The following is a 144,179-nucleotide window of genomic DNA, read 5'->3' as shown; positions in this document are numbered from 1 at the left end:
ACATGATTCTGTCAATTGCCGGCAAGTGACAAGTACAAGCTTGGACAGTGACTCAGAACAATATCGTTTGCCCGCCCTTGCCCAAAATATATACTCACCGACATTGCAGACGTGTTTTTCTCACTGGCATATGGCTGTTATTTCGTTGGATAGAATTGAAAAAAATGTTACCGAGTTGACTCAAAAAACGCTTAAACTGGGTCCCTACTCCACCTGCCCTACGCGTATGACATGCTCTTTATAATAAGGATTTATTATGGATTTTTCTTGTCGCCATAACTTAGTCAAAAGCAGGCCACATGTATCCAGATCCTTTGCTTCCCTGGTTTTCACAAAATACTGATTGTTCTCTTAGCTTTCTAGTTAGATTAAGTGTGGACAATAAAGAAGAATAATGGTTCTTGTGGAAGTTTGAGTTTTACTGAATCGAAAGGAACCAGCCGAAACCAGAGGTGCCCCACAAAACAATCCGCCGGCCCATGATTTAAGGAAAAAGAAAGTTTGCCTAACATGGACTTTTGTTGGATCACTAGACGTCATGATTTGAACAGATCTATGAATTCTTTGGACATGCATGTGGGTAGTACTAAAAGTTTGTTGCTTAGAGAACAAATGACAAGGCATCAGTATCTTTTTTAAGTGGATAATCATATTGGATTGTGAAGCATGTTCATGTACTTATGTATGTATTGATATTTGATGAGGTAGATTGGCTTTGGGTTTTTATATTGAATCTACAATGAGAAAATCGGGAAAATTAAATTACGTTATGTATTTGATCGATTAAGTTTTAAGTAGTTTAAGGGTTTGTATTATATAAGTTTTGAGATTAATTTTTTTAAATTAGATTGACCTTTTTGAATTGGTATTATAATTGGTTAAAATTTTTGGGTTTGTGTGATAGCGATTCTTTTTTTAGATTGATTTAGTGGTGGGACAGTTCAAATTCGATCTTTCTTTGTGACAAAGTTATAAGTGATGCTTGTCATCTCAAAGACTAATGCTTTAAATTGTTAGGCTAGTGACCTCATAGCATAATTGGTTAAAGGTTTTGGGTATGTCTCATATTTGTGTGAGATTGATTTTGGACTAGATTGACTTGGTGGTGGGTCAGTTCAAACTCAATCCTCCACCCCAAGACATTATAAGTGATGCTCATCTTCTCAAAGAGGTATATTTTGAATTGTTGGGCCAACTAGTCAAATCCTCCATCTTGGTTAATGAGAAAAAAACTATTACATTTATTTTAAGTATGATGTATCTTATAAATGTGTTTCATGTATTCAAAGGCATTGCTTATGAGATTTCCAAAAAGTTCAAAGGTTTTTAAAGATATTGAAAGACTCCAAACTATGACTCATTGTGATAAATTCAATTCCTCAATAAATAGACAAAATAATGTGAAAGTAGTAAATGTTGAAAAACGTAAATTATTAAACTTGTGGGAACTTTTTAAAAGTTTTTAAAGTGGTATAGAATGTAGGAAAGTGGTTTCATAAAATTAGTTGTGCTCAAATATTAATTATGCCTATTCTAATCTCTTTAGAATAGGATGGCTATTTACTACTTTATCTAAGAGGGATTAGTAAGTTGTACTCCCAAGAAATAAAAAGTTCCATAGTTATGACATGAAATGAAATTTTATCTTTCTTTTTTTAAAAAAAAATCTCAAATGAAACTAGAAAATGTCTACATAAACTCATAAAATTCTAAGCACCAAAACAAGTTCTTGTTAGATATTTATTGTTTAAATGTATATTACTATAGATAAAAATAATGTCTTTCATATTATAGAGTAAAGATTCCTAGCCTAAACTAATCAACATACATAAAAGAAAGGACCAACAATGTAATAAAGAAACTAGATTGGTAAATTGAACTTGGCAAGGGTCAAAGTTCAAGAGCCCATGCACTTGAGAGAAGAAGTTTTAGAAAAGTAAACCATAAACAAAGAATTGAGTTGTCTAAACTTTAGAAAAAATAAAATAAAGATAAATTGTGCAAGAAATAGTAAGCAATAATTTTAAGAGAAGTTTGACGATGTACAAGAAATCATCAACAAAGCAGTTGTCTAGGTATGTGACTTGGGAGTGGCTTGCATAGGGGTCCGGGACCCAAAGTGGTCAGTACCAGGGTAACCTAATGCAAGTTATGTAATAAGTGATAATCTAGTAACTAAAATTTATGGGGGGAAAAACACACTAAAAAGATAAGTTAGAGATATTTGATCTACCCATGCCTTTAGTGCTTGTATAGACTAAGGATGGGAATGAGATGAGTGCCTCGTCTTCTTGAGAGGGCTTTCTAGTTTCCATATGTGTGATGTTGAGGGTTCGGGGTTCATAGTAACCAGTCCAGGGTAACTCAATGCTTGAGGGTCTGGGGTCTCTTAAGAGATCAGTCCAGGGTAACTCAAGCAGCCATGTGATGACACTCCCTAGTATGTAGCCTGAGTCTCCTCTGTAGATTTGTGTATCTCTGGTGGTGTATCTATTATTGGATGTGTTTATTGTGGTTATTACTTTCATTGAGGATGATTGGTGATTCATGGATGATGTACTCTTGATATGTGGTTTTTGACTTGAGGTGATTATCTTTCGTTGACTTTATCTTATGATCTTGGTATTTGGTTTATACTTGGTTTGTGTATGATGTTTGGTTATGTGGTGTCAGTATTGGATTGAGCGTTCTTACTTTTGGATTATTTTATCTTCTTGAGTAGCATGTGTTACCTTTTAGGTAGTTTTGGCTATTAGGGGTACCTTGCCTAGGAATGTTTTATGTTTGATAGCCGTTTGTGGATCGTTCATTATCTTCCCTACACGGTGGGAGTGGAAGCTTGACTAGGTAACCACGCGGTCGGGAGGTAGTGCCTTCTTACCATTTGGGTTTCCCTTCACATTGCTAGCTGTTGGATGTTTGTTGCAGAAGATGTACCTTTATCATTCTTATTTCTTATTTTGGAGACTTCTTTTCAGATGATGTATATATGTTATCACGTATTCTGATGTATTGTATCTTTTCTCACATACCCTGCGACATGTGCAGTGGATGTTATTGATTGGATGTACTTTCATTGTATTGTTTATACTTATGCATTTGCTTATGCGATTATGTATCTGTTATTTCTTTATGATCTTGAGACATTGTACTTAAAACTTAAACTAATTAATTTAAAATTATTAAATGTGACTCAACGTAAAGGAACTCTTGAGGAATTGAAACTGTACCTATATTTGCATATGTGTATGTGTTGTGTATGTTCATATTGCTTCCGCATTAATGTTATCTTTATGTTGTTTAAACTTTAAAAAAAAAAATAGTTCAGTAAACATTATAACACGTTAGGTTTATTTCTCTTGGGTTCCCGAGCGGGGCGTTATAGCAGTGCACTCGATATTAGGGTCATTATCCATTAGGGCTATTATGAGAATGTTTGGGGATGATTATGTTCTTAATGAGGAGTTAACTAGGATTTACTCTAATATAGCCTCCATATTTCTCATACTAGCTATATTTTTTGAAAAGGACAGAGAAGTCATCAAAAAATCAATAAGAGAATTTTTATTAGTCTCATCTTAGTTGACCTCAATAAGGTTCTAGTCAATATTCACGATGACCTTAACATTCCCAAACCCAATAAGTATGATAGAATCATGTGGTGTGATAACCTTTCTCTAAGATACCCTATTTTGGAAATTCAGAAATGGGACTGATTTGAAAGAAGGAAACTTGAAATTACCCTAAATCTCAATTTTCTTTTGTGGCTTATTCATGTCAAAAGACCTAATAACCTCCACTAGTTCTTTCAATATCAAATTGAGGGGGGGATTCACTAGTATGATGAGGTAATGGATATAACAATGTTTCTTTTTTGAATGAGGATGTAGAAACCAAGAAGACTTAGGGAGAGTCTAGTTGTCATGCTAGAAAGAAAGAAAAAGGGATTGGAAGAGCTTGGCAAAGAATTCAACCACCAAGCCTTGCTCCATTGATGAGGATGACACAAACAAGAAAGGTAAAAATATTAAGGCATTGTCCAAACTATTTTACTTTATTTTAAGCCTTAAGGGTTAGCCTCATTTTGGTTTTTTGGGGATAATGTTGTCAATTACCAATATTTATTGTAGATAGATTTATCTTGGTCTTTGGTTTTGATGAACCTATAATGAACTGGTTTTTTCTATGTTTATATCATATGAAGAATCTTGGTAGACAATTGCTATTATGTTTGGACTCTTTGACATCTAATATATTTTATATTTATGTCTTAATTATATCATCTCTTTATTATTAGATCAAGTTAATATAGATGATGCCTCTAGCGGTTAAGATTTTTTATTATATATTTGTATATATGTTTCTATTCCATACCATATACACTAATATTCTCTCTCTCTCTCTCTCTCTCTCTCTCTCTCTCTCTCTCTCTCTCTCTCTCTCTCTCACACACACACACACACACACACACACACACACACACACACACACACGTATAGATATCATTATATATAGATAAATTAGTGTACAATGCATTTAAAATTGTATACACATCTTTTATTTATAGTCTTTATCTTGCCATTTTGTAGCTAATATTTCTAGGTTTTTCTTCTAATTAGTGGTAAGCTTTCTTTATTATTATGCATCACTAGTTTCTTGTATACTATCCATGTCCTTGCTCATGTTGGTTCTATAGGATTGGTTGGGATTTAGGTCTCCTTGGATTGTTAGCTTCTCTTCATTTTAACTTTGGATCTTTTTGCTTCTTCTAATAGTTTTTTTAATGATTGTATGTTATCTATTAGACTGCCACTTCACCCTTAAACATAGCTCTACAACTTATAAGCTTATGCATAGATTTTTGGGGTTTGGTATGGTTTCCTGTTGTTATTTTATATTTAGTGATTGGTTGGAATTAGATTTCCCAATCTTCTAATGGGGAATTATTAGTTTGGTCTCTCTTAGTTTCGCATGCTTGCTTTCTTATTTAGATATTAGTTTACATAGTGTTTCAGTAAATTGGCTCGATCTTTCTTTTAGTATCAACTTTAACTAAGGATCTACCAAATTATTTTAATGCATTACTTAATCCTTATTGATTATGCATTTGTGGAATACTAGTAGAGCCAATCAATATTTCAATTCTATCTCCACTATGATATATGAATTTCACAATATTTTCTTATATGGATCTTTAAAAATTGGGTGTTAAAGGGAAGATATATTGTGAGATTCTCTTTGGGTAAGATTTAATATTATTAATTAATTGACTCTTTGGGACTGATATTGTCTTAAAAAATTTTGATCAACATTATTTTCAAAAGTAATGTGCCTTCACATTGCTTATTTCCTTTTAAGAACGATATAAAGGATGTGATGTCACAATAATGATGTTGATGTTTTATTTTCATTCCTTCGATAGATTCATATGATCTCACTTCCTACTTGTTATTCATATCTTGTAGTAAGTCATTGTAGGATATTTATTTATTTATCCCCATCTTGGTAGGGTAGGACATTCTTGGTGTATTTCAATTTTTATAACGAACTAATGATCAATTTTATTAGATATAGTATTACTAATGTGGGAAAACAAGTGTTATGTGCTCTTCATTGTTTAAAAGTCTTCACATGATCAAGAAGAATGGGTGAAAATGACCCAAATCCTAAGAGATGAAACAATGACTTCTTTCTACAATCAAAATCAACATATAAGGGCACATGCTTCTATATGTTGAATATAATTTATAAATTTCCTATACACAACTCTTTCCAAGTATGGATCAATAATTTGTATTTTAAGGCCACTAAATGGTAGACATGGTTATGGTTGTATTTGCAAGTCCCAAGGTGATAATTTTCATTGAAGCACATTATATGAAAAAGGTAATTTTCACCGAAGCACATTATATGAATGGGCATTGTACCTTTTTCAATAATCTGAACTTTTGTAAATTTTGGGCTATACTAGAGGTTTTCTTTACTCTATTCACAAATTATTGTTAGATATTTGAGAGGATGAGGGGGAGGTGAATTAGTTATAACTAGTTACCCTACAGGCTTTAAACTCTTTACACCAATTCAAATATTGTTAAATAATTGGTTGGTGGGGGGGGGGGGGGGGGGGGGGGGGGGTGGTGTGGGGGTGGAGGTGGGTTGTAGGCATTAAAACTCTTTTTACCAACTCAAATACTTTAATCTTTCAAATTATTAACTCAATAATTAAATCCAACATCATAACTTAAATTGATATAAACTTTGCAATAAACTATCAACTTAATAAATATTGAGTATCAAAGTTATCTTCCAACTTATACTGAATCGAATCAATAAACAATAAACATAAAATAAACTTACAACATCATAAGCATCCACATAATTTGACACAAGCATTTAACCCAGAAGCCTTATAAAGGGAAAAACTACCTGGGAACTGATAACCCAAAAATTTTACTCTTTTGAAGTGAGCTCTATTAGGAGCTAATGTTGTTAAAGGTTACATACATATTGTTAATGTGACCTTGTTAGAGGGTTTTCACCAAATATCATTTGGACCTTGTTCATTCTTTGACACTTATAAAGAATGGCCTACTCTAAAGGACTTACCAATACTTAATAGAATGTCTCTACTTTGATATTACAGGCCACATCATCATACGAAGTCCCTTCTTTTTTATCTGCCAACGCAAGTGGACAAAATCCCATTGTTCCCATTACTTCGACGAGTGTGCATGTGCAATCTTCCCAACTACCTAATCAAATTACATGTCTCGTGACTGACATGGAATCTTTCTAGAGAATTATCATTACTATGGCTAATGATATGAGTCAATTGAAGATAGACAAGACTGCATCAACAAACCAATAGTCTGCTCCCTTGTAGTAGGGGAATATCTTTTTGGGACAAAGAGGTTCCTACAACTCTAGTTCCTGCGATAATAACAACAACAATTATAATCAACAATTGAGTAACCATCAATGAAATAACACACCAAATAATGGGGGAGTTCCCTCAAATCAATTAGATAGGGAACACAAGACTTAGTCATACCATCCTCATGGTAGAATTGTATCCCTTGACCAACTAGTGTTGGTTACATGATACCAGAATGCATTTAGAGGCCACTTGCACAATCTTAGGAAAGGTAATACAAATTTCCTACTTAGACTTGCAGTCACAATCGAACCAAACACCTCTAAGTACTCAATGAAACTATCCAACTCTTCCTTCCTTTGTGAAATTTTCTTTTATGGGAAGGATGAAAGAGAATATGAGGAGCCTATTCTCCAGAGATTCTTCAATGATCCCAACCCTACCTATGAGGATAATGCTTTTACTAATTTGAGGCCTCCTTATAACATGAGGAGCCAATTCAACAAGGGGCCCTTTACAACATTAGTTCCACCAAAGAATACTTCCATACCCCCTAACCCTCGTGCTAATGTGAATCCACCTCCTCTAGTAGGACCAACCAAATAGCCTCATGACTCCATGATGAAAGGCTCGGGCTCCTTTAGGGTGAAGTTTGATATCAAATGGGTGATGGAAAGCACCAAGACAACCATGTCCTTAATGGACATTTTATTAAGTTGACCTAAGCAACGGTTGACCCTCCTACAACAACTTGATCTACCTGAAGCGTAGTTGATCACTACAAAAAATGTGACCTTCAATGACACTAAATCAACCATTTTTTGAGAAAATATTGAGGACCCTTCCTTCCTACTTAGTTTGAGGATATATGGTAAGAATATATAGAACTTCTTGGTGGACTACGGAGCTTTGGGTAACGTCATGCCCCTTTCCATATGCAAGAAGCTCAAATTGGTCCTCATGCCTTCCAAAGATGTTGTGGTGTAACTTTACAAGGTCATTGTAAAGATGGTGGGTGAGCTAAAAAACATTTAGATCTAGCTCATCCAAGAACCTTGGGTGTCCAACATCATTGAAATCAAAGTAGTGGAAAGCCCCAAAACCTATGGGATATTGCTAAGCCGTAATTGGTCAAAGACCCTAAATGGGTATATTTCTTATACACAATCATTTCCAAGAATGGGTCAATAACTTATATTTTAAAGTCATTAAATGGTAGACATGGTTATAGTTGTAAATGTAAGTCCTAAGGTGATAATTTTTACTAATGCATAGTTTATGAATGGGCATTGTACCTTTTTCAATAATCCAAACTTTTATAAATTTTGGGCTTTACCAGAGGTTTTCTTTCCTATATTTGCTCCACTCAATGCCCACATTAAATGGAATTATAATTTTTTTTAATGATTAATAAGATTATTGTTAGATAACTGAGAGGGGAGGGGGCAGGTGAATCAATTATAACTACTTACCCTACAGGCTTTAAAACTCTTTACACCAATTCGGGGGTGTAACTAGTTATCCTACGGGCCTTTAAACTCTTTTCACCAATTCAAATACTTTAATATTTCATATTATCAACTCAGTAATTAAATATAACATCATAACTTAAATTGATATAAACTTTGCAATAAACTATCAACTTAATATATATTGAGTATCAGAGTTATCTTCCAACTTATACTGAATCGAAGAAATAAACAATAAACATAAAGTAAACTTGCAACATCATAAGAATCTAGATAATTTGACATAAGTATTAAATATGGAAGCCCTATAAAGGGAAAAACTACTTGGGAACTAGCAACCCAAAATTTTCACTCTTTTGAAGTAAGCTCTATGTAGTGCCTGCCCCTAGTTCGCATTTTTGTTATAATTGTTGAAGTCTTTTAGGGCAATTTTACACTTATAATTAGCATCATTACTTTGAGTTTATCAGCTATTGTCTTAGATTCAATTGATTTTTACTCTATATTTCATATATGCATGTATGATGATTATTCAGTGTTTTTAGTTATCGATGATGATTAGTTAGATGGTTTATTATCACATGTGCTTTCTTATGGATACTTACCCCATACTTGCATGCGTATGGTGTGTGTGTTTATTTTCTTTATGTATGGCGTTTCTGATGTGGTTAAGGAAGGGAGTCATAGTCACCTGCTAGTTGGGATCTACACGATGCACCACTTCCTGCCATTGCCTGTTTAGCTTAGAATATTGTGTTTGTACATGCGTGAATTTTATGCAAGTTGCAGGTACTAGGTATCGACTTCCCTGAATTGCCAGGATGAGCGTACCCTATCGCATTATCTCATGGTAAGAGAGGGGAGATAAATTCTTAAGTCCAAATCCCAACCCTCTAAGCCTTTTGTCCTAATTGATAATTAGGACAAGTATCTAAGACGAGTACCCTCCGAATGCGTCGAATGACGTCAATTTGTGATTATAACTCTTTAGTTTGGTTTAGTATGCATTTTTCTTTGATGAGTTTTTGTATGTTGCTTTATGAGTCTTTCGTGTATTTTCTATTAATTAAGTCTAATTAAATGGTTAATTAAAGATTTAATTTATTGGAAAATTATTATGACATTTTAATATTTAATTATATTTAATTAATTGAGAAATTAATTAAATAAAAAGAATTAAATTTGGAGATAAAAGTTAAAAGTTTAAATTTAGAACGTGATAATATTTATTTAATTTAATAATAAAATATTTAGAGTTCATTTTTAAATAAATGCTAAATATTATTATTAATTGAATTAATAAATATTCTATCAATTAAGTTTCTAAAATGAATTAAGAAGTGGAAAAGATATTAAATTACTAAAAGATTTTAGTTCGCATGATATATGCATGAGATTAAAATAAAACAAATTAATTAAAAAGATTAAACATGTGAATTTAATAATGTTATTTTAACTGCTTAAAGTGCGCATGAGATTAAAGTAATTAATTAATTAAAAATAGAAGTCAAGTGAAAATTAAATAAAGTTATTTAAAAAGTCATTCAACATGCTTAAAAATATACAGCAAAGATTAATAAAAACTGAATATGGAGTTAAGGGTTGTGAACAAGGAGTTCTCCCAGGTGAACGCACAATCAGTGCCTCGATTTAAGGAGAGAACTCTTTATCACAATTAGACGGTTCATTTTTGAGGGACAGATTTTGGAGACAAAATTTTGAGAACGAATTTTGGAGAGACGAATTGGACTCAAATTTTGGAACCGAATCTTCTCACAATTCTCAGTTGGTTTCATGTTAGCATCATGTTCAGCTAGGCTCTTGAGTTTTATGCACCCAGTGAAAATTATGTTATTTAAATAATTATGTCTTCTTCATGACTATGAATCTGAGTGTTTGTCTATTGTTGCAACAAATCCTTCAATCCTGTAATTTTTAGAAAATCCTAATATGCATGTGCAAAGAGATCAAAGAAAAGTAAATCAACTGGAAATCCTTGTTTTATAGCTGGAAGAAATTAGAATCCATTCGAAAAGGGTTTGAGATTTAAGAAAATAAAAATTTAATTTAGAAATTCAGATGGTTAAAGAATCTTTCCTATTAGATTATCGTTGAAATTTTTAAATTAAAAAAAAATAAAAAATAAAATAAAAATAAAAGTTAAAATACATTAAATCCTTGTTAGGAGAGAAATTGTTTTAAAACATATATTAGAATTCTTAAATGAATTGTTTTAAGGCATATTTGATAAACTCTTAAATAAATTATTTTAAAATATATTTCATAAACTTTAAATAAAAATAAATAATATATTTTTATTATAACAAAAAAAAATTATAATATAAAAATTGGGGTGGGCGGGGCCACCAATCCCCACCCCCCACTTACCTTTTTGTATTGGCAGATCGCTACCTGCGAATTCGCAGTGCGTAGTGCCAGCAATGAATAAACTGGCCGCACGGCTATATTAATAAGCTAGCGGCTTGTGATCTTTTTGAATCGTATACACTTTGTAAGGGATGTTCAAGTTTATTTTAATATTAATTACTAATGGATTTAATAAAAGTTTTAATTGAATATTAATTTAGTTATTATAAATTTAATTAATAGTTATTGACTGTATTTATATTAAGATTGTAAGATTATTGATAATTAGTAGTTTATTAATAATATTTATTTTATATTTTTATTATGTAATAACAGTTATAAGTTTTAGTATTTTATAGAACTTTTAAATATAGTTAATTTTTAGTTAATAAAATTATGGATAATTTTATTAATTATTAATTACTGATATTCGTTGAGATATTAATATAAGTATTTAGTTGGATAATCATTAAATAATTTAATTAAAAATTAGTTAATTAAATTTAATTAATGATGAATATAGTTAAATGAAAATTGTAAGTTATCTTAATATTATTTTAATAATATTGTTAGATTGGAACTACTTATTTACTTTTATAAGTAACTTGCCTTTAGATGAATTTAGAAATTGATCTTTATAAAAAGGGTAACTTTATATAATTGAGTCGAATAAATGGATAAGTTATTGGGTGGATTTAACTAAGAACCTTCTAAACTTGAAAACATACGTTCAACTGAAAATGGAAACATCACATTAACTCATTAGTATATCATCAATCAAATTGAACTATGAGACTATTTACTTGAACACAAATATTGGAAACTAAAACCTTATTGTTTAACATGTTTCCAAATCAACCCAAACTATGAAATTGTATTATTCTGATTGTACTATCTATGTTTCTTTTGGGGTTTTCAGGGTTGTCTTAGTGTTGACTAGTCCTAGGTTGTTACCGGAGGCTCAGGGGTTGTGCGAGTGTGATGTTATGGTGATTTGTTCTCGATCTTTATACCCGACCTTGGTAATGTGATGCTATGCTCTATGACATGTATGTATCTACTGTTTTTAATTGCTTATTCAATCTTCTTGTGTGAAGTTGAGGTGTATGTTTATGAGATACCTGACTTAACCATTTTTCGAGTCTCGATCAGTTATATTTGATAACCATTTTTGAGTCATCAATCAGTTATACTTGGATTACTTTCCAGTCGCTTTGAGAGGACTGAAGTGTTTGTTATGTTCTTGATGATATCATGTGGTGACATGTTTTGACTTGACCATTTTGGAGTCTTCGATCAGTATTGTGATTTATTGTGGGATACTTTTCAGTTGCTCGTTGGAGAACCGATGGATATTGTAATTTATCATTGATGCCTTCAGTTGCTGATATAGAACTATTGTGATCATATGATTATTATTTGATGCTTATCAGTTGCTCATGAAGAACTGATGTAATTATTGTGGCTTATCTTTTATGATGTTTTTCAGTCGCTTGTATAGGACTGAGGTGATTTTATTATGATTCTTTGATTTGTGATTTCATGAGCCTAGGATAGGTTATCTATGTGTAGAGTTGGGAAGTGGCTTGTAATGGGGGTTGGGGCCCTAAGAGGCTGCCTGGAGAAACCCATTGTAAGTTGTTTTAATAAGTGATAACATTTACACTAAATGGGGATTAAAATGAGCTTAAAAAGATAATTGTATGTTCTCTCCCATGCCTTGAGTGCTAGTACAAGCTAGGATGGGGTAGAGAGAATGCTTGGTTATGACCTTGCATTTCGTGGTATGCCTCGTCAATATGAGAGGATACTAGTGGTTGCAGGGATCACTAGGGACCCGAGATTCCTAAGGGATTGCTCGGGTAACTTCTACGTGACTTTTACGATGACACTTTCCCGCTTACATAGTAGGTTTCCTACGTGTCCTTGTGGTGCCTCTGGGTCTAGATGTCGATCTATGTGTTGGAACCTTTGAGTTAGTATACTTTTAGGATTTCCTGGACTTAGAGAGTATTTGTGTTATATGTGTTTTAATATCCTGTTTTGGAATTGAAACTATCTCCTCAGCGTGGTGGGAGTGGACCATTTAGTTTCCACACGGTCGGGTGGTAGTGCTTTTTCACTCTTACCATTGGGATCCGTCCGTAGTCACTGTAGCTAGAGCTTCTTGGTATGGTTGTTTATCATATTTAGATGATGTTGTTTACTTATGCTTTATTCTAGTATGTTGGTTTTCTTTATGCATATGTTGTAGCATGTTTAAGTGTGACATCCCTATTATGATAGTACTGATGATCTCTTTGGTGGCTTGGGATGTTACGCGTGGGGGATGGCTAGGACCCACGATGGTCTAATGATGCTATTGATGGTTGGGAGGAGCCACACACTTAGATTAGTTGTATTTTATGATGTTATGTCTTTATGATAGATAGATGTATCATGTATGCTATTAGTTGTATTTACTTTATTGTACTTTGTATCATAGATCCGAGGATGATGGTGTATCTTTATATGTATATTCTTTTAGCCTTTCATACCCTGTGACATATAAAGTGGATGATTGAGCATTCCGAATTAATTTGCCAAGAGGCATTCGGAACAAATGTATAATATGGACTTTGGATTTTCTCATTAATCTTTCAGGTGGATGTGGTAGGTGTTAGACTTAGAATTAATTAAATTTAAATGTGACTCATCGTCTTGGGATCCTTAAGGAATGTAACCTGTTATGTATGTTTACAATTGATTGTATGTTATTGCTTCCGCTACTATGTGATTGATGTGAATGATTTATCTTTCTTGTTTTAAAAAAAAAAATGTTTAGCAAACTTAGTAAAACTTTAGGTTAATTCTTTTGGGTCCCTTGGCGGGGCGTTACATCTCGTATTAGAGCACGAGTTTCTACATTGGGAGCTCTGGGTATATTGGAATGCCACTAGTGTCAACTAGTTGAGCAAGAACAAAAAAAAAAAACTTTAAACTATTATGTGTATCCCTTTCAAACTAAAACTTGAAATAGTTGAACTGAAACGTAAACTTAAAACTTTTAGTTGTATATTTTTCATACTTCAACACTTGAACTTCAAAACTGAAAAAAATTTATACGTAAACATAAATATAGGCAAAACTGAAATCAAAACTTATTCTATTTGTAAAACATGTATCTTTCATCTATGTTTAAAAGGTAGTTCGTCACTAATTGTCTTTGCAAGCATTATGATGTTCTTGTTTAAGATGTTTTAGGGGATCTATTTCAATACTTGGTAAGAAGGATAAATGTTGGATCAATATGGTTTTCGGTTTACCCTTAAACCATAATCATATTGCTCTAAGTGTGTTGTAGTATTCTCAGTGGAGTTATATCCTCCTATAGGGGTAAAGGGTTCAATGGGACCCACATAGTGAGTCCTTAACTTTACACTTCTTGTAGGCTTCTAGGAGTAAGCCTAAGTCAAGGGGGGGTGGATGTAGTGTCTGCCCCTAGTTCGCATTTTTGTTATCATTGTTGAAGTCTTTTAGGGCAATTTTACGCTTATAATTAGCATCATTACTTTGAGTTTATCAGATATTGTCTTAGATTTAGTTGATTTTTACTCTATATTTCATATATGCATGTATGATGATTATTCAGTGTTTTCAGTTATCGATGATGATTAGTTAGATGGTTTATTATCACATGTGCTTTCTTATGGATACTTACCCCATACTTGCATGTGTATGGTGTGCGTGTTTATTTTCTTTATGTATGGTGTTTCTGATGTGGTTAAGGAAGGGGGTCGTAGTCACCTGGTAGTCGGGATCTACACGATGCACGACTTCCTGCCATTGAGTGTTTAGCTTAGAATATTGTGCTTGTACATGCGTGAATTTTATGTAGGTTGCAGGTATCGAGTATCGACTTCCCTGAATTGCCAGGATGAGCGTACCCTATCACATTATCTCATGGTAAGAGAGGGGAGATAAATTCTTAAGTCCAAATCCCAACCCTCTAAGCCTTTTGTCCTAATTGATAATTAGGACAAGTATCTGAGTCGAGTACCCTTCGAATGTGTCGAATGATGTCAATTCGTGATTATAACCCTTTAGTTTGGTTTAGTATGTGTTTTTCTTTGATGGGTTTTTGTATGTTGCTTTATGAGTCTTTCGTGTATTTTCTATTAATTAAAGATTTAATTTATTGGAAAATTATTATGACATTTTAATATTTAATTATATTTAATTAATTGAGAAATTAATTAAATAAAAAGAATTAAATTTGGAGATAAAAGTTAAAAGTTTAAATTTAGAACGTGATACTATTTATTTAATTTAATAATAAAATATTTAGAGTTCATTTTTAAATAAATGCTAAATATTATTATTAATTGAATTAATAAATATTCTATCAATTAAGTTTCTAAAATGAATTAAGAAGTGGAAAAGATATTAAATTATTAAAAGATTTTAGTTCGCATGATATATGCATGAGATTAAAATAAAACAAATTAATTAAAAAGATTAAACATGTCAATTTAATAATGTTATTTTAACTGCTTAAAGTGCGCATGAGATTAAAGTAATTAATTAATTAAAAATAGAAGTCAAGTGAAAATTAAATAAAGTTATTTAAAAAGTCATTCAACATGCTTAAAAAGATAAAGCAAAGATTAATAAAAAGTGAATATGGAGTTAAGGGTTGTGAACAAGGAGTTCTCCTAGGTGAACGCACAATCAGTGCCCCGATTTAAGGAGAGAACTCTTTATCACAATTAGAGGGTTCATTTTTTAGGGACAAATTTTGGAGACAAAATTTTGAGAACGAATTTTGGAGAGACGAATTGGACTCAAATTTTGGAACCGAATCTTCTCACAATTCTCAGTTGGTTTCGTGTTAGCATCATGTTCAGGTAGGCTCTTGAGTTTTATGCACCCAGTGAAAATTATGTTATTTAAATAATTATTTCTTCTTCATGACTGTGAATCTGAGTGTTTGTCTATTGTTGCAACAAATCCTTCAATCCTGTAATTTTTAGAAAATCCTAATATGCATGTGCAAAGAGATCAAAGAAAAGTAAATCAACTGGAAATACTTGTTTTGTAGCTAGAAGAAATTAGAATCCACTCGAAAAGGGTTTGAGATTTAAGAAAATAAAATTTTAATTTAGAAATTCATATGGTTAAAGAATCTTTCCTATTAGATTATCGTTGAAATTTTTAAATTTAAAAAAAAAATTTAAAAAATAAAATAAAAGTTAAAATACATTAAATCCTTGTTAGGAGAGAAATTGTTTTAAAACATATATTAGAATTCTTAAATGAATTGTTTTAAGGCATATTTGATAACTCTTAAATAAATTATTTTAAAATACATTTCATAAACTTTAAATAAAAAATAAATAATACATTTTTATTATAAAAAAATAAATTTATAATATAAAAGTTGGGGTGGGCGGGGCCACCAACCCCCACCCCCCACTTACCTTTTTGTATTGGCAGATCGCTACCTGCGAATTCGCAGTGCGTAGTGCCAGCAATTAATGAACTGGCCGCACGACTATATTAATAAGCTGGCGGCTTGTGATCTTTTTGAATCGTATACACTTGGTAAGGGATGTTCAAGTTTATTTTAATATTAATTACTAATGGATTTAATAAAAGTTTTAGTTAATAATTAATAAAAGTTTTAATTGAATATTAATTTAGTTATTATAAATTTAATTAATAGTTATTGACTGTATTTATATTAAGATTGTAATATTATTGATAATTAGTATTTTATTAATAATATTTATTTTACTTTTTTATTATGTAATAATAGTTATAAGTTTTAGTATTTTATAGAACTTTTAAATATAGTTAATTTTTAGTTAATAAAATTATGGATAATTTTATTAATTATTAATTACTGATATTCGTTGAGATATTAATATAAGTATTTAGTTGGATAATCATTAAATAATTTAATTAAAAATTAGTTAATTAAATTTAATTAATGATGAATATAGTTAAATGACAATTGTAAGTTATCTTAATATTATTTTAATAATATTGTTAGATTGGAACTACTTATTTACTTTTATAAGTAACTTGCCTTTAGATTATTTTAGAAATTGATCTGTATAAAAAGGGTAACTTTATATAATTGAGTCGAATAAATGGATAAGTTATTGGGTGGATTTAACTAAGAACCTTCTAAACTTGAAAACATACGTTCAACTGAAAATGGAAACATCACATTAACTCAATAGTATATCATCAATCAAATTGAACTATGAGACTATTTACTTGAACACAAACATTGGAAACTAAAACCTTATTGTTTAACATGTTTCCAAATCAACCCAAACTATGAAATTGTATTATTCTGATTGTACTATCTATGTTTCTTTTGGGGTTTTTAGGGTTGTCTTAGTGTTGACTAGTCCTAGGTTGTTACCGGAGGCTTAGGGGTTGTGCGAGTGTGATGTTATGGTGATTTGTTCTCGATCTTTATACCTGACCTTGGTAATGTGATGCTATGCTCTATGACATGTATGTATCTACTATTTTAAATTGCTTATTCAATATTCTTGTGTGAAGCTGAGGTGTATGTTTATGAGATACCTGACTTAACCATTTTTCGAGTCTCGATCAGTTATATTTGATAACCATTTTTGAGTCATCGATCAGTTATACTTGGATTACTTTCTAGTCACTTTGTGAGGACTGAAGTTTTTGTTATGTTCTTGATGATATCATGTGGTGACATGTTTTGACTTGACCATTTTGGAGTCTTCGATTAGTATTGTGATTTATTGTGGGATGCTTTTCGGTTGCTCGTTGGAGAACCGATGGATATTGTAATTTATCATTGATGCCTTCAGTTGTTGATATAGAACTGTTGTGATCATATGATTATTATTTGATGCTTATCAGTTGCTCATGAAGAACTGATGTAATTATTGTGGCTTATCTTTTATGATGTTTTTCAGTTGCTTGTATAGGATTGAGGTGATATTATTATGATTCTTTGATTTGTGATTTCATGAGCCTAGGGTAAGTTATCTATGTCTAGAGTCGGGAAGTGGCTTGTAATGGGGGTCGGGGCCCTAAGAGGCTGCCTGGAGAAACCCATTGTAAGTTGTTTTAATAAGTGATAACATTTACACTAAATGGGGATTAAAATGAACTTAACAAGATAATTGTATGTTCTCTCCCATGCCTTGAGTGCTAGTACAAGCTAGGATGGGGTAGAGAGAACGCTTTGTTATGACCTTGCATTCCGTGGTATGCCTCGTCAATATGAGAGGATACTAGTGGTCGCAGGGATCACTAGGGACCCGAGATTCCTAAGGGATTGCTCGGGTAACTTCTACGTGACTTTTGCGATGACACTTTCTCGCTTACATAGTAGGTTTCCTACGTGTCCTTGTGGTGCCTCTGGGTCTAGATGTCAATCTATGTGTTGGAACCTTTGAGTTAGTATACTTTTAGGATTTCCTGGACTTAGAGAGTATTTGTGTTATATGTGTCTTGATATCTTGTTTGGGACTTGAAACTATCTCCTTAGTGTGGTGGGAGTGGACCATTTAGGTTCCACGCGGTCGGGTGGTAGTGCTTTTTCACTCTTACCATTGGGATCCGTCCGTAGTCACTGTGGCTGGAGCTTCTTGGTATGCTTGTTTATCATATTTAGATGATGTTGTTTACTTATGCTTTATTCTAGTATGTTGGTTTTCTTTATGCATATGTTGTAGTATGTTTAGGTGTGACATCCCTATTATGATAGTACCGATGATCTCTTCGGTGGCTTGAGATGTTACGCATGGGGGATGGCTAGGACCCACGATGATTTAATGATGCTATTGATTGTTGGGAGGAGCCACGCACTTAGATTAGTTGTATTTTATGATGTTATGTCTTTATGATAGATAGATGTATCATGTATGCTATTAGTTTCATTTACTTTATTGTACTTTGTATCATAGATTTGAGGATGATGGTGTATCTTTATATGTATATTCTTTTAGCCTTTCATACCCTGTGACGTGTAAAGTGGATGATTGAGCATTCAGAATTAATTTGCCAAGAGGCATTCGGAACAAATGTATAATATGGACTTTGGATTTTCTCATTAATCTTTTAGGTGGATGTGGTAGTTGTTAGACTTAGAATTAATTAAATTTAAATGTGACTCAACGTCTTGGGATCCTTAAGGAATGTAACCTGTTACGTATGTTTACAATTGATTGTATGTTATTGCTTCTGCTACTATGTGATTGATGTGAATGATTTATCTTTCTTGTTTTAAAAAAAAAAATGTTTAGCAAACTTAGTAAAACTTTAGGTTAATTCTTTTGGGTCCCTTGGCGGGGCGTTATATCTAGTATCAGAGCACGAGTTTCTACATTGGGAGCTCTGGGTATATTGGAACGCCACTAGTGTTAACTAGTTGAGCAAGGACAAAAAAAAAAAAACTTTAAACTATTATGTGTATCCCTTTCAAATTGAAACTTGAAATAGTTGAACTGAAACGTAAACTTAAAACTTTTAGTTGTATATTTTTCATACTTCAACACTTGAACTTCAAAACTGAAAAAAATTTATACGTAAACCTAAATATAGGAAAAACTAAAATCAAAACTTATTCTATTTGTAAAGCATGTATCTTTCATCTATGCTTAAAAGGTAGTTCGTCGCTAATTGTCTTTGCAAGCATTATGATGTTCTTGTTTAGGATGTTTTAGGGGATCTATTTCAATACTTGGTAAGAAGGATAAATGTTGGATCAATATGGTTTTCGGTTTACTCTTAAACCATAATCATATTGCTCTAAGTGTGTTGTGGTATTCTCAGTGGAGTTATATCCTCCTATAGGGGTAAAGGGTTCAATGGGACCCACATAGTGAGTCCTTAACTTTACACTTCTTGTAGGCTTCTAGGAGTAAGCCTAAGTCAAGGGGGGGGGGGGGGGTGGATGTAGTGCCTGCCCCTAGTTCGTATTTTTGTTATCATTTTTGAAGTCTTTTAGGGCAATTTTACGCTTATAATTAGCATCATTACTTTGAGTTTATCAAATATTGTCTTAGATTTAGTTGATTTTTACTCTATATTTCATATATGCATGTATGATGATTATTCAGTGTTTTCAGTTATCAATGATGATTAGTTAGATGGTTTATTATCACATGTGCTTTCTTATGGATACTTACCCCATACTTGCATGTGTGTGGTGTGCGCATTTATTTTCTTTATGTATGGCGTTTCTGATGTGGTTAAGGAAGGGAGTTGTAGTCACCTGCTAGTCGGGATCTACACGATGCACCACTTCCTGTCATTGCCTGTTTAGGTTAGAATATTGTGTTTGTACATGCGTGAATTTTATGCAGGTTGCAGGTACCGGGTATCGACTTCCCTAAATTGCCAGGATGAGCGTACCCTATCGCATTATCTCATTGTAAGAGAGGGGAGATAAATTCTTAAGTCCAAATCCCAACCCTCTAAGCCTTTTGTCCTAATTGATAATTAGGACAAGTATCTGAGTCGAGTACCCTCCGAATGCGTCGAATGATGTCAATTCGTGATTATAACCCTTTAGTTTGGTTTAGTATGTGTTTTTCTTTGATGGGTTTTCGTATGTTTCTTTATGAGTCTTTCGTGTATTTTCTATTAATTAAGTCTAATTAAATGATTAATTAAATATTTAATTTATTGGAAAATTATTATAACATTTTAATATTTAATTATATTTAATTAATTGAGAAATTAATTAAATAAAAAGAATTAAATTTGGAGATAAAAGTTAAAAGTTTAAATTTAGAACGTGATAATATTTATTTAATTTAATAATAAAATATTTAGAGTTCATTTTTAAATAAATGCTAAATATTATTATTAATTGAATTAATAAATATTCTATCAATTAAGTTTCTAAAATGAATTAAGAAGTGGAAAAGATATTAAATTATTAAAAGATTTTAGTTCGCATGATATATGCATGAGATTAAAATAAAACAAATTAATTAAAAAGATTAAACATGTGAATTTAATAATGTTATTTTAACTGCTTAAAGTGCGCATGAGATTAGAGTAATTAATTAATTAAAAATAGAAGTCAAGTGAAAATTAAATAAAGTTATTTAAAAAGTCATTCAACATGCTTAAAAAGATAAAGCAAAGATTAATAAAAAGTGAATATGGAGTTAAGGGTTGTAAACAAGGTGTTCTCCCAGGTGAACGCACAATCAGTGCCTCGATTTAAGGAGAGAACTCTTTATCACAATTAGAGGGTTCATTTTTGAGGGACAGGAATTTGGGGACAGATTTTGGAGACAAAATTTTGAGAACGAATTTTGGAGAGACGAATTGGACTCAAATTTTGGAAGCGAATCCTCTCACAATTCTCGGTTGGTTTCATGTTAGCATCAGGTTCAGGTAAGCTCTTGAGTTTTATGCACCCAGTGAAAATTATGTTATTTAAATAATTATGTCTTCTTCGTGACTGTGAATCTGAGTGTTTGTATATTGTTGCAACAAATCCTTCAATCCTGTAATTTTTAGAAAATCCTAATATGCATGTGAAAAGAGATCAAAGAAAAGTAAATCGACTGGAAATCCTTGTTTTGTAGCTAGAAGAAATTAGAATCCATTCGAAAAGGGTTTGAGATTTAAGAAAATAAAATTTTAATTTAGAAATTCAGATGGTTAAAGAATCTTTCCTATTAGATTATTGTTGAAATTTTAAAAAAAATGAAAAAAAAAATAAAAATAAGCAAAAATAAATAAAAGTTAAAATACATTAAATCCTTGTTAGGAGAGAAATTGTTTTAAAACATATATTAGAATTCTTAAATGAATTGTTTTAAGGCATATTTGATAAACTCTTAAATAAATTATTTTAAAATATATTTCATAAACTTTAAATAAAAATAAATAATATATTTTTATTATAACAGAAAATAATTATAATATAAAAATTGGGGTGGGCGGGGCCACCAATCCCCACCCCCCACTTACCTTTTTGTATTGGCAGATCGCTACCTGCGAATTCGCAGTGCGTAGTGCCAGCAATGAATAAACTGGCCGCACGACTATATTAATAAGCTAGCGGCTTGTGATCTTTTTGAATCGTATACACTTTGTAAGGGATGTTCAAGTTTATTTTAATATTAATTACTAATGGATTTAATAAAAGTTTTAGTTAATAATTAATAAAAGTTTTAATTGAATATTAATTTAGTTATTATAAATTTAATTAATAGTTATTGACTATATTTATATTAAGATTGTAATATTATTGATAATTAGTATTTTATTAATAATATTTATTTTATATTTTTATTATGTAATAATAGTTATAAGTTTTAGTATTTTATAGAACTTTTAAATATAGTTAATTTTTAGTTAATAAAATTATGGACAATTTTATTAATTATTAATTACTGATATTCGTTGAGATATTAATATAAGTATTTAGTTGGATAATCATTAAATAATTTAATTAAAAATTAGTTAATTAAATTTAATTAATGATGAATATAGTTAAATGAAAATTGTAAGTTATCTTAATATTATTTTAATAATATTGTTAGATTGGAACTACTTATTTACTTTTATAAGTAACTTGACTTTAGATTATTTTAGAAATTGATCTTTATAAAAAGGGTAACTTTATATAATTGAGTCGAATAAATGGATAAGTTATTGGGTGGATTTAACTAAGAACCTTATAAACTTGAAAGCATACGTTCAACTGAAAATGGAAACATCACATTAATTCAATAGTATATCATCAATCAAATTGAACTATGAGACTATTTACTTGAACACAAACATTGGAAACTAAAACCTTATTGTTTAACATGTTTCCAAATCAACCCAAACTATGAAATTGTATTATTCTGATTGTACTATCTATGTTTCTTTTGGGGTTTTCAGGGTTGTCTTAGTGTTGACCAGTCCTAGGTTGTTACCGGAGGCTCAAGGGTTGTGCGAGTGTGATGTTATGGTGATTTGTTCTCGATCTTTATACCCGACCTTGGTAATGTGATGCTATGCTCTATGACATGTATGTATCTACTGTTTTTAATTGCTTATTCAATCTTCTTGTGTGAAGCTGAGGTGTATGTTTATGAGATACCTGACTTAACCATTTTTTGAGTCTCGATCAGTTATATTTGATAACCATTTTTGAGTCATCGATCAGTTATACTTGGATTACTTTCCAGTCGCTTTGAGAGGACTGAAGTTTTTGTTATGTTCTTGATGATATCATGTGGTGACATGTTTTGACTTGACCATTTTGGAGTCTTCGATCAGTATTATGATTTATTGTGGAATACTTTTTGGTTGCTCATTGGAGAACCGATGGATATTGTAATTTATCATTGATGCCTTCAATTGCTGATATAGAACTGTTGTGATCATATGATTATTATTTGATGCTTATCAGTTGCTCATGAAGAACTGATGTAATTATTGTGGCTTATCTTTTATGATGTTTTTCAGTCACTTGTATAGGACTGAGGTGATTTTATTATGATTCTTTGATTTGTGATTTCATAAGCCTAGGGTAGGTTATCTATGCGTAGAGTCAGGAAGTGGCTTGTAATGGGGGTCGGGTCCCTAAGAGGCTGCCTGGAGAAACCCATTGTAAGTTGTTTTAGTAAGTGATAACATTTAGACTAAATCGGGATTAAAATGAACCTAACAAGATAATTGTATCTTCTCTCCCATGCCTTGAGTGCTAGTACAGGCTAGGATGGGGTAGAGAGAATGCTTGGTTATGACCTTGCATTCTGTGGTATGCCTCGTCAATATGAGAGGATACTAGTGGCTATAGGGATCACTAAGGACTCAGGATTCCTAAGGGATTGCTCAGGTAACTTCTAGGTGACTTTTGCGATGACACTTTCCCACTTACATAGTAGGTTTCCTACGTGTCCTTGTGGTGCCTCTGGGTCTAGATGTCGATCTATGTGTTGGAACCTTTAAGTTAGTATACTTTTAGGATTTCTTGGACTTAGAGAGTATTTGTGTTATATGTGTTTTGATATCCTATTTGGGACTTGAAACTATCTCGTCAGCGTGGTGGGAGTGGACCATTTAGGTTCCATGCGATCGAGTGGTAGTGCTTTTTCACTCTTACCATTGGGATCCGTCCGTAGTCACTGTGGCTGGAGCTTCTTGGTATGCTTGTTTATCATATTTAGATGATGTTTTTTGCTTATGCTTTATTCTAGTATGTTGGTTTTCTTTATGCATATGTTGTAGCATGTTTAGGTGTGACATCCCTATTATGATAGTACCGATGATCTCTTCGGTGGCTTGGGATGTTACGCATGGGGGATGGCTAGGACCCACAATGGTCTAATGATGCTATTGATGGTTGGGAGGAGCCACACACTTGGATTAGTTGTATTTTATGATGTTATGTCTTTATGATAGATAGATTTATCATGTATGCTATTAGTTTCATTTACTTTATTGTACTTTGTATCATAGATTCGAGGATGATGGTGTATCTTTATATGTATATTCTTTTAGCCTTTCATACCCTGTGACGTGTAAAGTGGATGATTGAGCATTTCGAATTAATTTTCCAAGAGGCATTCGAAACAAATGTATAATATGGACTTTGGATTTTCTCATTAATCTTTCAAGTGGATGTGGTAGTTGTTAGACTTAGAATTAATTAAATTTAAATGTGACTCAACGTCTTGGGATCCTTAAGGAATGTAACCTGTTATGTATGTTTACAATTGATTGTATGTTATTGCTTCCGCTACTATGTGATTGATGTGAATGATTTATCTTTCTTGTTTTAAAAAAAAAATGTTTAGCAAACTTAGTAAAACTTTAGGTTAATTCTTTTGGGTCCCTTGGTGGGGCATTACACTCTGTTAGAGGCCAATATTGTTAAAGGTTACATACACATTGTTAATGTGACCTTGTTAGAGGGTTTTTACCTAATATCATCAAGACCTTGTTCATTATTTGACACTTCTAAAGAATGGCCTACTCTAAAGGACTTACAAACACTTAATAGAATGTCCTTACTTTGATATTATATGCCACATCATCATATGAAGTCCCTTCTTTTTTATCCACTTCCCCAAGAGGAAAAAATCATGTTATTCTCATTACTTTGATGAGCATACAGGGACAATCTTCTCAACCACCTGATCAAATTACACGTCTCATGGCTGACATGGAATTTTTTTGAAGAATTATCACTTGTATGGCTAATGACATGAGCCAGTTGAAGATAGACAAGACTACGACGACAAATTAACAGTTTGCTCCCCTAAAACAGGGGAATATCTTTTCAGGACAAAGAGGCTCCTACAACTCTAGTCCCCACGGTTAATAACAATAACAATTATAATCAATGGTCGGTTAGCCAATAATGAAATAAGACCCCAAATAATGGGGGAGTTCCCCCAAAGCAGCTCGATAACCAAGGGAGTGCAAGACCTTTTCATACTGCCCTCATGGTATTCTTTTATCCCTTGACCAACTAGTGTTGGTTATATGATACTAAAATGCATTCAGAGGCCACTTATGCCACCCTAGAAGTGGTAATACAAATTTTTGACTTGAACTTGTAGTCGTGGTCTAACCAGACACCTCTAGGTACTTGGCGGAACCATTCAACTCATCCTTCCTTTGCAACATTTTCTTTTATAGGCAAGATGAGTGATAAGATGAGGAGCCTATTCGCCAGGGATTCTTTAATGATCCCATCCCTTCCTATGAGGCAAATGCTTTCACTAATTTGAGGCCTCGTTATAACAAGAGGAGCCAATTCAACAAGTTCCCCTTCATAATATCAGTTCCACCCAAGACTACTTCCATACCCCTTGACCCTCATGCTAATGTGAATCCACCTCCTCCGATAGGAATGACCTAACAACCTCACAACTCTGAGATGAAAGGCTTGGACTTCTCTAGGGTGAAGTTCAATATCACATGGGTGATGGAAAGTACTAACACAACCATGTCCTTAATGGACATTTTATTAAGTTTCCCTAAGTAGCAAAAGGCCCTCATGCAACAAGTTGATCTATCTGAAGCATGAGTGGTCACTACCAAAATGTGAGCTTCAATGATGCCAATTCGACCATTTTTTAGGGAAATACCAAGGACCCTCCCTTCCTACTCAATTTGGGGATCTACGGTAAGAATTTGCACAAATTCCTAGTGGACTCTAGAGCTTCGGCTAATGTCATGCTCCTTTCCATAAGTAAGAAGCTTAGATTGGTCCCCACACCTTCCAAAGGTGTTATGGTGCAACTTGACAAGGTCATTGTAAAGATCATGAGCAAGTTAAAAATGTTCAAATCTAGCTTGTCTAAGAACCTTGGGTGTTGTTAACACAAAAGTTTGCACCCTTTCTTGAGGTATGACCCTCGAGTGACCTTGTATAACATGGAAATGATCTCCAAGTGGGACTTGCTCTCTAAGGCTGAATCTCTAGAGAAGGTTGACTTTCTTACTATCAGGGTGCCCCTAAACTACTTCTTGAGAGGAAAAGGAAGAAGGAGAACACCAATTAAAAATGTAGAAAGGGAAAGGGGGTGATGCACCAAGATAGAACAACGGTTACAAATATACCCACAACTACACAAAACATCAATGAAACACTCTAATACACAGATCTAAACTCTAATCTACCTTTAAAGAACTCACATGTAGGTAAAAAAATAATTAGGTGTTGAGAGGAAGGAGAAATTTCACAACACAACACTTCACTAGCAAATTGAACACAATATGAAAACCTCAAAAACTAGAAAAGAAACATTCACTACAAGGAAAATAACATGCACAAGATAGTAGAATGGAATAAAGATGTAAAATTAAGAAGTTTCATTAATGGAAAAGAAAAAGTTGTAGAGCATAATGTTGCTACAAAATACAAGTAGAGAAGAACCCTTAGGAAATATTTACAACTTCCTTTTAAAGAGTTCATGCATAACTCTGATTTTAACTATGGAGTTCAAACCCCAACCAAGGTGGAGTTGAGTTACAGAGGAAGCAATAACTGAGTATCTGAATGAGATATGATCATGAAGTGCAATATGATGTTGGAAATGATAGGAAGAGAAAAGAACGATGCCCCCAACCGTAAGAGGTCAAATCTATTAGAGTAATTAGATATTTCCTAATTAACTCTAGTTTGCTTAAGCTAAACTTTAGGAATCTAATAATTAATTATTTTATTAATTATTATGATGCAACCTAGGTTAGCCCTTTTTCAGGTTTTGATCTCCTTTATAAGGACAGTCTCTCTTTGTAATTATGAACCAATTCTTTTTTTAATACATCAATTTTTCTTTTCGCTCATCAAGAATGTCTCATCTATGGATCTAACAATTCTAACCTCCATAGCTTTTACTTCTTTTTTTCTGTGATAGGTGTTTGCATGCAGATGATTCTTAGGAGTTGTGGGGTTAATCTTTCATCAACTTCAACATGGTATCAGTGCTCCAGATCTTCATGCCTCTATTCATTTGTGAAAGATTTGGCATCAATTTTTAGATCTAAGCTTTCAATGGTTTTTTTATTAGATCTGGGGGATCAATGATTTTTTAGGCTCTTTGAGAAAAAAATGAACATCACAGTTGAGCTCAGAGCACTTGACAACCTCCATTTTCATATAAAATTTTTCCAATTTGGACATAGTTGGAATTTGAGGCTAAAAAATATTGCTCCCAGATTTAGCATGTTTCTTAAGGCAGTAATTTTTTAAAAAAAATTGGAAGTGTTCAAGAAGGAGCAATTATTTTCAAAGGAAATACAATTATTTTTGGGGGATCTTTTGGGGTCATGCCCTTCTTCACCCTCCTCTGGCTTGTCTTTTGTCATATGCAGAAGGAGGTCTTTGCTTCGGCTCCTACTTCCATAAAGATCAAAGTCATTGCTCCTCCCGAGAGGGAGTATTTTGTTTGGATTAGAGGATCTATTCTTGCTTCTCTTGTACTTTCTAGTAAATGTGGATCAACAAGGAAAAGTATGATTAGTCGGGCTTTGCCATGTTTCATCGCAAGTGCTTCTAGCGAGGATTGGTCTCTATGCTTTTGTGATTACTTGTGATTACTTGGAGTCATCAATGCATAATACACATGTAATATGGGAGAATTTTTTTAAATTGGGAAAGCACAAGTTTTAATTGGGATGATAGGCTTTGACCTCCATTTAACTCCAACTAGCATGCCTCAAACCTAGGTCCACTCTATGCTACGTTTGCAAATTTGGGATCCTTCTACCATTGGCCGATTATTGGTAGCAGTTTATGGTTTTGTAAGTGGCTTCAAGGACTTGTTTTTTCCTCTACTCAAGCACCATTTTTAGTCCCTTTTTTGGGCTCGTCCTCCATTGTAGCCTCTCCACATTATTGTCCTATAGAAGCCTTGCCTCCTCTGCGTGCACCTCAACTCCTTTGCGGCCTGCTCTACCCTCTACTTAGTTAGCCTTCCTCACAGCTCTATCGCTTGTTGTGCCTACCGCCTATGTGACCTCCATCTTTGGCCTCTGTCTTCAAAGCTCCACCCAACTCAAAAAACCCTACTAGTGGCAAAATGGCTACTAGAATTTTTCCCAACATAGGAATATAATTGTTGCTGCCAACTATTTCTTTCTTTTTTGTTGTTTTTCGGTGATGGTACATTTTTGGTGATCAAAATTTTTTTCAAGGGGAATATTTTTCGGTGACGACCATATTATTGTAAGATTTTTTTTCATGAAATGGCAATGTCAACATGATGTCAGCACTACATCAGCCACTTGTAAGCCTTCATGTCCTTTTTTTGACATACTGTTAGTTTTTTTGCCATAACTTGAGCATACAGACTCTAGTTTTGGCAAACAAAATAGTGTCAAAAAGTTGGTTCCGAGAGCTAACCATTAGAGTAGGATTTTTGGGATTTTGATTGTTTGTTTTGGTAGTCAAGGCCTGAGATTCTATTTTTCACTTCAATAGGCATTACATGAGCATTTGAACTCCATTTTTTGAAAACATTACATTGCTGGAAAGCTTGTTTTCTGTACTTTCCAATAATGTTGGTTTTCCTTTGCAATTCTTTTCCAAGTTCATCTCTCTCTTTTTTTTGGATTTTTTCAAACTAGGAGATAGATTGTGTGTAATAGGTGTGAGGATCATTTTTGTCAATTGTGATGACTCATTATGGGCTATACTTCCTATTGTATATGTCTTATGCTTTTTTATCTGGTCTATTTAGACATCATTTGTATGCATTCTTGCAAACACACTGAGATAAAGTGTCATACTTCATCTGTATTTTTGTTTGAGTAGTTTTGCCTTGTTTTTCCTTCTAATTCGAGCAATGTCATCTAAGGACACTCATGTAGATTATTGTATTCCTGGGATTCATTCATTAGTACATTTTGATTCATTTTTTGATGAAAATTGGTCAAATTTTTGACACATGTTGCTCTAATTTTTGACCAAATACTTTGTCGCTATTTTTTTGTTGGAAATATAAGAGAAGAAATTGAGAGGGGAGGAGTGAATTAATTACTAAAAAATAAATCCCGGATCCCTTAGATGTCTGTACAAAATAAACTCTGAAAATTGAACTTTGTTGATGCTCGACAAACACACTAAAAATGCTATAACTCGGTAAATATTGAAAATGCTCGGCAAATACTTAACATGAAAATCTTTAAATGTTATCTATGATTACTTATTACTTTAACTTAGTTGTAAACACATAAAATAAATAGCATGAACACATTTGACACCAAGATTTAACATGGAAACCCAATTTGGGAAAAACCACCAATTGCAACACGTTACTAATTTTCACTTTTTTGAAGTGAGCCTTGTTAGGAGCCAACCCTATTAAAGGTTTCAAAACACATTGTTAGGTGTGACCCTATTATAGGATTTAATCACCCTATTAGGAGTGGCTTTGTTAAAGGTCTTTAGATAATTCAATAGAACTATCACCTTGTTAGGGGATTTACAAATAGCTGTTAAGCCAACTCTGTTAAGAGATTTAGATCGCTACTATAATGGTTAGAGAGTAGCAATGACATGACCTAGTTTGGATGCAACTGAATTATTGATTATAGATCTCAATTTTGGCTTATACTTGATCCTTCCTAATCAAATATACCTTTTCAACATCTCAAGGACATTTTGCTTATCCTTCTTGATTCACTTCCTCTTAGCCTCATCAAATCTTCAATTATCTTCCATGCATTCATATTTAATACTTTCTACCCCTCAACTTGACCTTTTATTTATATCTTTCATATTGTCAAGTTGGCTCAAATACAACTTAGAATAATTAATATTCATCTTCTCAGTCGGCTGGAACCAACAAATAAATCAATTGAACTCAATATGCCAAAACAAGATAATCCTTTGTTAGCCAACCCTACTCTATAGACACTAACTCATAAATTATTTTCTTATGTTAACCAAGTGAGCTTGATTAACACTACATAATTCCTTTGGTAACCAAGTGAGCTTGCTTAACACTGGTTTCATCCAACATTTCCTTCATTAACTGAGTGAGCTCGGTTAACACTCATCTTCCACAAACTTTTATTTGGCACCCAAGTGAACTTGGTAGATACTGTCTTCTAAACTAGACAAACTTTGAAATGCTTGGTAGCCATAGAAAACTGTCTTCAATGCCCAAGTGAGGTTGGCACACACTAACTAAAAATGATATGAAATTTTGTGTAACATCAAAGACAATACACAATTAATTAATTGTTTCAACAATCTCGCTCTTTGGTATTGATGTCAACACAACATGTCATAACACAATGAATCTTTAGAGAAATAATAAAGGAACATATCCTTAGTTTTGTTCTAATTCTTATCCATGAGAACTCCCTCTATCAATGTGAACTCTTTCTGTCTTTAGTTTTTCCCTTTTTCAGAAAACTTCTATTTGCTAGAACTTTTGCCAAGTTCATTCTCCCTGTTTGGCAACTCATTCTATGAGATATGACAACAAATTTCTCCACAAAAATTTCTATGAGATATGATAGAAAACTTCTCCCTCTTTGACATCTCATGCCAAAGACAATAATCGGTTAATATTAATGTACCTTAAGTACTGATTCGTTTGCAATATGCTTTAGTCAATATTGCACCAACTAATTGATCTTCAATAATGACCTAGTTGATGCATCACTAAACTTCATTTAGTGAGCTTTTGATAGGGGAATGACCCTTTGCTTACCTCTTAGATACATAAATGCACCCTTAGGTAATGGCTTAGTGAATATGTCAGCAATTTGTTCTTTTGTATTTACATATTCCAATCAAACTTCTGTATCTTGTACCAATTCTCTCAAGAAATGATATTTTATAACAATGTGCTTTGTTTTGCTATGCATCACTAGATTCTTTGATATATTGATTGCACAGGTGTTATCATAGTATATAACTACTGGATCCTTGATCTCTATTTTCATACCTACCATTAGTTGTTTGAATCAAACAATATTAGAACAATTGAGTGTTGCTGCCACATATTCTACCTCTGTTGTGGACTGAGAGATACAATTATATTTCTTGCTTGTCCAAGACACTAGTATTTTACCAAGAAAGAATGCTCCACCACTAGTGCTTTTTTTGTCATCAATACTTCTTGTCTAGTTAGCATTTATGAATACTTTTAAATCTAAATTGTGTCTTATTTTGTACCATAAACCATATTCTTTAGTACCTTTTAGATATACCATGATTCTTTTGATTGCCATCATGTGATTTTCTTTGGGATTTGTTGAGAATCTTGCCACCATACTGACTACTAATGCAATATTAGGCCTTGTGTGCACTACATACTACAATTTTCCAGTCATTGATTTGTATGTGGTCTGATCTACCTCTTTGGAGTCATCATTTTTTGAAAGCTTGTCTAGTAGACATAGGGGTTTCAACTCATCTTGAATCTTCCATTCCAAATTTCTTTAGTATCTCCTTGATATATTTAGATTGAGTAATGTAGATACCATGTTTTTTCTATTGAATCTATAATCCAAAAAAGAATTTCATCTCTCCAAACATAGACATCTCAAATTATTTGCTCATTTCTTCTAAAAATGCCTTACACAAGAAATCATTTTCTGTGAATAAAGTACCATCAACAAATATTTTTTCCAAGACAATCCTTTTGTTTGGTCCTTCTTTGATATACAGACTATTGCTATCATTACTTATTTGAAAACCAATTTGTATCAAGTAGTTATGAAGTCTTTCATACCAAGCTTTAGGAGCTTGCTTGAGACCATATAATGCCTTGCATAATTTGCAGACCATGTCCTTTTTGCTAGGATCTACAAAACCTTTAGGCTATTCAATGTAGACTTCATCAAGAATTCCATTCAAGAATGTAGATTTTACATCCATTTGACAAACTTTAAATCCTCTGTGAGCTGCATATGCTAGTAAAGTTCTAACACCTTCTAATCTTGCAACAAGAGCAAAAGTTTCACCATAATCAATACCTTCTTCTTGAGAATAACCTTTACATACCAACCTTGCTTTGTTTCTAAAAAATTTTCCATCTTCATTTAGCTTATTTTTGAATACCCATTTTGTGCCAATTGCATTTTTATCCTTGGGTCTACGAACAAGAGTCCAAGTTTTGTTCTTCTTTATTTTTTCTATTTCTTCATTCATTGCTTCAATCCAACTTTCATTCACAAAGCATCTTTAAAATTTCTAGGTTCAAATTCAACAAGTAAACATGTACCTAACAAGTAAACATGTACCTTTCAATTTGCTTCTTGTCATTGTTCCATCTAATTTATCTCTAGTAATTCGATCAGGTGCATGATGCCGCATGATGTCTTCTAACATATCTTGCTAACACAGGTTCTTTGTATTTGGAATGAGTTTCACAGATTTCATTATGAACTTCAATATCAAGCTCGAGTCCCATTGTCTGTGAGTCAAGTCCATCAGACTCAGTTTACTCTAGCTCAGTAGCCTTTGACTGTGACTCGAGTCCTTTAGATTATGACTCAAGGTGCAATATTTGTAACTTAGTATGCTAGTACATTTGAGCCTATTTTTTGACCATAATTGGTCAAAATTTTGACCCAGGTTGGTCGAAATTTTTCTCATTGAAATTTTGACCAATCTATTGGTCAAAATTCACCCAGGAACTAAGAACTCAAACACAAGCACACAGTAGACCAAGGAGAGAGAGAGTATGATCAGAATGACAATGTATTCAATATGCCATAATTAATGCAATGTAAAAGTACACTAGGAGTGCCTATATATAAAGGCCTCTGAGATACATCTAGAATGCCTCTTAATCAGCTACATGATATGTCATACAACCAAGCACATGTCCACCAGATATGGGTTATCCTCCATTAAGCATGGAAGTAAGTGCAGTGATGAGAGGATAAGCCTACAAGGGTGTGACACACAAATCAGTGTTGTAGACACCATGTGCTAAAATAGAGTTGCGTACTCCTATGTTGTCAACATGACAACTCAAAAAGGTGTGCAAACTCCTAAGTGTCTCACAAATAAAAATAATAAAATAATGCAAAATAATGAACTAATGCATTAACCTAAGTAAACTTAAGTAAGTGTAATAAGTAAATACATATTTACACCAACACCTCCCCTTAAGTGCAATTTAGGGGAATGCCCTTAAGCTTACGAAACTAGGATGAAGATGCATAAGGGGTCCCAACTACTAGGCCATATTAGGTACCCATGTACATAATGAAAATGAAAATGAAAATCTCTCATAAAGCGAGGAAAGAGGGAAAACCTCATGGGAAAAACCCTCCCCCAAAAAGAGAGATAAATAAGGATGCATCGATGGATGGAGTAATCAAGAAAACCCCAATTACGACATACATCCAGTATATACAAAAGAAAATAAGAGAGGGAAATGAGACAAAATAGGCTCCCCCCCCAAAAGAAGAATGCCAACAAGTGAAAGCTGCTCCGATGAAGACGTTGGTCCATGAATCCAGAATGGTGTTCCTCCCCTTAGGAAGAAACAATGTCAAAGGTACACTCCTAAAGATGTGTGTTGGCCCTGAAACCTGCTCAAGTATCCCTGTACTGATGTTGAAGTTCACCCCTTCCAACTGTGCTGAAAAGAATGAATGCAGATCGGTCAAGGATGTATGTTGAACTTGTTCCACTGGACCATCTGTCTCCTCAATTGGCAAAGAGCCCTCCACTAATTGATGTTCATAAGGAACCATAATCATGACAACTTGTGAAGATTGATCATGTAGAGAATGGACATGAGGGTCAGAGTGAGCCCTCGCAACAACTGTAGAAGGATCACCTTCATCAATGAGAAGATGTATGTCCTCAAGTCTATCTCCCAAGTCAACTGAAGCTGAAGCTAAAAGACAAGATGTACCATGATGTGTTGGACCTTTCACTGTGGCAATATAAGCATGTGGACTAGACTAATGTGACCTCTCACTACAACTATTGATAGAACCCCACGTGTTTGAACCTGTTGAAGCACTATCACTGGTGTCACTATCAGTTTCCACTGTGTATGATGTGTGGAGAGGAGTAGAGGACAAGCTTGGTGAACTTTCCTTAAAATGAACATCCTTCTCCACAAAAATCTCATGTGTCTTTGGATCCATTAGTCTGTAAGCCTTCATATTGTCTTCATATCCGATGAAGGTACAAGGCCTAGGTGTTGGCACCTTGCAACTCCTGGAAGAAAGGTTTGCTCATGCTGGACAACCTAAGACTCTAAGGTGACTCACAACCAGTTTTATACCTCACCATGCCTCAAAAGGAGTCTTGCCATCTAAGGCTGGATGAGGAGACATATTAAGTGTGTGAGTAGCACTGCTAATGGCTTCAACTTCAAGTGTAGGATTGAGAGACTTGGCCTTAATCATGCAACTTGCCATGGTCTTGAGAGCCCTATCCTCATAGCTGCAACATATGTCTTGTGTAAACTGAATGCTGGTGAGTTTTGAAGATGAATCCCCTCAATTATGCAAAAGTTCTTAAGTCTTCTGTCTACATATCTATTCTCATTGTCCACCCTTAGTACTTTGATGGCTTTCCTTGACTTGTGTTCAACATGAGTCTTGAAATCTTGAAGCTTATGAACCACTTCATTCTTATGATGAAGGAAGAAGACCCAAGTGAATCTCGAAAAGTCATCAACAAATGTGAGTATGTAGTGGCCTTGGCTGACTAAAGTCATTGCAAAGGGTCCTGCTAACACCATGTGAACTAGCGAAAGAACAACTGGAGCTTGAGAAGACTTCCCTTTATCATACTTCTCCTTGAGATTCATATCCACTGAACAAGATGAACACTCTCCCTTAGAAAAGATGATATTAGGTAGACCTTTGACTATATTTTTAAAGAAAAGTTGCTGAAGAGAGCAAAAGTCAAGATGACCAAACTGCTCATGCCATAAGTTGATGTGTGAAGTAGAGTGAGTTAACAAGGCTTGGGAAGGACCCTTAGGCACAAAGTGGGAGAAGGAATAAAGCCTCTTGTCATCATTGACTTTCCCCATTGCTACCAATGAATCATCTTTGAGACTTCACACCATCACTAAATCTGGAAGGAACTCAACCTTATGACTATCTCCAAGGTGAGTGATTTGGTAAACTGATAGGAGATTGGAGTGTAGATTTGGAATGTAGGGAACATCTTTGAATTCCCCATTTTCCATTTCCATGTGTCCTTTCCCTTCAACTTCCATCTTAGTATCATCTCTCATGAAGATGTGTGGTACCTTTGACTACTTCAATGAAGAAAAGTCTTCCTTTGAAGAACCCATGTGGTAAGAGGCACCTGAGTCAAGTATCCATTCCGAAGAAGAATTTGTGTTTTTCATAAGTGCTTGACCTTTACCTTTTGATGAGGTTGGAGTTGAATCCTTGGAAGTACCTGGCACTTGAATCTTGTTCTTCTTGAGTAGATTTTCTAACTCATCGATTCTTTTTGTCTTGCAATTATGCTCGTCATGATTTGGCTTTTTGCAGTATGCACAAAAAAGTTTTTCCTTCTTTTCATTACTTCCTTTTTTTTTTAAGGAAGAACCGCCTTGTTGAGAGGAGGATTGTTGTGTCTCAAATTGTGTTTTCTACTTCCACTGCTTCTTGTTGTTGTTGCTTTTTCCCCCCTTGACTAGATTTCTGATCATCACTAGCCACTAAGGCTTTTGTCTTTGATGACTTGAGAAGTCCAAAATCCACCAAGTGAGATTGTTCAACAATCAACATGTTTGCAAATCCCTCAAAGGAAGGCTTCTGGTAAGTAGATCCCATGGTTAACCTGTGAGTATTAAAACTTGAAACAAAGTTGGCGTACTTAGAAGGTAGCCTCTTCAGGATATGATGAATCAACCTGTCATCCTTCATGGGATTTCCACAATCTTTAAGAAGTGCCCTATACTCATTGATTTTAATGATGTAATCCTGAATTGTGTCATAATTCTTAGGATCCAAGAGAAGTAGATCATCTTCAATCTGAAATCCCTTTTCTTCATCCACTTTACCATACAATTGTTCAAGTTTATCCCAAGCTTCTTTAGATTCTGAACAATTTTTAATGTGGAAGAGAAGATCCCCATGTACACAACTCCTAATTACTCCTAAAGCATGTTGGTCTTATTTTTGCCAATCAATGAGTTCTTTAGCATCACTAGGTTTGGTGATTGTACCATCAACATACAAACTATATCCTTTTTCCATTAATCTACTCCATGCAATATCTTTCCATGTAGAATAGTTGCATGAAGTTAGAGGAGGACATTTAAAACCCATGATGCAGAAATGAAAGGAGCACAATAGAGAGAAACAAGAAAATATAATACACACCCCCCTTTCCACTCAATCAAAAGACCCCCCCAAAAAAGATGTTGTTGGCACTTTATAAGTAGTGTGTTTACAATGGGCCACTTGTGGACTTTCTAATTTTGCATTTAAAACTACCTTATGAGGCTGAAATCTATCACTTAAGCACTATAGCTTAGTTTTACAACAATTTTGAAAAATAATCAAAGCTTTACAATGCCAACGAAGGCCTAATTCTAAAAGTGAGAAATTGGTCGACACAACCCTAGAATTTGACTTCAAATCTAAAAAGTAGATGAAAAAATACGCACTTTCAAAAAAAAAAGAACTTGAAAAAGTGAACAGATGTGCCCATACGGAGCTTTTGAAGTTGAAAAATGTAGGATTATGCAGTACAATCACCAAAAAATGCAATTTTTGCAAAATCTATGCACCAAAACTAGAAAACAATACCACCACTAGAAAATTCAAGAAATTTTACCCTATTTCAAAAAAAATTGCACCTAAATTAGAGTTTGGATGTCCAAGTTATGGGCTCGCAAAGTCAGGCTGCCAAACTGAAAAGCAATCTAGAGAGGGGTCTAGAGGAGAAACTGTGATTCTAGATTTGATGGTCAAACAACCATCAATGCAGTTGTAAAATGCTTGGAAATGATGATCAAATGACTGTCAATTTTAACACCATGTTCTAATGACATCAGCAAAAAAGATAATCCTTCTGGTGACGTGTCAACTGATTGGATGATGACGCATTGTGTGTCATACTGTAAGGAATATGCTGATGTGGCAATCTGGGTCACTTTGGTGATGTGGCAAGAATAGGTTCCACATGGTGACATGGCAATCCCGATGCTAATGTGGCAAATGTGTGTCAAGGACACGTGGTAGGCAATTAGGTGATGACTGTGGATGTGAAGGTCCACATGGCAGATTTTTAATAGTTTGTGTGGAGGGGTTTCGAAGTTACGTGTGGGCAGGAAGTCTGTCCGAAAAATCTGCCATCGATGTCAGAAAGAAATGGACGTTAGCCAGAGGTCGCCAATGTCACCAGAATTTGCAAAGATCACTACTGCTGCTAGGAAATTGGAAGCCAAGCCAGAGATTAGATCGTGTTTTGTTCGAGCCAAATTTGTTTATGCAATCATCGCTGCGCAGGAGGCCAGAAAAGAAATTGCGATGCCAGGGTTTCTGGGTTTAATCCCACATGCAGCACGGATTGGGATTTAAAATTATTTAAAAGCAAGGTAGCGCAGGGCTTAAACAAAAAAGCCACAGATGAAGTTTAAGACTGCCGTGTTTGTTCGGTAGTGGAGGTATATGCCGGGGGAATATTTTATGCTTAATTTGTTGTTAAATATCCGCTGTAGAATGTCGTACGATCGCTATGCCTGATAAAGGAAATATGTTTCTCTGTGACAAAATAATAAAATACTTCCAAAATGGGCAGATCTAGGGTGTCACAACGTGGGTCTGCTAAATTTTTTTTTCTATCAAAAATTAAATCCGAAAAATGTTGATGAAAATTATAGAGAAATAAATGCAGATCTAAAATAAATCAATTGAATCTATGAAAAATGACAATACCGAATTGCAAATTGGGGCCTCAGGGTTCTGATTTGCAAAAAAAATTTGCCTCACGGTCAACTTTGGGCCAAGGTAGCCGAGTTTATAGTCAATTTTCATTGGTTCAGCATTTCAAACACAATGGCGAGGTCAAATTTGGCTGTAGATGCTCTCAATTTCTACAACACTCTAGATTCAGGCTGAGTTGATGGAGCAAGCATAGTCTCGAATGACTATGTGATGAGAAAGTCTCCAAATTTCTTTGATACCATGTAAGAATTTGCCTAAGGGAAAAATTCACCTTGAAACTAAGAACTCAAACACAAGCACACAGTAGACCAAGGAGAGAGAGAGTATGATCAGAATGACAATGTATTCAATATGCCATAATTAATGCAATGTAAAAGTACACTAGGAGTGCCTATATATAAAGTCCTCTAAGATACATCTAGAATGCCTCGTAATGAACTACATGATATGTCATACAACCAAGCACATGTCCACCAGATATGGGTTATCCTCCATTAAGCATGGAAGTAAGTGCAGTGATGACAGGATAAGCCTACAAGGGTGTGACATGCGAATCAGTGTTGTAGACACCATGTGCTAAAATAGAGTTGCATACTCTTGTGTCATCAACATGACAACTCAAAAAGGTGCGCAAACTCTTAAGTGTCTCACAAATAAAAATAATAAAATAATGCATTAACCTAACTAAACTTAAGTAAGTGTAATAAGTAAATACTTATGTACATCAACAAAAATCCTTCTAGAGCCATGATGCAAATTCTACCAGGCAGTGTTTGAAATTTTGACCAATGCTTGGTTGAAAACTACTTGGCATTGGTCAAAATTTTGACCAATACTAGTAGAAAACTACCATGCATCGATCAAATTTTTGACCAACACCTGGGTGTAAATTTTTTTTAGGCATTCTATAAAATAGTTCACATGCCTTGCGTATGACTTGACATTTTGCATGCATCCTGCACTCTATGTAATCCATCATCAGGATGAGAGAGTGCAGGATGCATGTAAAATGTCAAATCATAGGTAAGGTATGTGAATTGTTAAATAGAATACCTCAAAGAAGCTAAGAATATTGATATACTTTGGTTGGTGATTCTTGGAATGAGTGATTAAGTGTCACAATGGACACAAGTTAGTGTTGATGCGAATTCACACAAAAGGTGGCATGAATCAAAGCTAAGGTGTAAAAAAAATTGAACAGTATACCTTTAAAGTTCTTTTATGATCAGATTTATCTAATCAAAAGAAAGAATTTTCTCAAGTTTGTGTGTGTGTGTGTGAACCAACCAACAATTATGTTCAATCTTAAAATACAAGAACTCTATCAAAACTATGATTCAATTTTCAATTTTCTTTTCTCTGACTTGCCTGATCAACAATTCTGCTCCCTAAACAAGTGTTTGCATTAAACAAACTACTACAAAATATCCTGTTAACCAATCCACAAGTTTGAAAAAAAATTCAATCAGTTCATCATTTAAGATGACCATTGCAATAAATTTATCCCCTTGTAGCAATGTCCAAAATAGGATGCAACATATATTTGTCGAAATTTAGGACTTTGTCTTGATATGTGTTGTGATATATAATTAATATTTGTCAAAATTGCAGGAAGAAGCTTGCACGACGACTTTTGTTTGATAAAAGTGAAAATGGTGATCATGAAAGAAACATATTGAAAAAGTTGAAGCAATAGTGTGGTGGTTAGTTTACTTCTAAAATGGAGGGAATGGTATGTTGCATCCTACATAAATAAAAAAACTCACTCTTATTGCATGTCAAGTCACTTCTCTCATGTTTGTGTATTGTTGTAGGTAGTATGATATTACTGTAGCATATTATATCATTTTCTTAACTCAGCAGTCTCAAATGCAAACTTAGTTGGAACCAGTGGCATTGGCCAAATCTCAATCTCTACAAAGATGCCAAGAACATTTTTCAACAAAGCCCGATCAATTTGTTCTCCTTCACATTCCTTATCAATCTGAGATAACATTTGTGGATAAGAACATATGTAGTAAATAAATAAAATTATTAAAAAGTCTAAAGAACTATTGACAAATTATCAACATTTTTAGAAATATACCAAATTTATCACTCCATCCTTTACATTATTCCTAATTTCTTGGTAGACCTGCAAAAGGGAAAACATTGTTCCAAAATTGCTAATGTTATTTAATATATTTAATCTACTCATAAATATCAATCCAATAAGAATCAAATTTCTTTCAATTTCTTTAGCTAATGTTAGAATCTGAAAAGATTAATAACCCAGAAAACTAGTGCAAAGAGTAAATATCTAAACTATGAATGCAAATGATACAAAATCAAAATAGCATCATAGAGTTAGTCTCCAAGAGAGTAATGCAAATGCTAGAAGCAAAATAGCATTAAGAGGATGCAAAAACAAGAGATACAAATACAAGCCAAGTAGCATGCTTATATAGGCAAGGAAGAGGGAGGAGGTGGCAACACCAACCAATGAGGAGCAACCATCTATCGGACTAAAGATAGCAAAGTATCTTCCCAAGATAGCTAATGGATGCTCACATGTAGGAAGGTGACACCTCACAACCATTCACCTAATAAGACATGCTTTATTAACCTAAGTGAGATTATTAAAAGTGTAGGAAAAACCTAGCAAAATGGAAAAAATAAAAAACTACACTAACACCCCCCCATAAGCGAAGCTTAGGTGGATGTAGAAATGGGTCCCGACAACGAGGCCATGTTAGGTACCCAAGTACAATGCAAGAAGATGCAACCTCTGAAAGTGGGGAAAGAGAGAAAACCACATGGGAAAAACCCTCCCCCAAAAGAGGTAAGAACCTAGTGAAGAACTGAAGAAGTCTCCCGCTAGGGAAATTGTCCCCTAAAATAGGAACAAGGAGTGATCATGAAGAAGCAGCATCACTGAAGCATGAAGAACCGCAAAACTCTGTCAAAATGCTGATCTGTAGAACCTCCATGGAAATAGAAGGCACGAACCATCAACTAAAGAAGCATAGAACAACAATATAACCTCCCCTTAAGGTAGGTGAGGTGACAGGCAGCTGAAAAGATGGGCCAAAAATCTCCTACAAAACAGGAGCCAAACTCATCGAGAGTGAGGTACAAACACAAATAAAGGCAGGTGTCATCGACACTGCATGAGGAATTAGAGAAAGAGGGCCTATAAGCGACAAACAACTATCCCCCCCATGGCACTTTATATAATAGTGCGAGTACAACGAATCACAATGATGAAAAGGATCCCAAAACGCAAGAGTGGCACTTTATCTCAGTGCATTGCATAAAGATGCTTACAGTGAATATCAACAATGATCAGAAAAAACATAAGGCTGAAACAACAGAAGGTAAAGCCCAAAACGAAGCAATTGAAGCAACAAAATCGATCTCCGGAGCTGAAACAAACAGAATATCCACCAGAATGCTAAAATGCAAAAGACTGAATAGGATGTGTCTGGAATAGAATCTGGAACAACAACCAGCATCACTAGAAAGAGCACAAAAAGAGCTTTCCAACGATATAAAGAAGTCCAAAATTGGAGATCAGAAGCTCAAGATACGCCTCCCGGAGTGCAAAATAGAACATTCAGCTTCGACTGCCATAACAGGCAACCAAACTACACCAAAACTCAAAAACACCTAAACCAACATCTTCGTCTTGGAAACAACTTTTCGATGATTCTTTCGGATCGAAAAAATACCTCCGTATGCAAAAGTTATGGCCAAAAAACCACAAGTAGGTCCAAAACCAAATAGGAGAGTGCAAGCAAGGATGATGACACACCGCTGACGTCAGCATTTGAGGGAAAAAAATTTGACGGCCCATCAGCCGTCGCAGAAAAAGGTACCACGTGGCATGCTATGTGATAGCCACATGGCAAGAGTGCTGACGTGGTAGGGTCCACGTGGCAATGTGCCACGTGGAACACCTGCCACGTGTCTCACGCGGACTGGCTGCTGACTGTGCTTAAAAATGCTATCACTGCTGACTGTGCAGACCGGTGGCAGGCAGAGCAGCTGAAGGCGGAGGCAGCGGATGGAGAAGAGCAACCAGCGAAGGTCTGCAGACGGGTGACGGCCGGGCCGCGGCAGAGCCCGGGCGGTGCTGCCTGCTGCGGCCGCTGCGGGCTATGCGCGGGTGGCGCGGCGGCGGCGCTCAAAAATTTAAATTTTTGATGCCAAAAATCGTCCGTACGATCCATACGGAAGCCCTGCAACCAAAATTTTTTTTGCCTCGCAGAGCTCTGTCTCCAAAAATGACAAGTTTTATATGAATCCTAACTACAAATGGTGTTCCGAATCCAACGGTGATGTCCGTTTGGGCTGAAAGTGCTTCGAAAATTTGCTGATCCCCTGATTTGAAGAAAAATTGCATTCAAATCTGCGACTGCCAATGGAGAGGGGTATGGCTGGAGCTTTGCATGCTCGATTCTAAAAAATATACAGCTTGCATGCAAAATCTAAAAGATACCCAGATGGTTTTTCGGGGCTACGAACAAAATCCAGAAAGTGTTTTTTTGTCAGAACTTTTTTGATTCTTAGGATCATCTAAAGATGCAAGAGAAGAGCATACTTCATTTTTCAAAAAACTACAATAAAGTTTATTTGCCCCCCCCGAATCTCTCAAATAAGGAAACTAAGATCTACTCTTGCACATAGAAAAGCTCTGATACCATGTTAGAATCTGAAAAGATTAATAACCCAGAAAACTAGTGCAAAGAGTAAATATCTAAACTATGAATGCAAATGATACAAAATCAAAATAGCATCATAGAGTTAGTCTCCAAGAGAGTAATGCAAATGCTAGAAGCAAAATAGCATTAAGAGGATGCAAAAACAAGAGATACAAATACAAGCCAGGTAGCATGCTTATATAGGCAAGGAAGAGGGAGGAGGTGGCAACACCAACCAATGAGGAGCAACCATCTATCGGACTAAAGATAGCAAAGTATCTTCCCAAGATAGCTAATGGATGCTCACATGTAGGAAGGTGACACCTCACAACCATTCACCTAATAAGACATGCTTTATTAACCTAAGCAAGATTATTAAAAGTGTAGGAAAAACCTAGCAAAATGGAAAAAAATAAAAAACTACACTAACAGCTAATTGTTCCAGACTTTGACTTTGTTCATCAGAATTTATAATATCTTGTTTTGCTTTGATCCATCTCTTCTGTACATGTTAAAAATATTGACAATTAAATAAAACAGAAATAGATCTCAATGAATGAATTCATGTTTTCATCTCTATTACTTGAATTTAGCATGCAAGAATATGCCAACAGACAACAATACCTGCATCTAAATGCACTTGCCTCCCAATCCAAGTAGGATTCTTCATTAAGTTTTGAATATGCCAAAGCTAGCATTCTAAGGCCTGCTTCTCCATACTCCTTCAAATGCTCTAGTGTTTTTTTATCTCCACTCCTCTACTTTTGAAGAAAGTCTCTTGAAAATGACATTATCAACACCTTTGCATAAAAGAAATGTTAGCTTAAAGAATAAATTTGACAACTGAGTGTCAATACACTTAACCAAGATCAAGAATAGGTGTCGAGTGCAATAGATGCTGAGTAATCTTCAGGTGCCGAGTAAAGTGTAGGTGCCGAGTAAAGTGTAAATGCCGAGAAAAGTGTAGGTGCCGAGTAAAGTGTAAATGCCGAGTGAAGATCAGGTGCCAAGTAAAGTTTAGATGCCGAGTAACACAGTTTTGTGTAAGTGCCGAGTAACTTAGTAGAACAACATGTGCCGAGCAACATAAATATTTCAGGAGCCGAGTAATCCAGGATATTAGCATAAGAGTTTGAAATCGCACAAACTATGATGAAAACAGTCTTTACAACCGACATAAGGAAATCTCGAAGGATTTAATGATCATATCAAATCTTTTATATTTCCTATGTAATTTGCATGCAACCAATAAGAAAAATGATAAAGGCATGCAACCAATCAGCAAAAGATAAGTATTAAGCGGAAATGAAGATTGAATATGGATCGTAGATCCAGACCTAACCCTAAATCCTCGAATGTCTTTATAAGGAAGACGATATCTCATAGAGAAGACATGATAGAGAAGGAGATGATGAAGATGATGATATAGAGGAGAAGATATAGAGTGGTTGATATACTATTTTCAGAAGCGAAAGATATCAGATCACAAAGGATCAAGATCAGACGAAGCAGAACAGAGCTAGCATTCAACAATCAAGGATTGTAAACTATCAGGTTCATTTTACCTAATACTTTCTAGCCATTGTATTAGCATGGAAATCCTATGGTGATAGGTTAGCTTAACAGCTATTTCATTAATCCTAGAGATAGGTGATTAAATCCTTTAACAGGGTGACACTTCATGTTAAGTGTTTGTAAATCCTCTAACCAAGTCACTATTGACACAGTGTAAAGCCTTTAACAGGGCAAACCATCAGAAGTGGTTAAACAATATTGCTGCAGTAATTTTTGTGGGTATCAGCCCCACCCCAGTTTTACCTTCTTATTTTTGGAGGGTTTCTGGGTTACCAATTTCAGGTGTTATGTGTTATTGATGCATGTGTTAGTTTCATGTTTACTTAATGTATTTACATGCATGCAATTTATTTCCACATAAAAGTTTTATAGGACAAATTTTAGTACTTCTGATTCACCCCCCCCCCCCCCCCCCCCCCCCCCCCCCCCCCCCCTCATAAGTACTCTTTCCACATTTGAATATTCCAACAATTGGTATCAGAGCGTTACCAGGTTCTCATAAGGAAAAGTTTAACAGCTTGGAGGAAAAGATCTAGAGATGGAAGCTTTCAAACTTGGAAAGATCATTGAAAATCAGGTGATAGATGTGCAACTTGCTCTGCATAGCTTGGAGGAATTTAGAATCAATTTGAGAAACTCATTAAAAAAAAGGAAAGATCTGGCCATAGCTGAGAATGATATACACTACAAGGAAATTGATACCACCAACATATTTTCCAACGGAGATACCAAAGAGTTTGATGCAGCAATAGCAGAACTGATGGAGAAAAACAAAATTCAAGTAGAAGAGATTAGATCTCTCAAGATGGAACATGAATCACAAGCCATAATGATATGTGAAATTACAGAACAAAAGAAAAGAGCAGTTGATGATAAGGTCATGATGGAAAATGACAAAAGGAATCTTGCAAACAGACTTGAAGAAAAATGTACTGAACTGACAAGGATCTCAAACATGCAGATGGATACACTTGCTCAAATGATGAACCTTCATCATGATCTCAATGTGAAGGACATTGAGATCTCTACTCTGAAGATGCAGAATGAACAAATGCAGAATGAATTGAACAGAGAAAAAGAGGTAGTAGAAAATCTCAACAAGTCAAGTGAAGCCATTAAGTATTTTGAACAGTTGCTAAAAACTCCAAGATCTGCCCATGATACATCAGGACTTGGTTACAATAGCACTGAAGTTGGAGAATCATCAAAAAGTGCTGAACAAAGAAGTGACAAAGGTAAGAATACTAAACCCACTTGTCATTATTGTAATAAGAAGGGACATACTGCTAATGTGTGCAGGAGCAGAAGATTCAATCAACCAAACACACCCAAGAGTAAGAGTTTCTGTCACAAGTGCAACATGCAAGGACATATGACACAAGATTGCAGATCCAATTTCACAAGGACTCAGAGATTTGATGGACATTGTTATAATTGCAATAAGTATGGACATAGGGCATTTGAATGCAGATCAAAACCTATGTGGACATCAAATCAACCAGCAAAAACAGAAGGAAAAGAAAGTCATAATCATTGGGATTACAATACCAGGTACAGTTGTCATTATTGTCAAGAATATGGACATACACCATAGAACTGCATAAGAACACATTTCAGAGGGAACTACAAAAGATGGTTGAACCAAACCACATGTTTCAGTTGTCTGAAAACTGGTCATATCAGCAAAAACTATCCTACAAGATCAAAGGCACCCAAGTCTGAAGAGAATAAAGGCAAAGAAAAGATTGATATTGAAAAGATAAGGGGGCAAATGAACAAGACTTGGAAAAAGAGAGATGAGTGCAATACATCAAGTGAAGGGATCACTTCACCCAATGGGTCAAGTGATCACACTTCATCAAACTAAGCATGAGAAGTGTATGGGACTGATATACAAAGTTATATCAGACATCAGTCCCAAGACAAAGAAGCAATTCAAAGTATAAATCTACATGAAACAAGATGTCAAGACGAAAACTAAATGTTGATGCCGAGCTACCTTTGGATATCGAGTCAAAACTCAAAACAGATGCCGAGCTCCCAACAACGACCGAGCTGATAACCGATGCCGAGTTAAAAAAACTCCAATGGAAGCCAAGTAGAAAGGAAATTTAGTAGACGTCGAGTTAGGTTGAAATTTATTTAGAAGCCGAGTTGGCAGTTGAGCATTTAATGCGATGAAATTAGGGTATATTATCATGATTTCAATCAGTTTTTCGCATCGCGATCAAGAAGCAAAGCCAAAAAAGGAGCGGAGAAGATCAAGAAAAGTTCAGAAGCAATTTGTGAAAGATTCCAACAACGATCTTGTCGATTCAAGGTATTTCTCTTAAGTGCTGAGCTACGTAGGTCTCACAAACTTGTTTGAATTATAAAACCCTAGTTTGGAAAACAATGGCATCCGGGTCAGGAACCACCAAGGGTTTAGAAAGCCATGAAGTTCAGTTGGTCAGCAACAAAGTAAAACAACCTGAATTTAAGCCCATACCCGAAGTAGCATACAAGAATGATCCTGTAGGTGCATTATCAGTTATTTCGGATAAAGTTGTTATGGTAGAAGATGTTCGCAGATGCTACAATTGTAAAATTGGTGCCATAGGAGACTTAGAAATTCATAATGCATATGATAAATTATGTGAAAACAAAGTACTGAAAAATGAGTTTTCCATTGTAGAAAGAAAAGGATTAACCAAAACCCTAGCATTTCCGACTGTCTTCAAAACAGAATGGGTACGGATAGTTTTGAGCCAAATACATAACGGAGCTTTTTGGTTAGAGTCAGGGCCAGTAAAATTCACCAAGAAAATCATTCATAGGGTTATTGGCATTCCAACCCTAGATCGGCCAAAAACCCTGCGAAGTGACAAAAGGGAAGTAATTGAGAGAAATACAGGTGCAAAATGGAACAATAGAGGGATGACTATCGACACAGTCACTGATCCTCTACTAGACTTTGCTGTAAGAATTATTTCACACAAATTCTATCAATCAAGCAGATTAAATAGTGTACCTTGTATAGCAGTTGATGTTGCATACAAGATAATAAAAAGGGATCACACTTATGATCTGGCAGAGCTCATGTTTCAACAGATTAGTGAAAATCTGGGAGCTATAAGGAAGAGCAAAGGAGCTCAATGTAAATTTGGATCAGTTTTGATCTGTATGATTTTCTATCTGATGAAAGAATTTCCTTCTATAGGGAAAGTTAAATGGAATCCAGACAAAACAATTGTTGAACAAATTAATGGATACATTGAACAGATGGGTGAAAATTTTGATGCCCAAATGACTGGTTATTTTGAGGACTTCAAAAAGTCCATGAAACAAAGAATGAGAATTCCAGTTTCAATGACTGAGAAATATGAAAAAGATATTTGCTTTCTTGTAGATATAGATTATACTTATGTGCAAGCAGTTATACCTAGAATAAGATGGCTTAGGCCACTAGGATATGAACTTGATGCTGATCAAGCCTCTGCAGCAATAACAACCTTACTTGCAGAAGAAGTAGACAAAAATGCAAAAATCTTTGGAACTTATGATGTTGTCAAATCAAAGATAATAACAGAGTTGAAGACTGCTTCAGCAGTAAAGAAGAAAGAGAAAATGGTAAGACAAATCAAAAGAAAGTTTGGTGTAGAAGAAGAAGGGACAGTAGAAGAAGAAGGAGATGACATTAAAAAAGAAGAAGAAGTCATTGAAGAAGAAGAAGAAAAACTTCAGGATCAGACTCAAGGGTCAGAAGGAGACAAAGAGGAAAGTGCTGAGGTTGAAGTAGCCAAGGAAGCACCAGTCAAGAAAAAGACCACAACTCCATCTGCTCCTAAATCCAAGGGGAGGAAAGTAGCTGCCCCAGCACCAAAAAGACCAACCACAAGGGCCACAACTCAAAAAGCAAAAGAAGAGGCTAAAGGGAAGAAGAAAGACTCAAAGAAGACTACTGCTGAGTCAAAGAAGAGGAAGTTCATTCCCCAGCCTGAAACAGATGAGGAGGAAACAAAGTCAGAAGACAACAGTCAATCTCAAGAGGTAAGACAAATACCCCAGATTGATGTTTATAAATTATATACAAAAATTAGAAATAATGATTTGAAAAGATTAAAGAATCTGAATTTTTCTAAGCTCACCAAAGGAGAGAAAAATAAATTAGAGGAGTCTGTGTATGCTATGATGGCTGAATATAAGCACACACCTCTAGAATTAGATGACTCTATGCCGAGAGAACTGTATACAATCATAGAGGATAAATGGCATTTTTGTTTACAAATGGAAAAAGAAATAAGGGAGTCAACATTGGCAAGATTGTTGCCTGATTTGACTAGAGATCAAATAATAAATGCCATAAAAAGGCATAATAATAGATTCAATCCCAAGTATAGAGCATTCAGTATTCTACAGAATAATATTGAAGAGGTAGTTACCAAATCCACAAGATTGTGGAAAATAGTTTACAAGAAGATTGAAGATGTATATAATGAGGAATATAAGGCAGAAGCAATTGCCAAGATAAAAGAAAAGGGAGCATCAGAAATAAAAGAGAAGAAACTAGTGGAGAAGGAGAGTAAAGGAGAAAAGGAAGGAGAGGCACTCAATGAGGAGAAAGAGGAAGAGAAAGATACAACTGAGCCACAAGATCAAAGTATGCAAGACATACAGGTATCTCCACCTAGTCCTCCTCATGCCACCATCACACCTGCAGATTTCATAAAAATAAAGGATGTTACAGAAATTTCAGTTCAAAACATCAATCCATTAACTGCAAAGGATTTGGAAATCCTTGACCAATCATTTTTAGTAGCAAAATTAAGTTCAAATCCTATATTGGTCAGTGTTGATGAATTACAGAATCCAGAAGTCAAAGAAAAAGCAAGGGTAAAAGCACAAATGCCACCTTTGATCACACAAACTACTGGTATTCTATTCCTTCCACCACCACCTTCACCAAGTATAAGTACTGATACACTCCAAGTGCCAAGTACAGCAGCAGGGGAAACAAAAGAAAAATCTGAACAGCCACCAAGTTCAACCCCATCTAGCATTCAAAAAGGGGATACTCAAGCTGAAGAAAAAGAGACACAGAAAAAGGAGGAGACTGCAATACAAACACTGGTTGCATTATCCAAATCTGGGACTCCAACACAAACTCTTCAGCAGCCGAGCATAGATGGATTACAGCTGAAAATCAGAACACCAGGCTCGAGTTCATCAAAAGCAGTCAGGACACTTCACTATGGAGTTCCTAAGCTTGATGAAGAAATTAAAATCCCATATTATGAATCTAGCACTCTTACAGAAGAAAAGATTAATGAAATTCAGAGTGCACTAGACAAAAGAAGGAGACAAGAATCACTAAGAAAGGAATACAAGCATAAGCGTACATTGAATGAAATTAAGGACATATTCACGAAAGCTTTTTGCTTACAATCTCCAGATGAGTCAAGACTAATCATGGAACAACTTTCAGATATAGTTGACCAGGTGACTAATGAAGACCAGGAAACAAATGTAAAATTACTTGAATGGTCAGAAAAGAAGTTCCAAGGAAAAGTAAACAGTAAAATATCCAGTGATATAGCACTAGCACAAGAAGAACTGGCAAAGAAAGTTACAACAGTTAAAATTGTACTAGGAAACATCTTTTCCCTGTACAACAAGTTGTGTGATTTTTCAACATTCACACAAGACACTAGCCAGAAAATACTGAGTTTGGAAAGCAATCTGAAAACTTCTAGTATGCAACTCCCTACAGATCCAGCTCAGAGTGAGAAGCATTTTGTCCAATCGCTTCACACACAAAGAGAGCTAGCCGTTTTGGTAGTAGAGGAGGCGACTACAAAAGCCAAATTGATACAAATGCAATCATCAATTACTCCTCATTTGGGATTACTTCATAAGGAGAAAATAAATGCAGAGACAGTCCTCAGGAAAGACCCCAATCTTTCTTCATTTGATGGACTTGTACACCTAGCAGCAGAGATTGCCATCCAGCATAAGACATTAGATGTCACATTAGCAAATTGGGATGCAGCTCTGAAGATACTCCTTGAAGTAAATAACACATTTTTGGCCAAATATGGCATTTCATTGTAAAGACCCTTGACATAAGTGTCAAAAAAGGGGGAGAATAAGTAATTAAAGAAAGAAGTTGAGTACAGGAATGAAATGATAAGTATAATAAAAGGGGGAGTAAGTATAATAAAAGGGGGAGATAGCAGAGATAGCCAATTTTGAAATTTTGACAAGGAGATAGCAGAGATAAGCAAATTTTGGAATTTTGGGGGAGAAAGCAAATTTTGGGAAGCAAAGTTTGAATGAAGGATTAATTACTGAGTCACATGGGTTAAGTGTTTTTGCCACTCATGTCAAAGGGGGAGATTGCTAGCTTAAAGAATAAATTTGACAACTGAGTGTCAATACACTTAACCAAGATCAAGAATAGGTGCCGAGTGCAATAGATGTCGAGTAATCTTCAGGTGCCGAGTAAAGTGTAGGTGCCGAGTAAAGTGTAAATGCCGAGTAAAGTGTAGGTGTCGAGTAAAGTGTAAATGCCGAGTGAAGATTAGGTGCCGAGTAAAGTTTAGATGCCGAGTAACACAGTTTTGTGTAAGTGCCGAGTAACTTAGTAGAACAACATGTGTCGAGCAACAAAAATATTTCAGGAGCTGACTAATCTAGGATATCAGCATAAGAGTTTGGAATTGCACAAACTATGATGAAAATAGTCTTTACAGCCGACATAAGGAAATCTCGAAGGATTTAATGATCAGATCGAATCTTTTATATTTCCTATGTAATTTGCATGCAGCCAATAAGAAAAATGATAAAGGCATGCAACCAATCAGCAAAAGATAAGTATTAAGCAAAAATGAAGATTGAATATGGATCGTAGATCTAGACCTAACCCTAAATCCTCGAATGTCTTTATAAGGAAGACGATATCTCATAGAGAAGACATGATAGAGAAGGAGATGATGAAGATGATGATATAGAGGAGAAGATATAGAGTGGTTGATATACTATTTTCAGAAGCAAAAGATATCAGATCACAAAGGATCAGGATCAAATGAAGCAGAACAGAGCCAGCATTCAGCAATCAAGGATTGTAAACTATCAGGTTCATTTTACCTAATACTTTCTAGCCATTGTATTAGCATGGAAATCCTATGGTGATAGGGTAGCTTAATAACTATTTCATTGATCCTAGAGATAGGTGATTAAATCCTTTAACAGGGTGACACTTCATGTTAAGTGTTTGTAAATCCTCTAACCAGGTCACTATTGACACAGTGTAAAGCCTTTAACAGGGCAAACCATCAGAAGTGGTTAAACAATATTGCTGCAGTAATTTTTGTGGGTATCATCCCCACCCCAGTTTTACCTTCTTATTTCTGGAGGGTTTCTGGGTTACCAATTTCAGGTGTTATGTGTTATTGATGCATGTGTTAGTTTCATGTTTACTTAATGTATTTACATGCATGCAATTTATTTCCACATAAAACTTTTATAGGACAAATTTTAGTACTTCTGATTCACCCCCCCCCCCCCCCCCCCCCCCCCCCCCCTCTCATAAGTACTCTTTCCACATTTGAATATTCCAACAAGAAAAATCTCACCATGTGGATCACAGACAATCATAGACATACACTTCCTAAAACCCAATTGAGAAAAATAAGTATATGCTATTAATTTCTGAGTAAATTTCACTCAAAACCTGTTACATGTATATTGTAAACAAATGAACTGTGAAATGTAATTTATATCAAAATATCATGTTACCTTGTGGCTCAATAGTGTAATTTATATCTTTTATGCACTCCAATGCCCACTCTCTAGAAAGGGTCCCAAAGAACTCAACAAGGGCTTGAAAAGTTCTAGAATTAGTAAGGGAATTGATAGTTTCTATTCAATTTCAAGAGCACAGGATATTTCATAGACCTGTGGCTCAATAGCGTGGGTGTTGACAATGACACATTTGATATTAGGAAACTCTGTATAGTGTTGTAACCAAACTTACAATATTAGTGATGCATAAATATTTCCTAAGAAACCATTTGACATAAGGAAAAATGGAGTAAACCTAAAAAAGATTTCCACAAAAAATCATATAAACAATATTTAATAAAAAATATTCAATCTATATTAAAGCTCAAGTGTACTTCGAACGAATCACCTACCTGAAGTGCACGCATATATAAACCATCTTTCTCACACAATTGTGCTATACAAGGACTTTCATAGTGATTGAAAATTCCATTTGGCAAGATAGCATCAACAACATTAGGGAAAGTGACCAAATTAATCTCAAGAACCTGCAAGGAAAATAAAATTAGAAAAGACAAAACCACAGTAATTTTTACAACCGACAATGTATAAATAGTTACATTTTCACTCTTTCCAGACTTTGCACATTAGTGTACTTTTAAACTAGGTTTAAAAGCTAGTTGATTCATGATCATATTAACAACTTGCCTTAGTTTGAAGATGGGCATGTTCTAGAAAATTAGGCTTCAAAAAATCCAACAAAAACAATGTTGCTTCACGGATCATATTATGTTGCATATAGATTTAAATTGGAAACAAAAGTATATTAAGTTACAAAGAAGTTTCTAGGTCAACTTAGATTATGACAAGATGGGTAGTCTGGATACAACATTGGATGATTATCAAGGGGATCCTAATCATGGTGGTTTGATATTGGAGAGTTGAGGAGGCTCAAGCTACTCTTTTTAACTTGTTTTGTAGGTGGTTTCCAAAGTCAAACTCCAATTACTGTGTTTAATCTCAATGGGATTTGTTTGTAGAGATTATCCCTTTTGAATTGGAAAGTTCAAAAGGCTTATTTTCTTTACTTAACTGTGAAAGTGAAATCCCTTAAGCTTTGACAAATATTTCAAATTTTATTCGGTGAATGACTAGATAGGCATCTCAAGGAAACAAAGGATGTGTTTGATAAAAATAGACATTGATCCTTATTATTACATTCTCATAGTGTATGTTTTTTATTGGATTTAAGTTGGATAACATTTAAAAATAACAATAGTAGTTACAAAGAAATGTTTTATTAGAAACTGCAAAGAGCTACAAGTTAAAAGTTGCTCTATAAAATGTCTAGAAGAAACCCATTAAAGTCAATTATAATGGTTGCAAGAGAAACAACAACTATGCTAACAGAACTGAAACAACACTCAGTCAAACACAACAGAGAGTTACTTTAAAGCAAAGTAGGTCACATGCAGGCCTACAACACCAAAGGTGAATGGAAATGATAAGCCAACACATTGCAACATTTGTGAAAAATATAACAATTTTTGTTCTGGACCATTATTTTGTCCGGGCTCTCAAAGTATGACTATTTTCACTAGATTTTTTAATATGTAACAAATATCATTTTAATTAGCAATATATATAGTGTTCAATTAAAAAGACAAAAAAATGGCAACATTAAACCTTAAGTGTTGGTAAGGTTTGTGCCCTATATAATTCTAAAGCATAAAAGGCATGTTAGGTCTCAATACCAATGACAATAACCATAGTATTGCAGGAACTAGAAGAAACAAGCAAACCTACCAGAGTTGCTAAATAAAGTCACCCAATAAGTGAAGAAATCTAGATAATATGCTTAGCTTCCAAGTAACTGGAAAGGTGAAATTCACTAGAGTTTGGCAAGTTTTCTATATCTATCCTGCCTAGCTATAAACTCCAATTATGTAGCAAAATTGTAGAGCCTAGGGCTTGAAAGTAAGCAACAAAATCTAACCATACTAGAGCACCTCTATATCACCTCTCTTGCCAATCTTAAAAATCTTGAGATGTATGCTTATGGGTAAGCAAGACCACTTCCTCCCTCCATAGCCAATTTGTTTAGACTTGCTAGAGTTTAGATGGAACTTTAAGTGACATGTCTCTTCTATTTATGATGTTTATGGTGACAAAAAAAGAGACAAAATAAAATTTTGCAGTTATAATAAGAGATCGTATAAAGACTAGTAGAAAAGAAGATAAACTAAAGAACATAATAGAATATTTCTCCCCACAATTATTTTTGTCTCATGCCTATTTAAACATTGTATGCTCTCAAATAGTACGATGATGGATCTCTAAAAAAGGCCATTGCTTCATAGATTGATAGATTTCATTCAACTATCTTGACAAACAATGCTATTGAATGCAATTCTTCTCAGATCTTAATAAATTATACTTAGGTCAAGTAAGAAGAGAGATGGATTCTAGTTAAAATAGATTTGAGCACTTGTCAAAGAGGCTTACCTAAATACCCATTCTTATAGATCATAATCAAATTGTAGATATGTTATATAAAATAAGTCCAAAAAAGAACATACAAAAAGGGCCATAGCATAGATAATCACTATTATCAAATGCAATTGGAATGGTTGGTACAGTAGAAAAGGAGAAACCCCTTACCAATTTGGAAGATGCAAAGTGGCATAAAGGAGAGATAGCTTTAAAAAAATTAAAGCACTATCGTAGATGAATAAGTGAAGTTCAAGATTATGAGGCTAATTTGGATTATGTACAACACAAAGAAAACCAAAATGTAATAGCAATTTTTAATAGAGAAATGAACTATATAAACTTATAAAGTTCATAATAATAATAGGCCATAATCAAGAGCTAAATTCCTAGTAGACAAAGTCTGGACACATGAAGCATATCTGATTGATCAAAACCAAATCACTACCAAGCCTTTTAACCACTCCTTAATAAAAAATCCATATACTGTAGTTAAATTTTGAAAAAGAAAATGTTTGCATCTTCAACTAGGACTATAAATAAGAACAACCCACAAATGAGATGTAGATGATGCAAAAACATGAAAAACCTAAAAAAGTGCTATAGCCAACCAGCACTTCAAAGAAAGCATATAAATAATTTACTTCAAACATTATGCTAGTACTCTCTCAATGGTTAATCTAGCTGACATTCCTTGAAAATCTCTCAAATATTATTACCAACAGGACAAGATCCATAGGATTCCTCTAACAGAAAAACCCCGCACTAAAGAAAAGTGTGTTGCATACACATTTAAACACCATGAGAAAAAATTGGACAAGAAATATTCTTGCATTCTTACATTCATATATTAGTTTAAGTGCACACAATATAGGACTCTCACCTTGCCATGCCCAATTTTAAGTGCAAGGCAAGCATGGAAACACATTTATCTAGTTGATGGTTTCCTAGGAGTTTTCCACAACTAAGCCATGTCCATTAATTCTTGGGGAGCTTCTTTTTCTACCAAAGATTTCCATAAGGTGATGCACAAAGATGACTGTGTAAACATTGAAGAATCAATCTTGGCATTCGTTTGTTTCAAAATTGAAGAGCTTCAATCTTTTGAATGATTTTGTTCATGTTATAGGATGATTCTTCTTCCATGTCTTTCTTAGGAGGATGTGAAAAAATTTGACCATCTTCACCATTTGAAGCTAATAATTCCCAATAATCTTTTCTAATATTCCAAAGAATTTTTGCAATGCTTTGCATGGTTGGTCTATCCAGTTTAGAAGGAGCAGAGCGTTGGAATGTTAATTCTAGAACTTTCACTATCACCAAGTTTGTAGCAGGGTTTCTATTTATTTTTGGATCTAACATTAATATGGCATCTCCATCTAGAAATTTCTTCAGAGTGTGAAAGATTTATACATGAAGTGATCAAAAACTAAAAATCTGTCATGAGAAATAGTGATCCAACACTGATAGTTTATACATCTGTATTTAGAGGCAAGATAAATTCAACTGAATATTCAAGATCAAACAAGTTCTTCAAAATTTGAAATTTGAAATAAAACTATAATTCGAAAAATCTTCAACAATAAATTGAGTGCAGCAAATATCTTCATTTCATGGTTGATATCTATGCAAGTTGAATATTGTGCATTTAATATCTCTATTTCATAGTTTATAACCTTAATGCAAGTTGAATTTTGTTCATTAATTTCTTTCTAGTTAATAATTTGCATGTTTGATCTTTATGAGCTCCCAAATCTGCATTTGAATGCACAAGATTTTGCTGCAAAATTTAGCTACACTAGTTTTTAACAAAAAGCTAGAACCACCAAAGATGTAAATCATAATTGATTGAAAATTCTCACCAATACCTACCATATTACACATTGAAATCCTAATTATTCTATTACCACATTGCAATTCTCTCTTTCCTTCACTAAAAATTCGTAGTGGAAAGTTAATAATGTATAAAATGATTAGAGCATATAACAAACCGTGCTTGATGCAATGGAAAGTAAAGATCATGGTAACTTCTGGCTTTAATATAGTGGAAGTTTGAATTTCAAGGATAAATATATCATTTGTTTAAAAAAAAATGTAGCTTGTTGCTTGTACAATATATATTATTATCTATAAATCTACCAAAGAAATGGGAACATTACTTGAGATTTCATTATAAAGCTCGTGTCTCATCCCTATATTACGAAAGCATATGGATAATGATAATCTTGTTTATTTTTTCAAATTATTGTAGGTTGAAAATGGAAATGAGCATTTTGTCATAAAAATTCCTATTGTGTTCCTCATATCAATTTACTAAAATATGTAACTATGTGAATTGATATCCAATATTACGGCAATTCATGCCAAACAGTGAATGCTACACAAATGATTTGAATAGGAAGTATTTTGACTTACCCAACGTGCAGTTATCTTCTCTTTGAGCTCCCGTTTCTACTCTATTGGTTGTCTCCCAATTATAATTTCAACTAGCAAGACATTGAATGAATAAACATCACTTTTGTGTGTAAGTTGGTAGGTTTTAAGATACTCTAGATCTAGATAAGTTTTTGTTCCTTTGACTTGTGTAGAAACAAGAATTGCACCAATATTTGTTGGAGCAAGGTGAGAAAATCCAAAATTGGCTACTTTAGCCATAAAATTCTCTGTCAGCAAAATATTTGAGGATTTAATGTTTTTGTGAATGATAGGTTGATCTGCAATAGATAAAAGTCAAAGGTCAGATTAACTTTTTTAATCTATGGGATATAAGAATTTTTTTTCTTAAAGGAACAAAAGAACATGAATTGTGGTGTAGGTTTCAAAATCTTGTGTTCGGTGTTTTCTTTCCAATCAAACACTAACATAATTGTAGTGACAAAATATACATGTTCCTTAACTTCAAGAATGCCAAAGTCATCATATTTAAATTTCATTTATATTTGTTGCACTTAATTCAAATTCTCACTCAGGTATATGTGGAGCTAACAATTTTAAAAATCAAGCAAAATGAAGGAACAAAATGGCATAAACAATAAGCCATCAAATCAAACCTATCTAGAAAACCCTTATAATCCCTAGAGCGGTCTAGAGAAACCCTAATGAGGACTTGTCTCAATTGTTAGAAGATAAAGATGGATCTTTGAATCCTAGCTCACCCACTATAAATAGAAGAATGGGCCAGAGAAACCCTAGTAATGGGACGTTCAAAATGCTTGAGACAAACCCTAATAAGGAGCTACCTCAACTACTATAGAAAAGCTACTGTAGTGTGAAAGGAGGTGGGGAAGAGGGGAAGAATGTATAAAAGAAAGATCTTTGCTTCTCTATATGCCATGATTGGTGTTTTTGAATAATACCAGTGAAAGAAGTTGAGTGAAGCATCAAATTAGCAAAGACATCCATCTAGCTAGAGTCACCTTCCTTTCTGCCCCTTTCAACTCTTCCTTCCCTAGTGCCCATATCAATCAGTCAGTTGAGTGATCTCCCAAACCTCCTCTCTGCCCTGACAGGATTTTGCTGATGCATCAATGTGTAGCCTAGGCCAAATGTTTGGTGGCCTCCCTCCAGTATTATCAATGAGGAAACCCGATGAGCCTGTGGTAAATAGGGAAATCAACATTTTTCATTTTAACATATGAAGCTCATGTTGGTTGAAATTTTAACCAACACGGGCATGGATTAAAAAAAAGATATTTTTCCTCGCATATTCCAACCAATCTAAAACATTTTAATAGATGGTCAAAAATTTTGTTCTAAAAATGGGGTCAAATGTACTAGTGGTAGCTTTTGGAGATTTTGGGGACTCATTAGGTGAAGCCTCCTTTCTTTCATATAGATTTGGCAAGGTATCAGGTTCATAGTAGACAAATCTTCTATAATCCTCAGGCTCTTTGTTGCTCTCTTCTTCACTCTTTTTTGCAAACTCATCAATTCTCATGTGCACTTTCTACGATTTTATTAGTAGACAAATTAAAACATTTGTATTCTTTACTTCTGTAAGAATATCCTAGGAATATGCCTTCATCACCTTTGACATCAAATTTTCCTTTTCTAGATTCTTTTAAGATATAACATTTGCTACCAAATATTTTAAAGTAACTTACATTAGGTTTGTAGCCATACCATAGTTCATAAGGAGTTTGATTTGAGACTTTTTTCAGCTGTACTCTATTCAAGATATGAACTGCAGTGTTGATTGCTTCCTTCTAGTATTTGATTGCAACATTCTTTTCTATCATCAATGTTCTTGCATAATCCATGATGGATATGTTCCTTCTTTCAGCTATACCATTCTACTAAGGTGTTCCAAGATTTGATACTTGTCTTTTAATTCCATTTTCAATACATAATTCATTGAGTTCATTGGAGATGAATTCACCACCTCTATCTAATCTCAAAGATTTTAACTTCTTTCTATTTTATTTTTCTACTCTTGCCAGATACTACTTGAATTTTTGAAAGGCTTCTGATTTTTCTTTTAGATACATTACAGTCATCATTCTAGAATAGTCATCAACAAAAAGAATGAAATTTTTTTCTACACTACAATTCTCTATTCCAATAGGTCCACATAAGTCTATATGCACAAGCTCTAAGACTTCTTTAGAATGATAATTCTTGCTTTTGAAACTGGTCTTTCCCATCTTACCAATTTGGCAATTTTTGCATAGACCCATATCAAGTTTCTTCAAGCTAGGAATACCTCTTACTCTTTTTTTGTGTTTTCTTATCTTAACCAGATTATCAAAGTTTACATGACATAATCTTTTGTGCCACAAGAAACTTTCTTCTACTTGAGCAATAAAACATGAACTTTCACTGAGATCAAGATAAAATATATTACCTTTTGTTTGTTTGTCAGATCCAACTAGATTTCCTTTTTCATCTAGCAATTAGGCCTTCCCATTCATAAATTCTACCTTGAATCCAATATTATTCAATTGTGCCACACTCAGTAGATTATGCTTTAGTCCTTCAACCTAATAAGCATTATCACATATAAGTTCATTGGTTAATGAGATATGACCTTTTACTTTTATGTAACAAGGTTCATTGTTTCCAAATGTCACACTACCACCATCATAATATTCCATGTGCTCAAATTTTGTTTTATCTCTAGATAGTTTCTAGATGTAATATCATAAATCCTTGCCATGCTGCAAAGTTGTCTTGGTTCAACTTGGGAATCTCTCTTCTATAAGACATCCTGATCTTTAGCTTGGGTCCTTGAAACCTTCTCTCCAAGCACCAAGAGCTTTAATACCAATTGTTGGAACTATAAGAGGATTAACTGAGAGGGGAGGGATGAATTAGTTACTACAAAATAAATCCTAGATCCCTTAGATGTCTATACAAAATAAACTCTTTTGATGCTCGATAAACTAACTAAAAATGTTGTAACTCAGTAAATACTAAGAATGCTCATCAAATACTTAACATGAAAATCTTAAAATGTTATCTGTGATTACTTATTACTTTAACTTAGTTGCAAACACATAAAAGAAATAGCATGAACACATTTGACATGAAGATTTAACATGGAAACCCAATTTGGGAAAAACCACCAATTGCAACTAGTTGCTGATTTTCACTCTTCTGAAGTGAGCCCTATTAGGAGCCAACCCTTTTAAAGGTTATAAAACACACTGTTAGATGTCACACTATTAGAGGATTTAATCACCCTATTAGGAGTGGCCTTGTTAGAGGTCTTTAGACAATTCAATAGAACTGCCACCTTGTTAGAGGATCTACAAATAGCTAGTAAGCCAACTCTGTTAAGAGATTTAGATCACTGCTACAATGGTTAGAGAGTAACAATGACATGACCTAATTTGGATGTAACTAAATTTCTAATTATAGGTCTCAATTCTTGGCTTATACTTGATCCTTCCTAATTGAATATATATTTTTCGACATCTCAAGGACATTTTGCTTATCCTTCTTGATTCACTTCCTCTTAGCATCATCAAATCTTTAGTTATCTTCCATGCATTCATATTTCACAATTTCTAACCCTCAACTTGACCTTTTATTTATATCTTTCATATTGTCAAGTCGGCTCAAATATAACTTAGAATAATTTTTTTAGCCAACCCTACTAGGTAGACACTAACTCAGAAATGATTTTCTTGTGTTAACCAAGTGAGCTTGGTTAACACTGTATGATTCCTTTCGTAACAAAGTGAGCTCAGTTAACACGAGTTCCATCCAAAATTTCCTTCATTAATTGAGTGAGCTTGGTTAACACTCATCTTCTATAGAGTCTTCTTTGGTGCTTGAGTGAACTCGATAGATATTGTCTTTTGAACTAGACAAACTCTGAAATGCTCGATAGCCATAAAAACTATCTTCAATGCCTGAGTGAGCTCGACATACATTGACTAAAAATGATATGATATTTTGTGTAACATCAAAGATAATACATAATTAATCAATTGTTTCAACATTTTGACTCATTTTTGATGAAAATTGGTCAAATTGTTTACTCATGTTGGTCTAATATTTGACCAAATGCTTTGTCACTATTTTTATTGTTAAAAATTTGACCAAGTCTTGTAGGTGTCAGAATTGAGATGATCTATTTGGTTGAAAATGGCCTCCCTTGTTAATAAGACCATTGGTCAAAATTTTGAGCAAGTTTGGTCAAAATGTCAACCAAAACATCGACTAGGATGCCAAACCCATGATGACATCCTAGTTGATGCTTTGGTCAAAATTTTCACCAAAGATTGGTCAAAAGTTTGACCATGTTGGCCCTTGATCGACTAGGATGCCAAACCCACAATGACAATTTTGACAAATCTTTGGTGGAAATTTGGACCAAGATTGGTCGCAAGTTCCACCAATGTTGGTTTAAGCATTCCTAGAAATTTTGACCAACAGTTTGGTCAATGATTAGTTTGGATATTTACCTTTAGGTCTTTGGTGGGTCTACCACCAACTTGAGATGAGATTTCACATACCTATATTGATGGCACCACAAGTAGCTATATATGGATGAGGTTCTCATCTATTAGGGTGCCTCATTTCCTACATCTAGGCCATGGAGAGGGAGAGAATATATATTATTACTCAATTAAATGAATCTAACTACAAGAGAATTGCATTGCCTCAAGTATTCATTGCTTGAGGAGATGTAACCTTAGACTTATGAATAACCTTAAAACATCATCAAGTCATTCACTTTATTCCTTTGAAATATTACATAGTAGATAGTTGTAGTAACAACGTAGCGAAAAAAAAGCAAGGACGAATTTAAGTATATCACATGTGCATTGGCTAATTGACCAATTATTGGAAAAACTGGACTTTATACATAGTTCGACAGAGTAGGATTAATTACATCTTAAATTCTTCTAGGGAGACACGTCACACCTCCCTAACATTGAGGGTGACTTATTCCTTTATGAAACTAAAAGACCTCAACTAACTAACATGTGTCTCAGTCATATTTGAACTCTTAATCAATAGACAAGAATACATGAACATGCAAGAATCACTACATGAGTTAATGAAACATAATATTATCATCTTGTAAACTCCTCTAGATCCTCTAGGTGTTAATTCCTTCCAAGATAGAGTCAAAGAAGTTTTTTGGCAATTGCATTTAATATGTGTCCTCTAATTTCTTCCACACAGGTTGCAATGGCCCTATTAACAAACAAGCATCCATTCACATTATACCATTAATAACAATACGATAGTATAATAACCATGGACTATCACATACCATTTTTAGTCATTATATATAACATATAGATCGTAATTAAGTGAAAACACTATCCACGCATTATAGTTTGATGGAAGTAATGAATAGGATAAAGAAGCTAAAATAGTACCATTTTCAGGACTCATAACTTCCCCCATTACACTTTTAGTTGTCCTTGTTGGTGTTTTGAAACATCATGGTTTCAAATTACCTCAATGAGAACAAGATACATCTAGGGGCAGCTACATCCCATTTTCAACATACCCTTATAGATATTGGGCCAACGATAAGGCTAGACCCTTCTTCTACTTTAGGCTTTGCAAAACCTAGGTGGGTGGACAATAGATTCACTTATATGGTACCAGTGCTAAAATATATGCTTGAATCTAGCAAAGAAAATAAAAGCCTTAATCTTCTAACACTTATGTAAATATTCCAGACATGAAATAACTATTAACATGACCTAAGAAATTGATAAGCTAAGTGGGGGCATCCTTTTTAGTTCCTTCAACATTAAAGGGAAAGATATTTGATTAATTTTGATTTCAGAAAAACCCCAAATATGTAGTAGTATGAAAAAGTTGATCTCGTAGATGATTAGTGCCTCATCTATTGGGCAATTCCATAAATCACACACATACATCTATGATACTAGTGACATATTCCATACATCAAAATATCAAATCTATCTTATCACTTTGTAAATAAGATATTGGTGTTTGTAAAGACCTCATTCTCATGAAGTATCCTTCTCAAATAACTAGTAACCCTATTAAATACATCAAGCATTTACTTGGCTCTATGTTCCATAAACAAAATATATCAAACATACAACCTTAAGGGGATGCAAATGGGTCTTAGTTATTTGTCCCTGAACCACATAAGATTGCAGATTACAAAGATAGGAGATGAGAATCAAAATGAAACTAAGAGATTCCTGCTCATTTGTATTCATTTCTTTGATACTATACATTCACATGCATGTAAAATAATTCATAAAACCACTAAGTAGATCACAACTAGCTATATTAGCTTAACTACTGCTATTCATACAGGAGAAATATGCTAAAGAAAGTGGTGGAATCATAGGTCTAGATCCAACAATGTGGTCTCATAGACAAACTGGAACCAACCCTTGGTCTCATAGTGAGAACTACCAACCCTTGAGAAAGAGAAAAGAAGAGACTAAATAGAAAGGAAAATCTCAAATCAGATAAGATGTTGACATTTTTCCACTTGGAAAACTTCCATCTGTAGATACAAAACATCTCTCTACTCTCTCTCTCTCTCTCTCTCTCTCTCTGTGACTATACATAAGACATTTTCATTGTTGCTTGAGAATGCCTTGAAAATATCTTCAAAATGATTGAAAAGTATAACTGAATTTAATGCCAGATCTGAGATTAAAGAAAAGACAAAAACACTTGTCAAATGACCTCTAGAGGCAAGACAAAGCTTTCAAAATCATTTTCCCCAGATTTTGGCCTCAACAAACTTTCATATTTGCCTTCCAATTGATTTTGATGCTCAATGATGAATTATGACTATTCTGCTGAAAATGCCTCAAAAAACACAAATATGCTTATAGAATGTACTGCTAAATATCTGTCCAAATTTTGATCCCATATTCAGAAAGTTCATCTTCTCCTAGTTCCAATGATATAGTGCACTTCATATTTTTGACAAAAATTGCCCCTCCGGTATGGGTTTGAAAATTAGGCCCCCATTGCAAGTTCAAAGCTTTTAAAATTAAAAATTAAAAAATTTATATAGTCTAAACTATATAAAAACATGAAATTTATTTAAATTCTTCATATGAGAATTTGCATGTTCAAATATTATGAAAAAATAATGAATATTTTAATTTTTTAATTTTAATATTTTTCCCCCTTTTTTACCAATCTGGGTCAATCCCTGGTTGACCACCACATGTCAACTCCTAATTGGCTAGCTCTACCACATGTCATCTTCAAGTAGCTTCGCAGGCTTAACTCAGGGTTACACCTTAACTCTAGTGAACTAGTGATTTCATGCATTAGTGCACTGTCAGAAGTCTTCATGCTTAACTATGATAAACTCATGCAAGGTTGTGAAATAATGATTTTCACATGTTTGGAGCCATTTACATTAACTGGGATATTTTGTAGAAGTTGATGAAAGCCAACTTCATAGCTCACCAAGATCACTTGCATGCAAATAACATGTTGAAGAGAAACCGGAGAAGGAAAGGTAGGGCTTGGAGAATCTCAATGGTGTCATAGAAATTATATTGCAACAATGGAAAATGAAATTGCTATACAAAAATACAATGAGAGAACTTTTTTATAAAGGCCTCTAGGAAGCTTCTAGAACAAGCTAGAAAGCACTAGGAGATAAGTGTGACAACTAAGCATATGTCCACAAAAGGTGGATTATCCTCCATGTAGGTGAGAAGATAAGTATGACTAGGTAGGAACAAACTCCCATGTTGTCAACAACTCTTAGATGAAAACTAATAACTAAATGAATTTATCTAAGTAAACTTAAGTAAAGCATAAATAATAATTATTTACTACAACACCTCCCCTTAAGTGCAGCTTAGGGGAATGCACTTAAGTTTACAAAAGCTAAGATGAAATGCAGAATGGGTCCTGACAAAAAGGCCATGTTAGGTACCCATGTACAAATGCAATGCAATCTCTATAAATTGGAGAAAAAGGAGAAAACCTAGTGGGAAAAACCCCTCTCCAAAAAGAGATAGTAAAAAATCTAGTGAAGAACTGAAGAAGCCTCCAACTAGAGGAATGTCTTAGAAAATAGGAACAAAGAGAAGATCATGAAGAACATCACTAAAGCATGAAGAAGCTGCAAAATATGTCAAAAGGAAACTACTAATGTGAAGAACCTCCATAGAAATAGAAGGCTACAAACAAGAGAATTTCTATATGGTAGATAATCCATCTCACCAAAATGCATAGGTAGCCAGCCACTATAGTCACCTAGTATATAGGATCAAATACTGAATACATAGCTCACTTCATCAAACCATCGAACCAAGGAAGCATTAGAAACAATAGAAGAACCCCCTTTAATGCAAATAGGGTGAGGTAATTGAGAAAGTGGGCCAAAAGTCCTATGCAGAAAGAACCAGGAACAACAAGAGAGAGAAAGAGGTACAAACACTTATAAAGGCTTGTGTCACCAACACATCATGGGGCTAATCTCATGGAAGGGACACTCACTTGACAAAGGAAGAGGGCACAAAATGGCATACAACTACCCCCCCCAATGGCACTTTATAATCTAGTATGAGTACAACTAACTCAAAACAACGTTCAGGATCTCAAAATGCAAGAGTGGCACTTTATCTTAGTGCATTTGCATAAAGATGCTTACAAATGATATCAACAATGATCATAAAGGGAAAAAAGTTGATACAATAGAAAGTACAACTCAAAAGAAAAGATCCCATGCCATGAAAATGATCCTCAGATCTAGAACACCCAAGATCTCCACCATAGTGCAAAAAAGCAAAAAAAAGATTATAGAAAGAGCACGGGGTAGAATCTAAAGGAAAATATAGCATTTCTAAAAAGAGGACAGAACCAACTTTCCAAAAATATAATGTTTTCAAAAAATAGAGATGGAATGCACAACATATGCTTGCTACAATGAAAAATAGAACATCCAGCTTTGACTAAAAATAGGTATCCAAATTGCATCAAAACTAAAAAATACCTACACCAAAGTCTCTATCTCAGAACCATCTTTTTGATGCTTCTTTCAGATTGGAAAAAGACCTCTGTATGCTCAAGTTATAGCCAAAAAACTAAGAGTAGGTCAAAAAGGATCTGTGGAGCTTGTGGGAAGGCTGATGCAGTGTTGAAATCATGCTGACGTTAGCATTTCACTGGCCTAAAATTGAGTGCTTGAAGGTCGTCATGGAAAAAAAAGGTTGCCACATGGTAGTACGATCTAGTTGATATGGCACGACCACGTGCTAGGTGCCGATGTGGCACCCATGCCACATGGCACACATAGAATAGAGCACATGTTAGCAATGCTAGTGGCTACAGGGGCAGTTGTTGTGAGGCCACAACTAGTGGAGGTAGCTATAGGGGCCACAAATTTGGCAGTGTAGTTAAGGAGGGTGGTGGACCAATGGTGTGGAGGTGGCCATAGAGTGGCAATCGCGTTCTAGTTGCATTGCTTGTGGTGGTGGTGGCGGCTTGGCCATGCAGTGGTGGTGGCAGCTGGGTGATGACCACTCCACAATTTTTTTTTAAAATCACAATAAATGCATCTGTATGGCCTACCAAGGGGCAATTTTTTTTGCCTAACACTACAATAGCCAAAAATTGAAAGTTTTATATGAATTCTAATTGTAATAGGCCTTCTGAGCACAATGGTAGCATCCGTTTAGGCCCAAAGTGCCCCGAAAAAATGCTCTTCCTCTCGATTGAAGAAAAAATACAAACAAACTAAGGTTTGTGTCTCTGAATCATGGCTTCATAAATCCTTCAAACTAGGAAGTAGTAGGGAGGCTTTGATACCATGTAGAAGTTGATGAAAGCCAACTTCACAGCTCACCAAGATCACCTGCAAGAAAATAAACTACTAAAGAGAAACCAAAGAAGGAAAGGTAAGGCTTGGAGGATCTCAATGGTGTGAGAGAAATTATATTGCAACAATGAAAAATGAAATTGTTGTACAAAAATACAATGGGAGAGCCTTTTTATAAAAGCCTCTAAGAAGCTTCTAGAACAAGCTAGAAAGTGCTAGAAGATAAGTGTGACAACTAAGCATACCACAAAAGGTGGATTATCCTCCATGTAGGTAAGAAGATAAGTATGACTAGGTAGGAACAAACTCCCATGTTGTCAACAACTCTTAGATGACAACTAATAACTAAATGCATTTATCTAAGTAAATTTAAGTAAAACATAAATAATAATTATTTCCTCTAATAGATTTCTGGTGTGAATCCACGGAATGGTGCCACCTCTCTATCGCTGACATCATTACATGCGTTCTCTTTGCTCACAATTTTTGTCAAAACTTTGGTCTTCATTCCTCCACCTTACCAAGCGAGCTCCACTGCACAAGCTCCACATTGTCCATACGCATAAACTCCTTTTAACACTTTCATAGCCCATGTTGGGGAATTTAACAACTAGAAAATTTCCCTCTTCCCCAATGCGGGATAAAAGCATTAGAAGCCATCTTCGAAACACTATGTATACCGCCATCAAACTTATGGTTTCAGTATGCACCCTTCATATGATATCGTGAGAAAAAATAAAAGCATCCCCAAACCTCCATGCTAGCGTCCAAAATACATCTCAACATTTTAATCGTGATTCAGCCACCTCCCTTCAATACACACAAAGAAGCATATTGAACGAACCTCATGCAACTAATTAACTAGGGCAAAAAGAGAGAGGTAAAAAGATAGATTGGGATCACAATTTGAAAAGGATTAGATACACTACAAGATGGGATCTTTGGATCAATGATAAAAGACATTTTCCTTTGGTTTGAGATTCCTATATAACCAAAGGTAAACCTTCTAACACTCTCGCATTTGGACGCTTCATCCTTTTGTGACTCCCTATGTTAAGTGGGACAATGCCTTGCCTCCAGTGCTCGCTCCATGACCAAGGATGGTTTTGATGAATTCTAAGAGGCCATATCTAGTGAGCTTGGCAGGAACAGGAAAGGATGTTGATGGAACCTTTAGATTAGGTAGTAGATTTGTTGTGAATCAGACCTTCACTTGCCGAGATTCTCCCTTACTTTGCTCATTACCATTAAGATTCCCCTTGTAGTCCTACACATCAAATGCAAAGAAAACATGTTGGGAAAATCAAAATAAATTCATGGCTTGCTCTTTATCCATTCACAAAATGTGATCATTGAGTCGTCATTCCCTATCGTTGTGCCCGAAACCATGAAAATGATTCTCCACAATTGCAATGTTGTTTCTTAATTAATGAATCTTAATCTTAACATGAATGATGTCTAGTGTTTTTCTATGATTCCATAATATAAAGACAACTCCCCATCATCTCATATGAAAATATACCCATACCAAGTAATTACAACCATTAAAAATCATTATAATATTTCTTGAAAGATTCAACCCATAATGCCTTGTTAATCTAGTCAAGTTAGTTGGGCCCCAAAGTGGGTCTGACTAATTTAAAAAATAAAATTGAAACACCTAACACTTTAGAGTGACCAATTAATCATTTGGTATTGACTAGATCAAAATTCACTCATTGTTGCATCATTTTAAAACTCATTTTATGACTTTATGCAAACGATCACTTTTTGTCGGGAAGCCTCTGAGATAGACTTTAAAAATTGATTAAAAACAACAATCTGACCTGGAGATCTATCATATTGATTCTTTTTTCCACAATCTCTCATTCTATCAAATCTCATGTCATGATGACACCTGGGTCAAAAGATATTGATGTTCAAAGTTGCCTAGTCAAAACTGCTTGCAACAAAACATGTTAGAAAATAGAAAAGTGCATTTGGATTTGGCTTCAAAAATAGGGAAAATAGATACTTGAGGGCTTGAAAACTAGGGAATTAGTTCATTTTCATGAGGGAAATATAATTTTGTGATTTGGGTTCATTATAAATAACGGGGCAAGTTTGGCAAGCATGTGAAGTTAGGTACTTAGAATTGCAGAACAATGAATTTCAATAGAAATGTAGTTTTCACAAATGGAATGTACTTGGGAAAGTATGCAAACAGATTGGTTGAGACATGAAAACTAGCATACTTGAAGAATTTTTGGAGTAGAACATAAAAATACAATCCATTTGATCTCACCTGTCATGGATTCAGAGTTATGACATCACAAACAGGGGTTTCGACCAATCTACACTTTATGACACCAGTAAAAGTTTACAAATTGCAAATGGGATCACGATTGAAAATTGATCAAATTGATTTAGAATAAGCTCAAAATTGAAACATAATAAGTTGCTAACCTCTAGAATGTAATGCAAAAGGAATTTTCTCATTTTGGTCAATTGGATCAAAGTTATAACTGGTCAAACTGGGCCTTCCAGAATTCTAAACAATTTACATCAGCACGACAACAATAAAAAATTGACTTTGAGGGATTCAAAATCTAGTTAAAACATATCAAAATGACTCAAAATATGAAGCATAGGTTCTTTGGTATGGATAATAAACACTCCCAGAGTAGTGAGTCATGAAACATTATTGGGTGTGAGATATTCAATTGTAGACTAGGCCTCTTGTCGTTGTTTAACACTAAGGCAAAAATGCAGATTTGAACATGGCTCAAAACAAGACTTCACAGAATGACTCAAAATGGAAATTTATCTTGATAGGACATGTGGATATATTGAATGCAAGGTGTTATAAACATTAAAAACCTCTTAGGCCTCAAAAGGATGGTTGGGTACACATGCATTATATATGCTTAAAAGGGCTCAAAAGCTTGGAATCATACTCAAGTCAGGAAGGTGATTTTGAGTCCCATTAGTAGCTCGATCTGGGGATGCATATCCCTAGTGGGCATGGCAAGGATTTAGATCTTTGGAAGAAGTCGAAACAACTACTCCTAAACTATACAAATGATGGCCCCGGGCTACCAAACTTCAACAAAAACTTTTACCTCTGTCATATATCTGATTTTCATTTGCAATTTCATGAGGTAAGTTGGGAAAATCTCTTCCATCAGTTTCACCAATTAGATTGACATCTTGAAACAAATCATTTGTCAAAACTAAATCTACACATTCACTTTCTTTACGCATATAAAAACTATGATTACTTTCTACAACTCACTCATTATGGAAGTACTGATCTATTGATATTGCAATCAAGATTGTTATTAGTGACACACACTTACTTAGTATCTATAGAGATTGTTGTATAGTTAATAGTATTAACCAAGTATTTCAAACTCTACTGAGTTCTACAGTTGCTACAAAGTTCAAGGAACAACATTCAGTTTGCACTGAGTAGTTTCTACGATGTTGGTGATCAATAGTGTAAACCAAACTTCTTAGTGTTTACCAACTCACTTAGTGCAAACTGAGTTGTGTAGTGTTTACCGAGTTTGTAGTTACAATGATATGAATCTAGTGTTGATCAAGCCACTCTATGTAACAAAGTGATTTAGTTTATACCAAGCTCGTAGTGATAGCATTGACCGAGCTATGCAGTATGAATCAAGTGATTCAGTTTATATACCAAGTTTCACAATATTCAACAAGTCACCAGTGAAAACTGAGTTCAGACTACTTGGAAGTGATTATTATGGACTGAGCTTCTATGTCTACTGAGTGCATGACAATACCAAGAACTGATAGTGGATGCCGAGTATCAGAACCTCACCAAGTTAGTCTTCAGAACTTGAGTTCCTGCAGTTGGGCCAACTTTGTGTAAACTTGTATTGTAGTCGACTTTGTTGAATTATAATTTGGATTGGTATATATGCAATGTATTATATCACATCCAAAGATATATATGGAATAAGAATCAAGGTATTGTAATAAGAAAAAAAGAGAAGAAGTATGATGTACAAAGGCTACAATAGTATAAGAAGCAACAAAGATTTATCTATCATAGCAAGGTGATCATTACACTCAAAGGAATCTTATTCAGCAAACCAAGTTGTAGATCAGAGATCAATGACTGTTTCATCCTAACAGGTGGATTAGTTATGTCCTTTCACAAGGTAGACTTAACAGTCTTTTGTAAATCTCTTTACCAAGTGCATACTTCATTGTATGTTTCTAAATTCTTTTGCAAGGTGGACTTAGCAGTCCTTATTGCTCCTAACAGGGCAGATAATCATAAGTGATCATTGTAATCCTTAGCAAGCCAACTTTATTCTGTAGTACTAAAGCTTGTGGGTATCATCCCCACCCTAGTTTTACTTTCTATTTGGAAGGTTTCTGGATCACCATATTGTATGTCAAAAGTATTATAAATGTTTTAATGCTTTTAGTTTTTCATGCATGCAATTAGATCAAAATACACATGAAGGATTAGTTGGTAATAGAGGATTAAGTTTTATAAGTTACTAATTCACCCCTCCCCTCTCAATAACTTAGCCTATCATATATATTTCCAAAAATTGGTATCAAAGCTTTGTGGTTCTCAGGGAAAATTTTTAATAGCTTGAGCAAAGATCAGAGGCTATGGAGGTATTTAGACTTGACAATGAAAAGTTGGATCTGGAATTGGCTATTGGGAAACTCAAGAAAGAAAAGGGGCAACTCTCTTAATCCTTGAAAAGAAGAAAAGATTTTTTAGTACAGATGAATGAGCAACTCTATATTGAAGAAAGAATTGAAGACATCCATTCAACAAGAAATTCAAATGAAGCTAATTGGTGCAGGAGTACCTCAAATATTCAAGCCAAAGTTGAAGATTATGAAGATTGCAAAGACCCTCAAAACAAATAAGAAGGAAGGAATGTATGAACAAGGTCATTAAATCAATTGGATGGTCTTTGAACCTATAATGATGCTAAAGTAATGCAATTCCTAAATCATTTTGTAATGTTCTCAAAGCATTCAAAAGTGAGTTCGTAATGGACTGAGATTGTCCAAAGCAATAACAATTAGATTTTGATAGACTGAATGCTGTCCAAGGTCCTATTAGGTTGTCAAGAGAGTCTAGGAGGGATATTAGGAAACTAAGTTTAATAAGAAGAAAAGGGCTTTAATGTTTAATAAGCCAATTTATGTTTTAAAATTAAAATAATTAAAATAAGGTAATGATAAGTTTAGAGGGAAGTTTTGGGTTGTACATTCAACACAACTTTTGAAGTTGGTTGAATTAGTTTTTAAAGTGGTTATAATATTCGATAGGGACTCTTTCATATGGGGAGGAAGAGTCTTTGTTATGACAAAGAGAGAGAAGGGAGACTGGTATATGCAGGTTTGCAACAATAAAGAATAAAAACTCTAAATTTGTGAAATTTCCTTCATTTTTTTTGAAGTTTTTATTGATTGATTGGAGAGACATATGATTTGATGAGATTTTCCATATATATTCCAGTTGCTAATTGATGAAATTCATATTGTGTTAAGTCACTACTGCGCCTGTGCTATTTACCAATTGTTTTAGTTTTAATGTTGTTATTGCAGTAGAGTTTTAGATAAATGGAAGTCATTCCATGAATAATATGAGGCCTAATTAATGGAATGAAAATTATTAACATGTATGATCTGCTACTAACCATGCATATGCAGATTTGTGTGGAATAAGAGTGATCATAGTTTGAAGAAAGGGTAAAAGTTCAAAAATTTAGTTGCAGAAAATGTAGTATGATGCAGAGGCAATATCTTGGAATGGAATTGTTGGATTTTGATATGGTTTAGATAGAATTAAGATAACCTAGTTACACCAAAACTCACTAAACAGATTGAAGAAATTTGATCTGGTTAAAAAGTTATTACAATTTTCCACAGGTCTATCCAGAGGGCAGCAAGGTGGTGTATTTTGTCTTATTTGCTTTCTAAGGTTGAGTTAATGAATCAAAAGGGTATGAGAGGTTTTTGGTTATTGTGGTTGGTTTTTCAAAGGGTAAATTAGATCATTTTGGGGGGATTAAAAGTATTTTTGGTTGTTCTTAGTAAAGAGCAAGAGTTTGTGGAAACTTTGGTAACATGGAGCAGGAGAATTGAGTGAGTCTTAGAACTCTTGAGTTTAAGCCATTAAAGGTCTAGGAAACCAAATCCTCCATTTTGGAGTATTGTGTGAAGCCTTGATAAGTCAATCTTTTGAAGCATTTAAGGTTTTTGGATAATCCCAAGTGCCTAAACCTCTGGAATTTGTAACTCTCATTTTTTTTCAAATAACACCACCCTTCTCTCTGCATCAAGTGGTATTAGAGTGGGGAAAGGTCTTGTGGAAGTTGCAATGGTCTTGTGAAGTTATAGTAGATTCTTATACCAAGTTGATCAAGCAACCATGGCTAATGGAGAAGATGGAGAATTTCCTACTAGAATGACCAACATGGAGTTGGCAAGGATTGTGAAGGAGCAATTGGCTGATAACAAGAAGCTTAAAGTAGCCCTAGATCAAAGAGATAAGGAGAGCCAAGAGAAGTATAGATTGATGAGAACCATGATGGAGAGGATATCAAAATTGGATAATAGGGATAAGAGCATTAGGCAGGATAAAGAAGTAGTAGTGGAAGAAGAAGAAAGGGAATACCAAGTAGAGGAAGTAGTAGACCCTAAAGATGCAAGGATGGCTAAACTAGTGAAGGCCATAAAGAGTGGAGATGTAAGTGTAAGGGAAAAATTCCCTATGTATGGAGGAAATATGGACAATGAAGAATTGATAGATTGGTTCAGAGAAATTGAAAATTGCTTCGAGTATGAAGGGATAGAAGAGAAGGAAAAAGTGAGGATATCAAAGTCCAGGTTGAAGGGACATGCTTTGTTGTGGTGGGATTGTATCCAGGTAGATAGATGGAAGAATGGTAGACCCAAGATCACATCTTGGTATACTATGGTGGACAAAATGAAGGAAATTTTTTTGCCAAAAGATTATAGAGTACAATTGTACAAGAAGATGAGGAATTTTAGGAAAAAGGAGATGGATGTACAGAAGTACACTGAGGAATTCCACAAGCTTTACATTAGAGTGGATCATGAGGAAGAGATGGAAGAAAATATCGCAAGGTATATGGGGGCGTTGAGGTTCAATATCTAGGATGAACTTGGTCTTTCTACCTTGAGGTCATTTGATGAATGTTATCAGTTAGCCTTGAAGGTTGAAGAGAAGATAAAAAGGAGACAAGAGAAGCAAGGAAGCAATAGAAGTGGATCTTCCATGAGAGGAAGAGGGGGAAGAGGTACTACTAATTTTCAAAGCTGCAATGATAAGGATAAGAACAAAACATTTTCAAAATCAAGAGGGGGTTATAGAGGTGGAAGAAGTGGAGGAAGAGGAAATGGAGTATTCACAAGAAGATGCTTCACTTGCAATGAAGTGGGCCATCAATCCTTTTAGTGTCCTAAATGGAAGGAAGACAAAGGGAGAGATAGAAGAGTAAACTTGGTTGATGAAGAGCCAAGAAAGGATGAGCAGAAAGAACCCATTGAACTTCTTCTAGAAGAAGGAGAGTGCTTACTGATGGGAAGAAGCAATAAAATATCAAAAGATCTAGGCATATTCAGATCAAATTGTCTCATTCAAGGCAAGGTATGCAAGTTTATAATTGATTCAGGGGCAAGTAATAATGTGTCATCTGATGAGGTTGTTAAGAAATTGAATTTGAAAAATTTTGCACATGCTGCTCCTTATTATGCTACTTGGGTCAATGAGAATCATAATTTGTTGGTTAAGGATCAAGTGATGGTTGAGTTTTCAGTTGCGAGTTATAGGGACAAGGTACTATGTGATTTCATGCACATGACTTGTGGGCATCTCATCTTTGGAAGATCTTGGAAATGTTCAAGGAGAGTCATGCATAATGGCTATGAAAATACATATGTAGTTCAACAAGGAAAGGTGAAGTATAAGTTACATCCATTGGTGAGGAGTCATAAGGAATGTATACTAATGTGTTTTGGTAGAGATGTTCCAGTGAAGGATCAAGGTACTCCAAATTATGACACTGGATGGAAGCAATGACAGGTTAAGAGGCAAGATAGTCCAAGAGTGGCAGGGCTAGTTGAACAACCTTTTTTTTTGGTTGAAGCAATGAAGTGTCCTCTGAGAGGACTAGAAAATGAAAGTGATATGGTGATAGAGTAGAGACAAATAAAAAATTTCCAGCAGTCTAATGTGCAGCAACAGTACCGTCAAGCAAGAGGATAGTCTAACCCAAATATTTTTGTATCCAAACCTTGGTATGTGATTACATGAACCTGGATGAAGGAGCATATCACTTTGGGGAACAATTTCATCCCTCAGCAACAACAGATGGGAGTAAGGAACAATAGATCACAGGTCAACTCTTCGGGCAAGAGTTCTTTTTATGGTGGGGAGTATGATGCGGGAGCACCTCAAATATTCAAGCCAAAGTTGAAGATTACAAAGACCACAAAGACCCTCAAAAAAAATCAGAAGGAAGGAATGTATGAACAAGTTCATTAAATCAATTGGACGATCTTCGAACCTATAATGATGCTAAAATAATGCAATTCCTAAATCATTTTGTAATGTTCTCAAAGCATTAAAAAGTGAGTTTGTAATGGATTGAGATTGTCCAAAGAAATAAAAATTAGATTGTGATGGACTAAATGTTGTCCAAGGTCCTATTAGGTTGTGAAGAGAGTCTAGGAGGGATATTAGGAAACTAAGTTTAATAAGAAGAAAAGGGCTTTAATGTTTAATAAGCCAATTTATGTTTTAAAATTCAAATAATTAAAAAAGGTAACAATTAGTTTAGAGGGAAATTTTAGGTTGTACATTCAACACAACTTTTGAAGTTGGTTGAATTATTTTTTAAAGTGGTTATAGTATTCGATAGGGAGTCTTTTGTATGGGAAGGAAGAGTCTCTGCTATGACCGAGAGAGAGAAGGGAGACTGGTGTATACGGGTTTGCAACAATAAAGAATAAAACCTCTAAATCTGTACAATTTCCTTCATTTTTTTTGAAGTTTGTATTGATTGATTGGAGAGACATATGATTTTATAAGAGTTTCCATATATATTCCAGTTTCTAATTGATGAAATTCATATTGTGTTAAGTCACTGTTGCGCCTGTGCTATTTACCAATTGTTTTAGTTTTAAACTTGTTATTGCAATAGAGTTTTAGATAAATGGAAGTCATTCCATGAATAATATGAGGCCTAATTCATGGAATGAAAATTATTAACATGTATTATATGCTACTAACCATGCATATGCAGATTTTTGTGGAATACGAGTGATCACAGTTTGAAGAAAGGGTAAAAGTTCAGAAATCAAGTTACAAAAAATGCAACCTAATGTGTGGGAAATATCTTGGAATTGAACCATTGGATTTTGATGTGGTTTGGATAGAATTAAGATAACCTAGTTATGCCCAAACTCATTGAACGGATTGAAGAAATTTGATTTGGTTAAAAAGTTATTACGATTTTCCATAGATCTATCCAGAGGGCAACAAGGTGGTGTATTTTGTCTTATTTGCTTTCGAAGGTTGAGTTAATGAATCAAAAGGGTATGAGAGGTTTTTGGTTGTTTTGGTTGGTTGTTCAAAGGTTAAATTACATCATTTTTGGGGGATTAAAAGTATTTTTGGTTGTTCTTAGTAAAGATCAAGAGTTTGTGGAAACTTTGGTAACATGGAGCATGGGAAGTGAGTGAGAGTCTTAGAACTCTTGAGTTTAAGCCATTAAAGGTCTAGGAAACCAAATCCTCCATTTTGGAGCATTGTGTGAAGCCTTGATAATTCAATCTTTTGAAGCATTTAAGGTTTTTGGATAAGCCCAAGTGCCTAAACCTCTGGAATTTGTAACTCTCATTTTGTTTCAAATAACACCACCCTTCTCTCTACATCACTAATGAAGCAATCAAAGAACTATTAGAAAAAAATGGTACACTTCAAGAAGAAGTAAGAAAGCTAAGAAGAGAGCAAGAAATCTAGTTAGTAAGATTGTGTGAAGTCGTGGAAGAGAAAAACAAGATAAAAGAAGAGATAGAAGGAAAGAACAATGAAATTCAACACCTATCCCTTCAACAGGAAGACTTCATTAATCAACTCACCAATGCAAATGATGAAATCATGAATCTAAGATAGTGAATGAAAGATTTCTGAATGATCTAAACACTAAAAGATAAACCAATGAGAAGATGATGAAATCTCAAGTAGACATGGATCAACTAAATGAGAAAATCCAATACAAATAGAAAGGAAAAGCAAGGATTAGATATATAGAAGAAGGTAAATCATCTAAGCAAGGATCTCAAAAGAATCAAATATCTACTTGCAATCATTGTGGTAAGTTAGGTCATACATCAAATAAATGTTGGAACAATGGAAAATTTAAATTCAATGGAAAATACTACAATTGTAAGCAACATGGTCATAGTGCTAATGAATGCAAAGAGAAACCTAAATTTGAAGGAAAATGTCACAAATGCAAGAAGTATGGGCACAAATCTTGTGAATACAAAACTAAGAGATTGAATTAGTAGAATAGATTGTAAAAGCTATATTTGGTTGGGACTATAACACTTGGTGCAAATGTCATTATTGTGGAGAATTGGGACACATTGGAATGAATTGTGTAAAACATCACATAAGGACAAGAGACACCACCAAAACATGTTTCATTTGTACAAAACTAGATCATCTTGCCAAGAACTATATGACTACTGGAAGAATTGAAGATGAAAAGAAGGAAAAAGTTGATAACATCAAAAAGCAGATGAGACAACAATGGATTCCAAAATCTTTTGAGAATGCCAGTTCAAGCAATGAAGCAAACATCACTCAAGAATTGGGTGACTCAAGCATTTCCACTTGATCTCCCATAAGGAGAATTGGAACTAGGATTCTGAAGCAGACATCTTACATCAATTCTAGTCAGCAAAATGGAAAAAATCAATATCAACATTCAAGATGCAAAGGGATCATCGAGTATCATAGAAAATGCTAGTCTTTATCGAGAGAGGTCGGGTTGCAATACCCTACTGAGAAATGTTAGGAGTCACAAACTTTTTTTTGTGGACACCAAGTCATGGATGACTCTGCTAAGCATTCAATGCAAGAGAAGTGGAAGACAATCTGTCATTAACCAAATGATCATACCAGCCATTTATGGCAATTGAAAGGTGATATTTGATAAAAAGGGCAAAATTGAACTCATTTTTCACTACAAATTTTCAAGAGCTATTTGTGTAGAGTGATTTTAGTATATCTGAGTGATCCATGTGAATTACTGTTGAATATTTTTGTGTCTTTGCAAACCCTACCAAGCAAATGATGTCCTCCAGTAGCAAGACTAAGAAAGGGTCAGAGATGTTAGTTCGAGGCATGGAATGGAAGACACCAGACTTTAAGCTTAGTTTGACTATTGTGGAAACCCTAGATCGAAGCAAAGGTCAATCTCATATTCCATCCAAGGTGTTGCAATGCTAACCAAGTAAAAAATGAACAAAACCCTAAGTCAGGTGGAGCTAGAAAAGAAAACCCTTGCTAAGTGGGATAAAAGGAGAATAAAGATTAGTCATGTCATAGATATGGAATTGAAGTTTGGGATACATGTTATTAAACATAAGATATACACCTCGAGCATACTCAAAAGTGTATCATGTAAAGCAATGGAACTCACATTCACAGTGGTCAAGACCAATGTGTCATTTGACCTTGCTAAGTTGATGTTGAATTAGTTCAATAAGAATATGGAGAGCATAAAAACTTCAAAGAACAATCCTTGTATATTTGGTTCACTCTTAACTTGTCTTTTTATCATTGTACAAAAGTTATTCCCATCAAAAGGTACAGTTGTGCGGAGAAAATATGTAACTATTCTTTACCAAATAAATGAGTATATAGTAGAAATGAGAGAAAACTATGTTAGTATAATGGATAACTATTATGATGAATTTAAGGAAAAGATGAGTAATAGATTCAAAATCCCTAAGAAACTTGTTAAAGACTACAAAGATGATATTTGTTTCATGGTTGATTGTGATAAAGTGTATATACAAGCAATAAGACCAAGAATTGTATGGGTCAAGCCTCTAGGTTATGAGGTTAATATTGATGAAACCAAAGATATTATTGAAGCATTATTAAATGAGCCTATTGATCCAAAAGATACATATTTTAGCATTGATGAGAAATCAAAAGAAAGAATAGAACTAGAGATGAAACTCCCTTAGGTGCTCAAAAAAGGGAAGAAAAGAATAGCAAAGTTGAAACAAACCAACACCACTCTTCTATTGACTGAAGGTAAAGGAGATGACATTGAGGAAGTTGATGCAAAAAATGAAGAAAATTCATAAGAAGAAGAAGAGCCAGTAAATAAGAAAGGTATGGATATAATAACCAAAGCTACAAAACCATCTACTACAATATACACTAGGAGGGCATCTAGGAAGAAGCAAGGAGGAGATGTAATCTTCAGATGGCCACCACCATCACTCCAAGATAAGTTGAAGGAAATTGACTCTAGAGCTAGTATGGTGAATTTCAAATCACTAAAGTATGAGACAAGAACTGCAAAGGAGCAGAAGCAAATTGAAGACATGGTTATGTCTAAGATGGACAAATGGAAATATTCTCTAGACTAGCTTGCTTAGTAGATTTTGAGTGATTTAATGGAGAAAATCAAGCCATGATGGGAACATGCTATGAAAATTGCTAAAGACATATATGAGTAGACCCTAAGGAAACTCATGCTGAGCTTGAATGACAAAGAGGTGAAAGAGTCCATCAAGAAAAATGAATAAAAACTTACCCTAAAGTTTAACACCTTGATATTGGTTAATGAAATTGAACACGTGGTAAGGAATGCAAACAACACATGGAAAAACATTTTCAATCTTCATAAGAAAAGTGATTTTGCAAGTCTTAGTGATATGGATGATGATGATGAAGGTGACAAGGAAGAAGAAGGAAATAATGATGGAGAACAAACACATTATGACAATATAGATGATGAGGAAAAGGAATAGGAAGCTAATGAGGAGAATCTACTAGAGGTTCAGAACATTGAGGAGACTAATCCCAAGAAATTGCAGTAGCTGTCATAGCCTCACTTCCTCATTCTCCAAGCAAAGCATTGAAGATATGAAGCTTAGAGAAAGCTACTGTAGAATTGGTTGTGTCAAACATTGCAAGTACAAGCACTCAATCAATATTTGCACCTATTCAGCTCAATACTTCATTGATAGAAGTGACAAACACTTTATCTATGAAGCAATCAACACTTCCTCCTCCATCAATTTTGGTCACACAAGGTGGGTGAACCCACAAATAGTGGGTTACACTTTTTCGGAGGAAGAAATTCCTCCAAAAAAGTGCGAACTCGAAAAATTATCTGTAAAGTTTCGATCGAAACTTATTATGAAAGTTTTGATTGAAAATAGTTACTTTCGATAGAAAGTAACTTCCGATTGAAACTATCTGCCGGTCAAAGTTTCGATCGAAACTTAAGTCAAGTTTCGATCGAAACAAGGAAAGTGGGTTTCAAAGTTTCAATCGAAACCCTAATCTGCTAGCATACATATGGGCGAAGCCGGTTGTCTCCTCATTATTTCAATCGAAAGTTGGAGAGAGACCAGCATCCGCCTTATCAACCGTCCAAAAAAGGTATGAAACATTTGTTTTTTTCCTTCTTCTATTGTTTTAGTTAAAATTTATATGTTTTTAGTATTTAAATATATGTTTTTTTGTATATTTTATTTTACTGTTCATGCTTAAGCCTCTAATGTCATTGTGAATCTCTAAATACACAAATAAGATATTTTTTAAAGATAAATTTTCATCCATATTAGATCTAAATATATAATATTATCTTTTAATTTAAAGTTTATTTATGTTTATTTAAAAAATTATTATTTTAGATGTTTTGAAATGTGTTTAATTTATGTATTTATTACAATGTTGAATGATTAGATTAGATGTAAATTCATTGTTTAAACATGTAATTTTACAAATAAATATAACCTTGACCTAGAACCATATAATCTCGACCTAAATTCATTATTTAAACTATAATCTTGACCTAACCATATAGTTATGTACAATAAAACTCTAAACATATATAACTAAGTACTTAATCACATAACAACTCGCCAAGGGATCCAAACAAAAAACTTCTAGCATTTAAAATGATTTTACTTAAATTGTATTGTACTTTGTTTCATGGATTGAAAATGGATGATTTAAACTATTTTATAAATGTATATTCTTTTAGCCTTTCATACCCTGTGACATGTATAGTGGATGATTGTGCATTCTGAATTAATTTGCCAAGTGGCATTCGGAACAAATGTATATAAATTATTTAAATGGATTGAACTGAAGTAGTTAATATTCTTTCATGTGGATGTGTTATTTATTTTACTTTTAGTACTTAAAATTATTTAAAAATGAAATGTAAATGTGCTCATTAAGGAATGCAATCACTTATGTTTTTTATAAATGTAAATTAAATTGTATGTATGTTATTGCTTGCTTAGTAAAACTTTTGATTAGTTCTTTGGATCCCTTGGCTGGGCATCATTTAGGATTAACTATAATGTCAATTTGTATTGAATTTAACTCTAATTATAACCCTTACTATCATCATAACCTTAATCTTAATTTGCTAAAACCTACACTAGGTAATATATAAATAATTAAATAACTTTCCTATCTTACCTTCAGTACTAATTTTATAAATGTCAAACCCTAAAATTGTAACCTTATTTATCATTTAAACTAAATTATCCTAGAGGAGCATCATATCTACATCTACATGTCATGTACATGTGAATCTAAAAACATTTGTACATATCTAATTACATCATTTATTACATAGGAAGGATTTAAAATTTTCATTATATATATATATATATAAAATCCATGCATATGATATCAAAAGAATCATATAGAAATGTCATTTACGACATGTCCATCATATCAAAAAATAAAAAAATGAGTGATATCAAAGCATTATATCTTAATATTTAACACTAAAATAAACTAACCCTTGGGTTAACCCTAAACCAAATTTAATATATCAAACTAGATTGAAAGGTAACCCTGGCCCTTAACTAATTAATATTATACTTATAAACCAAATTGAGCTAAACCATGATCATAAACCTAATTATATATCCCAACTTAATAGTAGAAACCTTGAATTTAACCTTAAATCCTTTCCCCAACCATTAACCAAATTGAACTGTTACCCTAAGATTTAACCAAGTTAAATGTTGACCTTAAGACTAAACCAAATCACCCTAAACTAGAACTCAATAATATATTCAACACTTTATTAAAACAAAATTCAAACCTAACTTTTTTGAATTAATCTAAAAGCTCTAACTATAATTCTATATCTAAAGCCAAATTTAGCACTTTAAAACTTAATTCAATTTATTAACTCTTGTCATAATTGAAACCTAAGCATGTAAACCTAATCAAATAGTACAAACCAAATTGAACCCTAATCTTAAATTTAATTAAACATTGATATCAAGGTCTCAAAATGGTACAGTGTGCATTATATATATATGTACATAAATATATCTATAGACATGCATATGTGTCATGATATGTATATTTGCACATATCATGTGCATGTGTGTGTATATATATGCACACGTATGCACATATATACACATGTGCATGATAGATATATGTGCAAATATACATATCATGTACATATATGCATATATCTATATATACATATATATGCACACATATTTACTTTGTGGACCTAAATTACACTTGACAAGTTTATGTGCACACATGTATGTCTAAAACCTTTGAACATTTAATCTAACTTAGATAGAAATATAACTTGCACACATGTAGTTCTTAAAAGGTCCTTGAGTTACAAACATTATATATAACAACATGTGTGTTTTAAAATTTAGTTTTCTTTTAAGGTATATGTTCATTTATGTTTTAGGACTTTTATATATATGTAGACATGTACGTGCATGTTTAATTTTATTAAAACAATTTAGATACAAGTTTTTTAATTTTATCAAATTGTACATACATATGTTAATATAAATTTCAAGTTTATTAAATATCATACATTTTAATTTTAATTTTTAGGTTTACACATTATACACGCACCTACATACATTGACATGGCTGATCAACAACCTTTTATCCCCCCCGAGCAGCCTGTCCCCCTCAAGCAGCCTATACTCAAGCCCAAGCAGCTTATCCCGGGCCCTGAGTAGTAGCCTATACCTGGGCCCGAGCAGCCTATCCCAGGCCCTGAGCAACAACTTATCCCCCCTGAGCAACATCATGTCCCCCATGATCAGCTACCTATCCCACTTGAGGAGCTCTATGATCGCACTAACCAGGAGATTCATAGACTTCAAGAATCCTTGACTGGTGGCACATGCTCTAGCATTTATAGTGGTACATGCTAGAGTATCTTATGTAGCCTGACATTTATTCAAGATGAGATTCATGGTGCTGCCCCATATTCTACACATACTATACAGATTGTCCTTAACAGTAAGAGACGAGAGGTCTCCTCTAGTCTTTCACTCCAAGAGGTGTAGGGCTTGGTGCCCAAAGATGTCCTGAAGAGGGAATGTTTCCCTCATTATCTTTCACAAAAGTATGTGAAGGGGTATTATCCCCTTAAGTGTACAGATCCATAGATGGCTGCATTGATATACCCATGCTTCCTTGCTGCCCATGGTCATTATCCAAATAACGACCAAATTCCACTCTATTTTTCTTGACAGCTTTATGCAGAGGTTCGCTTACGTAGGGCGATGAACTACACATATTTACCAGGACATTTAGGACAGAGGCACGGTAGATTGGCTGATAGGCAGCTAGGTCATCCTCCATTGGCACATAGATTGATTGTTAGAGAGAGGGCACCTGCTATTTCCCCTATGTTAGGTCCATCAGCTAATGAGGCCATGCATAGTACTCAGTTATGTGGGGTCCTTCAGGGAGTTGGAGAGATTGCAATAGCTATCAGATCTATTTTGAGTGATGAGGTTGGTCAGTATTTGATGTCTCGTTGGCATTCTAGATCATCATCCTATGCTTCATCTTCAGGAGACTTGTACAGTGCAGCAGGCATCCCTTTAGTGGCTAGCTTAGAGGGTCTCACTAGAGTGTTGGCACGAGATACTATGATTGGTTTGGCTGAGGATTTATTAGATACATATAGATTTTTATTAGAGCATCTTAGCATACCCATATCAGATGTTCGAGGTCGTGTCCATGGTAGTACTAGGACACATCCTCAACCATATTCCTCTCATCAATAAGGTAGTGGTCATGGTGGTAGTGCACGTGATGATGCATCTACTGACCACTCTTTTGCTCCAGAGAGACATATACATACCACAAACACTTCAGCCAGTGTTACAGTGCAAGCTCAGAGTTCAGGTGTGGGCCTTGATGATGTTGATTTGAGCTTGTTGACCACAGGATGGATGGACTTGTTGACAAGTGATGAGTCTACTTCTATGCCATCTCATTTACATAGTCCACTTGGCTCGTCATTATTAGGACATGTGCCAATCACCAGTCATGGGGCCCATGTAGATGTAGAGATTGACCTTGATGTGATACAATGAAATTTAGATCCATTAGTGGACACGATTGATGCTAGGCAGTTTAAGTATTATCAAATGCCACCATCTACATAGGTAAATTTGTTTTTGTTCATGTTAAAATTTCAATCATTTCAAACTAATTTAATTTAGACATGTGCATGTGTGCACATGTATGTATATCACATACATGTAGATTCAAATGTAATCATGTAGAGAAATTTTAATTTGATGTGTTGCACGTGCACATGTACAATGTAGGGGGACATGCCTCTTTTTACTTCAGCTTTGATTGCAGATTGTGTACGTCATCGAGACTCATTAGATGATGTTAGTAGTGGATAGGTAATGTTTATTTATGTTTTGATTATGTGTAAATGTATTTCAATATCACTTTCTCTTGATTAAATGTATGTATGTATTGATATCACTTTCTCTTGAATTTATATATAGGGGTCAGCACATCCTAGTGAGCACCTTGATACTAGTCAGTCTTTAGAGTGCGTTGTGAGGAGGCGTGGTGAAGATAGTCCTGCACTTGATGATCTATAGTTTTTTTTATCTAGATGATTTGTTGTAGACTTTCATCCAGAGAGACATTCATATATATTAGATAGACACTTTATATACACATATGATGCATGTTATATTTATATTTGATTTGATATAGATGTACCTAGGTTTACATGTCTACATGTGTGCACTCTATTTATATTTGATATTATCTTCTGATAGATCTCTAGATAGATACATGTTTTTGTTATTTGTTCTCAAGATGATTGATACATGTTACATTATGTTGTGGAATCTAATGTACATACTAGATCTAGATCTAGTATATTATAAATTGTTTCTATCTAAGATATGTAAGTAATTTATTTAGATATGTACATGCATGTTTAATATATTGATTAAATTTTTATATATATATATATATATATATATATATATATATAGTTCATGTAATTTAAATGTCTGGTAATATATCACATGTATTAAATGTTCAAGTATCAGGTAATTAGTTGTGCATAATTCCTAACTCGAGTAAATCTATAGAACTCATCCCTTTATTTGTACACATATCCTAGAATTTTATCCCCTTAAGCCCAATGTTCTAAAATTCAAGTCCAACTCAAAACATGTGTACATGTTCAAAATTTAGTTTAAACAAATTGTGCAATTTGAACTTGAAATCTCACATGTCAAGTAATTAGTTAAATCGAAAGCTCACATGTCCTAATTTAATTGAAAGCACATGTCCTAATTAGTTAAATTGAAAGTGTACATGTGTTCTAAAATTGACAAGTTAAATGAAATAGAAAGTTCAATATAATAGAAAGTTAAATGAATTCAAGACATTGAGTTAAAAAATGAAAGAGTAAAAGTTCAATTTAGAAAATTAGTTATTGGACACCAAATTTCAAATTGATCAAATAATTGTTCAACCAAATTTGAAATAGTTTGAACCAAATTTCAAATTGTTCTTGAGTTAGATTTCAAATTTTAATCATAGTGAAATTTTAATTCAAGTACACATGTATCCTAGAATTTTATCCCCTTAAGCCCAATGTTCTAATTCAAGTCCAACTTAAAACATGTACATGTTCAAAATTTAGTTAAAAAAATCTCAATTTGAACTTGAAAGCTCACATGTCCTAAAATTGAAAGCTCACATGTCTTGAAATTGAAAGCACATGTCCTAATTAGTTAAATTGAAAATGTACATGTGTCCTAAAATTGGCAAGTTAAGTGAAATAGAAAGTTCAATATAATTAATTTTACAAACTCCTAATTTCATCCCCTTAAGACAAGTGGTGTTCGAATTTCTTTCCCTCAAGGTGCACATGTCAGGTAATTAGTGTACACACATACATATAAGTTCATAATTTCTATAAGTAGTTACTTTAGAAAATTCAAAATGAAAGAGTAAAAGTTCAATTTAGAAAATTAGTTATTCCACCAAATTTCAAATTGATCAAATGATTGTTCAACCAAATTTCAAATAGTTTGAACCAAATTTCAAATTGTTCTTGAGTTACATTTCAAATTAGGAGTTGTTTCTATCTCATATCAAGTGGATCAACTCGTTCTTGGATAACATTTAATATTTTCTCATGATCATCAATATGGAGCCTCCACTTACGTATTCCAGGTCCTTTGACTGGATGAAGAGTTAGACCAGTGGCGGTAACATGGTTACTATATTGATATACCTTATTGTTAGGTTGATAAATGGTGAAATGAATCCCATTTTTAAGTACTTTTATTTGCTTCAAATATGTTCCTTGTACAACAACAGAACTTGCACATGTACACATTTAAAAAATACATCAATCTTGAATTTAAGTCAAAGAATTTGAATTCATTAAAAACATGTAGATACTTGACATGCATATATACATAATTCAACTATATACTAACCTATGGGAAAAATAATTTCATCACTTATTTCAGTCTTTGTTAGCTTCTCTCTTTCCATGGTGCAACGTAATAAATAATAGCTAACACCTTCTACATTTTCTGATTCTGCCATGACTGCAAAAACATTTCCTACACAAACTTATATATGTCAAAATTCTGGATACACGTCATTTACATAAGTACATATATATAATAAAAATTAACCAAAATTATGAAAAATGTATACATGTACATGATCCAGGTATATATATAGTTCATACATACTAACTCTGATCAATCCTGAAATATGGTTATAATCACTAGAAATCAATGGAATATCATCATAGTTTTCGTCCTCAAACTCATTCGTATTAATAACATCTAGTGGCATCAAAGTCCATTCACCCACATATCTACATTCTTGATTAATGCAACCATCATAGTCTTCATCAATACAATTAGGACAAAAACATGAGTATTCTCTTGTGTACAATGACCACACATTACTATTTGTACTCATAATTGAATGCAACGATCGTGTCTTCTCTACCCTCTTGCATGCATGCATTGATCTTCTATCAACACTTGAATGTACACAAGGTCCATAATTTAGTTAGAGATCATCTAAGGTAAAATATTAAATATAAATTTAAGATTCAATTTAAAAATATGAACAAATTAATTTATATATACCTGATACCTCCCAAAACACTCTAAATGGTATGACTCGATCCACTTGTGATGATGTGTTATCTATATTTGTTGGCACTGAAAAATGTGTTTTGCACCACTCAACCACATCGTGAGCATTATTAATGTGATACCCTTTATAGTCCATTTGATACTTTCTTAAAGAACATTTGATACAAGCTCCTGCACCATCATGCTCACCCTTTCCATGTCCACTCTCAAAAAAAGTCCAAATGTGTGGTATATTAAGGTATCGATGATATCTACATAATGCATAAAATGGTCTAGCTGATTTAAATTGTGCTGCACATCCATCTGACCATACAAAATGTTTTTCTATTTTAATGTTTTTGTTTTTCAAATATTCAAAAAATTTCTTAAAACAATTTTCCACAAAATGTGTGTCATGTTCTTTGTCATCACTAATATAAAAGTGATACTCTTTTTTAATGACTCGTTCTTGATCTGTACTTTCCACACCATCCAGATCAATTTGTGCATGTCGATAAGACACTTGAACCATAATAGTAACCTGCTCTATATAGTAGTATTCTGCTTGAAGTTGTTTTTGAGATACGAAAGAGTAATTCTTTGCAAAGTCAACAACAGATAGAATTGTTCCGAGTGGGAAAGTTTCTCTTAGTGTTTGAAATTGTTCTACTTGCCACTTAGCAAAAAATGCATGGCGTATATATGGTTGAATCAATTTACAAAAATTTGACATAAATTCTCTAGCCGATATCTCATCCTCTACATATTCTAACCTTGTTGATTCTTTTCCAGTTTTTGTTTCTGACTTTATGTACTTATATCTCTTACATTTTACCATCCTTGTCATATTAGTATCTTCTTCTCTCAAAGGAAATTTAGTCAAGTTACCACATGTTTCACAAGTTCCTCTTATGCAATCTATTTCACCTATTCCACAATCATTTGGTTTGTCACATAAGATTGATGTTATGAATTGACTCAGTCATTTAGGAAAAGTATTTTGAGAAGTTCCACCACTTTCTTCTATCATCTTTCGAAACCCTTCATAGTATAGATCAAATTCAACATGATATCAACAACAACATGTTTCAAAAGATTTATTTATCTTCAAAAAATAGGGCTTCAATCTTTCAAATATTGTTTGTCCAATCTTTATGTTAGGATTTAAATTATAAAATGAGAGATACAATTCATGTTGAGTGACATCCAACCAATGTTTTGCGTGTTGAATCTATTCCTTAGGCCCAATCCTCTGTTTGATGATATCTCTTCTATTTGGTGAAGGACGAGTATTATCAATCCAAAATTGAATAACTAAGTTCTTAACTATTTCCCCAATCATGTCAGATCGAGGAGCTCTAAACATCAGTGCCCAATTGCCTTCTAATGTACTATCATTCAAATTGTTTCTCCTTTTCAGATAATGTAGTACTGTCTTCCAACTATACCCGAAATGAGATGATAATGAAGAGATCTGTCTATTTTTGGATGTTTTCTTATTTAAAATAGATGTCATTATCACTCTTCATGCAATGGATTTATCTGTAGATCTAGTTTTTTTCCCAATGGAATGTAACCCTTCCTTAACACTTTCAACGATATCTTTTTCTAGTTTAGAGGTCCTCCTCTTTTTTATACTTGTATCTATACCCAATAGTCTCAGTGGCTCTTTTAATTCATCTTTAAGCAGTGAAATTGATAATAGTTGAGTTTTCTCCACTGTTGATAGATTCTCAAATTGTTCAATTATGTCTTTAGACTTTTTATTCAATTTCCTCTTCGTAGTATGTGTAGGTTGATTAACATATTCTCTCAATTTTTCCACATCCATTTCAATTAAATGACCTATGTTTCTATGATTAATTTTTCTCTTCAATCTTTGAGCTAAATTAACATTCTCATTTGTTGTTTGATCTCAAGTTGCACAAGAAAAAATGAAACAAAGTCTTAAGATACAATCTCTTTAGGGGACATATATGTACATACATATATACATGTTTAACTTGAGTGAAATACTATGTACTTGATTAAATTATCTAACCTTTAGATGGTACTTCTTCAATATCCATTGCTTCATCTTCAATTTCCTCATGTCCAACATTTTCATCATCTACTAGAGTTGCACGTGCATGATATAACAAATAAAATCAAGTAAGTTTATAAGGAGAAATATGGCTCACTAAATTTAAAAATTAAAGATATAAAGTTTGATAGAAACCTAGAATTCTAGAGAGATCTATATTATATACTTGCAAGAGATGCACATGTACCTGTTTGAACTTGGGATGAACCTTCTCCAATGTCGGTAGGTTGTCCTAGTTGACTACGTCCTAAATAAATTCATTTATTTAAATTTAATCATAATCTAATAAACCTTAATGGACTATAAATTATTAACATAATTGAATAAACAAGGTAATTCCCATACTAAATAAATTTATAATTTAAATTTATTCATAATGTAATATTTACCCTAAGGACTAATATGGACATAATTGAATAAACCCTAATGGCCTAAATATGAACATAATTTCAAATAAACTCTTAATATTAAGTTAATCTAGTAATGCTAATTTAAGATAAATATCATATTCCTAATTGGATTCAAACCCTAATCCTAACTAAATAAACTAATTAAATACATTGGAAAAAAGATTGTACATGTATACTTGATATAAGATAGTATCTTGCTAGCATTTTTTGACAATTTTCATCTTCTTGTTCCTTAGTTCTTCTTCGTGCATATTTACTTGCTCTTTTATCTTTATTGCCCATGTCGTAAATTCTTCCTCCAAAATTCAAAAATAGGTTGAAGTTTGTCAAATATTTCTTTCTTCCCAATTCAAAAGCCAATAACTTGATTTCACATAAATGCAAATTGTAAAAAATGAAACTCATATTTATATACAATTTTTTTTAAAAAAAAAAACATCCTTACTAGCCGACTAGGGAAAAACCCTAAGGAGCCGACTAGAGAAACACCCTTATGGTCGGAACCTGTATTTCTTCAATAAGTGAAGTATCTACTTTTTTTTCTAGCCCTACTATTTCTACTATTGTTTCCATTCCTAGCATGAAAATAATTAGTACAAGAATAGTTGAGACCAAGCCTCAACTGAGTATAAAAGTTTTGAGTAAAGGCAAAGAGAAGGAAGAAGAAATTGATCTTGATGAGAAGATAGTTATCCTAAATTGGGATATCTCCAATCTTAATCTTGATGAGATGTACATAATAGGAGAACTTCTTTAGAAGAAAGCTAAGCAATAGAGGCTTAGAGAAGAAAGGAATAAAGAATTTCAAGTACTTGAAATGCCAAGAACATTCTTGCAGAGGCACTCAACACTGAGATTATACTTCTCAACCAATTTTGGTTTAGTTAGCAGAAGTAGTCTAGAAATTCAATGAAGACTTGAATGGACAAGAGAAATTGTTGCAGAGAGTAGAGAAGAAATTTGAGAGTAAACTTTTGGAGCTAGTAGCACAAAAGATTGCAATATATCAAGTAGACTTGTCTACTATTCTAAGCTCATTGGAGACCTCTCACAATAATGTGACTTCTTTATTTGGTAAACTCTATGATACTTCTAATTTCACCAAGGAAATTAAAGATAAAATTTCAAAGCTTGATGAAGATCTAAAAGAAAGTGCACAATAGTTGCAACTTAACCTGAGTTATAGCTTTGCCCACTATACAAAGTTTAGATTTTTAACTAATATGTAGGAAGAAATGCTAAGACAAGAAGCTAGGATAAGAGCTACACTAGTAGACATACAGGGCATGATTCTCCCAAACATGGATGCATTGTAGAAACATATTGCACATGCTAAAACTCTCATCCATGATAACAACTTCTCTATTGTTGACCACATGATAGAACTATTGACAGAAGTTCAGGTTGCATTGCACACAAGTAAGGTGTTGCAAGATAATTGGGACAAGACAATGGAAATGATTATAAAGGTACATTTTATATTTCTTGTTACATTTTGGTAACACTGTATAGTATATAGAATACATCTTTGACATTAATGTCAAAAAGGGGGAGAAGATGTATAGAGCACACTACAAAGGGGGAGAATATGTAGATATAAATAAAGCATATTGTAAAAGGGGAGATGTAAATATACATAGCATGTAAAGCATGTGTAAAGGGGAAAAGATGAGAAGATGTATATAATATTAAATATATATGTATGGGGGAGTAACATCATATTACATACATGTATAGACATTTAGAGAAACATATCTTACAAAAGCACTTTTGAAAAATCTCAAAAATAGAGTACTCTACCGAGTTGAATACACAAAATGAAGAATAAAAAGTGTTTTGAACCTTTTGAGAATTTAGTTTTGATTGATAAGTGTTTTTTTCACTAATACCAAAGGGGGATATTGTTGACATTGTAGTCAAGTTCATTATTAATGACACACACTTATTTAGTATCTACCAAGCTTGTTGTAAAGTTAATAATATTAACCAAGTATTTTACACTTTATCGAGTTCTATAGTTGCTACCAAGTTCAAGGAACAACATTCATTTTGTACCAAGAAGTTTCTACCATGTTGGTGATCATTAGTGTAAATTGAGCTTCTTAGTATTTACCAAGTCACTTAGTGCAAATTGAGTTGTGCAGTGCTTATCGAGTTCATAGTTACAGTGATGTGAATCTAGTGTTGATCGAGCCACTCAGTGTTAACCAAGTGATTAAGTTTATATTGAGTTTGTAGTGATAGAATTGATCAAGCTATGCAATATGAATCAAGTGATTAAGTTTATATACCAAGTTTTGTAGCATTCACTGAGTTAATAGTGTAGACTGAATTCAGACTACTTGGAAGTGATCAATAAGGATTGAGCATCTATGTCTACCGAGTGCATGAGAATGCTGAGCACTAAAAATGGATGTCGAGTATCAGAACCTCACCAAGTTATTCTTCAGAACTTGAGTTCTTGCAGTTGGGCTGACTTTGTGTATTTTGTGTAAACTTGTATTGTAGCCAACTTTGTTGAATTGTAATTTGGATTGGTATATATGTAACATATTGTATCACATCCAAAGATATATATGGAATAAGAATGAAGGTAATTTAACAAGAAAAAAAGTAAAAAAGTGAGAAGTGCAAAGGATATAGCAATATAAGGAGCAACAAAGATTTATCTATCACAACATAGTGATCATTACACTTAAAGGAATCTCATTTAGCAAACCAAGTTGTAGATTAGAGATCGGACACTATTTCATCCTAATAGGTGGATTGGTTAAGTCCTTTCACAAGGTAGACTTAAAAATCTTTTGTAAATCTCTTTAACGAGTGAATACTTCATTGTCTATTTTTAAATCTATTTGCAAGGTGGACCTAGTAGTCCTTATTGCTCCTAACAGGGTAGATCATCAAAAGTGATCATTGTAAGCCTTAACAGGCCAACTTTATATTGTAGAACTAAAGTTTGTGGGTATCATCACCACCCTAGTTTTACTTTCTATTTGAAAGATTTCTTGGTCACCATATTGTGTGTCAAAAGTATTATGAATATTTTAATGCTTTCAATTTTTCATGCATGCAATTAGATCAGAATACACATGAAGTATTAATTGGTAATTAAGGATTAAGTTTTATAAGTTACTGATTCACCCCTCCCCTCTTAGTAACTTAGCCTATCATATATATTTCCAATACTAATCAACATGCTCAAACATATTAGACTCAAACTAAAAATCCTTTTCATCGAATGAATCATGCATGCTATCAATCTTCAATATAAAGGTTTCATATTCAACTTGGGGAAAAAGATCAGACATACTTTGAAATTGTGTATCTATATGTATAATTAGATGGTTTTCGAATGAGCAATAAGATTCATACTCACAAATATAATTAATATCATTATTTGAATCTAATCTGAAATCCTCCAATGATTCTTTGAAATTAGTAAATGAATTAGTCATCATATTAGAGTATTCACCATAAAACTCGATACAAGGTGCATTTTGATTTTCAATAACAACTTTGTCAAACACCTTGTTATCAAAATCATTAGATGTAACATCATCATCATTTTCACTATCACATTTGGAAGAAAAACAATTTGATCTCTTATAGTAGTAAGATAATGTATCAACATCAAGCTTATCCTCAACTAAATCTAAACATTCCACATGCTCTTCAAAAAGTAGGTTGGTAACTCCATGCAAAGCTCCTTTGTAGACATTATGACAAGTGATGTGTTGATAAAAATCAAACTCTTCACCATAAAATGGATTAGTGAAAACCTTGAAACACTTTTAATATCACTATCATGGGCATTTTCAGCATATGAAGAAGAAAAATTAGAATCATCAAACGAAGACACATTATCCAATCCATCAATGAAGCACATAGAATATATGTCAATGATACTTGCATTGTCTTGATTAAGATGATTCAAATGTCTTTCAAACCAATCATTTTTCATCTTACCAATAGGTGTTGATGCATTAATCTTAGGATCACTTATATGTTACTGATTATCACTGCATGCAACCATATGACATTCATCTACACAACTAAGTAATTCATCCTTATAAATGATTTTTTTATCTTCATATTGTGTAGACAACTCTTCTTCAAATGTTTCAACCTCAAGCTGATTTGTATAATTCTGAAATGGAACTTCACTTTCAAATTTAGAAAAAGAACACATACCTTTACTTGCATAAGAATACTCACTTCCATCATTGCTTTCTTCTTCTTAATTTGCATAAGATTCTTATGAAGATGAAGATGTGTTATCACTATCCTTCTCTTGACTTGAATAACCATTCTCATCATTGTCTTCACATGATGCTGCTTCATGACATATCGGGTCAGCAATTTTGCCTTCATCACCTAAAACATAACTTTCAGCCTCTTCATCCTCATACTGAGATGAAAATATTTCAACTTAAAGGTTATTTACATTCTCAACATAATTCAATCCATTAATAGGAGGAGCGACTGAAATTTCTTCTTGTATGCATAACTAATCAAGTGAATTAATTCTATCATCTACTGCTATGACACTACAAACATGTGCACAATGTTCAGTGAAAAAATAATCAGTTCTTCTTTGCAATGTAGAGACCTCATCTTCACATGTTTTTAATTCTAAATTTTCAACTAGATTTTTTATAACAATAGTACTACCTGTATTTTTATCTAAAATTGAACACTCTTCATGACATTATGTTCAGCAAAAAAAGAATCAGCTCTTCTTTGCATTGAAGAGACCTCATATTCACATGTTTTTAATTCTGATTTTTCAACTGGATTGTTTATAACAATAGTAGTACTTGTATGCTGATATGAAATTGAACACTCTTCATGACATTGATTTCTTCTTACAACTTCATCTTGTTGGTAAACACCTCTAGATAAATGACTCTTAGTTAGTTCGTACTTTATATTAGTTTCAATCTCTATTACTATCATGAATGCCTGATACAGAGTCTTGAGTTCTTTATCTCTCAACCAATAACTCATCTTTTTACCAAATGTATCAAGATAAAGAACTAAATACATTTGATCATCTAGCCTACAAATTTCAAGAATCTCATTAAAAACTCTTGCAAATTTAATATTAAATTCAGGAACTAATTCATCATTCCTGATTTGGATCTTCAAGAAATTCTCAAAAGAATCAGAGATGCTTACTCTTTCCCCAAATTTCTTCATGAAGGCTGAATATAATTCATCCCAAGATGAAATTGAACATTTTGATAGAAAGGAAAACCAATCTCTAGCATCACTTTCTAAAGTTTGAACAAACAACTTCATATGCACATCTTCATGAGCAATCTCAAAATCACCAATCAAATCACTGAACATCTGAACATGATAATTGGCTGAATTTTCATGGTTCCCACCAAAATTAGGAAATTTTTTTCTAAGATCATATGAAATTGTGTTTGGGAAACCATGAATGCCATCATAAAAGTAATGGAAATTACCTTTTGGAAAAAATAGATCTACAACTTCTATCAATAGACTACATACTAGTTGAAAATAAATTTGCTATTTCTAACAAACTTACAACTCATTTACCAAACTTACCTTTAGAATTTATTACTTGCAATCGAGCTAAATTTTATTCTAACAATTTCAATCTCTAGCATACTTCAAAATGTGGACACATATGCTGAATTTATCCTTCACAAAGTACGCTACGATGCATCATATAATTCTCCTACTTAGTGCTGAAAATACCACATGATGGAGAAGCTTTTGTGAGACTTACTTTCATGGAAAAGTAATCTCATGAAAGTGGGGAATACCTTTTAATGTTGATGCCTGAAAACTATTTCAATGCTGCAAATAACAACAAATTTAGATCTCATATGGATTTAGTAACTTTTGCACCACATCTCACATAATTCTTTCACCCATTGTCAAGAACTGGGGATAAATTCTTCATATTTTCATTCCAATTGTTGTATCCTTCATAATACCTTCAAATTCACAATGCACTGATAGAGAGATATAACTTCGAGTCACCACTCACTTAGTGAGAAAGGTTTGCCTAACTTGCAAGACATAACAAGCTGGTCCAAAATTCCAACAAGTATTTGAAAACTTTGTATAACAACTTCAGAATTTCACATCCTTAACAAAGTGAAAGAAAACTTTAACATCAAATCTGAATTTTGACAACAGCTTTGCAAAACTTTTTAAATAAATGATCTCAAAGTAACAATCATTGCACTTATTTCAAAACTACTACTGTCAGGAATAAGGCATAACTAAGAGACATGAGTCTTCAAAAAAGAAGTGAAAAACACCTCACAACCCTACTGCTATAGCAAATTTTTCCTATCGTATTGAATCATTTTTCAAATTCTCAAGGTTTTTCTATCATACAAATGCAAAAAATTCTATTTATACCAAAGATTCCAATACTTTTAACAATGAATTTCTTCATAGACTCCTCAACAGAGTCTCCATTTTGTTGGTGTTTTCAAACATCGCGGTTTCAAATTACCTCGATGAAAAAAAGATACATCTAGGGGTAGCTACTTCCCATTTTCAACATACCCTTTTAGACACTAGGGCAACTATAATGCTAGACCCTTCTTCTACTTCAGGCTCTGCAAAACCTAGGTAAGTGGACCTTAGATTCACTTATATGGTACGAGTGTTAAAACATACACTTGAATCTAACATAGCAAATAAAACCCTTAATCTTCTAACACTTATGTAAAGATCCTAGACATGAAATAACTAATAACATGACCTAAGAAACTGATAAACTAAGTGAGGGCATCCTTTTTAGTTCCTTCAACATTAAAGGGAAAGATATTTGATTAATTTTTATTTCAGCAAAATCCCAAATATGCAGCAATATGAACAAGTTGATCCTGTAGCTGATCAATACCTTATCTATTGGGTAGTTCCACAAATCACAAACATACATCCATGATACTAGTGACATATTCCATACATCAAAATATCACATCTATCTTACCACTTTGTGAATTAGACATTGGTGTTAGTAAATACCTCATTCTCATTAAGTATCCTTCTCAAATAACTAGCAACTTTGTCAAATACATCAAGCATTTAGTTGGCCCTTTGTTCCAAAAGAAAAACATATCAAACATACAACCTTAAGGGGATGCAAATGGGTCTTAGTTCTTTGTCCCTAAACCACATAAGGTTGCAGATTATAGAGATAAGAGATGCGAATCATAATGAAACTAAGAGAATCCTACTCATTTGTATTCATTTCTATGATACTATACATTCACATGCATGTAAAACAATTCATAAAACCACTAAATAGATCAAAAATAGCAATATTAGCTTAACTACTACTATTCATACAAGAGAAATATGTTGAAGAAAGTGGTGGAATCACTACTCTAGATCCAACAATGTGGTCTCATAGAAAAACTGGAACCAACCCTTGGTCTCATAGTGAGAACTGCCAACCCTTGATAAAGAGAAAAGAAGAGACTAAATAGAAAGGAAAATCCTGGATCAAATAAGATGCTGACATTTGTCCACTTGGAAAACTTCCATCTATAGATGCAAAACATCTCTGTACTCTCTCTCTCTCTAATTGCACATTAGATATTTTCATTTCCACATGTCATCTTTAGGTAGTTTTGTGGGCTTAACTTGAGGTTACACCTTAACTCCAGTGAACTGGTGATTTCATGCATTGGTGCACCATCATAACTCTTCATGCTTAATTATGGTTAACTCATGCGAAGGTGAAAAATAATGATTTTTCCATGTTTGGAGCCATTTACATTATCTAGGCAATTTGTGATGCAAATTTGTGGAATGGTGCCACCTGTCCATCACTGACATCATTACATGCTTTCTCTTTGCTTATAGTTTTGGTCAAAACTTTGGTCTTTGTGCCTCCAACTTGTCAGGAAGGCTCCACATTGTCCATAAGCATGGACTCCTTAAGACACTATTATAGTGCACATTAGGGAATTTAACAACTGGAAACATTTTCCTCTTCTCCAATGTGGGATAAAAACATTAGAAGCCATCTCCAAAATACTGCACATACCACCATAAAACTTATGCATTCAGTATGTACCCTTCATATGATATCATGAGGGAAAAAAAAAAGTGTCCCCAAGCCTCTAGGCTAGCCTCCAAAATACATCTCAACATTTTAATTGTGATTCAACCACTTCCCTTCAATACACACAAAGAAGCACATTGAATGAACCTAATGCAACTGATCAACTGGGGTAGAAAAGAAGAAGTAAAATGACAGATTGGGATCACAATTTGAAAAGGATTAGATACATTACAAGATGGGAGCTTTGGCTCAATGATAAAATATGTTTTCCTTTTTTATGAGATTCCTATATAACCAAAGGTAAAACTTCTAACACTCTCACATTTGGACTCTTCATCCTTTTGTGACTCCTTGCATTAAGTGGGATAATGTCCTGTCTCTAGTGCTAGCTCTGTGACCAAGGAGGGTGTTGATGACTTTTGAGAGGCCATATCTGGTGAGCTTGGTAGGAATAGGAAAGGATGTTGATGAAGCCTTTAGATTAGGTAGTAGTTTTCTTGTGAATTGGACCTACACTTGCTGAGATTCTCCCTTGCTCTGCTCATTACCATTAAGATGCCCCTTACAGTCCTACACATCAAATGCAAAGAACACTTGTTGGGAAAATCAAAAGACATTCATGGCCTACTCTTTATCCATCACAAAATGTGATCATTGAGTTGCCCTTCCTTATCACTATGCCTGAAACCATGAAAATGATTCTCCACAACTACAATGTTGTTTCTTAATTAATGAGTCTTAATCTTAACATGAATGACGTCTAGTGTTTTGCTATGATTCCATAATATAAAGACAACTCCCTGTCATCTCATATGAAAATATACCCATACCAAGTAATTATAATGATTAAAAATCATTATAATATTTCTTCAAATATTTAGTCCATAATGCCTTGTTAATCCAGTGAAGTTAGTCGTGCCCCAAAGTGGGTTTGGCTAAAAAAATTCAAACTGAAACACCTTACCCTTCAGACTGACCAATTAATCATTTGTATTTATTAGATTGAAATTCACTCATTGTTGCATCATTTTAAAACTCATTTTACCACTTTACACAAACGATGACTTTTTGCTCAGAAGCCTCTGAGACTGGCTTTAAAAACTAACTAAAAACAACAATTTGACCCGAAGATCTGTCATACTGATTCTTTGTTCTGCAATTTGTAATGCCCTGCTTGGAGATCCTTAGAACAAGGAATAAATTCAAGTCAAGATATATATATATACCTAAGAGGGTAGCCTAAACACTTCTCAAAAAGTTTGGATCAAACCGAAATGTACCCACTGTCTGCTCGAACAAGTTTTTTGCAATTACTAGGTGATGCTTTAAATCAACATTGGGCAATACATTTTAGTATCATATGAACTTTCTCAAGAAGGGGTGTGACACTTTCAGGGATTGGTCGATGCTTCTCTTAAGGGTGTGTGATACTATACAAGTATCATATGACACTTCTTCAATGGGGGTGTGATACTGGAAAGTATCGCACAACATTTCTCTCTAAGAGGTGTGATACTTTCTAGAATCACATGAGAAAACTCCTTTGGGTATGTGACACTATATTGTATCACCCCATGCTGACACATGGTCACCTAGCAATGTAAGAAACAAACTCTAAGGATGAACTAAAGAGATAAACAAAGTTCCAAACCTCCACACCTGGTAGTACTAGATCCACAATTCGAGGCATAAACACTTGAAAACAATGTACAAAAACAACATCACAATAGACAAAAATAAGATCCCAAAGAATAGTATTACCAAACTAAGAACATAGTTCCTCCCAACCATAATAGCATCATAAGACCATCGTGGGCCCTAGCCATCCCCCACACATAACATCCCAAGCTACTGATCATATCGTCAATACTATCATATAGGGATGTCACTACTCAAAAGTGCTACATCATAAGCATAAGGAAATCTAACATGCTAAAAGTAAAGCATAAGATACTCCTAGAAATACATATAACATCATCTATCATATGCTAATTATCATAATAAGGAAATGCATCAATAACTAACATCATCTAAAAATGATATATAAGCATTCCAATGAAAGCATAAATTACAAGAAAGCATACTTTGGAACCCAAAGTACGAAGTGAAAACACCCAACAACGATCACACTAGGATAGTACACCATCTCTATACACCAGTCCTTAGCAATGGTATAGGTAGCTACACCTCCCAACCACATGGAACCCGTAGGCCCACTCCTGCCATGCTAATGGAGATAATGATCCAACCACAAATACATATAAAGCATAATGTCCATGGCCAACACTCATGCCATACAGTATGATGATTGAAACCAAGATCAGAGACAATGCATAAACTACAAGTCCTAGTCAGAAACTCAATGGGCTACTAAGTAGCGGTTGACATCATGGAAAGTCACTTGGCATCGACAAGCCCAAGCTAGTTTGGCAGCTGCACTCCCCAATGAAAGGTACACAATTTAGGTGGTAACTCTTCTTAATGGAAGGTACAATTCCCAACATTTTAATTATCTTATATTTATTACCAATCACACATTTTTTATTTAGTTATCACTTATATAAAACTTCCTCTGCCAACCAATGGGAAATAGACCCTACCCTACCCAAGCTCATCCAATGATGAGTGCTCGTAGGCATGTATATTCCCAACCCAACCCAAATGATCATAACTTCTAGAAGTACCATAGAAGATCGGGCCTTGCAAGTCTCCCAAAAATGTATGTACATGTACTCGTGTGTGGCATACCACCATCACGAAGATCAAAACACAAGGACTGGATGAGAACATAAGAAAAATATCACTCAACCGAAAACAACTCAAGAGGATGGATTCTACATGAATCCCAAAGAACAATAAAACCAAACATCATGAAATCACTCAACTAGCCTCAATCTGGGAGTGTGGATTCTACACAAATCCCAATGATGCAACATGATCAAACATCATGAACTCACTCAATCGAACTCAATCTGATTAAATGAATCCTAGTGTACACAAAACAATAACAAGGGTCCAAAAGAAACCATAACACCAAGTATAAAATCACTCAATCAAACACAAAAGTTGAGAGTATAGATGCAACACACATCCCAATGCAAACATAAGAGTGCAACAATGGTCTGAATGGCATGCTATGGATAATCCACATCCATGACCAACATCATAGAAAGAAAACTTGAGAAAATTGGGCAGCACACAAACTTAGGTGAAAAAACCTCAAAACTCAAAAAATTCAAAATGGTCTTAGGGCATAAAAGACACAAAAATCAAATAAAATCTAGGTTTGGAGTTTGTATGCAAAAACAACTAGCATAACAGTGCAAAACCCCAAACTCTCATCCCAGAAAATAGGGAAATGCTCATACCAGCCCATCCAGGAAGAGCTAGCATATAGAAATGGAGAGCAACACTAGTTCTTAGCCTCCTAAAAAATGAATACGAAAAATAGAAGTTGAGATAGAGAAAAAGCAATAAAATGGGAGAGCCTTTCTTCGTAGCCAAAAGGGAAAAATGGGAATCTGAACCATAAAATAAAAATCACGTAGAAGTAGCCGAAAATCATGGGAATCCAAGGTCTTCCCGAGCTGAATCCACCGAGCCCAATCTTGCAATGATCCCATGCTCGTAGCTCCCACAACGAACAAAAAAAAAAATCCTCATGAAGAGGATTTTGGGTTTTACTCTCCAAATTTCTAATTCAAAAGTGAGAAGTGAGGAATTGAATTCCTTTTTGGATACTTATTCACTTTTCGAGTAATAATCGATTAAGGCAAATAACCAGCCAACCTAGTTAAACCCCAAATTGACCCAAACAAAAATAGGCTTTTCCTAGTGATAGGAATTCATCTATGGTAAAGATACTAGAAATTAAAATAAAATAAAATAAAGCCCAAAAACCCAAAAACACATAAATTCCTTCACAACTTTCATAATAATGTGAACCTCTAAATGCATAGACATGTTCACTGGTCAAATCACATAATGCAAAGTGTTCAAATTTAATAATCACTAAAAGGATTAATTAAACAATTAAAATAAGGATATGTTGACCATAAAGGGATGAAATTGGTAAAATATGAATGGATGAATCACTAACTCCATGTGCCATTGCCAGGGATATAAATCCTACACACTAAATAACACAATCAAGTGCAATTGCATATAATAACATAGCTGAAGCAATAAATTCATTAAATCACTTAATTTAACCATTTATTTAATTATATTGAAATAACCCATTTACATCACTTATGTTCACATAAAGCATAACAACAAAGGAATGAAGTAAATAACCATAGCATTAAATCCATGACATAACATAATCAGGGATATGTCCAAATACCAGATAACCAAATATCATCATAAAACACACTGTCATCTCAAAATGGCATCATCATGCACTATGATCAATTGAACAACATAGTAGTCTACATCTATGATAATAAAACTAAAGTATGACATTTGACCCCAAGGTCATCTCAAATGTAAACATCACATAAGTAACAAATATCTCTCACAACAAAACATAACAATTTAAATGTCTGCATCACATAACCAATGAATTCAACATGGAACAATCCATTTCTAATTATTTAAGCATTTAATAATGGTTGTTTAAAAAATATTAAAAAGGATCTTTAAAACACAAAGTGAACACAGTCATAGACATGACTTATCATTGCTACAGGAACCTAGTCCAATGTAGCAGGTAATAATACATAGTGCAATCTCTACACACATCTTAGGATAATCATAGAACAAAATTATGATACCACATCAATCCTGGTAACCATTAGCAAAAACCTCAATGAACCATAAATCACATCATAATTTCATAAATCAGCCATAAGCATAATCAAAGCAACTGATATAGTAACATAAATCAAATCACCTCAAGGGTGTAGACCACTCATGGTCCCAATCAAGATCCTTTCACAAGGAAAGATCAACAAGGTTGCATCCATCAGGATAACTTATAGAAGTCAAATGGGAGAGGCACTACACAATCTCTCATTCTACCAAATATTGTGTCATGATGATACCTAGGTCAAAACATATTGACATTCAAAGTTGCCTAGTCAAAACTATTGGTAACAAAACATGTTAGAAAATAGGAAAGTGCATTTGGATTTGGCTTCAAAAATAGGGAAAATAGATACTTGAGGGCATGAAAACTAGGAAATTAGTTCATTTCCATGAGGGGAATATAATTTTATGATTTGGGCTCATGATGAATAACAGGGAAAGTTTGACAAGCGTGTGAAGCCAGGTACTCAGAATTACAGAACTATGAACTTCAACAGACATGTAGTTTTCACAAACGGAATTGACTTGGGAAAGTGTGCAGATGAATTGGTTGAGACATGAAAATTGGCATACTTGAAGAATTTTTAGAGTAGAACACAAAAGTATAATCCATTTGATCTCACCTATGATGGATTCAAAGTTATGACATCATGAATAGGGGTTTCAACTAATTTGTACTTTATGACACCAGTAAAAGTTTACAAATTGCAAATGGAATCACATTAAAAAATTGATCAAATGAAATTTTTCATAACCTCAAAACTGAAACATAACAATCTTTGACCTCTAGAATGTGATGCAAAAGGAGTTTTCTCATTTCAGTTAACTGGATCAAAGTTATAACCAATCAAACAAGGCCTTCCAAAATTCTAAACAATTTACATTAGCATGACAACAATAACAACCGACTTTGAGGGATCTAAAAACTAGTCAAAACATATCAAAACAACATGAAATCTAAAACATAGGTTTTTTGGTATAGATAATAAGCACTCCCAAATTAGAGAGTCATGAAACATTACTGGAAGCAAGATATTCAATTGAAAACTAGGCCTCCTGTTGTTGTTTGACACAGGCAAAAATGCAAATTTGGACATGGCTCAAAACAAGACTTCACAGAATGACTCAAAATGGTAGTATATCTTTATAGTATGAGTGGATATATTAAATGAAAGCTGTTATAAATATTATACACCTCTTAGGCCTCAAAAGGATGGCTGGGTACACATGCATTGAATGCGCTTAAAAGGGCTCAAAAGCTTGGAATGGTACTCAAGTCGAGAAGGTAATTTTGAGTCCCATCAGTCCTCACACAAACAAGGTCCTAAGATTAAAATATACCACATCACATCTATAATCTATAAATTTTTACTTAGTACCTTTTTATTTTATTTTATTTTTTGGTTTGAGTAGAATTTTTTTTAAGAGTTTCAATGTCTGCCATCTCATCATCAACATCTTCTGCCTCCTCCCCTACATCGTCATTCTCATGGTCCTACCAATATAGAACTTAACTAAGAACATTTGAAACTTCATAGCAAGCACTACTATTATTTCAAGCTTACATAGAAAAATGAAAATCAATCATTACGTAGTGTCCATGTTCATATAATAAGTAGGCATTTAGTATTTACTTGTTTATCTAAAACAAAACTTATAAAAGTTGAACTAGACTTACACTAAAAGACATATTCTAAAGCAATATCCTAAAGTCCTCTTCCTATCACCTACATCTCCTTCCCAGTCAAAAACCACAATTCCCTGTAGCATCAATTCATCATTCCCTAAATATCTTATAACAAAATGTATTGTGCCCTTCAATTGCAATAACTCATTGTATCTACCTTGACTATTTCAAAGACTATTTCTAACATTTCTAATGGATGTGTATTGTATGTTAAAATACAAAAAAAATATGGCATGTTCTCTAGAACAAAACACATTGTGGTTGTTTGAGGGAAGAAATCATTAAAATGAGTGCTCTTCTTTGTAAAAACCACTCATTTGGAAGTTATCAATTTAGGAACTAGCATGGTAGTGGGTTCTGAAAGACCATCTAACTATAAATAATTCCCTTTCTTTGGTAATAAAGATGTAAGTTAACTTGTATTGGCACCTCCAACCTTTACCTCATAGATTTGACTACTTCTAAAGCTAAACCAAACAATGGATATATAGTGACATTATGGAGTTTGGTGCTAAGATAGGCATGGCTGCAATTTCCTACATAGTAAAATAAAATGAGCACACCCATTATTTAGCATAGTAATATAGGATATCATTTTTCAAAAAACCCTTGCAATTATAAAATAATAAAGAAGTAGAGAAAGGTCAAATCAACTAATAAATTGAAAAATAATGATTCAAAAGAGCTGCAAAAATTAGATGTTTTAACATGCAATAGGATAAAATTAATATTGATAAACATTTTACTTGCGATCTTGAGTTATGTGGTGCAACACAAATAATGACTCCATGGTCTCGGGTTGTAGAAGGTTACAGCGGTCTATATATCTAATTCTTATGTCATCTAGGAACTTAAAACTTTTATTCCCTCCCTATAACCCATCTTCATAAAAAAATTGTTTCAAAAGTTTGAAATTCATAATTATACCCTCAAAACAAGCTACATAAAACATGAGCAATATGAAAAATAACAAAATTTATTTTATGTAGGTTATTAATTCCTCCAAAGTAGCTCACCTATGTATGAAAATGTGCAATTTCTAGTGCTAGGTTGGCCAGTTGTTGTTACAAAATATGTGTTGAAAATAGATTGACACAAGTATGAATATGTGTACCAATCATTATTTTGTCACTGATGTCAAACCTGCTACTATTGTGATATGGAGCCTAATAAGACTTGGAGGTTTATTTGGCATGGTTTTCTCCCCATATTATTTCTACAGGGGTTTGGCGGTAGCACTCCTATGGGGTACTTAGGTAGTGCCCTAGGTGTGCTCCCTGTCACAGTACAAGGTGGGTCGAGGGGCAATGCCCCCATAGGGGTTTTCAAAGGCAACACTCCTAAAGCCAAAAATGACCTTATATTGTAAAAGGCATCAGCTATTAATTTTTATTTTATTTTAGCCCTAATTTTTTAAGTGACAAAAGCTTGTATAAAGGCTTAGGATTAGGGATTTCATGATGTAATGGTGATATTGTAGCTTCTTGTGGTGGTATTGAGTTGTAAGGGATTACAAATTTAAATCAGGTTGTAATCACTAGATAATAATAATATTGGACTTACTGTTGGTGGACATAGCCCAGGGATTGGGTGAACCACATTAAATCTTGGTGTCTTGTGTTCTCTTTTATACAATCTATTATTTTATGATATTGGTTATATTTGCATGTAACTATTATTTCTGTCTAATGTTAATCCTAACAAGTGGTATCAGAGGGTATTAGAGCCAGACGATCGTTGTTTTTTTTAGCTAGACCATCATCATTTTTTTTAGCTATTCTCTGCAAGAAGGTCTCACTATTGAGTGGGAGCAATGCTAGATGATGGTAAGCTAAGGGTTGACAAGTTTAATGGGAAAAACTTTCAGTTATGGAAGATGCAAATGGATGACTATCTCTATTAGAAGGATTTATGGAAGCCGTTGGAAGTAAAAACCAAGAATTAGGGATCTATGAAAAATGATGATTGGGATCTTTTAGATAGAAAGACACTTAGAAGCATTTGATTATTCTTGACACCATCAATGGCATTTAATATTATAAAAGTGAAGACGACAGAAGAGTTGATGCAAGCCCTTGTGAAACTATATGAAAAGCCCTCTGCTTCAAACAAGGTATTTCTCATGTAGTGTTTATTTAATATGAAAATGACAGAAGGTGGATCTATTGTAGATCATTTAAAATGAGTTTAATACTATTACTAGTCAGTTATCTTCCATGGGTATCAATTTTAATGAAGAAATTAGGGCTCTCTTGATTTTGCATTCTTTGCATAAAAGCTGGAATTGCTTGGTAATGGCTGTAATTAATTCCATTTTTGGATCTAGTACTCTAAAATATGATGATGTGATTGGTGTTATTTTGAGTGAGGAAAGTCATAGGAAAACATTAGGTGGATCTACATCAAGAAGTGCTTTGAATGCACAAAGAAAAGGTAGAATGACTAAGAGAGGAAATAATTCTAGAAATCATGGAAAATTAAGAGGAAAGTCAAAGGGGAAAAGGTCTCAATCTAGAGGACCGAGAGATTGTTGGTATTGTAGAAAAATAGGGCATAAGAAGAAATATTTCTAGACTTAAAATAACAATGAAGGAGATAAACCAGAAGGGAACAAGGAGGAAAATATGGTAAGTAACAAATCCAAAGAGGATGCTTTTCTTTTGTCTTTAGAAAGTGTTGATGATTCATGGGTTTTAGATTCTGGCATTTCATTTCATGCTACACTTCATAGAGATTATTTCATTGATTATGTCCAAGGGGATTTTGGGTTTGTTTATTTGGGGGATAATGAACCTTGTTAGATTGTTGGAAAGGGAAAAAATAAGATTAAGTTGTAGAATTAGGATTTTCACAGAAAAAAGGCATTGATTTTGATGAGATATTCTCTCTTGTTGTTAAGATGACTTATATTCACACTATTTTAAGTATTGTGGCTATTGAAGATTTACATTTGGAGCAACTTGAGTTTAGAACAACCTTCCTTCATGGTGATTTGGATGAAGAGATATATATGGCACAACCAAAGAGATTTGAGGTCAAATGTAAGGAGAACTTAGTGTGTAGATTGAAGAAAAGTTTATATGGCTTGAAGCAAGCACCTCGGCAATTAAGAGGTTGGATGATAGTATCTACATTATTTCATGTTTATATGTTGATGATATGCTTGTAGCTAGGTTTAACATGGATCAGATTAAGGGGTTAAAGGAACAATTAGCACATTCATTTGCTATGAAGGATTTGGTGGCAGCAAAACAAATCCTTGGTATGAAGATTTGCAGAGATATGAAGAATAGGAAATTGACATTATCTCAAACTAATTTTATTGAGAAGGTGTTGCAACATTTCTCTATGGAGAATGATAAAGTTGTCACCACACCTTTACTTGGTCATTTGAAGTTGATTAAGGAGATGTTTCCTAAGATACAAGAAGGGGAGGATACGATGTGCAAGGTACCTTATTCTTTAGCTATAGGAAGCTTGATGTATGCTATGGTATGTTCAAGGTCCGATATTGCACATGTAGAGGGAGTTGTTAGTAGGTATATGAGTCATCCAGGAATTGCACATTGGAATGCAGTGAAATGGATTCTCAAATATTTGAGAGGTAGATCTAGTAAGTTTTTATACTTTGGGGCTCTACTACTAATTTATAGGGCTATATTGACTCAGATTTGGTAGGGGATATTGATACCAGGTGGAGTACTATAGGTTATGTATTTACTATTGGTGGGGCAGCAATGAGCTAGGTTTCTCAATTACAAAAGGTTAATTCTTTATCTACTACAGAGGAAAAGTATATTGCTACTACAGAGGTAGCTAAGGAGATGATATAGCTTCAGTTCTTCTTGGAAGAATTGGGACACCCTTAGAAGGATAATTATTTGTTTACATATAGTCAGAGTATCATTCATCTTGCAAACAATTCAGCTCTACATTCGAAGAAAAAACACATATAGTTGCAGTACCATTTCATTCAATCAGATTTGGATGATGGATAGTTAAAGTTGGAAAAGATACATATAGATGGTAATCCAGTGGATATGTTTACAAAGGTAGTAACAAGGGAGAAGTTGAATTCCTCTTTAGCTTCAGTTGGTCTTCTCAACTAAAAAAAATAAAAGAACAATAGAGTCTAGGGTGGTTTGATATATTCTAGTGGAAGCTATAGGTTTAGCAGTGCTATGATCAATGTCCAAGTGGTAGGTTATTGTTGTGGAGTTTCAACAGTCTCCATGTGAGAGATTGTTGTGATGTGGAGCCTAATCAGACTCAGAGGTTCATTCGGTGTGGTTTTCTCCCATATTATTTCTACGAGGGTTTGCGGCAGTGCTCCCAAGATGGGGTCAAGGGGTGGTGCGCTTGTGGGGTGTTGGGGTAGCACCCTAGGTGCGCTCCCTGTTGCAGTACAAGGTGGGGTTGAGGGGCAACACCCTTGTGGGGGTTTTCAGGGGCAGTGCCCCCAAAGCCAAAAAATGACTTTATATTGTGAAAGGTGTCAACTATTATTTTTCTATTATTTCATCCCTAATTCTCTAAGCAGCAAAAGCCTATATAAAAAGGCTTAGGGTTAGGGATTTCATTATGTAATGGTGATATTGTATCTTCTTGCAGCAATATTGAGCTATAAAGTATTACAGATTGTAATTACTAGATAATAATAATATTGGACTTGATATTGGTGGACAACCCAGGGATTGGGTGAACCATATTAAATCTTGGTGTCTTGTGTTCTCTTTTACGCGATCTATTATTTTTTGATATTGGTCATATTTGCATGTAACTATTATTTCTATCTAAGGTTAATCCTAACAGCTACTTGCTAGTAAGATAATTGCTTATATGATTTAAGTACTATCATTTGTTTGATTGATGAAGAGGATTTGATCAAATGAGGTAACAATAGCATCTAGAGGAAAGGTTGAGTTATGATATGAAAAATAGTACAAGGATCAATTAAGATAGTTATCTTATAGTGCATTGATAATCTACTTAGGGTTGCAAATGATGGTTACACTAATTAAGTTCAGAAGAATAAGTTAAACAAAGTTTGTCTGCCAAGCTTAACATCTTGCATAGTAGGTGCTGAGCAAAGATAGTGTAAGCTAAGAAGAAAATTAGTTGGAGCTATGAAAAGTCAATTTTAGTGTAAGATGAGTAAAATAGTGTAAGCTAAGTAAAGTTTAGTTGATGTCGAGCAATAGTAAACTTTAGTTCATACTGAGTGTTTTGACAATCGATGCTGAGCAATGCAGTTTGTACCGAGAATCAGAAGTCAAATAATGTCAAGTGTTAGAATTATGAGAAAGATCATGAATTTGATGAATCTGAGCTGACAAGTTTGATTTATTGGATTGTGTGAACCGTGTGGAAGACAAGCTTGATAAGCTGGTGGCACAAAATTCAAGATGAACCATTTTTGAGGTGAATTCAAAGAGGATTGAAAGTGGAAGTTTCTAGAAGGGAATGTAATGAAATGAGGGGTAGATTTATTGAATTCTACCTAATCCAACCTAACCCTACAATATATGATGGAGGATGAACAAAAATATATATTAATTCTCTATTTATAGAGATGGCTACTCAGAAGCATGGGTTTTCATGTGAAAGAACCTAAGGAAGAGGAGTCTAGGGTATTGCTTCATTCAGTGACCTAAGAGAAGAGATTACATTGGCAAGAAAAGCAAGAAGGCTTAAGGGTATGGATACTTGAAGGGTGAACAAGCTATTAGAGATGAAAAGTATGAAAGCCAAGTAGAATGGAGGATTAAAATAGAGATCTGTAATCTACAAATGGAGTTATAAGTTGTTATCAAATCAAAAGATATTATTACCTTCTAATCATTATATTAGTCTAGGGTAAATCCTTTGGATTAAGGTTGACCTAATAGTTATTTGTAAATCATTTAACCTGGTGACATTCCTAGTGAATGACCTAAAGCCCTCTAACATGGGTCACTCCTAATAGGGTGATTGAAATCCTTTAACTAGGTCACATTTAATAGTGTGCATTGTAACCTTTAATAGGGTTGGCCTTTCATAGGGTATCACTTCAAAAGAGTGAGAATGAGTAGCATGTTACTGGTGGTTTTTTCCAAACTGAGTTTCCACATTAAATCATTATGTCAAATGTGTTATTGAATCTGTTATGTTTCATGTTTACATTTCTGCAAATCAATTTCATAGTAACGTACAAGTTTAAGTGATTGCATAATCAAATGGATGCACATGCATGATGAAAATGTTTTATGGATATGGGTTCACTAAGTTGTGAAAAGTTTTAATTGTACATCTGGACCTTGGAATTCACCCCTCATCTCAGTTATTCTAAAGAATTCCAACAATATGTAATACCTACCCCTAGTTTACTTTTCAGTTATTATTGTTGAACTCTTTTAGGCTAACTTAATGATTATGCTTGATGATTAGTGATATTTGTTTTCCAGAATGTTGGATATTATTTTATACTTAGTTGATTATATGATGAGTTACCTTGGTACTAGTTATTTCATGTATACATGATTATTCTTTTGATGATGATGTTAGTATACAATGTTTTCAGTTATCTCATGATAATTGTTAGATGGATTATTATATGCATTTTCTATGGATACTCAACTGATACTTGCATGTGTATGGTGTACTTGTATGTTTTACTTTATGTATGATGTTTCTAATATGGTTGAGGGAGTCGTAGTCACCTACTAGTTGGGATGTACATGATGCACCACTCCTCGACATTGCATGTTTAGTTTAACTTATATGTGTTTGTACATGCATGGATTTTATGTAGATTGTAGGTACTGAGCATCAACTTCCCTGAATTGCCAAGATGAGCGTACCCTATCACAGTATCTCAATGGTAAAAGAAGGGAGATAATTCTTGAGTCCAAATCCTAACCTTAAGCCAATTATCCTAGAAAGTAGGACAAGTACCTGAGTTGTTTATGCTTTCAAATTCCTCAAGTGATGTAAATTCATGATTTTGACCATAGAGTTTGGTCTAGTATTTTGTACTTTATAATTGGGTTTTCATATTTAGTCTTGTGGGTCTGTGACGGTTTTCTCTTATAATTAAATTAAATTAAAATATTATTTAATGATTTAATTTAATGGAAATTTTATAAATAAAATTCAATACTTAATTATATTGAATTAATTAAGAAATTAATTAAATAAAATATTTAAATTTAAAGATATAGTTAAAGTTCTAAATTTTGGTGTAATCATATTTATTTAATTTAATAATATATTTAGGAGTTTCAATTTTATAATAAACTCTAAATATTAATATTATTTAATTTAATAAATATTTATCAAAAAATCTCGAGAATTAATTAAAGAGAGAAAGAAATTGATTTAATAAAGATATTTTAATTAAATTGTAAAAAATGTTGGACATGAAAATTAAAATATTATAAAGTAATTAAGAAAAAGGGGTTATGCGTGATTGCAATATCGAAGCCCTAATTTGGGGAAAACTCTTTATTAGAAATTTAGAGTTCATTTCTTGATCACCAGGATTTGGAGGAGCAATTTTTGAGAAGAAGGTTTTCAAAAGAAGGGGAAATTGCTTGCGAGCTCCGTGCATTTGTCATTTTAGCATCAGATCCATGTAGGATCTTGTGGGTATTGTGCAATAGTTTCGTTCTTTGATTTCTCTGTCTTCTTCATGTCTGGATGAATTTGTTTTTAGAAAATTTGATTCGATTGAAATCCTTGTAAATTTTAATGTTCTTTGTTTCAAGATCACCTGTATATGAGTTGTAAATTAGAAACCCTCATTTGTAAAAATTTAGAGAACCTATTTCAATAGGAGTAGGGCTTGTAAAAGATATCAATATTGTTTTATATATATTTGATTGTTTTCTTGTAATTCTCCTATCAGTTTCATTGGGGAAATTCTTTATAATATACATACATACATACATATATATGTTAATAAAATTACCACAATAAATGATTTTACTCTAATAATCTTATCACATACTATTTTTGAAATTGAATGGGGGGTGGATTTGTTTGTTTTATTAAACAATTTTTTATTTTTTTTAAAATTTAATTGTGAGTGGCAAGTGGGCCACCTCACCACACCCCACATCCCCTCCTCTCCTTCTCATCAATGGCTGATGATGTCTATTGTTGTACACATAGCAAACCCTGTTATAGTAGTAATAGGTACTGCTACTGACATAGCAACATAGTATTGCGACCACAACAGGTTCATGTGGTAGTTGTATGCAATAGGTTGATGAGCCTTTAAACTCGCTTTATTATATGTTTATTTTTAATTTAAATTTATTAAGTTTAAAATAATTTAATAAATGCCTTTTAATTTACTTTTTATTAATTGACTTAATTTATATAATTTTTTAATGACTATTAATTAATTGAATTAAGATTAAGTGTTATTTAATAAGTTTAAATTAAATTTTTATTATATTATTATTATTTAATGATTATGGTTATTAATAAGTTTGTATTATGTTATTATTAATTCTATAATTATTATTTAATTAACTAATAATTATTATTTAAATTATTTTATAATATTTTGTGAAGACATTAGTTCTATAGTGGTAAATTATTTGTTCAGATTTAAAAAGAGAAAATGGGTTTAGTTATAAGAGAAAATTTGCAAACTTTATTAAATGGAAAACTTATAACAGAAATGTAAACTTGAACCTTACTATTAAACCAAAGCTATATGTTTTCAAAACCAAACAGAAACTATGAAACTACACAATTGGTTGTATGATTTCTTATGTGTTGGGTTTAAGGTTGACTTATAGCGTTGACCAATTTTAGGATGTCTACCACAACCTGCAAGTTATTATTTTTGGTGATGTCATGGTTTTGTATACGTGTTTTTGATTTTGGATCAGTCTAGTTAGGATGATTGTATTGGTGAAATCTGTTATTTTGATTAGTGATATTTTAGTGATTTCCAATTGCTTATTTAAGAATTGATGTGTATTTTATGGTTGTCTGAGACCTTATGCTTTTACTGAGCTTAGGGTAGGTTACCTTTATGTCATGTTGAGAAGTGGCTTGCAATGGAGGCCAAAGCCCTAAAGTAATAACATATATATAGGTTATTTATATAAAGTAATAACATATATATATAGGTTATTTATATAAGTAATAACCTATCATTAAATGAGAGTAAAATGAATTAATAAGAGTCATTGTTTTTCCTCGCACATGCCTCGAGTTCTAGAACATGATAAGATGGGAGTAGAGAGGATGTTTGGTTGTGACCTTGCTTCATTACTATGCCTTGTCAGTACAAAAGAATACTAGTGCCACATAGAGTCACTAGGGGGTCAGAGTCTAGTGAGGCTTCTAGGGTAACCTTAGAGTTGACTCATGCGATGCCACTTGCCCACTTACCTAGTAGAATTCCTACATTTCATTATTGCCTCTAGGTTTAGATGTGGTGCAAGAGCACCTAGGTAGGCTAGGTGTGAAACCTAGGTATTTCCTTATTTTTCGCTTGTTGTGATGCTAGCTACATCATTATTCTAATAATAGGTCCTATGTGGTCCTTAGGTGTGTTTAGGAAACTTGGCAAGAACCAAATTGACCAAGTTGATAGAAGTTATTGATTATTGTCAACTAGGTGGCTTAGGTCTTGTAAAGGCCTAAATGGTCTAGAAAGGTTAAAATGGCTTTTAATAGTTTATTTGAAGTAATTTCATTCATATTATATGTTTACTTGGTCTTTGTGCCAAATTTGGAGGTCTAACTCCATGTAGAACAAAAGTTGCTAAAATGTTGTCATGTTGTCATGACAACATTTTCTTGCAAAAAAGAAACTTTTTGCATTTTTTGAGTTTGCAACATCTTAACTATTTAGAACAATTATATAACTAATGGAGGAGCCTTTAAAAATGTGAGGACAACCATTTTCATGGGTTGGTCAAGTTGGTTTTGCATTTTTACAAATTGTGCAAGTATTTTGTTGCCAATTTTATGCATTTGAAGGCATTTTTAATAGAAAATGATTGAATAGCCTGATTTTTGTGTTGGAAAAGTTCTGAAATATTGTTTTTAATCTTTTTATAGTGTTTGTTTGATCATTTCAATTCATTTATATTAGTTTAGAAAATCTTTTTGTTCTTTCCAGGTTGCTAGTCCAAACAAGGTTGCACTTAGAAAATGGGATCTTAGGGCCACTTCCCACCATTGGAAACCTCTGGTATTTTGGGATTTGGAACTAAGGTCCATGTAAATTATGTACCAAGAAGGAGGGCCCTTGGAAGCATTAGCAAGCATTTTTAAAGTGATGTCTGGGGTAAGCCAAATGCAACTTGGCTAGGAATCACAGTTGGAAAAATGATCTATGGAGGGGATTGAGTGTGCAAATACCTCAATCCGGCCACACAATGAGTAAGGAGGTCTAACCTTGCTTCATACCAAAGGAGAGGTCTTGGAACATTTTTCAGGGTGGTTTTCCATCAAAATAGCAATAAAGCACTTGAAACCCTCATTTTTGACCTAAAATTGTACATTGGTTGTACAGATACTTTGGGGGTTGAACAATCACAAAATCTTGAATTACTCTAAAAAGAGTATCCATAAATGCAATTTTTTTGTAGGGTTGTTAAGAAATTTTCCAAGAAATCCTGTTGCCAGCTATTTAGGAGGGCTAATTCCTAGTAGCCTTTTTGGATCAATTTGGTGTATTTTCCCTAGTAGATTGAATGCACCTATGAAATCAGCATTGTTTAGGGTCATGGATGTTAGAAGGAGTCTAAAAAAACCCTGGATGAAGAACTAGCACCCTTGGAGCTATAGATGGACTTGAGGGTTAGTAGTGGACTGGATCCAGCTAGTAAGAAATTTGACGTTACTTTGTTAGTGTGCCCCCAACTAAAGGATTAAGATCTCTTGAGCAAGGTCCTAGTAAGCATAGGGTGTGAAGCAGCCCTAGTGGGTCTAATGAATGACCTAATGTATCCCTGAGAGAGCATGGGGTTTGGAAGCAAGGTTGGGGTGTTACATCAGAGTGGTATCAGAGAAAGTTAAAGATTTTGGAAAAGGTAGTGGATGTCAAAAGCTAAAAAATGAGTAGGTGAATCCATGATGGTGATTAATGTTGAATTAGCCAAAGAGGTTAGTGAAAAAAGGCAAAGAAACTAACTTCTTGAAGAAGCATTGGAAGAGGTGAAGCAAAAATTGGATGCAGTTGTAGAGGCAAAAAGGAAAAGAGATGAAGAAGAATATGGGAAGGGTAAAAAGGTAGTAGAGGAAGACATTGTACTTGAACTTGATCCTATCTAGCAAGAAGAACCTTTCTTGAAGGACATCAAAGCCTTGGGAAGTACAAATTTGGAAGGAGTGCTACTTTTTAGTGGTAAGATGGATATTGATGTAGTTATGGATTGGTTAGAGGGTATGGAGAACCACTTTGAGTGTGAAGGTATCTTAGAGGCACAAAAGGTTAAGGTTACTAAGTTAAGGCTTAAAGGTTCAACCTTAACATGGTGGAAGTATGTACAAGATGAAAGAGTCAACATGGGCAAGAATATAATTGCAAATTGGAGTGTTATGGCAAACAGAACCAAGGAGAACTTCCTACCTGAAGACTTTGAGATCCAACTCCATAAAAAAAGGAAAGGACTGAAGCAAAAGGATCTTGATTTGACCTCCTATACTGAAGAATTTCAAAGGTTGTGTTTGAGATCCAAGAAGCAAGAAGATGAGTCACTCAAGGCATAGGTTTCCTATTCCAAGAATTGAAGATCTTATGGACTGTCTAGGAGGTGCTATGTATTTCACTATGTTGGACTTGAAAAGTGGATATGACCAAATCAGAATAAAGGAGGGAGATGAATTGAAGACAACATTTAAGACTACTGATGGTATTTATGAATGGCTTGTGATGCCATTTGGTCTTTCCAATTGCCTTAGCACATTCATGAGGCTCATGAATGAAGTGCTCAAAGACTTCACATGAAGATTCATGGTGGTGTACTTGGATGATATCCTCATCTACAACAAGACCAAAGAGGAACATGTCAAGCATGTAGAGGTAGTTTTGAAGCTAGCTATCAACCTTGAGAAGTGTGACTTCTTCAAGAAAGAGTTGGTGTATCTAGGCTTTTTGGTGTCTAAAGGAACCTTGAAGATGGACAAGGAGAAAGTTGTTACTATCCTAAGTTTCCCTACACCTACCACTACCACTGAGGTAAGAAGCTTCCATGGATTGTCCCAATTTTATAGGAAATTCATTAGAAATTTTAAAGGTATTTGTGCACCCTTACTTGACACCATAAAGGGGGGGGGGAGTTAAGTCTAAGCTTAGGTGGACCCTATAAGTTGAAAAGTCCTTTGATATGTTGAAGAAGTAAGTAGCCACTCAAGCCATCCTAAAATTTCCTAGTTTTGACAAGCTATTCACCCTAGAATGTGATGCAAGTGGCTTAGCAGTGGGTGGGGTGTTGATTCAAGAAGGTAGATCAATAGCCTTCTATAGTGAGAAGCTAAATGAGGCCAAGAAAAAGTACTAATCCTATGACCTAGATCTTTATGCCTTAGTCCAATGTCTTAGGAAATGGAGACACTATTTTTTGTGTTTACCGATAATCAAGCTCTTAGCTACATCAATGCATAGGAGAAGTTGAGCAACAAGCACTTAAAGTGGATGGAGTATTTACAGGCCTTCACCTTTACAATCAAGCATAAGAAAGGACAAATGAACAAGTTGTTGATGCATTAAGTAGAAGGGTTTTGATATTCCAAGAGATTTAGCTCCATAGCATTAGAGTGGAGAGTTTTCAGAATCTTTACAAGAATCATGAGGACTTTGCTGAAGCCTATAAGGTATGCATGGATTTCGAAAACCCCTTTCATAGTAGATTTTCATAATACAGTTTGCAAAATGGGTTGCTATTTAAGGGTAACTAATTGTGTGTACCAAGAGGTTCCATGAGAGAGAACCTAATACAAGAGAAGCATAATGACAACTTGAGTGGTCATTTTGGTATCAATAAGACAATAGAACTAGTGCAAAGGTTCTATTATTTGCCTGAATTTATCAAAGATGTAACCAAGTATGTGGAGCAATTAATGGTGTACATGAAGGAAAAAAGGAGGAATGGGCATTGCAATTCTCTATCAGCCTCTACCAACTCCCAACCAACCATGGATTGTGTAAGTATAGATCTTGTTGTAGGTTTTCCTAAAACTAAGCAAGGCTATGATAACATCTATGTTGTTGTTGATAGATTCAGTAAAATGGGGCATTTCATTCCATTAAGAAAACTAATGATGCAAGTCACATAACTCATTTTTTTTTTAAAGACGTTGTAAGGATTCATGGACTTCTATTAAGCATTGTGTCAGATTGGGATGTGAAATTCATGAGTTACTTTTGGAAGACTTTATGGAAGAAGCTTGGCACTAACATGTCTTTTGGTTCAGATTACTATCCTCAAACTGATGGTCAAACTAAGGTGGTTAATAGGACTTTAGGTAACCTTCTTAGGTGTCTAACTAAGGAGTATGGTCAAACTTGGGATGTTATCATCTCACAAGCAGAATATGCCTATAATGATAGCAAGAATAGGACTACCAAAAATAGTCCTTTTGAAATTGTTTATGGCATGCATCCAAGAGGTGTGTCTATGTGTGAACTAAGGTGTCTTGGAAACATGGATTAGATCAGTGGTCAAGATGAATACTTTGTACAAACCATGAAGGATATTCAAGAGCAAGTCAAGAAGACTATTCAAGACAACAGTCTAAAACTCAAAGCCAAGGTGGATGAAAAGAAGAAGGATCTTTAGTTTTCTATTGGGGACTATTTGGTGGTCCATTTGAACAAAGAAAGGCTTCAAAAAGGTATTCCTACTAAGCTATAGATGAAGAGGGTAGGGCCTTGCAAGATATTGGCTAAATATGGAGCAAATTCTTATTTACCTTCCAATTTGGGCATATCCCCTATTTTTAATGTGCAAGACTTGGTGGCATACAAAGGTGACTCATCTTAGATCAATCTAGATGTTTATGAAGATCTTGAACTTGCTGCAACACCTACAAACAACAAGTTGGAGGTAGAAAAGGTGTTAGACTCAAGGGTGAAGAAGTCTACAAGGCACAAGGTGCATATGGAGCACCTCATAAGTGGAAGGGAAAACCAACTTTAGAGGCTACTTGGGTTTCTGAGGCAGATTTCAAGAGGGTTGGCATACCCCTAGACATGATACCATCAAGTTCTTAGCTCCTTGGAGGGGGGGAGTATGGTGCAGGAGCACCTAGGCAGGCTAAGTGTGAAACCTAGCTATCTCCTTATTTTTGGCTTTTAGTAATTCTATCCACATCACTAGTCTAATAATAGGTCCTATTTGGTCCTTAGGTGTGTTTAGGAGACTTGGCAAGACCCAAAGTGACCAAGTTGCTAGAAGTTGCCGAAAATTGTCAACTAGGTGACTTAGGTCTTGTAAAGGCTAAAATGGTATAGAAAGGTTCCAATGGCTTTGAATAGTTTATTTTAAGTAATTTCATCCATTTTATATGTCTACTTGGTCTTTGTGCCAAATTTGGAGGTCTAACTCCATGTAGAACAAAAGTTGCTAAAATGTTGTCATGTTGTCATGACAACATTTTCTTGCAAAAAAGAAACTTTTTGGATTTTTTGAGTTTGCAGCATCATAACTATTTAGAATAGTTATAGAAATGATTAAGGAGACTTTAAAAATTTGGGGAAAACCTTTTTCATGGGTTGATCAAGTTGGCTTTTCATTTGTATGGATTGTGCAAGTATTTTGTTGTTGGTTTTATGCATTTGAACGCATTTTTAATAGAGAAGGATTGAATGGCCTTATTTTTGTATTGAAAAAGTTTTGAAATATTTTTTTTAATATTTTGGTAGTGTTGTTTTGATCGTTTCAATTTTTTTTCATTAATTTAGATATTCTTTTTGTTCTTGCCAGGTTACTAGTCCGAACAGGGCTGCACTTAGAAAATGAGATCTTAAGGCCACTTCCCACCATTAGAAACCTCTAGTATTTTGGAATTTAGAACTAAGGTCCATGTAAATTATGTACCAAGAAGGAGGGCCCTTGGAAGAATCATCAAGTAATTTTAAAGTAATGCACTAGGAAAGTCAAATGCAACTTGGCTAGGAATCACAGTTGGAAAAATGAGCTATGGAGGGCATTGAGCGTACAAATACCTCAATTTAGCCACACAGTTAGTAAGGAGAAGGTATAACCTTGATTTAATCCAAAGGAGAGGTCTTATAATTTTTTCTAAGGTGGTGTTCCATCGCAACAATAATAAAGCACTTGAAACCCTCATTTTTGGCCTAAAATTGTACTTTGGTTGTATAGATAGTTTGGGGGTTGAACAATCACAAAATCTTGAAGTACTCCAAAAAGGGTATCCATAAATGCAATTTTTTTGTAGGGTTGTTAAGAAGTTTTCCAAGAGATCTTGTTGCTAGCTATTTAAGAGGGCTAATTCCTAGTAGCCTTTTTGGAGCAATTTGAGTATTTTCCCTAGTAGTTTGTATGCACCTATAAAATCAGAATTGTTTAGGGTCATGGATGTTAGGAGTCTAAACAAACCTTGGATGAAGAACTAGCACCCTTGGAGCTATAGATGGATTTGAGGGTTAGTAGTGGATTGGATCGGCTAGTAAGAAATTTGATGTTACTTTGTTGGTGTGCCCCCAACTGAAGGATTAGGATCTCTTGAGCAAGGTCCTAGTAAGAGTAGGGTGTGAAGAAGCCCTAGTGGGTCTAGTGAATGACCTAAGGTAGCCCTAAGAGAGGTTGGGGTTTTGAAGCAAGGTTGGGGTGTTACATCAAGATGTCATTTGTGTCTTGATACCTTTGAGATAGATTGCTTTCAGGTTTTCCTTGACCTAGATATTGGATTTGATTTTTGGGTTTGTTATCTTGTTTGAGACTTGAGACTATCTCCTTAGTGCAGTCAGAGTGGACCATTTAGGTTTCACAAGGTTAGGTGGTAGTGCTTTTTACTTTTACCATTGAGATCTGATAGTTCAATGTTGTTGCTAGAGTTTCGTGTTCTATATTTCCTTTCATTATGTTCTTGTGTACTATGATGGATGGTTATACTCTATTATATTGTATTTGATTTCATAGATATTAAGAGATGATGTAATCTATTTTATGATGTATATTCTTTGAGCTTTTCATACCCTGTGATTTGTACAATGGATGATTGTGCATTATGATTATTGCCAAGTGGTATCCTATAATTGTACATTATTTATATGGATTCATACTTGTAGTTATTCTTTGGTGTGGATTTGTTATATATTAGATTGAGTATTAATTAAAAATAAATGTGATTCAACACCATGGGACCCTTAAGAGATGTAAATTTTTTATGTGTTTTTTATGTATATGTATGTTATTGCTTCTGCTATATTATATTTGTTGTTATTAAGTTATTATATTTCAAAAAAAAATGTTTGGCAAAATTAGTAAAACTTTAGGTTAATTTCTTTTGGGTTCCCTAGCAAGGCATTACATATGGTATTAGAGCCTAGTTTCTACATTGGGAGCTCTGGGTATATTGGAAAGCCACTATTTGATAACTAATTAAATTGAAACTAAACTTAAACTTTTATATGTATTTATTATAAACTTGGAACACTTGAACTTCAAACTAAAACATACTTAAACCTAGAAATAGGTAAAACTAAATTGGAATCCTATAGTGTGATCAAAATATGTTTCTTATGTGTATGCTTTATAGTAGTATGTTCTTATGGATATTTTAGTATCTCATTATCTTAGATATTATTGTAGGATGATATTTGGGATGAGATTGATAGTTACAGGCTATAGCTCAGGCCTTAGTAGAGGCTAAGGATGAGACAAGGATACTAGTGTGCATGAGCCTATTCTAGAAAGTCCTATTCAAGAGGAGACCAGGGAAGAACACAATGGGAAGAATTAGGAAGATTCAGAGGAGGTTGAATTACAATAGATGATGAGGACCCTTATGGATCGCCTACCTCCTCCTCAAGGTGCTGATCATGAGGAGTCACACCATGCAAGGAATGAGGAGAGACAGAGGTCCAAGAGTCCTCATAGAGACCTTCATGGTGATAGGCAGAGGTTAGTTATAGCTGCTCAAAAGAAGGACCTTCACAAGACCAAGATCAAACTCTTCAATGGGTTGGGATCAAGATATATGGCCAAGCAGTGGCTTATTGCTTTAGATAGATATTTTTCTATACAAGACTTTGACTCTAATGTCAAAGCGAGGTTTTCCATCACCCACCTGGAACTCTTTGGGGCTACATGGTAGAACATTGAAGAAAAGAAACTGAGTGTAAACATGAACACCATTACATGGGAGTTATTCCTTAAGAACTTTTATGAAAACTTCCTACTAGAGGAATGACACTAGTAGAGGGTTGATGAGTTTCAAGATCTAAGACAATATAGCGTGTTTGTAGAAAAGTATGAATGGGAATTCTACAAGCTCACACCTTATGTCAGAACCAGTATGAGTTCACCGTTGATGGTTCAACACTTCATTCAAGGTTTGAACAACAATCTTATTAGGGGTGTAAAAGTTTTCCAACGTAAAATCCTCAAGGATATGATACATCAAGCTATCCTAGTAGAGTAGGGCATTACCTTAGGACATGGTGGTTTTGTGGGAGCACCTGTAGCATTAGTGTCCAAAGCTAACCAGGGATACTTACTTCTTCAGGAGGCAATCAACAAAAAACATCAAGGAGGATCCATCCTTCAACATTGAGTGGTGGCAATGGTTCACACTCTAGGGATTCTCAATACTCTCATCACAATAAGTGCAACTAGTATGACTAGCCATCATAGAGTACTCATTCTTGTGCTAGTGGAGGTAGTTTTCAATAGTCTAATGCATCTAGAGTAAAGAGGAGTTTTGATGGAGAATTTTTTTCATGTGGACAATGTGCACATAATTCATCTCATTGTCCTTAATGGAAATCACAATTCTCAGATCAAAGACCTACAATTTCAAAACCCAAGGTTGGAGATATGGGTAGGTCAAAAAGAGTGTTCTCAGTGGAATCTTATCCTCCTACAAGGGGAAAGGGTCCAATGGGACCCGCACATTGAGTGCTTTAGTTTTATGTTTCTTGTAGGCTTCTAGGAGTAGGCTAAGTCTAGGGGAAGTGGATGTAATGCCTACTCCTAGTTTACTTTTCTTTTATTATTACTGAATTCTTTTAGGCCAACTTTGCAATTATGTTTGATGGTTAGTGACATTTATTTTCCATATTGTTGGATATTATTTCATACTTAGTTAATTATATGATGAGTTACCTTGGTACTAGTTATTTTATACATGATTATTCTTTCAATGACGATGCTAGCATATAATGTTTTCATTTATCTCATGATAATAGTTAGATGGATTATTTATGTGCATTTTCTATGGATACTTACCCCATACTTGCATGTGTATGGTGTACATGTATGTTTTACTTTATATATGATGTTTCTAATATAGTTGAGGGAGGGAGTCGTAGTCACCTACTAATTGGGATCTACATGATGCACCACTCCTCGCCATTACCTATTTAGTTTAGATTATATGTGTCTCTACATGCATGAATTTTATGTAGATTGCAAGTACTGAGTATCAACTTCCCTAAATTGCTAGGATGAGCATACCCTATTGTAGTATCTGAATGGTAAATTGAGATAATTCTTGAGTCCAAATCCTAACCTTAAGCCAATTTTCCTCGAAAGTAGGACAAGTACTTGAGTTATTTACCCTTTCGAATTCATCAAGTGACGTAAATTCATGATTTTGACCCTTGAGTTTGATCTAGTATTCTGTACTTTATAATGGGTTTTCATATTTAGTCTTGTGAGTCTGTGATGATTTTCTGTTATAATTAAATCAAATTAAAAGAGTGTTTAATGATTTAATTTAATGAAAATTTTATAAATAAAATTCTATATTTAATTAATTAAGAAATTAATTAAATAAAAGAATTAAATTTAAAGATATAGTTAAAGTTCTAAATTTTGGTCTAATCATATTTATTTATTTTAATAATATATATTTAGGAGTTTCATTTTTATAATAAACTCTAAATATTCATATTATTATAATTATTACATATTTTATCAAAAATGTCTCGAGAATTAATTAAAGAGAGAAAGAAATTGATTTAATAAAGATATTTTAATTAAATTGTAAAAATGTTGGACATGAAAATTAAAATATAATAAAGTAATTAAGAAAAAAGGGTTTTGTATGATTGCATAATCGAAGCCCTAATTTGAGAAAAACTCTTTATTAGGAATTTAGAGTTCATTTCTCGATCACCCGGATTTGGAGGAGTAATTTTTGAGAAGAAGGTTTTCAAAAGAAGGGGAAATTGCTTTACTATAATTACCACAGTAAATTATTTTACTATGATAATTTTATCACATACTATTTAAAAAAGAAAAGAAAATGAAATTGAATGGGGGATGGATTTGTTTGTTTTATTAAAAATAAATAAATAAATAAATAGATTTGATTGTGAGTGGGAGACGAGACACCACAACCTACCTCCCCTCCTCTCCTCCTCCACAATTGATGATGTCTGTTGTTGTGTGTGCAATAGACCCTATTGTTACAACATGTACTACTATTGATGTAGCGGTACACTGCTGCAATCGTAGCAAGCTGCTGTGACATACATATGCTGTAGGTCGGTGGGCCTTTAAACTCACTTTACTATATATATTTTAAATTAAAATTTATTAAGTTTAAAATAATTTAATAATTATTTTTTTTAAATTTAGTTTTTACTAATTAATTAAATTTATATATTTTTTGATTACTATTAATTAATTAAATTAATATTAAATGTTATTTATTAAGTTTAAATTAAAATTTTAATATATTATTATTATTTAATGATTATGGTTATTAATAACTTTGTATTATGTTATTGATAATTTTGATAATTATTATTTGATAAATTAAGAATTATTGTTTAAATTGTTTTATAATATTTTTTGAAGACATTAGTTCTATAGTGGTAAATTGTTTGTTCGGATTTAAAAAGAGAAAATGGGTTCAATTTTAAGGGAAAATTTGCAAACTTTATTAAACAGAAAACTTATAATAGAAATGTACACTTGAACCTTGCTGTTAAACCAAAGCTATATGTTTTCAAAACCAAACATAAACTATGAAACTACACTATCAGTTGTATGTTTTGTTGTGTGTTGTGTTTGGAGTTGACTTAGAGTGTTGACCAGTTTCGAGATGTCTACCAGAGGCTGGGAGTTATTATTTTTGGTGATGTCATGGTTTTGTATATGTGTTTTTTAAATTTTTGGATCAATCCTATTAAGATGATTGTATTGTTCAAATCTGTGGTTTTGATCAGTGATATTTCAGTGCTTTCTAGTTCCTTGTTTAAGAAGTGATATGTCTTTTATGTAGAGAGATGCATATTTTGGATTTGATTATGTGCCATATTTTTGCATCGACGTTCAAATCACACTCTATGATCCATCATCAAGATGTGTATTCTATGGTCGTTTGAGACCACCTACTTTTACTGAGCTTAGGGTAGGTTATCTTTATGTCATGTTGGGAAGTGGCTTGCAATGGAGGTCAGAGCCCTAAAGTGGCTACTTGGGTAACCCATTATAGGTTATTTTAATAAGTGATAATGTATCATTAAATGAGAGTAAAATGAATTGATAAAAGTCATTATTTTTCCTCGCTAGTGCCTCAAGTTCTACTATAGACTAGGATGGGAGTAGAGAGGATGCTTGGTTGCAACCTTGCTTCATTAGTATGCCTTGTCAGTATGAAAGGATACTAGTGCCACATAGAGTCACTAAGGGTTCAGATTCTAGTGAAGCTACCAAGATAACTTTAGAGTTAACTCATGTGATGACACTTGGACACTTACATAGTAGATTTCCTATGTGTCATTGTTGCCTCTAGGTTTAGATGTCATTTGTGTCTTGTTACCTTTGGGATAGATTGCTTTCATATTTTCCTTGACCTAGATGTTGGATTTGACTTTTGGGTTTATTATCCTATTTGGGACTTGAGACTATCTCCTTAGCATGGTGGGAGTGGAGCATTCAGGTTTTACAAGGTTAGGTGGTAGTGATTTTTACTTTTACCATTGAGATCTGACATTTTGATGTCATTGGTGGAGTTCCTTGTTTTGTATTTCCTTTCATTATGTTCTTGTGTACTATGATGGATGGTTATACTCTATTGTATTTTATTTTATTTCATAGATCTTACAAGATGATGTAATCTATTTTATGATGTATATTCTCTAAGCTTTTCATACCTTGTGATTTGTATAGTGGATGATAGTGCATTCTGATTATTGCCAGCTGGCATCCTGTAATTATATATTATTTATATGGATTCATACCTATAGTTATTCTTTGATGTGGATTTATTATATATTAGATTTCATATTAAATAAACTTAAATGTGATTGAACGTCATGGGACCCTTGAGAGATGTAATCTATTTATGTGTTGCTTATGTATGTGTGTATGTTATTGCTTCCACTATATTATATCTATTATTGTTAAGTTATTATCTTTCAAAAAAAAAAAGTTTGGAAAATTTAGTGAAACTTTGGGTTAATTTATTTTGGGTTCCCTAGTGGGGTGTTACATAATACATCTCATAATAAGTCTCCATGAAGTTGCTGATGAAGACAAAGAGGAAGCAAAGATTGATGAAGAAAGAATGATACTAGTTGGTGTGATTTTATGTCCCCTGAGGATTGGGAATTTTTTTTTCACAAGGACAGTCAAGGCTAAGGATAAAAAGGTAGACACCAATGGAATAATGAGAGGCCAAAAATGATGACACAATGATGAGAAGTTGCTGACATGGGTAGGGGTATCTAGGCTTGAGGAATCTAAAGATGAGGACAACATAAGAATGAAGAGTCACGTGAAAACTATTCCAAGCATGTGTGTGGGGACATCCTATACTAGTATGAAGATATTGCTTTAGGTTTTGATCCTAAGTATGATTATGTTGTAGGTGTATCCTCATGTGGTACAGATTTCTATCAAGGTGGACTTCACAAGGTTGTGTCAAAGTCACATAGTGGTAGGGTTGTGTTACTTCTTTTTCTTTATAATGATTTGGTCATTAAATCTAAAGTACAAGAGGAAGAAATGAAGGTTTAGAAGAAAGGTACAAAGTATACACTTCTGAAAGGTATCTAAGAACATCACTAATCAGTGTGGAAAGCAAGATGCAGGCATGGATAAGCATGGCAAAGAAGAAGGTAAATTCACATGGGCTTCAAGTAGACAAGCAAGCCTAGAGCATCACGAGGCAAAGTACAAATGTTCTTGATCACTTGGCAATATTTGTATTGTTTAGTGTGGTGAAACTCAACACATGTGGGTTGCAATTGCAAATTTCAACTAAATATGTTTTGAATCAAATAGCTTAGAATAGAGTAATATAAAATACTTCTAAAATAGTATCTTACATCTAAATGATAATAATAAATGCTTTAAAAAATAGTATTTTATATCTCAAAAGACCATAAGTGATACTAAAATGTTCTTATTGATAACCATTTTAGTAGATATGTAAAATAGTTAAGGGAGCATTGATAGTTTTTTATTAGATTATAAAGACATGCCTGTACAAAAGAAGAGAGAAACTATTTGAGCCACATTTTAGCTACTATTTTTCAAGTAGAGTCTCCTTTTTATAGAATATAATTGGATGATAGAGTTAAAAACATCAATAGACTTTGAGCTGAAAATTTGCAAGATTATAGGTACAAGCTGAAATGGAAAGTTAAAGAATGAGAAGCGTTCCCTTTCGATGGCATAGTTGCTGCAGAAATCTATCAAGATGTTTAAAGAGAAAATATATTAGATATGCTTTGGGAGAGATTAATATAAATAAGCACAGAAGACTAGCGCATGACTTTTACCGAGGCATGTGTTAAAGTGCCTAATGCCTATATTAACATGCATAATAATATCACTATATGTCTAAAGTAATCATCTCTATAGTGATTAAAGACAAACACTGATCTTTTGTATAACATTGATGTTTCACTTGTATGAAAACCATCTAGATGCAATAAATATTTGGTAAAATTTTAAGCTTCTAAAATCTAGTTTCTTAAGAAATTTTATAAAAACACACAATTGAATACTGAGAAAACATAACAAATGCATAAGTCAAAAACCTCAATTGATAACAAGAAGTCATTGTCACTTACTTAATAATAATAAGATTAGGTATCATAGCAACTACATAGAATTCATCTACAACAAATTCCAAAATGTGTATATGATATTTATTAATTTTGTATAGGACATCTTCAGGGATTTGATTTTTGCGAATGCTTGAGCTCAACATCTTTTCTTGCAATGATTTCCTTCAATTTGGAAATTTATTCCTTGAGATCTCTAACATCCTTTCTTTCCTTGTTGTTACGTACAACACCTAATTCCAAGCTAGACAATCTCTTTGTAAATTTTAAAGTGTTGATTGTCTCTGAGTAAGAGTCAATGTTTGGATTGAGATTTACAAACATGAGTGTCTTTTCTTGGCCACCCATGGAATCCTGAAGAATTTGGGTTAGTTTTCTATTACAATATGGGGCATGTGCACTCTTATTAGCTAAATCAAATATAACATCCCCAAGATTAGGGAGAGATTTGTTCATGTGTGTTGCTTGTTTAAGTCTTTCCCCACTGACCTCTAACTTGTCAATCCTCTCACTCCCTACAAGATCAACCAAATGAAGGCATCCTCTTCCACTTGCTCCACAAGATAAGTTTGTCCCTTTTGGTGGAACTCAATATCTTGCAAATATTTTTTTAACCTTTTACCTACTTTCATTTCTTATCTTTGTATGTCCTAGATAGATTTTGTGATAAAAATAAGGAATCATTTATTGCATCTCTTTATGTTTTGACAAAAAATAGCTATTTATCACTCAAGTCAAAGAATCTTGTTGTAGAATTGTACTCCTAGGGCTTTATTGATCTAGGTCTTGGTCCTATTTGAATTCATGAAGATATTCTCATTTTTTAGATTATTGCTACAATTATAGTGATGAGGCATCAGATATCAGGGCATCTTTTAGTGATTTCAGTTTGGGCAACTTGAACTAGGGTATGATATCGCTATAGCATATAGTGATTGGATTCATCTTTATGTGAAGAAGACTCATTATTGATATGTAATGGAATGTAATTATCATCATAACTTATAGCAATATATCTCATCGACCAACAGAGGATATGGAATTTTAGTATAGGAACAAGCGATAAGTTTTCATATATCAATGTATGTTATAGTGATCATGATCTATAATTGAATGGTGACAGCACAAAAAGGATATAGCGATAAGCGGCAAGAGCACAAAAAGGATATAATCATTAGTGATGAAACTTGAATATTGCTGTAAATTTTAGTGATGGATGGTTGTATTATTAAAAGGTCATCACTGTGAGTTGTGATGATAAGTTGAATGTGATCATTGATTGCATTTTGTGTTATGGAGATATAGCAATCAACGATGAGCTATGAGATATCACTATATATTATAGAGACATTTCAAGTACCAATATCGAAGGCTAAAGTTTTGATATCACCATACATAATAGCGAGAAGGTGTATTAGAGATTGCAAATGAAGGATTTCTAGTATAGTGATATATCTCATTGGTGAGAAAAGGATATATAATTTTGGTATAGTAATGAGCAATAAATCCTCATATATCATTGTATGTTTTAGTGATCATGATCTATAGTTGAGTGGTGAGAGCACAAAAAGGATATAGTGATTAGCAATGAAACTTGGAGATCGTTGTAACTTATAGTGATGGATGATTGTACTATTAAAAGGGCATCACTATGAGTTGCAACGATAAGTTGAATGTGATCCCTAATCGCATTTTTTTTTTATGGAGATATAGTGATCATCAATGAGCTATGAGATATTGCTATATGTTATAGGGATATTTCAATTGCCAATATCAAAGGTTAAAGTTTTGGTATCACCATACCTAATAGCAAGTAGGTGTATTGGAGATCATATATAAAGGGTTTCTAGTATAGCGATAAGTGATGGTGATATCACCATTGTTATAGCAATAGAAATGAAGTTAAAAGTAATTCTCTATTTGTGAGAGCATGCTATAGCGATCAAAATTTTATATATTTATATCGTTGAAAGTTGCAGTGATCAAATATTTGAATATGTTTCATTAGGCATGGAAATAAGTGTATAAAATGAATTTTGATAGCTTGTTTCATTTGTGTGGAAAGTAAATGCATGAATGTAGTCTATTTGGTAATAAAAGACAATCATACTAGTTTGAGCTCACAAATTCTTAAAGGAAAATTGTGAGATTGTTGTTTATATTAGATAATTATGACCCTTATGGATAGTTTAATATCTTCAATAACTCTATGAATCTAGTACTTCCATAGTTGTTCCAATCATCTTCAACATTCTGTTTGGGACAACTTCAACCTTTCAAGTCATCAGTCCCTACTTTTGGTTGAAATTGTAGCTTATGAATATGTTCTGCTACATTTCTTGCAATTTCTTCCAACAACTCTTCCTGATCACTGCATGCAATTTATAGTATTGAATTCATAAATTAAATATAAAGACATTTTCTATATTAAATAATTTTGATAAAAATGAATGATAAAAATAATAATAAAAAAATATAAATGTATACTTCCATATCTATACTTCGAGAAACAATAACTACAGTAAGACATGAGAACAGTAATAAATCATCAAATAACAAACACAAACAAAAAAGAAGAAGAAGAAAAGTCTTACCCTGTAAAAGTAAGTCCTTTCATATATGAAACATGGTAGAGAGTCTTCCTCCATTCCTCTAGTGTTTATGGCTCAAAATTTCCAATGTGTTGATGCATTTGGAAGGCTTGAGAAAACACCCCATTTTCATATCTCATTCAAAGTTATGAAGGCTCAACTCCATAAAATATTGGTATTATGGGTGCTCCACTTTTGACTATAATCTATAGTTCTCTCAAGCACCAAATGGATTCTACATAGTTAACAAACAGTATGACAATCTGCACAGATGTTGAGTGAGTGGCTTCCTCTATTGATCAAGGTATGTTGTTACAAGAAATAACTAATTAGCTTCAAGTGTGTTAATTGTCTTTGAGATGTGTATGCAAAATAGTTTTGATCCATAATAAAAAAATCTAGTATTATAACAATTGGCCCCAGATGGCTCTTCCATGGTCATTAAGAAATAAAAAGACCAATATGTTTTAATTAAGTAAAAACAGGTTTTAAAGGTCCCAAAACCTTTTACATAGTAACCAAAAGTCTAGAGAAAAAATCATAAAGCTACCATCTAAGTCTAAAATAATAGTTCATTAAATAATAGCCCTCTAGAAAGAGCATAGAAAAATAGGAAAATGAGAGGCCAACCAGAAACAGAGCTGAAAACATAGCAAAGGAACAACAAAAAACCAACACTCAAACAGCTATATAGTCTTCAACAGGTTAGTAGCTTGGTCTACCAAGATGTGCATATTTTCTGTAGTGGCCTTCACCTCTTCCATCTTGTTCTTCTCCTCATTCTTCTTAGAATGAGCTTGACTATGTTTACTAGGTCCCTGGTTCTTAGCAAGAGTAGGGGAATCCTATCCTTTATCTTGCTCATGCTTATTAAGGAGACTGCTCACAATATTTGCCGTATTCTTTAAAGCATTACTATTATTATCAATCATTTTCTTTATCATCTTTTCCAAATAATTCACCTTGGCCTCTAGGCATGCCACCTTCTTCAGATTATCACTATTAGCCTTCTCCAACACCTTATTTTTGGCTTCAATTTATGGTATCTTTTTCATAACATTTTAAACCTCTTTAGCATTTCCAATAACCTCTAAAAGCCTGTCAATATGTTGACCTAAAGTGCACTCCCCTCTAGCCAATTTACTAACCTACTCCACTTCCTTAGTAATAAACTGCATTTGTTGTTTCAAATTTCCAACATCCTGCAGAATGGTCCCAGGGCTTCCTAAGGGTCCTTTAGTAATGTTAGCCTCGCCCTCATCCTTGTCAAAATCTAGAGTTTTCTCTTGATCCCCAAATTCCTCCTTTTTTAGTACCACCTTGTTCATATAATTTTCAACCCCTTCCTCTTGAGACCTCATTGATTTTCTATTCCTCTCCATTCTATGAGCAAGAATTTCATCATTTGATGGGAACAAAACCCTATCATCCTTGTCACCCTTAATATCTAGCCCCTTCCCATCGCTCCCCTTCTTCTGGGAACCTCTCATCTTTTCCTCACCAAAGTCATTGACAGAGTAGCACACCTCAAATTTCCTCTTCTTCTTCTAAGAGTTGCACTTAATACCCCCTTTCAAACTCCTATTTCTCCCCTCTACTTTATCCTCAGTGTCCTTATCATAACCTTTCTCTGAAAGGTTGCCCTTTGTTTCATACTCTATCCCCTTCAGACTACCCTTAGGTTTATCAACCATTTTGGGTTTTAAAACATTCATAATAAGAACCATAAGTCCCTCATGAAACGCATGTTCCCCATTCAGATCATTTTGAATTGCCTGAATAGAGAAACCTAGTGACTACCTCAAATAAAAGGGGAAGTTGATCCTTATACCATGCCTAAAGTGGTTAGATAAAATTAAGTGGTAACCATAAAGCTTTGTAAACTGACCATCCATAGTAAGGTATTCCATGATAATAAACAACATGAATCTCCAAGGTCAAGAAATAGAGGCAGGGTTAAAATAAGAGTTACCAATTTTCACCAGTTGATTTCACTCTTTTGTTGAATCTGCAAATTCATCAATAGCCCTAGCCAACAACTTCCTATCCAAATAGAAGTTGAGTCTTTCCATATCCAGCCCCATCACCTCCGCAATCACCTTTTTAGTCACATCCATTCTCTGATTTCCAACAAGGATAGAGTTGTCCCTCCATGTTTTGATAAATTGCTATGTTATGATAGGATTATTTCCTTTGAGCCTTTCCATGTAGCCCTTGAAATTCCCACTTATCAATATGTCCCATACCTCCTCTTTCTTCTTCCACTCCTTGTAGCTTGCAGGTTCCACTCTCTTCCTTTTCCCTCCCATTTTCTTCCCTTCAATGTCACTGGAAAGCTTTCTCTGAAAAACCTTATGTAGACTGTTAGCAATATGAATAGCATAGTGTTATATCACTACCCTCAGACAAATTCCACAACAAAGGAAGATGATCTTGTAAATTCTATGGAAATAAGACAACTTGCTATTAGACAAGTGAATTTTATTAATGGTGTGTCAAGTTACCTGCCTAGTTTCTCTATGACCATATATGCCTTCATCAAGCATCATGTATATACAACTATAAAATTTAATAAATAGATAACATTTAAGAGCTTACTACATTGGACATCATTACCTTCTTTCACCTTCTCCACCATTTGCTAGCTTGAAATCTTTTGCATCATTCTTCTCATTAACATTCCCACTTCTCTTATGATCCCTACCAACTATTAGGATTAAACAATAGATAGAAATAACAATTACATGCAAATATAAAAAATAGCAAAAAATAATAGATCACATAGAAAAGAACACAAGACACCAAGTTTAACCCAATCCTTGGGCTATGTCCACCAAATAGCAAGTCTGATATTTTTATGATCCAGTGATTATAACCTGATTACAATCTATAACCCCTTACAGCTCAATACCACCACAAGAACCAATTTTGCATCACAACTATGAAAATAATCCCTAACCCTAAGCTCTTTTATACAAGTATTTTTACTGCTTTAGGGTTATAATTAATAATTACATGTCGGCCCAAAATCTTGATAAAATAGGGCCCAAAATATTTTTTTCACCCAAAGAATCTATGAAGTATGTATAGTACTATCATGATTAGTCACCATAATCTAACAATCTCCCACTTGGGGATTGATCAAGTTCCACACTAAACAACAACCTCCCACTCAAAGACTGATCTTGTAGCTATGCTGCTACTCCATGAGGCTCCCACTGGATCAAACCACCATGGACTCTGCTATTCTTTTATTCATGTTCAGTCTAGAAGACCAACCGAAGCTGAAGAGGAGTTTAGCTTCTCCCTTGTTACTACCTTTGTCAACATATTTGTTGGATTTTCATTTGTATGTATCTTCTCCAACTTTAATTATCCATCCTCCAAAACTGATCGAATGAAATGGTACTGCAACTGTATGTGTTTGGTCTTTGAATACAGAGTTGAATGCTTTGCAAGATGAATGGCACTCTGACTATATATAAATTTTTTTTATCCTTTTGAGGGTGTCCCAATTCTTCCAAGAAGAACTAAAGCCATATCATCTCCTTGGCTACCTCTATAGTAGCTACATACTCTGCCTCTGTAGTGGATAAAGAATTAACCTTTTGTAACCTAGAAACCTAGCTCATGGCTGCCCCACCAATAGTAAAGACATAACCTGTAGTACTTCGCATGGTATCAATATCCCCTACTAAATCTGAGTCAAAATAGCCTTGTAAATATGTAGTAGAGCCCCCAAAGTGTAAACATGTATTCAATTTTTCTCTCAAATATCCAAGAATCCATTTGATGACATTCCAATGCTCAATTCCTGGATGACTCATATACTTGCTAACGACTCCCACTGCATGTGCAATATCTGGCCTAGTATATACCATAGCATATATCAAGCTTCCTACAGCTAAAGCATAGGGTACCTTGGACATCTTATCCTCCTCTTCATGTGTCTTAGGACACATCTCCTTAGTCAACTTCAAATGACTAGGTAAAGGTGTGCTGATAGCTTTAGCATTCTCCATAGAGAAATGTTGCAACACCTTCTCCAAATAATCAACCTGAGATAGTGTCAATGTTTTGTTCTTCCTATCTCTACAAATCTTCATACGAAGGACTTTTTTGCTGCCCCCAAATCCTTCATAGAAAATGCATGTACTAATTGGCATTTCAACCCCTTAATGTGATCCATGTTAGACCTAGCTACAAGCATATCATCAATATATAAACATAAAATAATGTAGCTATCATCATCCAACCTTTTAAAAAAAACATAATGATCTAATTGACACCTATTGTATCCATGCTCATGCATAAAACTATCAAATTTTAGATACCATTGTCGAGGTGCTTGCTTCACGCCATATAAACTTTTCTTCAATTTGCACACTAAGTTCTCCTTACCTTTGACCACAAATCCTTGTGGCTGAGCCATATATATCTCTTCATCCAAATCTCCATGAAGAAAGGTCATTTTAACATCAAGCTACTGTAAATGAAAATCTTTAGTAGCCACAAGACTTAAAACAATATGGATAGAAGTTATCTTAACAATAGGAGAAAATATCTCATCAAAATTGATTCCTTTTTTCTATGCAAATCCTTTCACAACTAACCTGGCTTTAAATCTTTTCTTACCTCCTTCCTCTTCTTTCAACCTTTAAACCAACTTATTATGTAAACTTGTTTTACCTACAGGCAACTTGCATAAATCCCATGTCTTATTCTTCAACAAAGAGTCCATTTCATCTTTCATTGTAGACTCCCACTGAATCTTAGTATCCATCTGTACACTAGCATCGGTAAGTAAAATTGAATACAAAGGGGAGAGAATATTTCTAGAGGTCTAATTTTCCTTGTTGACTATCTAACATTTATTAGTGTGTGTGGTATTTTTTTTTGTGGTTGTTGCACATCACAAGGAATGGCTAAAACATTAAATTTTGGAGTATCATCCAACACTACACAATCATCTTCTTTCTTCTCATGTTGCTGCAACAGATCTTTGTACAACACTTTCTCACTGAATATGACATCCCCGCTTCTTAAAATTTTATGATTTTCAAAATCCCAAAGCCTATAACCAAATTCATCAATTCCATATCCAACAAATACACATTTCTTTGACTTAGCTTCTAGCTTGGTTCTATTTTTAGAATCTATGTGAGCAAATGCTTCACAACTGAAGGTTTTGAGAAAAGAATAACTCACCTTCTTACTAGCCCATGCTTCCTCTAGAATACCATAGCCCAAAGGAGTAGAGGGACCTCTATTAATCAAATATACAATAGTATTGATAACCTCTAACCACATGTGTAAGGGAAACCTAGCATTCAACCTTATGCTCCTTGCACGCTCCATTATAGTCTTGTTCATGCATTTAGCCATTGCATTTTCCTATGGAGTCCTTGGAACAATTTTCTATCTATGAATACCATTAGTGGAGCAAAAATCTTCAAATTCATGACTGCAATACTCACCACCATTATTAGATCCGAGACATTTTAATTTCTTACCAATCTCATTTTCAACCAAGCATTTCCATTTCTTAAAAGTTTGAAATACATCAGATTTCTATCTAAGGAAATAAACCCGTACTTTTCTAGTTGCATCATCAATAAATGTAACATAATAATGAGATCCACCAAGGGAAGATACCTGAGCTAGTCCCCATACATCTGTATGCACAAGCTCTAATTTCTCCTTTTTGTTTTCCTTCCCAATCTTCACAAAACTCATTCTCTTTTGTTTTCCATACACACAACTTTCATAGAAATCCATATTAACACATTTTAGACCTAGTAAAACTTTCTTTGAATGAAGTACTTTCATACCTTTCTCACTTATGTGCCCAAGTCTGTTGTGCCATAGTACTGTATCAAAATCTAAAGTAACTATTTGTTCTCCCTGCTCTACTGCAACAATTGTTCTTGAACATTAATTTTCATCTGAAACAATTAAAGTAGAAGGAACAATATGACCTGTACAAATATATAGGGTGCCTACTTTCACAACTTTTTCCACTACAAGGGAACCTTTTGAAATGTTTCATTTTTTATCATTAAAAGTAACTACACAACCCTCATCACCAAGTTGCCCTGCTGAAATTAAATTCCTACTCAGCCTTGGAACATGTCTTACCTTGTGTAGTAGCCAATGATTCCCATTCTGCAACTTAATCTTAATTTTTCCCTTTCCAACAATCTAACAAGGTTCATTATCCCCTAAATAAGCAAGCTCAAAATCCCCTTGGACATAATCAATGAAATAACTTCTATGAGGTGTAGCATGAAATGAAGCACTAGAATCTAAAACCCATGAATCATCAACATTTTCTAAAGACAGAAGCAAAGCATCCTCTTTGGATTTGTTACTTACCACATATGCCTCCTTGTCTCCATCTAGTTTATCTCCTTCATTTTTCTTTAGATTCCAACAATCTTTCTTTTTATGACCTAGTTTCCCACAGTACCAGCAGTCTTATGGTCCTCTTGATTGAGACCTCCTCCCCGTTGACTTTCTTCTTGATTTCCCATGATCTCTAGAATTACTTCCTCTCTCAATTTTTTTGGCCCTACTTTGTGCATTCAAAGCACTTTCTGATGTAGATCCACCTGAGGATTTCCTACAAGTTTTCTCACTCAAAATAACACTGATCACATCATCATATTTTAGGGTACTAGATCTAAGAACGTAATTACTCACAACCATCACCAAGCCATTCCAACTTTCAGGCAAAGAACAAAAAATCAAGAGAGCCCTAATTTCTTCTTCAAAATTGATACCCATAGAAGATAACTAACTAGTAATAGTATTAAAATCATTTAAATGATATTAAATAAACACTTCATGAGAAATACCTTGTTTGAAGTGGAGGGCTTTTCATATAGTTTTGCTAGAGTTTGCATCAATTCTTCTATTGTCTTCATTTTTGTAATATTAAATGCCACTAATGGTGCCAAGCATAATCAAATGCTTCCAAGTGCCTTTCTATCCAAAAGATCTTATTCATCATTTGACATAGATCCATGATTCTCTGCTTTGCCTTCTAACAACTTCCATAAATTCTTCTGATAAAGATAGTCTTCCATTTGTATCTTTCATAACTAGAAGTTGTACCCATTAAACCTATCAACTCTCAGCTTATCCTCATTTTCCAACTCTCCCACTCAACTGTGAGACTCCCACTCAACCATGAGACTTTCCTATAGAGGATAACTAAAAAATAACCTCACTCTGATACCACTTGTTAGGATTAAACCATGAACAAAAATAACAATTACATGCAAATATAAAAAATAACAAAAAATAATAGATCACATAGAAAAGAACACAAGACACCAAGATTTAACATGGTTCACCCAATGTCTGGGCTATGTCCACCAAACAACAAGTCTAATATTATTACGAGCCAATGATTATAACCTGATTACAATCCATAAACCCTTACAACTCAATACTGCCACAAGAACTAATTTTGCATCACAACTATGAAAACAATCCCTAACCCTAAGCTCTTTTATACAAGTATTTTACCGCTTTAGGGTTATAATTAATAATTACATGTTGGCCTAAAATCCCAATAAAATAGGGCCCAATTTTTTTTCTTCGAGATGATGCCCCAAGCCCCAAAGAATTTATGAAGTATGTACAATACTTTCCTAATCAATCACCTCAATCTAACACCAACACCTCTTACCTTAGGATAGGGAACTTTTGCATCACTATTCTCATATGAGCCCTGGTTTTCCATGATAGAATTAGAAAACTAGTATGCAACAACTATGAAAATTCTTCTAAAATAAGAAAAATATAATAAAAAGGAAAAATTTTCACCTCATCTTCCAATACAAATGTTAGTGCATTGACATCTCCTTCAACCTCAGTAGCCACAACATTAACCATTTTCAAAATTTGCATAACAAAATTGAAATTAAACCCAAAATAATCAAAAGAAGGAAAAATTACAACGATCAAAATATGGAGTTTCTAATTTGGTTACAGAATAAACCAACAAAATTAATGCACATGCAACCTTTCAACTATGGTTAATTATGAAAGACTGGTAAAGAGGTATCATCTCTCAGGAAATATTGGCAATTCAACCTTATCAAAAGGTAGAGATATAGGGGTAGAACAATTTAGATTTCCACAAAGTGAATTAGAGTCCCTTGAAGATGCTACATCCAACTTTAGGTGCATGACACTAAAATACTAAAGCTACATGCTTTAAGATTAATGATAACCACATTCAAATAGATATACAACTTCAAGTTATTCATCATTAGCAAGAAACTAAACATATGCTATTAGTTAAGAATAGCTCAAATAAAAAAGAATTCATTATTTTCAAATATTCATACCTATACCATAGAGTAACATCTCATCATTCTAGACCTACAATGAATGAAATTGATTAATTAATGAAGGTATGTTAGTTTGAGCTTCACTGGTTTCAAGAATACTCTAATATGCTCTACTTAATGAGGCCAATCATGAGAAGATGGGAGCTCATCTGGCCACACCCCCATCCCCCTAACATCAATCTAAATTCCCCATTATCATCTAATTACACACTTCATTCATCCATTTATGAACTATAATATTCAATGAATACAATCACATGAAACTCAATTATTATGATATAAAATTTATTAATACAAAATTCTAATGAAGACTTCATTAACACATAATAATATTCATCAATGTAACATCAAAATCAATATTAATATGCAACATTCATAAATAATTACTCAAAACAACATTCTTTCATTATCCAACAAAGTTTATCAAACAAGGTTTATCAAAGAGCATTTTTAAAAAAATATTTCTTCTTTTTGTTTTTCTTATCTTTCTTAGGGAAAAGGCTAATAGGAGCATCAATATATTCCTCATTCTCCTCCTCTTGTGGCACATGTAATGTGAAATTATGATGGCTCCTCTTGTTTTGAGGAACACGAGGTTGCTGCCCTAAAGGGGGCTCTATTGCAATAACAAGTAAATGGATTAAATTGGCACACTCTTTTTTTTCCCCCTTGTTAAAATTATTTCATTAACCAATAAAACATAAAATGTATTTTTCTTATCTGACAATGCCACATCATGTAAAATAACATTTTGATTTGCTGCCACCTCAACATGCTAAACACTTTGAACATGGTCCACTTCTTCACCATGATGTTCAACATGCTCTAAACTATTAAAAAAAATGTTACATTTTGTAATTGAAGATGTTAAATTGTATTCATAATTGCATAGTTAAATTCTAATAGTAAATCAATACCTCCATCACTATGATACACATCATGGCCTTCATCAGGCACAAGTTATGTGATAGGATTTGAAGATTGCAATGAAATGTTATGCACATTGTTATCCAGTCAATTTGTGTTGGAAACTAACACCAAAAAAGAAATTTCTCAACTATTGAATTTGATTTACTTTTTATTTACCAATTTACATGTGTCTCATTTGGTGCACCCAATTTTTGGGTATGGCTTTCATATTCTTGGCATAGGCATGCAACCATGACTTTATAGCTTTCTGTCAAGACAATTTTTTAATCTTCGTCCGTGGGTTCTACATTAAATTATGTTCCCTATATTTTTTTCTTAATATTGTCAATTTTGAATGTATGATTTGATTAAAAAAAAATTGCTTGCAACATTATATAATTTTTAAAATATGAAATTATGTTGCTTCTACTTACAAGTCGAGAGTGAAGATTCATATAGCTACTAGAGTGAAGTTTGTGTTGACCAACCTTTCATAATCTCATTTTTGTAGCCTTTGATGTGTCCTCCAATCTATGAAAAGTTTGAAACATGTTAGATTATATATTTAAAAATATCACTAATTAGTGCATGATTACATTCAACTTAATATTATCATGACATACCTTCTTTTTCCCTTTTTTGGTTCATTTCCTTTACCATGTAGCCTTTTCTCTTTTGCATCTTCTATTATTTCATTCCACTCCATCGATGGAATCATAGGAGGATAGTTGTACTTTGGATTATCCTTTAGCCCCCTTCTATATTGGTCCCTCACAATCTTTATATGTTTGGATGCTCTTTTGAGAAGTATGGAAGTGTCCAAAATATTTTTTCCAAAAAGGTGATCAAAAGATGTAATGAGCTGATTTTTTAATTTAGGACCTTGTTCATTCCACCTTAAAAAAAGAACAAATTTGTTAGATCGATAACTTTAATACAGTACAATAAATGGAAGAAAAGAAAAATATTGTATCAATGATATGAAACTACGTACCTTTTACATATGGTGGGTCTAAATAGCTTCAATGTCATTTCAAAAAGACGATCAAAGAAATCATCATTTCCTAGGAAAACATCGTGGGATTATTACTATAAAATGAGTTATGTATATGTAAAATATAATTACACTGTAAATAATAACAATTTTAAAGCACCTGAAAGCTTTAGTAATTTTAAGATAAACATAGTTTTCTTGTTCAGCAACAATATCCCTACAAATGAACTGGTACTAGTCACACGAGTTGCTCCAGGAAAAGGTTTAACTTCAGTAGTATTGGTCTATGTTGTTCTATCAACTAAAGGTCTATCTATTAGTGCACAAAATAGATCCATGAGTATAAAATTCACCCAACAAAAAAAAAGCATTATTAGCACATTACAAAATATAACAAAATAAGGTTTTACCAGTTGCACTTGGCATAGTCAAAGATGTTTGCAAGCTCCTTGTTGTCGACAGTGTAGTTGGCAATATCAAAGCAATGACTACACTTCATCATGAGCTGAAGAATATGTCATTAGCAAAGAAATTTATAATGGATAAAGAAAAAATTGGATACTAGGTAGTTGAAGTATCCAAAAATAAAATTTAAGTGTTATAATGTTGATGAAAACAAACAATTTTGCACTAACAAGGCCGCAATCTTCTATTATTTCTCATATTGTTTTACGTGTAGCCAATGAACTTCATGTACCAATTCTTTCATTTGGAGCAACAGTTCCAACTCTCTCATCATATCAGTATGGAATGATTGGTTTCTATGGGGGAAATGGATAACTTCTAATTGTGGTTGCATATACAGATGATATGTATGGAATGATGGTAGTTGTAACTGTGATTGCTTTCTATGGTTGGAAAGATATAATTCTCACATTTCATTTTTTGGTGCACTAGAGTTAATTTTCATATGCATACGATGGTTATCTTTGTATAACCGTAGTAGTGCAGAAATTTGATGCAAGAATGTGGTGTAAAACCATTGCATTCTTTCTTCTTATAGGAGTTGTTTTATGCACTTTGGAGCATAAATCAAACCGTGATTTTCAAGGACATCCAAAGGAGAAAGCCACATTGTCAGAAAAGACATTTACAACATTTTTTGTTTTCATTTGCAATGGATAAAGATCAAAGTTAAGTGTTATAATATTGTAAAGAGAAAGTGTTACTTACTTGAAGGTTGTGCACTACAACCCTCACCACATTGACCACATAGTCTCATAGGTGTCATAAAATATTGTAAGAAGAACACATAATATTATAAATAATTATCCAAAAGATACTATAAAATATAAACATCTATTGAACTTTTATTATTGCTTAAGATTAAAATTACTGCTTACCTTCAAAGAATTGACTCTAAGTATCAATTCTTCTCATAGTGCCTATGTCTGCTCAATTATGTATCTCTTGAAGAAAAGGTTAAGAATTTAATCACTATATTTTATTATGAGTTTATGTGTTGAGATCTAATTGAAAACATCACTATTGAAGAAGCGAGATTGTTTGCAAAGAAGGAGATTGTTGATAAACAATGTTTTCAGTCATTGTTTTGTCACTAATGTCAAACCTGTTATTTGCTGGAATGACAATTGCTTATAAAGATCCAGGTACTATCACTTAGTTTATTGATGAAGAGGATTTAATCAATAAGATGTAACAAAAACACCTAAGGGAAAGGTTGAGTTATGGTTTTATAATGAAGTACAAAGATCAATTAAGACAATGATAAAATGATGTACTGATAAAATACTTGAAGATACAGAGGTTGGTGATACTTAGAAACTTTGGAAGAAAAATTTGTAACAAAGCTGTCTACAAAGCTTGACTAAGTTCATTAGTGGGTGCTGAGCAAGCTAGTTCATACCAAGTAGATTATTAGTAAATGTCGAGCAAATGTAAATTCTAGTTTGTGCCGAGTGAAAAAGAAGGAGCCAAGCAAGTTTAGGTGCCAAGCATTAAAAAAAACTTAGTTGATGCTGAGTGAATCCATAGTAGGTGTTGAGCATCAATAAAAGATAGTAGGTGTCGAGTAACACAATATGTACTAAGCATCATAATTTCAATAGTGTTGAGCTACTGCATTATTTGAAAAGTCAAAAATTTTCCAAATCTGAGCTGACAAGTTTGTTATCTTGAATTTTGTGAACCAGATAAAGGACAAGGATGATGAGCTGGTGGCATAGAATTTTAGGTAAACCATTTTTGGGTGAATACAGGTGGATTCTTCATGATGTTTCTAGAAGAAACAAGATTATGGGTAGATTCATTGAATCTTACCTAATCCATTCAAACTAAAATTAAAAGAGGGAAGATTAGAGTGGGAAAAGCATTCCAGACTTCTATTTAAGAAGTTATAGGTCAAGAAGCAATGGTTGGTAGGATGTCAAGGTGAAGGCATTGGGGGAGAGGAAGGAACAGGGTACAGAGACTCTACGTTGATAGTTGACCATAGAGGAGATTGCATTGGTACATTGAGCATGGAGACTCAGGGAGATGAAGCTTGAAAGGAGGATAGGCCATTAGAGCTATAGAGACTAAATGCTAGGAAAATTTGTGAGTTGAATCGAGATCTAAAATCTACAAGTTAAGTTGTGAGTTGTATCAGATCAAAAGCCCTTATTGTTGCTCTAACAATTGTATTAGCTAGGGTAAAATCCTATGGACTTAGGTTGGCTTAACAACCATTTGTAAATCCTTTAATAGGGTACATTCCAAGTGAGTGTTCTAAAGTCCTCTAACCAGGCCCACTTCTAACAAGGTGGTTAAATCCTTTAGCTAGGTCACATTTGATAGTGTGTTGTGGCCTTTAATAGGGCAGGCCTTTCACATGGCATCACTTTAGGAGAGTGAGAATTGAGTAGCATGTTACTAGTGGTTTTTCCCAAATTGTGTTTCCACGTAAATCACTGTGTTATGTGTTAATTCTTCTTTTTTTATTCATGCATATTTATTTTCAGTAACTTGCTAGGATAAATGTGTAGCTTGGATGCATGAATAGTTTAATGGGCTAACTTTACTTGGTGAAAAAGTTTTATTAGGACATTTGGACCTTGAATAACTAATTCAACCCCCCTCTTAGTTATTCTAAAGCATTTCTAACAATTGGTATCAGAGCCATTTGCTGATTTGGTTTAAAGGTACTAGAAGCAAGAAGATCAAGATGTCCATGAGAGAAGTTTCCAAGCTCAACAGAGATAACTTCACTGCATGGAAAAGTTTAATGAAGCTACACCTTGGATCAATAAGTGACCATGCACAAACCTCAATAAAAGTGGGACATGTTGATCCAGCTATTCCAACTATAGAAGTTATGAAGAAAAAGAAGGAGCACAATCAAGCAATGCTGGAGATTGCCTGTGCCCTCAACTATGTTGAATTTGATGACATCAAGGGAATCTGAATGTTCAAAGAGAAAAAAGAGAAAGTCTCATAGGAAAGTTTGATGACATTAAAATGGAGGAAGGTGAGAACAGT

The sequence above is a fragment of the Cupressus sempervirens genome, chromosome 2, assembly GCF_028749045.1.
Source record: "Cupressus sempervirens isolate cs-2001-9-10 chromosome 2, ASM2874904v1, whole genome shotgun sequence".
Lineage (NCBI taxonomy): Eukaryota > Viridiplantae > Streptophyta > Pinopsida > Cupressales > Cupressaceae > Cupressus > Cupressus sempervirens.
The sequence above is the reverse complement of the archived record's forward strand: the minus strand, read 5'-3'. Positions refer to the sequence as shown.